Below are 144,179 nucleotides of genomic sequence, written 5' to 3'. Positions count from 1 at the left end.
GAGGAAGGTTGCCTTCTTTCATCCAGGTTTTTGTTTATCTGGTAGGAATAGGGTGCCAGGGCAGGTGGGCGGGCAAGGATGTGGTGATGGCAGATCCTATCAAGTGCTGTCTTGACATGACTTGTGCGTGTGTACTTAGTTGCTTCACTTGTGTCTGTCTCTTTGCAACCCTGTGGACTCGCCCTCCAGGCTCCTCTGTCCACGGGAGTCTCGGGGCAAGAAGACTGCAGAGAGTTGCCATTTTCTTCTCCAGGGGATCTTCCTGACCCAAGAATCGAACCCGTGTCTCCTGTGTCACAGGCAAATTCTTTACCCACTGAGCCACCTGGGAAGCCTGTCTTGACATGACCAACAAGGATTAAATCCCCCCAAAGTGTATCATTAAATCTAGAATGCAGGAGAGAACTCTTAATGTGGCCTCTTAGCTGGTCTATACCTACATCTCTGGCTTTCTCAGGGTGATCATTCTTGTCTTTTGCTAAGCTGTAGATTTATTTCTTCTCCCTAGGAGCCACTGTTTTTTTTTTGTTTGTTTGTTTGTTTTTGCACAGTGGAGTGTGTGTTTATGTTCTTTCCTCCACCTGGTAAATGCCTATACTTACATTCCTGGCTAATTCTTGTACATTCCCTAGGTTTCAGCTTCCAGGTAGCTTCCTCAGGTGACAGTTTTATGGCTCTGCAGGTCTAGAGATGGTGAGAACCCTACTCTTTAACCCTGAAGCACTTATAAATAAAGTTAATATGCTTTTAAAAGGGTTGCTTTCCTCACTAGACCGTAAGCTACAGAAGGGCAGGGATTACTTGAATCACTTTAGGTCCTGTAACTTCCAGCTCAGCGCCTGGCACACAGTAGGTACAATACACACTCTTGAGTGAATGAATGAATGGGAGCATCAATATCTAGACAGGAACAGAGACCTGGGGACCAGCTGAGCTTGTGGAATCACACACAGATGGTGGGGCATTGGGGGTCATTGTACCCTAAGGTCTGATTCTCAGTGTTGTAGGCCCCTGAGCCTGAGGAGTTTGTCTGTCAGCCTTTGGTGATTTATGGATTCACCCAGCCTCATAGGAGAGACCCAGGTTTGAACCAGAATGTTGACCTTGGAATTGATAATAAGACAACTGCCAGGTGGTCAGAAGGCATAGGTCAGCCCACTCAATGCATTTCCTTGTTAGGCATCAGTCAGCATAGAGGAACACTAGGACCCCGGATGGATCTTGAGAAAGTACCAGAAAACAGGACTGCACAGAGTAGAGTGTGTGTCTCCAGGAAGGGCCCACTGTGGCCACTGGAGCTGCAGAGTTCACGGTAGTTAGATGGATCAGTGGGTCCCTCTTCCCTTTAACACGGTGGGAAACAAACTGAGGAGTTATTCTTCTCATGGTTGATTCTTTTTCTAGACTCCATGTTAACTATGGCCTAATAACGAGTGTTGTGTTTCCTCAAAAAAATAAAAAAATCTAAAAAGGACACTGTGAGTCAACAGGTACTAAGCATTCATGTTCAACACTGAGCGTGCGAGCGAGACTGTCCTTTCTGCTTTTGACCTTGGAGTCACAGTGCCTTCTGTGATTTCTGAAGATACCTGGTCTAGTCTGATTTGAGGTGATTTCCACCAGCTTTAGGAGGCTGAACTTACCTTGTGCTTCTGATTTTTATCTGTGTTCTAAGTGACTTATTAACAGTTACTAACAATTGTTGGTTGAATACATGCTGTTGGAAAGACACTGTGTTTTTATGATTTGCTATTTACAACTTTACTTGGCAAATGGTGATGGAGAAATAGAGGCTCGGATATTATTTAATTTGGGCTGAAGTTCATTGGATATAAATTTTCTAGCAGGTATCAAACCATTTGCAAACAAATAACTTCTTAAAGTAGAAGAGACACAGATGGAATAAATGTCCAAGGAATCAAACCTATGTTCTTTTAGAACTGATACAGTAATAACCTTCAATATTTCACATAGCTACTGATAAAAGAATATTCCTTCATCTTTTAATCTCGTGTAAAAGCACTTTGGAATACTTTTTTTTTTCCAGGATTGGGAAGCATCATAAAATTGATAACCCTTAAAGCAACCTTATTGATTTTCTGTCTGAGATATTTAGACAAAAATATACTGCCAAGTTCACCATGCTGATGAGAGTGGGGGTATCACACATATTTAGACTTTTGGAAAGTGCAATTATAGGAGAAATCAACAAGTGTGGATTTGCTTTTTCTTTTTAAACTTACTTATAGCACAAGAGCACAACCTTCAAAGCAGAGGACTGGGACCGTATTATGTTATTTATATGCCTTGAGAAGGCTCTTCGATAGATGCAGAGTCCCTCACTGCTAGGACAGCAGCCCCATGAAGGCTGTGGAGACTATATCAGTTTTGCTGTGTAGGACAAGGCAGGCTGAGACTCTGCTTTCAGGTAACTATCTTTTGCCATCACACAATAAAAGGTGAGTAGATGTCAGGCAGGCAAAGACAAAGCTATTTGCTATGTTTGTCTCATACATTTTGTGTTATTTTAGACTTGTCCTATGATGCCAGGGTAAAAAGTCGACAAGTCAATATCCAGTTGACTTGTTTTGAGTTGTTTTACTGCAAGAAGATCCAACCAGTCCATCCTAAAGGAGATCAGTCCTGGGTATTCATTGGAAGGACTGATGCAAAGAGCTGACTCATTTGAAAAGACCCTGATGCTGGGAAAGAGTGAAGGCAGGAGGAGAAGGGGATGACAGAGGATGAGATGGTTGGATGGCATCACCGATTTGATGGACAAGAGTTTGGGTAAACTACGGGATTTGATGGACAGGAAGCCTGGTGTGCTGCGGTTGATGGGGTCGTAAAGAGTCAATACAACTGAGTGACTGAGCTGAACTGACTGTTTTGACAGATGGCTAAATGTCTAATTTACTTAATTAGCATGGTAGCAGAATAATGCCCCATCCAGCAACCCACCCCCCTACCCCTTGCAAAAAAAAAAAAAAAGATATCAAATCCTAATTCCTTCAAGCTGTAAGTATTATATTATTTGGAAAAAGCATTTCTTCAGGTGTGATTAAATTAGTAACTTTGAGATGAGACTATGCTAGATGGTCCTTGATTAACCAGAGAGAGTAACCAGGTCTGGTCTGGAGATTAACCAGATGGTCCCTGAATGCAATTATGAGATCCCATAAGAGAGAAGCAGAGATTTAAAGGTACAGAGGGGAAGGTGATGCGAGGGTGGAAGAGAGAATAAGGCACCATGACCCTGGGCCCTGGAAGGGTGTGGCCACACAAGGCAGCAGGGGAAACTGGGGTGGGGGGCGGCTGCAGAGCAAGAGATGAATTCTGCCCTCCAGCCCCTGCAGAGTTCAGCTCTTCTGACACCTTGCCTGTGGCTCAGTGGCCCTGATTTAGGACTTCTGACCTCCAGAACTCTGAGAGAATACATTTCTGTTGTTCCGTGTCACTGCATTTGTGGGAGCTTGTGACAGCCGCTACAGGAAACAATTACAGCTAGGATCCTATGCAACCGGTTTAGTATCTGAAATCTTGAAACTGTTGCAAGTTCATATGATAGAATTTGGGCTTCATTTTCTGCTCTGCTATTAACGCCGAGCTCATTTTCTATCTCTAATCTATTTTTCAGGTAAGAGAGTTCAGATTCAGAAAAGCTAAAGAAATTTCCTTACCTTTGTTATAGTCAGATTTTTTTTTTCTGGGCAAAAGAGGGCATTTGTTATATTACTAAATGTTTCCCTGTGTACATGTCAGCTTTAAAAATGTTATATTATTTTTCTGACATCATGCTCACTTGCTGGTTCCATATTCCTGTACACAATATTTTAGCTCTGTGAAAGACTGTATAATCCGCAGGAAGCTGGAAATATGACCATTAGAATTAAATTACTCCAGGGGATTGCTCTGATGATTCTTACGAAGGCATAGGACAAATATGCTTTTGGGGTTTTGTTGACACTCATTTTAGAGATGTACCCTCTACATGCAGGATGACGCCCGCCTTCTCATAGCCTAAAATTGCAATATGAGTTTTAGTGTCCAAAAGCAATTTTGATTTCTTGCAAAGGTAGGAAAGAAAAATATGGAAAATGCTAAAAACTGAAAAAAAAAAGTAGGACATACAGGAGTAAATACCCTCAAGGAACCTGTGTTTCTTACTTAAGATGAAGTATAGTACACAATGAAAGAGCTGGATTGTCATAGCAAATCTTTTAGAACTTTAAATTCTACCATGATTCCCCACTACTGTCTGACATAAAACTTCTAGAGAGGCTATAAAATCAACTTCCATTCCAATAAGACAGAATCATTATGTTTTTATGACTCTATGGTTGACAATAAAAGAGGTGATAACAATTTTCAAAAACATAGGTAGATTTTTTGAGGGGTTTTATTAATGCTGATGAGAGTAGAAGGGGCCCCCAGGAGCCACTTGGAGCTCTCTAGGTGGACAGGTATAGTACATATATATTAGCAATTAACAATATGGAAATAGTCCTTATGGAACTTGTATGTTACACAAGATACAATTTAAAGTTGGCTAAGTGTCAGTTTCTTTCAAATATTCTTGACTTGTGGATTGAGTTGTGTACGTATTACATAGGTTCAGTGTACCCAGCCTGATTGCTGTTTTATTGAGGATGTATTTTTAGGTCTTACAAAAATAAGTATGATATTGCCTTTTAATAATGATTTCATATTTGCTCCTAGAAGATTTTAAAGGCCTCATTGAGAACATTTGGGATGATGAGTGTTCACGGATAATAACATGATGCTTTTATTAACAAGCAAACCAAGTGAAGCCACGTTGGAAAAATGTGCATCGGTAGCCATACCTGCAGTTCACATTTCTTTCTTATAAGTGACTCATCATTGACCACATGGGGAAAAATTATATCCTACCATCATATCCCAATAGAATAACTGAATGTAGTTGTATTAAAAATTATTTAAATCTCACTTTTGGTAAACTATTATATTTAGTTTTGACTCTGATACTATCTCAGTGAATTTGTTTTGAATTTGTGGAAATGGTCAATTTCTCAGAGCTTAATAAGCTAGCATATATTAGTCTCGATTTTCTAATCCTTCAGCATGCATCAACCTCTAGACCTTTCTAAATATTTATAATTTCCAGTCACTCAATTAATTGATGCTTAAACATTAAATGACTTTGGATGGCCTTTATACGTGGTTCATTCATTAAACTGAAGCTAAACTTCTATCCTGAATTTGGGTTATTTTATACTCTATTACACTCCAACTAAATTTTGCTTACTATACTATATCTTCATCAAATTACATATATCTGCAAAATAGACAACAGAACAGTTATATAACAATGAATGACGTTAAAAACTGATTAAAGTTCATGAAATCACTACTCATATTTCTGCTTGAGTTGCTTTATGAAGATTATTTAATACAAGAAGAATCTACCTACTAAAAATTCCTCATTCTGAAGTGATACATATATGTATGAACTCATCAAATGATCTCCAGTCTCAGATAATAGACCAGTGTTTAGATTTCCATTTCATATATTGATAGACGCACTATGCTGCTTGCTGCAGTATTATTCCATCTATAATGAGAATACTGCTAGTGGTGAGAAATTATTTGTTAGTTAATCAAACTATATGATAAAATTGTTTTCTCCAGCAGCATTCTTCTCTCAAGAGTGGTATAAAAAAAAAAAAAACCAAGTAAACATATCAATGAAGATGACCTAAGTGGTAATTCAAAATATAGATGAAAATAAAAAATTAAAGTCTTCTAAAGTATAATTGAGATGAAATCCTCCTCCTGAGAACTGTAGGGTAAAATAATCTCAGATTCTTGGACTAAATTACTCTTCCCAGAGGCAGAGATGACAGGTTCCTAGAAGAGGAGGAACAGATGACAGTCAAAGTATTTAGATTTGGAAGACTGTTCACTGATAAGACTGAAGAGTGTTTTGGGCCATGGTGAAATAAGCATATCATTAGTCATCTCCAGATGAAGCTTGGATTGCTTAGTTTTCTGAGACAATTTGAGTGGGTTGCTTGAAAGTTTCAAAATAACTGAAAGGAATTAACTGAGGGCATAATATATCTTTGGGTTTCATGTGAGTGGGCCTTTGTACAGAGAATGTAGTGTAAATTAGTTTCATTGCCTTGCTGATTTGATGGATAGATGAGTATAGAGTCTCATTAATGTATGTGGCCAACAGATGTTACTCAAGCTGCCGATGGCATTGGGCACAGATGGGCTGGATATGTAGCCTGCCAACAAGACAATGCAGTTGGTCTTGGTATCCACAGGGGATTGGTCCCAGGACCCTCGTGAATACCAAAATCCCTGAAAGCTCAAGTCCCTTATATTCAGTGGTGTATGTGGTGTTTGCCTGTAACCTATTCACATCCTCCAGTAGACTTTAAATCATCTCTACATTACTTACAATATCTAATGCAATGTAAATTCTATGCAGATGGTTGTAAATGCTACATAAATAATTGCTAGTGCACAGCAAATTCAAGTTTTGCTTTTTGGACATTTCTAGCATTTTTTGTTTGTTTGTTTTTGGAGTATTTTCAATCCCTGGTTGGCTGAATCCATAGATGCAGACCTTGTGGATACAGAGAGGGGCTGTAGATGTGCTCTGCCCCCATGGCTCTATTTTCATTTACTGCTGCTGCTGCTGCTAAGTCGCTTCAGTCGTGTCTGACTCTGTGCGACCCCAGAGACGGCAGCCCACCAGGCTCCCCTGTCTCTGGGATTCTTCAGGCAAGAACACTGGAGTGGGTTGCCATTTCCTTCTCCAATGCATGAAACTGAAAAGTGAAAGTGAAGTCACTCAGTCATCTCAGACTCCTAGCGACCCCATGGACTGCAGCCCACCAGGCTCCTCCATCCATGGGATTTGCCAGGCAAGAGTACTGGAGTGGGTTGCCATTGCCTTCTCCATATACTAGAGAAGCACAGTTGGTCAACAAATGCCCGAGGCTATCCAAAATAAAAGTTTGAAGTTCAACCACTGGAAAAAATTAAATTCTACAAATGTTACCTGAGTGCATGCTGAGGGTTAGGCATGGTGTGTGGTATGTTTTCAAGCTCTTTATGATTTACAGACATATGTGCAAGTAACTATGCATGTGTGTGTGCTAAACTGTTTCAGTCACATGTGACCCTTTGTGACCCCATGGGCTGTAGACCACCAGGCTCCTCTGTTGATGGGGCTCTCCAGGAAAGAATACTAAAATGGGTTGCCATGCCTTCCTCTAGGGGATCTTCCCAACCCAGGGTTGGAACATACATCTCTTATGTCTCCTGCGTTGGCAGGCAAGTTCTTTACCACTTGTACCACCAGGAGTACAACTCAAAATGCAAGGTTCATCATGAAGACAAGGACAAAAATCCCTTTGGAAAAGGGATTATCTTAAGAGCAGAGTTTATAGAGGAGGATGAATCTGCACAGGGCTTTGAGCCATGGTGGGTTTACGCAGGCAAACCTCCTGATGACATTCTGGGAGAAAGGAGCTGGGTGATTGAATAATGGAGGCAGGAACATTGGGCATGTTCAAATAGGTACCTAGATTGCCCAAACCTTTGTGAAAGTCCAGGTTTCTCTTGCAGAGGCTCCACCACTCCACTAGAACCCAAATATCTGAGTTTCGACACATGAAGACAGTCAGAGGGACAGTTTGACTTTACCCACATCACTTCTGACCCCAGCATCACAGCTCAGAGAGTCGTAGCTTCTCACCTGTGGTTTCTCCCTCAAGGGAAAGGGAGAACATGGGAGTGGACGGCCAGCTTGTGCAGGTGGGTGGGGTGCTGATTGAGATGTCCGTGTGTCTCTCTCTCCATGCAGAGCCCTGACTCGGGTGGGAGGGAAGAGTCTGGGAGAGCAGCAGATGGGACTCTCAGAGGATGTTAAAGGGACTTGGATGCTGTTATTCTGTTTCAAACTCCAACAGGAAGCCCTGAGATGCCTCTGGGATGCCTTGCCCGTGGATTTTCCCGAACTGGTCCACAAACACCCCCAACACTACATGGACCTGGCCCACTCCTGACCTGTGGCCAGCTCTCTGTGTGTGCTCTTGATGGTGACAGAAACCATGAGCTCTGACAGGTGACTGCTGAGCAAGTGCAGAACGCCAGCAGGCCAGGGAGAGGCCACAGACTTCAGCTTCACCTCCACCCTTGAGGGAACAAATGGCAGAATCCTGGGAGAGCACAGAAGCTTAGGGATTCTGCCGAAAGAGAACCCGAACTACGTTGGGCAGAAATAGCCTTAGTTGTTCTAAGACACACAGATGGCCTTCAGGTACATGGTAAGATGCTCAGTGTCACTCAGCATTAGGAAAATGCAAGTCGATACCATGAGACATGGCCTCACACCGGTCGGAATGGCTGTCATCAAAAAGACCACAAATCACAAGTGTTGGCAAGGAAACAGAGAAAAGGAAACTTGTGCACTGTTGGTGGGAATGTAAATTGATGCAGCTGCCATGGAAAAAGAGTATGGAGAGTGCTCCAGAAACTAAAAATAGAACTATCATATGATCCAATTCCACTTCTAGGTATGCATTCAGAGGAAATGGAGTCACTGTCAACTACACTCCAATGTTCACAGCAGCATTATTCTCAATAGTGAAGACTGCTGAAGGCAATGGCACCCCACTCCAGTACTCTTGCCTGGCAAATCCCATGGATGGAGGAGCCTGGTGGGCTGCAGTCCATGGGGTTGCTAAGTCGGACATGACTGAGCGACTTCACTTTCACTTTTCACTTTCATGCATTGGAGAAGGAAATGGCAACCCACTCTGGTGTTCTTGCCTGGAGAATCCCATGAGTGGAGGAGCCTGGTGGGCTGCCGTCTATAGGGTCGCACAGAGTCAGACATGACTGAAGCGACTTTACAGCAGCAGCAGCATCTGACCACCTGAGAGCCTGACTGTGGATGAACAGATGAAGAACATGTGGTCTACACACACAGTGGAATACTGTGCAATCACAAGAAAGAAGGACATCCTGCCATTTGTCACTGTACATATAGACTTTGAGGGCATTATGCTAACTGAAGTGGTTCAGACAGAGAAAGGCAAATACCACGTGGCATCACTTCTACACAGACGCTGAAGAGTCAAAGTGATGGAAACAGGGAGCAGAATGGTGGCTGCCACGGGCTGAGCAGGGGGCATGGAAAGATGCTTGGTCCAAGAGTATAAGCTTCCAGGTATGAGATGCATAAGTTTTGGAGATCTAACGGGCAGCATGGCGACTACAGTTAACAACACTGTATTATACACTTGAAAGTTGCTAAGAGGGTAGATCTTAAGTGTTCCCACCACAAAAAAGAAATGGTAATTATGTGAGGAGATGGAGGTGCTGACTCACACTGATGTGATAATCACTTCAAAATATAGACATGTATCAACACATCACTTTGTATCTCTTAAATGCACATGTGTTATATGTCAATTATATCTCAAGAAAACTGGAAGATAAATCCATAATTCTTCCATTATTTTTATATCACCTCTGTGTTCCATGACAAGATCAAGGATGGAATCAAATCCATTTGTTACCACATGGTTTGAACCTCAGAATTACAAAATAAATGTTTCTTAATAATCAACCATGGACACCTAGATCAGATATTAAGTGTTTTAGTAGCGGAATACCCTGATATTCCAATCCTCAAATGAGTGTATGGCCAAGTGTAAATGTAAGATTATTTTAGAGCAGTTTTACAGCCAGAGATATTTTATTCAATCATTTTCATTGACCTTGGAATTGAAGATTCTATACTAAGTTGTCATACAAAGGTTATTGTCACTATGTGAGTTGGAAGAATAGTGTGAAAAGAAGAAAAAGAATTAGTTGAAGAGTAGGATGCATTATTTTATAATATCCACATTATAGCAGGTTTATAATTTGAATGTAAAATCAGTGCTTGATGTCCTTGTAGGCTGTTTACTCATATTTTAAGGGAGAAAGTACAATTCTCGAATGTGTCATGGGATGACATTAACTTTCCCACCCCACAGCCTTTGTTGATTGAATAGTCCTGAATGTTCAGGTGCAACCTCTTGAAAATGAAGCAGAAGTGAAGATCGAAACATAATAGTCTCTTTGTCGGTGGATAAATTAAAGAAAAATAAGCTTGTTTTTCTAGGTAACATGTAACTTGGAAAATTTCTGATGCAATATTATAATGCCCAGAATGTTAAAATGGTGGACAATATTAAGAATTTTAAGAACTGTCTTGTTCTCACATCTGGCCAGTAAAAGAAAATTTTACTGTAAAAACTTGACAGAAAAAATATAGTACTTTCTCCTATTAATGGTAGTATGAACTCAAAACTGTTCTTTGCAATTTCCCCCAAATTTAAATGGTTGATAGTATTTTCTATCTCATATTAATTTCATTAAGATATTAGTTGGAAATGTTCTTTCAAAATTTCTCTTGAATGTATCCTTTTCTCTCCATACTTACTTTCACTATTTAAGCTGTGCTGCAATGGTGAAAGTTTCACCATTTCTTTAAAAGCTTGGTTTTAGTAGCCTCCTCCAAGTTCTTCCATTTCCAGTGTGTTCTAGGAAATTCTTGACCTAGTTCAAACTTCTATAACAAAAATACTATAGACTGCTGTCTTATAATCAATAAACGTTCATTTTCCCCAGTTCTGGAGGCTGAAAGTCCAAGGTCAAGGTGCAGGTGTATGTGGTGTCTAGCAAGCCTCACCCCTGCCACCACTGAGTTCACAGACAGTGTTTTCTCACAGAACAGAAGGGGGCTGAAGGAGGAGGGCTCCATTCTTATGACCTAATCACCTTCCCACCACGCCCCCCCAATACCATCACATAGGGGATTAGGTTTGACATGCAAATTTCTGGAGAACATAAAACATTTACTCTTACACCAGTTTTGCTGGGCTACTGTTTTCCAGCATTGCTTATGTCACATTCCTCCTCTGGAATCTTTTATTGCTCCCCATTTTTGGTTCTGTCTCATCCAGTAATTAATTGTTTCTCCACATTTTTATGGGCTTCCCTGGTGGCTCAGCAGTGAAGAACCCACCTGCCAACTCCGGAGACAAGGGTTTGATCCCTGGGTTGGGAAGATCCCCTGGAGTAGGAAATAGCAACCTATTCCAGTATTCTTGCCTGGGAAATCTCATGGACAGAGGAGCCTGGGGGCTACCATCCATGGGGTTGCAGAAAAGTTAGATATGATTGAGCAACTAAGCGACAACAGCAACACATTTTTATGCTCCACGATCCAGTTCCACCCCATCCATCTAATGTAATCCTTAGCATTCCTCAGGTTTATTCTCATTCACCATGGCAACCCCCGTTGCAAACGTTGTGCCCTCATGTCCCCTCTCTGTGCCGGGTCTGAGCTCTCTTTCCTGTGCAAATCATGCTGTCGGCTCCATCCCCTTTGTCTTCTGGACACGCCCATCTGTCTAGAACTGTTCTGTCCTTCAAAGCCGTCTTGTTGCAAGATTGGTCCTGACCCACAAAACACAACTGCTCTCTGCAGTTCTCTCTTGCTACAGTACTGATGCCAAGGACCCTGTCACACGGCAAGTGCAGACTCCAAACTCCTGGTGACCTTTAAGGATTGAGGGGTCACAGCTGAAGTTCAGTTTTCTCGCCCACTGCAGGACTTTTAGGACATCAGGATGAACTGCCTATTATCTTATCTGCAGGAGAGTTTCACAGCTTAGAGTGATGAACGATCTAGGAGTGATAGCTGAGTTCTGAGATTCATGGCGATTGCAATACTTGCAGAATTTCCAGACAGAGCTGTCACTTTTTCATTTGGTGAAGATGCAGTAAATGAGCTTTACGTGAGATATAAATTTTAAAAATGCAGTGAGCCTTAGGCTTGGAAATATTATAATTTTTAAATGGAAAAGTGTTGCATTTTACTGAATATCAAATAAATCTTTGGTAATATATACAGATAGGGTTTCCTTGGTGACTCAATGGTAAAGAACCCACCCGCCAATGCAGGAGACACAGGTTCGATCCCTGGGTCAGGAAGATTCCTCTGGAGAAGGAAATGGCAACTCACTCCAGTATTCTTGCCTGGGAAATCCCATGGACAGAGGCGCCTGGAGGGCTACAGTCCATAGGGGTTATGAAAGAGTCAGACATGACTTAGTTATTAACAACAGCAACAATATATACATATAGAGAAATAATAATTGAAGAGGAAATTTATGTTCTTTACAATTTTTTTAATTTTTATTTTTATTGAAGTATAGTTGCTCTATAATATTATATATGCAACAGATATTCAATGTAGTGATTCACAATTTTTAAAGGTATACTCCATTTATAGTTACTATAAAGTATTGGCTGTATTCCCTGTGTTGTAAATATATCCTTGTAGCTTATTTTATGCCTAATCATTTGTACCTCTAACTCCCCTACCCCGTCTTCCCCATCACCCCTCCTTCCCTCTTCCCACTGGAAACCCCTGGTTTGTTCTCTATGTCTGTGAGTCTGCAGCTTTTTTGTTACATTCACTGTTGTATTTTTTAGAGGAGTTTATATTCTTGAGAATATAAATGTTATTTGGGGGGCTTGGCCAAAAGTTGATCGTGGGATCAATGATTTCTGCAAAACAAATAACTGTGAGTTATAATTATTGAAAGGAAAAACTGAAAACTGAAAATTTGTCAACTCCTAATAAATATTTTTTAAATGAATCAGCTTCTTTTCCTTGTGTCCTATATATTTATTTGTATGTTATTTTAGAAATAACATGTGTTTCTCCTGAACATTTTTAAGTGGCCAGAAATTAGGGGTAATTGGGTTCTCCTGTGAGACACAGTAAAGAACAGTTTTTATATAAAAGGAAAGAGTTAGAGGTAGAGTTTTCTTTCTGTGGGTCACAAAACTGAAAGGCAATATCAGGCTTCCTTTTTAGCAAATCATATTTCAGTTCCTAATGATACTGTCTTCAGCTTTTCCTAAAATTCCCTTCCCCTGACATGAACAGAAACAGAAGCTGAGGCTTCTTAAGTTTTAAGTTTTAAGGCCATGAAGTCACCTTCCATTTCCAGTGGGAGACTACTGGATTAACGAGAATTGTAGAGCTGCTGATTCACTTTACGGGGACTCAGGTCACCGACTCTGGCTTGTCCTCCTTTTGAAGTTTGATGTGCAGAAAAGGAGAAGTCTCTTCTCACAGTCTGAACTGATGACCCCACACATGACTCCCCCCCACCAGTCTCTTCTTTCAGTTTACAGTTTTCTTCCTTGTACCTTAAAAATAGGTTTTTACTTGTTTTTTTTTTTTTTTTTTTAATTGAAGAAACGGTCCTTGTCAGCAAGTCAGTTTGCATCCATTGGCGTGCCAGATGCCCTGTATATAGCCGTGTGCCTGCTCAGGAGCGCTTCTCGCCAGGCAGTTCTCCAGGCCTGGATCCCAGCTAGCGTCAGAAGCATCGTATATGGATCAACACAGAAGTGGAATGCAGAAGCTGACAGGTCCTACACAGAAAGGCGATTTCTTATGCATGTGGTGGGGGTGTTGGCAGGGTGCTGGTCAAGGATCACTGTGGGGTCTGTGGGAATACTTGAAAACTTCTCAAATGTAGATTTTTTTTTTTTCTTTCAGATGAACCAAAGAACAGGTTGCAGGGGTTTGAGAGAGCTACCTTCTCAACGTTTAGTACAGCCGTGTGGAGAAAATGGGTATGGGTTCCTGAGCTGCTCAGAATGACAAATGAGACTGATGTATGTTTTATTTGGAATAATCGTTTTCAAAATGAGTCGTTGGGTCACAAAATGACAGACCTCCACTTATCAGGGGGAGTTGGTGGCTTTGAGTTCCCAGAGCTTAACTGTTTTCTATGCACCAGTAATCTAAGGGCACAGGAAGTGTGTCAGGAGTCAGAAGACCTGGCCTTGTGTTCAGCTGTTTAACTAGGAGCAACTTAGTCCTTTGGATCATTTTTACTACCCATAGGCTTGTTGCGAAGATTAAATTAGATGATTAACAAGATTGGAGTGTCTTAAATGTTCAAGGCATCAAGAGCTGAGAAAGCCAAAGGCAAGAACATTTACAGCAAAGTTCTAGTTTCTTAACGTATTAATGTATGAAAAATTTCCTTTCCTTCTTGGTAGATTGTCATCTTTTCGTTTGGATTAAAAAGTACATATTGTAAAACTAAATACTGTCTTCCTTTCTCCTCTTTCTTTTAATGCTCCTTCCTTCTTTCTCTTTTTTATTTTTTATTTTTTTTGGTGAGCAGTGTATGTGAAAGCATTTCTGTCCTCATAAGAAGACATTAATTCTAAAGGATATGGGATAAATTATTCTTACATTTTGGTTATCTTATTTATGACTTCATTTCATTTCCACTTAATTTTTAATATTAACATATTCTAAATTATATGGACAATAATACAACAAACATCTGATCTATATTTTTAACACATTTTTTGGAGTATGTTTGCTTTAGCTGTCTTTATTGAAAGATGTAAAATATTCGAGAGATAGTCGACATCACAGACCCACATCTCATCCTGTTTTTCCTGTGGGCCTTCTCTGTTAAAGGGATTCTGCATTCTTTCTATCCAAGGTTCTGGACTTTAGTAACAAAGGAATGTCTCTATATCCAAAAGAAACTATTTTTCTCTATTTTGAAATTTATACACATTCATTCATTCTGTGTTTGTGTGCTAAGTCGCTTCAGTCATGTCCAACTCTTGACACAATGGACTTTATTTTTATTTTTATTTTTATTTTTTTTTTTCACAATGGACTTTAGCCTGCCAGGCTCCTCTATCTGTAGGATTCTCCAGGCAAGAATACTGGAATATACTCATTTTCACTATATTGATTCTTCCAATTCACAAACATGGTATATTTCTCTATCTATTTGTGTCATCTTTGATTTCTTTCAACAGTGTTTTGTAGTTTTCTATATATAGATCTTTTGTTTCTTTAGGTAAATTTATTCCTAAGTATTTTATTCTTTTTGATGCAGTTGTGAATGGGATTGTTTCCTTAATTTCTCTTTCTCTTTTTCATTGTTAGTGTATAGGAATGCAAGGGATTTCTGTGTATTAATTTTATATCCTGCAACTTTACTATATTCACTGATACTACCCAAAGCAATCTATGGATTCAACACAATCACTATCAAGCTACCAACAGTATTTTTCACAGAACTAGAATAAATAATTTCACAATTTGTTTGGAAAAACAAAAAAATCCTTGAATAGCCAAAGCACTCTTGAGAAAAAAGAATGGAACTGAAGGAATCAACCTTCCTGACTTCAGACTATACTACAAAGCTACAGTCATCAAGACAGTGTGGTACTGGCTCGAAGACAGAAATGTAGATTAATGGAAGAAAATAGAAAGCACAGAGATAAATCCACATAGCTATAGACACCTTGTCTTTGACAAAGGAGGAAAAAATATACAATGGAAGAAAGATAAGCTCTTTAACAAGTGGGGAACACTTTCTAACACTATACACAAAAATAAACTCAAAATGGATTAAAGATCTAAATATAAGACCAGAAACTATAGACCTCTTAGAGGAAAGCATAGGCAGAACACTCTGTGATATAAATCACAGCAAGATCCTCTATGATCCACCTCCCAGAGTAACGGGAATGAAAACAAAAATAAACAAATGAGACCTAATTAAACTTAAAAGCTTTGCACAATGAAGAAAACTATAAGCAAGGTGAAAAGGCAGCCTTCAGAATGGAAGAAAATAATAGCAAATGAAACAACTGACAAAGAATTAATCTCCAGAATATACAAGCAGTTCATGCAGTTCAATACCAGAAAAATAAATGACCCAATCAAAAAGTGGGCCAAATAATTAAACAGACATTTCTCCTAAGAAGACATATAGATGGCTAATAAACACATGGAAAGATGCTCAACATCACTCATTATCAGAGAAATGCAAATAAAAACCACAATGAGGTACCATCTCATACCAGTCAGAATGAAAGTGAAAGTGAATTTGCTCAGTCACTCTTTGTGACTCTTTGTGACTCTTTGTGACCCCATAGACTGTAGCCCACCAGGCTCCTCTGTCCATGGGATTCTCCAGGCAAGAATACTGGAGTGGGTTGCCATTTCCTTCTCCAGGGCATTTTCCCGACCCAGGGCTGCTATCAAAAAGTGTGCAAACAGTGAATGCTGGAGAGGGTGTGGAGAAAAGGAAACCCTCTTACGCTGTTGGTGGGAATGCAAACTAGTACAGCCACTATGGAGAACAGTGTGGAGATTCCTTAAAAAACTGGAAATAGAACTGCCATAGGACCCAGAAAACCCACTTCTGGGCACATACACGGAGGAAACCAGAATTGAAAGAGACACGTGTACCCCAATGTTCATCACAGCACTGTTTACAATAGCCAGGACATGGAAGCAACCTAGATGTCCACCAGCAGATGAATGGATAAGAAAGCTGTGGTACATATACACAATGGAGTATTCAGTTCAGTTCAGTTGCTCAGTCGTGTCCGACTCTTTGCAACCCCATGAATCACAGCTCGCCAGGCCTCCCTGTCCATCACCATCTCCCGGAGTTCACTCAAACTCACATCCATCGAGTCAGTGATGCCATCCAGCCATCTCATCCTCTGTCGTCCCCTTCTCCTCCTGCCCCCAATCCCTCCCAGCATCAGAGTCTTTTCCAATGAGTCAACTCTTCTCATGAGGTGGCCAAAGTACTGGAGTTTCAGCTTTAGCATCATTCCTTCCACAGAACACCCAGGACTGATCTCCTTTAGAATGGACTGGTTGGATTTTCTTGCAGTCCAAGGGACTCTCAAGAGTCTTCTCCAACACCACAGTTCAAAAAGCATCAATTCTTCAGCTCTCAGCTTTCTTCACAGTCCAACTCTCACATCCATACATGACCACTGGAAAAACCATAGCTTTGACTAGATGGACCTTTGTTGGCAAAGTAATATCTCTGCTTTTGAATATGCTATCTAGGTTGGTCATAACTTTCCTTCCAAACAATAGAGTATTACTCAGCAATAAAAAAGAATCCATTTGAGTCAGTTCTAATGAGGTGGATGAAACTGGAGCCTATTATACAGAGTGAAGTAAGTCAGAAAGAGAAACACCAATACAGTATATTAATACATTATATATAGAATTTAGAAAGAAAGTAATAATGATGCTGTATGCAAGACAGCAAAAGAGACACAGATATAAAGAGCTGACTTTTGGACTATATGGGAGAAGGTGAGGGTAGGATGATTTGAGAGAATAGCATTGAAACATGTATTTTACCAGATGTACAATAGATGACCGGTGCAAGTTCAATTCATGAAGCAGGACACTCAAAGCTGGTGCCCTGGGACAACCCAGTGGGATGGGGTGGGAAGGAGTGTTCAGGATGGGAGGGACACATGTGCACCGCTGGCTGATTCATGTCTATGTATTGCAAAAACCACCACAATACTGTAAAGTAATTAGCCTCCAATTAAAATAAATAAATTACTTTAAAAAATACTGGAGTGGGTTGCCGTGCCCTTCTCCAGGGGATCTTCCCAACACAGGGATCGACCCTGCGTCTCTCATATCCTGCATTGGCACGTGGGTTCTTTACCACTAGCCCCACCTGGGAAGTCCTCATGCTGTGTTCTCCAATTTGCTTTTTCTTTACCAATATTAGACTTGTTAAAACATATGCATCTAGTTTGTTAGTATTTACTATCACATATCATTTAGTATTATGAACATTCCAGAATTTATCTATTGATGGACTTTGTAAGGTTTCTTTGTAAGTTTCTGTAACTCTTAATGTATCTACAGGAATTTTTCTTGTATGTATGTATGTGAGCTAGCTTCTTTGGATTATATGCCTTGCAGTGGAATTGGCTGGGCTGTAGTGGGATTACGTGTGCATATGAACTAGCTATTTCCACCTCTGGGTTAAAATGCCTGCAGCAACTCCCAGCCCTGCGGGCAGGCCGAGTGTTTACACTCCCTTAAATTTACTCAGTTTTGAAATGTGTGTCAAACTTTTCACTGTGGTTTACTGTGCATTTCCTTAATTACTCATAATTTGATAGTAATTTGACCATGTTTCTATTGGCTATTTTGATTTCATCCTTTGTTCATTTTTTTAATTGTGTTCTTTGTTTAAAAATACTTAGAGGAATTTTAATGTTCTCCATACTAATCTTTTTTGTCAGTCATGTGCATTATAAATACCTTCTCTCTGCTTTACATTGTTTTGATTATGATGTTGATATGTTTACATGTATTTTATAACAGATTTCTTTTTCCTTTTAATGTAGGTAGATTCTTTGTTATGATTTGCTGTTTTGCATTTGTTTCTTGTTTAAGTGTTCCAGTTCTACCTAAATGTCATAAATATATATTTTCTTATATTCTGTTTTAGAGGGTGTCAAAGATATTTAGGTCTTAATAATATAGGTGTTGTGTATGGTATAAAAAGAAAATCTGTATTAGAAAATACAGTGGTAGCTACTTTAACAAATAAACTCCCAAATCTCAGTGGTCTAACCCAATAAAAGTTTACTTCTTTCAGCCAGGGCTTTGCTGGTGGCTCAGTGGTAAAGAATCCATGTGCAATATTGGAGGCCTGGGTTTAATCCCTGGGTTGGGAAGATATGGAGAAGGGAATGGCTACCCACTCAAGTATTCTTGCCTTGAAAATTCCATGGAGCCTGGAGGGCTACAATCCATGGGGTCACAAAGAGCCAGACATGATTGAGCGACTAACTCTCTTTCAGCTAAGTCCAAAACGGGTGTTTCTGATTGTCAGGAGTCCCTCCTCTAAGGCTTGCTCAGAAACCTGGGCTCCTTCCACACTGTGGAGTGAGTGAAAGTCACTCATTTGTGTCCAACTCTTTGAGACCCCATGAAAACTGTAGCCTGCCAGGCTCCTCTGTCCATGAAATTCTCCAGGCAAGAATATAGTGGCTCTGCTATTTGACAATGTGCTTCAAGGCTGCCAGAGGAGTGGGGAAGCCACAGTGATAGCACAGAAGTCTTCTGTGGATCAGGCCTGGGGGTGTGTTGATCCTGTCCACCTTCCATCAGCCAGAGCTCAAGTACAAGGTCATATCTAAATTCAAGAGGGGCTAAGAAAGGCCATTTAGCCATGTGCCCATGAAGAAGAGAAATCCCTCCCCCCTGCAATGATAGGCAAATGCTCCACCACTTTTTAAAATAACCTCACTTAATTATAATAGCACCTCTATTATATATGACATTCCTATCTGTATGTGGGGTTACTTTTTGACTTTTGGTTCATTTGTCTGTTTGCCTGTTCTTAAACTTTACTGTTCATATTAATAAAAGTTTATGATTAGTTTTGACAGCTAGAAGAATAAGTCTCAGTTTACTTTTATTCAGAGTACATGTGTTGCATACCTAGAGAATTACAAAAATGTGAATTCCAAAGTGGTAATAATATACTTGTCTTTGTGGGGTTTTTTTTTGTTTTTTTTTTTAAGTCTTTGCATGATCTGTGTACATTTTTTTTTTTTTTTGCACCATCTGTTTCACACGTCTTTGACAGTTGTTTCAGAGTCTTCCCCAGGGTGGAAGTATTTCACCTGTAGGATGAATTTCGTCTGTGAATCTGATAGCCAACAACTAGACCACTATTTGTTCAGTTTCAAAAGGTGTCAAAGTCACCTCTAGTAACGCTTTGTTATTATCTTTAAAAGTAAATGGAACATCTTAAAACCCTAGGAAGGCATCACTTTTAGACAGTTCAGAGGCCCCGGCTTCTTAGACTCCTTAATAATAAGTAGATTAACAGCAAAGGCAAAACAAAGAATATGCCACGTCTTGAAATAGACATGATTACAGATACATTCACAGGGATTTGCAGTAAGGCATTTAAATACAAAAATCTTAATCTTTCCTAATTTATTTCCTTTGCATGTGAGAATAGATAAGGAAAACACTCTCCTAAAGAAGAGTTTTTTGTTTACAAGTGGTTTAAGATACACTGAATGTGGACAAAAGCAGATGTTCTCAGCATCAGGAGAAGATGGGATGGTGTTTCCAAACTTTTGTTTTACTGTCTGTTTTTTCCCCTCACTTTCTGGCCATACCCCATGGCATGTGAGATCTTAGTTCTCCCACCAGGGATCAAACCCATAGCCCCGGCCCTGGAAGGCAAAGTCTTAACCACTGGACCATCAGGGAAACCCTGGGACTTCCTGTTTTGACGGGATAATGGCTCATGGGCATGGAAAAGAAGGAAGGTGACTGGTAGGTGGCTACAGAGGACTGAATGTCCTGTGCTGCCCACATCTTTCCCTGTCTGGTGTTCTCTCTCCTTGCATTCCCACCAGAAGTGTCAGGAGCTAAAGTGAAGAATAAGGACTGAGTTCCCGCACCGCACGTATGTTTTTAACTCTCTCCTGTGACTGCCTCCTAAGCTTCTCACTTCCTTAAGCTTCCACAGGTTCCGCTTTCCTGCCTGGTTACAATCCACGTGTTCCGTCACCTCCCAAAGGGTCCTGCCTTTAGAACTTGGTTTAGCTCCCTGGCAATTGAAGCCGTGAAGACCGGCGGGCAGGTTGACTACTGAACGTGAGGGAGGTTCCACACACAGGCGAGCCTACAGGGCAGTTTTTGTGAGTGGTGGAGGCTGTGGCTGATTCTCTAGTTGGTAAGGTTGTGCTGCCTTGATATATCTCACCTCACTTTCTGTAAGCAAACACTGCTGGATACTGGGTAGGCCACCCTCCACTTGCTTACATATTCATTAGTTGATACAAATGTACATTTTAAAATAATTGAACAACTATTTAGGAAGTACCTACTATAAGCCAAGTTATGCAAAGTGCTGGGGTTCAGTGTTGAACGTTAAACAGTGTAGATATGGTCTCTGCTCTGATGGAGCTTAAAGTTTAATAAGGGAGGGAACCAGTCACACACACACACACACACACACACACAAACACACACAGATACACTGATAAGGTTGTGAAGGGAAACAGCAAGGTACAGTAGATGAAGTGGAGGGGGCAGAGGTGACCTTCTTAGGAAAAGGACTGTGTCTGGAGTGGAGGACAGAGCCCTGAGCAAAGGGTGTGGGTTCCACCAGGGCTCTCAGGAGGGATGAGGAGCATGGAACATTCTAGAAACTGAGAGAGCCCACCATAGTTTTAGAGTAGAGACTGCGTGGGAACTGGTGCCCAGTGAGGTCAGAGATGTAATAAGAATTTTAAGATGCAGAGATTTAGAGAATGTTAGAAACCTGAGATTCCTGTTTCTCCTTTAGAGCAGCTGTAATGAGATCAGATTAGGGGACACAGTGGCAGGTTTGGTTAAACTGAAGTCGCATGAAGGGGTTGGATGTGACCTGACTCCAGAAGGTGGCAATGACCGTAGAGAAGATAGACAAGTGTTAATGGACAGATCTGGGAGGGGAGGTGGGAGAGGGTGACTCAGAGAAGAAATGCTTGACAGTGGAGCAGAGTTAAAATGAAGCTAAAAATCAAAGCTTTACGAATGAACGCTATTTACTGCAAAGCTGCCCAATAAAAGAGTAATGACCTTCTTGTTGAAGTTGGGAAATAGAAAGCAATTCTTTTTCTTATTGAGATTTCATGTAAGTGGAAAAAGGTTGCACAGACTGTAAGGAAATATCAAGACACTGCAGTCAATTCTGATACTTTCAACAACAAAATTCTATTCTCTGCTGCCATTTCTATTTTGGGATCTAATTAATTATAAACATAGATACCAGATGGAACTCACATGTAGGCAGCTTAAGAAATAAAATACGACAGGCAGAATAGGACACTGCAATTATAATCTACCTTTCAAAGCACTTTGTGGATAAAAGTCAAGTGATTTCTGTCCTAGGAGGGTTTGAAAAATTATTTGGAAGCAAACCCTTAAGAACTTTCCATCTAAAATAAGGATACATTCAGAACATTTATTTACATAATTTAAAATATACAAAATAGTATTTTATAGTGATATAAGTACACAAAGAATTTGTATCTTTAAGTAAAATAATACTTGGAAGCATGCAAAAATACCAAATTGAGGTTAAGGGTTGCTTCTTGGGAGTGAGAAAATGCAGGGAGCTAGGTATATGGCAGTGACTGGCTCCAGCTACACTTCTAAGTTAAAACCTAATAAAGATATCAAGCATATAGATCAAAATGTTAATAACTAGATCTAAGATTCTAAGACTCTAAGATGGTGCCTATTATTTTGCATATTTTCTGGACGTTGAAATATCTTATTATTAAACATTTAAAAATTTAAAAAATGAATTTTTGTGTTTATCATAGTGTGGTGATAGGAACTATCACAGGGCTTGGAGAGGCCATAAATCCTGTTTTCAAACTTCTTGTGGACAAACTTTTTAATCTTCACATTTTTATATTTGTTTCTTTCTTCTCTTTGAAAAGACATATTGAACTATACAAACGATTGAAATATTTGCCGCTTTAAATAGTAAATTATGATAGAGTAATTTCATGAAGATGATCACTGGTATTAAGTTACAAGACTTGCATTTTTTGGCTATTTTACTTTCTTTTGTTTTGATGAGAAGAGTATTAAAGCATGTTGTGTGGTCAGAAAAGTGCTGGATTTTTAAGTCAGAAAACTGGATCTCGTTTGTCCTCTTATACAGAGTAAGTAGGGCTTTCCAGGTGGTTCAGAGGTGAAAAAATCCTCCTGCCAATGAAGGAAATGTGGGTTTGATCCCTGGGTTGAGAAGATCCCCTGGAAGAGGAAATGGCAACCTACTGCGGGATTCTTGCCTGGAAAATCTCATGGACAGAGTAGCCGGGTGGGCTGCAGTCCCTGGGGTCACAGAGGGTGGGACAGGACTGAGGGGCTGCAACACAACAACAAAGAAAGTATATTAATTTGACCAAATCGAATGCCTTCTGTTGGCTTTATTTTCTTTAGCTGTAAGGAAAAAAAGATTGGAAATCAATGTGTTTATGTTGTTGATGTTATTCAATCGCTAAGTCATGTCCGGCTTGTCAGTGATGCTTTATGTTACAGTCCAGCTTTTACATCCCAGGGTTATGTTCCTATTTTGCTTATGGTGATACCACTTTATCTCATGGTAACAATTTCATAAATGTTTAAAATATATAAATAAATTATAATAATTATTTTAATATATAATTAAATACTTTTTATTGACAAAAATGTAGACTTGTAAGTGAACAAGTAATAAATGTGTCATTTGACCAGAATTCAGATCAAGAATTGGAAGGTCACCAGTGCACTGTCTGACTCCACCTTCTGGTCACAGCCCTGTCACTCAAGCGATTTTCACCCCAAATTCCAACAATGTAGATGAGCTTTGTAGATATTAGAACTTACATAAACTGACAGCTCAGTGTGTGCCTGATGTTTTTGCTCATCAATTTATTAGAGGAATCATCCATATATTTTGTAGTTGTGAACTGCTGTTATTAAGACGTAACAAAGACTGGCAAGGTGTTTTTTTTCAAGGTGCAGTTGTAAATGTTTATAATCACTTACAAGTGATTGTAAATATTTTCAGCCTTTTGGGCTCTTTTGCTTTAAATGAAGAACCCAGAGAAATATTACAGCTTTATCTATCCATCTAATAATTACTAAAAACGGAATGCTCAAAGTAATTCATTAGGGTGCAAGAAGAATATATTAGACATTAATTGATATTTACTTTACCTCTGTATGCTTACTTTTATTTTTATGATTTTTATTTATTATCTGGAAAAGAACAAGAAAATAAATCTTTTTTCCAAGTCTGTTCCAAAAAGAGAAAACACAATGTTACAAATGTAAAGAAAATGTAACCTCAGATTTGGGGATTTAAAATGTTGTAGGAACATTTTATGACAATATATTGTATTTTTTCATATTATAATTATGCTAATTACATAATTACTGGTCATTTACAATTATTGCTTGCTATATATATATTACGATTATCAACATAGATCTAAGACTGGTTATTATTATCCCTTTAAAATTAAGTCTTAGAGAGGTTAAGTGACCTACTTCCATTGACAATATAGCAAAATCATGACTCAAACTCAGGCTGTCAAATTCCAGTACCACTTTGCAATAGTGTCTTTTAAAAGAAATAAATGGTAAACTGATAATGAAAAAATGGCGCTTTTTCTGGTCAAACTGACTCCTTTTACTGAAGAGACTCACCATTCTGTGATCCTAAGTGCCTGAAAACTAAGTCAATAGGTCCTGATACAGATTGATTTGTGTTCATTACAGATTTCCTTGGGGGCATCACTCTGTGTTGTTTCTATAAACTCTTGTTAGTATTAAGGGAAGATTTAATTGGTTGTTTCTCTGTCTAAGTTAAAAGTGCAAGCTAATATTGAATATGAGATTGAGGTTTGTTTTCCCAAAGGAGAAAGAGAGAGAGATTGCCTCAAATGAAATATTATTGACCCATTTTTTTCCTTTCCTTAGTAGTCCATGTATTGAAGTGAATGGTGACTAGTGTTTCATCTTTATACAGAAAAACATAGAAAGTCAGAACTATATTGAATTAGGTGAAATGAGTTTACAGTTTTTTCTTCCTGTATCAAAATGAAAAAAAAAAGGGCATTTCCCAGGCAAGAATATTGGAGTGGGTAGGCATTAGCTTCTCCAGGGGATCTTCCTGACCCAGGGATCGAACCTACATCTCCTGCATTGCAGGTGGATTCTTTACCATCTGAGCCACCAGGGAAGCCCTTTAAAATAAGACACGATCTTAAATACATGCGTAACTATGAGATATTCCACTGACTTTCACATGTGGCGTAAAGAAAACAGTCTTATTTCTTCATAGTTGCATGTACATGAATTGTTGTGGTAAATACAATAAGCAAGAAGTTATTGAAGTGGATATTTATTCCCTGATCCTAAAGTCCTAGTCTCCCTGTGCTCGATGCTCACTTGTGTCCAACTCTTTGTGACTCCATGGACTGTAGCGCGCCAGGTGCCTCTGTCCATGTGATTTTTCAGGCAAGAATACAGGAGTGGGTTGCTGTTTCCTCCTTCAGGGGATCTTCCTGACCCAGGGAGTGAACCCGAGTCTCCTGCATGGGCAGGTGAATTCTCTAGTCTCTTTTGGAATTCTAAATGGCGGTTGGAATTATTTGGGAATTATATTGACACTATTAGAACCACCACACAAAAATCCCTGAAGAGGTTTTCTGTTAAGAACATCTATCTCAACATTGACTTGGTTCGGGGTTAAATTGTGAGATAATCCAGAAAATGGAGATTTAGAATCTTTGTTCTTTGATATAATGGCAATGATGAGAGATTGTGTGAGTTTCTATGAACTTTCTGACAGCAGACTTATTTTTCAGCTTTATCTTTGTACTCTAAGTAGTTAGCGAGTGCATGGCAATTAGTAGAGTGTCAATATATATTTGTTGGAAAAATGTACAAAAATTCACAGAAAGATAATTGTATCATTACATTGAAAACTTCAAACATGGTGATTATATAGTGCAATTTAGAAAGCTGAGCTTTGTTAAGCATAATTTGTGTCTTGGGTGTTTTGTTGGTTTTGCAAGCAATTATTTTCCAGAAATCCCAAGGTGTACAATTGTTACAACTGAGAGCCAAGAGATAGAACTTTCTCAATTCTCAGATGCTGTATTAATGCACATATTCTGTACAACATATATTAAAAATCCCTTTTAGCTCTTCTATGCAGCTCATAGTTTTACATAAAAAAGTTGACTTCTTGGGAATGAAAATTTATTTTGTTAATTTTCAATGGAAATATTTATACAGTTATTTCATGACATATAAAATATGCTAATTCTTATTTTTAAAGTTTAGCTTGTACATTGATATAGTTTAAAAGTCAAGAGTGTTAAAAGCCTTATAGTGAAACCAGCAGTCATTCACTTTTCTTCCCTCAGCCCCAACTAGACAATATATTTCAATTATTTTTGTTGTTGTGTTTGTTAGGTCTTTATTGCTAAGTACTGTGCTTTATTGCTTTCACAGATTTCCATTTTAGATATTATTTATTGGTTTCCTTCTTTGACGGGTGAAGATTTAGCTCATTACACAGCCCCCTCCATCACAATTTTTCTCTTTACATGCTTTTAATATGCCTGCATTGCATTTTTGGAAGCAATAGCCAGACTTTTATTAATGTTCCTGGTCAAATGTAGTGAGCTCATGCTCACTATTAATTTTTCCTCAAGGAAATATTTGCCTCAATTTTGGTACAGGATTTTTATGTTCCCATCAATTATATATATATATATATATATATATATATATATATACACATATATATATATATATATATATACATATATATATATTTGGAATGGTTCAATATATGCCAAATGTCTGTCCAGAATATTTTCCAACTACTCCAGTGTACCAAATGTTTGACCATTTTCCTCCAGGAAACCTCTTTCTAGAGATTTCCTGTTTCTGCTGGGCCAGGTGCCCTCCAGCACACTGCACCACCCTCACCCTGGGCTCAAACTTCCCATCACTTCTCTCCCTGGAGAGTGTATTCTTGCTTTCATTTCCTGAATCCTTTTTCTTGGCTCATTACCTCATTTGATCTTTATTGAGAACCTGGAGGGTCTTTGTCTCCTTAAGAGAGAGACTTTGGATACTTTCCTTCTACTACTTCACAGATGTTTTTTAAAGCTAATTCCTTAGCCTCCTGCTTTGCATTGCTTCAGAAACTGGCAAACATCTTGAGATTAGCTGTACTGATACACACAAGCCTCCAATTTTTATATTCCAGCTCCTTATGGACACCAAACTCTCTACCATTTTTTCTGCCCCCAGCTGTGGCTTCTGCCTAAACCAAACCTTATTTCTCAGTGGCTTGGCAAATGCCCCCAGGGAAAGGCGTCTGCAGGTGTTCAGCTGACTTTCTAATATTTTTTCCTTCCCTGGACTTTGGATCCCTTTGGTCCTGTGTATTTGGAAGCTCTCTGACACCTTTAACATCTGATTGTCTCTTTCCTGAGTGGTTTAAATATTGGATGGGAACCCGACTCTTGAGTGGTTTAAGTAAATCCAGACTGAAAGCAATTTAGGACAGCAAAGGAATTCCAAAAATTTCATTCCTTTTTGTATGCAGTCTAGGTATATAAGGTCAAGGCAGTCAGCCCAGTTGGTTAAATCACAGTACTATTGAGATAGAGATCCCTCAATGAGTAACTTAGCTTCTAACAGGAAAAAAAACATTTTCCTTTAACAAATTGCATGCCAAAAGCTGGAGAGCTATATTCCACATCTGAGGCAGCAAGACTGGAGGTGTGAATAGCAAAACTGAAACTGATGTCAACATGAGGAACCAAGGGAAAATCTATGGTTAGTGAAAATGAGTGGGTGGTACCTTCTCAGATAAGTACCTGGGTGCTGATTCTTCAACGTCAACATGGACTATTGTTCAGTAGTTCAATCGTGTCTGACTCTTTGCAACCCATGGACTGCAGCATGCCAGGCTTCCCTGTCCTTCACCATCTCCTGGAACTTGCTGAAACTCATGTCCATTGAGTTGGTGACGCCATCCAACCATCTCATCCTCTATCACCCCCTTCTCCTCCTCGTCCTTCAATCTTTCCTACTATCAGGGTCTTTTCCAATTAGTTGGTTCTTTGCATTGAGGTGGCCAAAAAATTGGAGCTTTGGCTTCAGCATCAGTCCTTCAAATTAATATTCAGGATTGATTTCCTTTAAGACTAACTGGTTTGATCTCCTTGCAGCCCAAGGGACTCTCAAGAGTCTTCTCCAAAACCACAGTTCGAAAACATCAATTCTTCGGCACTCAGCCTTCTTTATGGTTCAACTCTCACATCCATACATGACTACTGGAAAAACCACAGGTTTGATTCTATGCACCTTTGTCGGCTAAGTAATGTCTCTACTTTTTAATAGCTGTCTACGTTTACTGTAGCTTTCCTTCCGAGAAGCAAGTGTCGTTTAATTTCACGGCTACAGTCACCATTTTGCAGTGATTTTGGAGAAAATAAAGTCTGTCATTATTTTCATTGTTTCCCCATCTATTTGACATGAAGTAATGGGACTGAATGCCCAAATCTTAGTTTTCTGAATGTTGAGTTTTAAGTCAGCTTTTTCACTCTCCCCTTTTACCTTCATCAAGAGTTTCTTTAGTTCCTCTTCGTTTTCTGCCATAAGGGTGGTATTATCTGCATCTCTGAGGTTATTGATATTTCTCCTAGCAATCTTGATTCCATCCAGTCAAGGCTATGGTTTTTCCAGTAGTCATGTATGGATGTGAAAGTTGGACTATAAAGAAAGCTGAGTGTTAAAGAATTGATGCTTTTGAACTGTGGTATTGGAGAAGACTCTTGTTGGAGAAGTCCCTTGGACTGCAAGGAGATCCAACCAGTCCATCCTAAAGGTAATTAGTTCTGAATGTTCATTGGAAGGACTGATGTTGAAGCTGAAACTCCAATACTTTGGCCACCTGATGCGAAGAGCTGACTTATTTGAAAAGACCCTGATTCTGGGAAAAATTGAAGGTGGGAAGAGAAGGGGACAACACGATGAGATGGTTGGATGGCATCACTGACTCAATGTGTATGATTTTGAGTACATGATTTTGAGTAATCTCAAAGTTGGTAATGGACAGGGAGGCCTGGCGTACTGCAGTCCATGGGATCTCGAAGAGTCGGACACGGCTGAATGACTGAACTGTACTGAACTGAACTGAACTGGCATATAAGTTAAATAAACAGAGCTGACAGTATACAGCCTGACATACTCCTTTCCCAATTTTGAACCAATCTGTTGTTTCATGTCTGGTTCTAACTGCTGCTTCTTGACTGGCATACAGATTTCTCAAGAGGCAGGTACAATGGTCTGGTATTCCCATCTCTCTAAGAATTTTCCACAGTTTGCTGTGATCCACACAGTCAAAGGCTTTAGCATAGTCAACAAAAGCAGAAGTTTTTATGGAATTCTCTTGCCTTTTTTTTTTTTTTTTTTAATGATGCAATGGATGTTGGCATTGTGATCTCTGGTTCCTCTGTCTTTTCTAAATCCAGCTTGTGTATCTGGAAGTTCTTTGTTCACATACTGTTGAAACTAGCTTGATGGATTTTGAGCATTGCTTTGCTAGCATGTGAAATGAGTGCAGTTGTGCAGTAGTTTGAGCATTCTTTGGCATTGCCCTTCTTTGGGGTTGAAATGAAAAGGAGCTTTTCCAGTTCTGTGGCCACTGCTGAGTTTTCCAAATTTGCTGGCATATTGAATGTAGCACTTTAACAGCATCATCTCTTAGGATTTGAAATAGCTCAGCTGGAATTCATCACCTCCACTAGCTTTGTTCATAGTTATTCTTCCTAAGGCCCACTTGACTTCGCACTCCAGGATGTCTGACTCTAGGTGAGTGTTCACACCATCGTGGTTATCTGGGTCATTAAAATCTGTGTATTCTTGCACCCTCTTCTGAATATCTTCTGTTTCTGTTAGGTCCATACCATTTCTGTCCTTTATTTTTCCCATTTTTTTACCATGAAATTTTCCCTTGATATCTCTAATTTTCTTGAAGAGATCCCTAGTCTTTCCCCTCTCTATTGTTTTTCTTATTTCTTTAAATTGTTCACTTCAGAAGGCTTTCTTATCTCTTTTTGCTGTTCTTTGAAACTATGCATTCACATGGGTATCTTTCCTCTTCTCCTTTGCCTGTTGCTTTTCCTCTTTTCTCAGCTATTTGTAAGGCTTTGTCAGACAACCGTTTTGCCTTTTTGCATTTTTTCCCCACTTAGGGATGTTTTTGATCACAGCCTCCTTTACATTGTCACAAACCTCTGTCCATAGTTCTTCAGGCACTCTGTCTATCAGATCGAATCCCTTGAATCTGTTTGTTACTTCCATTGTATAATCATAAGGGATTTGATTTAGGTCATACCCAAAAGGCCTAGTAGCTTTCCCTACTCTCTTCAATTTGTGTCTGAATTTTGCAATAAAGATTTCATGATCTGAGCCACAGTCAGATCCAGGTCTTGTTTTTGATGACTGTATAGAGCTCCTCCATCTTTGGCTGCAAAGAGTATAATCAATCTGATTTTGGTATTGGCCATCTGGAGATGTCCATGCATAGAATTGTCTCTTCTGTTATTGAAAGAGCATGTTTGCTATGACCAGTGTGTTCTCTTGGCAAAACTCTGTTAGCCTTTTTCCCACTTCACTCTGTACTCCAAGGCCATACTTGACTGTTACTCAGGTATCTCTTGACTTCCTACTTTTGCATTCCAGTCCTCTATGAGCAAAAGGACATCTTTTTTGGGTGTTAGTTCTAGGGCCTCTTTTAGGTCTTCATAGAACTATTCAGCTTCTTCGGCATTAGTGGTTGGCACATAGACTTGGATTATTGTGATATTGAATGGTTTGCCTTGGAAATAACAGAGATCATCCTGTCATTTTTGAGATTGCACCCAAGTACTGCATTTCAGATCTTTTCCTGACTATGATGGCTACTGCATTTCTTCTAAGATATTCTTCCCCACAGTAGTAGATATAATGGTCATCTGAATTAAATTCACCCATTCCAGTAAATTTTAGTTCACTGATTCCTAAAATGTTGATGTACAATCTTGCCATTTCCTGTTTGACCACTTCCAATTTACCTTGATTCTTGCACCTAACATTCCAGGTTCCTGTGCAATATTTTTCTGTACAGCGTCGGACTTTACTTCCATCACCAGACACATTCACAACTGGGCATTGTTTTTGCTTTGGCTCAACCTCTTCATTCCTTCTGGAACTATTTCTCTGCTCTTCTCCAGTAGCATATTGGGCACTACCAACCAGGGGAGTTCATCTTTCAGTGTCATATACTTTTGTCTTTTTATGCTGTTCATGGGGTTCTCAAGGCAAGAATGCTGAAGTGGTTCACCATTCCCTTCTCCAGTGGGTCATGTTTTGTCAGAACTCTCTACCATGACCCTCCATCTTGGGTCGCCCTACGCAGCTTGGCTCATGGTTTCATTGGGTCAGACAAGCCTGTAATCCATGTGATCAGTTTGGTTAGTTTTCTATGATTGTGGTTTTCAGTCACTCTGCCCTCTGATGGATGAGGGTAAAGGGCTTATGGAAGCTTCCTGATGGGAAGGACTGGCTGTGGGGAAAACTGGGTCTTGTTCTAGTGGGAAAGGCCTTGCTCAGTAAATCTTTAAGGACTATTTACACTCCAAACAATATGAATCTTGACAACACCTAGTGCCTCAAACATTTTTACTTTATATACATTTGAACTGCCTGGGGCTTAGGATGTGCTGGACTAGGATGCTGAACCTGACCCAGATGCTCATATGTCTGGCTTTGATTTGATCCTATGAGTTTGCCTGCAAGGTGAGCTGTTGAATAGATTTTGGCTTTAATGTATTTTTATAACTGCTTATTCTCTGATTTCTTAGTACTCCTCTAAATACTATAATTAGCAAATCCTTTTTTGGTTGATGGTACTAGACATAATAAACTTCCCTTCTTTATCTGTGATTTAGGCTAAAAATTTTAAAGTTCATTTATAATTTTTAATTAACCTTTCGTGCACCTTTATTAGAACAATACAGAAGACCTAAACAGACATTTCTCCAAAGAAGACATACAGATGGCCAATAAACAGATGAAAAAATGCTCAGTATTGCAAATTATTTGTGCTTGTGCTGAAGTGCTTCAGTCATGTCTGACTCTTTGTGATCCTATGGACTGTAGCCCTCAAGGCTCCTCTGTCCATGGGATTTCCCAGGCAAGAATATTGGAGTGGGTTGCCATGCCCTCCTCCAGGAGATCTTCCAGACCTAGGGACTGAACCCACATCTCTTGCATCTCCTGTATTGCAGGCAGTTCTCTGACACTGAGCCACAGGGGAAGCCCATCGCTAATTATTAGAGAACGGAACACACATACACCCATGGCTGATTCATGTCAGTATATGGCAAAAAGCACTACAATATTGTAAAGTAATTAACCTCCAATTTAAAAAAATCAATAAAATTAAAAAACACTACATTTGCTACCCCATGGACTGTAGCCCACCTGGCTCCTCTGTCCATGGGATTCTCCAGGCAAGAATACTATAGTGGGTTACCATTCCCTTCTCCAGGAGATCTTCCCGATCCAGAGATCGAACCTGGGTCTCCCTCTCCCACATTACCATCTGAGCCATCAGGGAAGCCTAACAAAATGTCTGAAAATAGTTAAAGCTAGAGATAGTGTGGAGACAGAGGAACCCCTCATGCATTATAGGCGGAGATGTAAATTGGTGCAGCCTCTGTGGAAAGCAACATGGAGGTATTTAAAAAACTAAAAATAGAGCTACCATAAGATCCAGTGATCCAACCACAGCAGGATCCTCTATGATCCACCTCCCAGAATTCTGGAAATAAAAGCAAAAATAAACAAATGGGATCTAATTAAAATTAAAAGCTTCTGCACAACAAAGGAAAACATAAGCAAACTGAAAAGACAGCCTTCCGAATGGGAGAAAATAATAGCAAATGAAGCAACTGACAAACAACTAATCTCAAAAATATACAAACAACTCCTGCAGCTCAATTCCAGAAAAATAAACGACCCAATCAAAAAATGGGCCAAAGAACTAAATAGACATTTCTCCAAAGAAGACATACGGATGGCTAACAAACACATGAAAAGATGCTCAACATCACTCATTATTAGAGAAATGCAAATCAAAACCACAATGAGGTACCACTTCACACCAGTCAGAATGTCTGCGATCCAAAAATCTGCAAGCAATAAATGCTGGAGAGGGTGTGGAGAGAAGGGAACCCTCCTACACTGTTGGTGGGAATGCAAACTAGTACAGCCACTATGGAGAACAGTGTGGAGATTCCTTAAAAAATTGCAAATAGAAATGCCTTATGACCCAGCAATCCCACTGTTGGGCATACACACAGAGGAAACCAGAATTGAAAGAGACACATGTACCCCAATGTTCATTGCAGCACTGTTTATAATAGCCAGGACATGGAAACAACCTAGATGTCCATCAGTAGAGGAATGGATAAGAAAGCTGTGGTACATATACACAATGGAGTATTACTCAGACATTAAAAAGAATACATTTGAATCAGTTCTGCTGAGATGGATGAAACTGGAGCCGATTATACAGAGTGAAGTGAGCCAGAAAGAAAAACACCAGTACAGTATACTAACACATATATATGGAATTTAGGAAGATGGCAATGATGACCCTGTATGCAGGACAGCAAAAAAGACACAGATGTGTATAGCGGACTTTTGGACTCAGTGGGAGAGGGAGAGGGTGTGATGATTTGGGAGAATGGCATTGAAACATGTATAATATCATGTAAGAATCGAAATGCCAGTCTATGTCTGATGCAGGATATGACACGCTTGGGGCTGACGTGCGGGGATGACCCAGAGAGATGTTGTGGGGAGGGGGTGGGAGGGGGGTTCATGTTTGGGAACGCATGTACACCTGTGGTGGATTCATGTCAATCTATGCCAAAACCAATACAGAATTGTAAAGTAAAAATTAAAAATAAATAAATAAATAAATTAAAAAAAAAAAAAAGATCCAGTGATCCTACTCCTGAGTATATATCTGGAAACTTTGAAAACTATAATTTGAAAAGATACATGCATCTCAGTGTTCACTGCAACACTATTTATAATAGCCATGAAACAGAAACAACCTAAATGTCCATCGACAAATGAATGGATAAAGAAGGGGGGCCGTGTGAGTATATATGTGTGTATATATGCATCCACATACATGCACAGTGGAATACTATTCAGCCATAAAAAGAAGGAAGTATTGCCATTTGCAGCAACATGGATGGACCTAGAGAATATTATCCTTAGTGAAGTGAGTCAAAGACAAATATGATATCATATTACTTATATGTGAAATCTAAAAATGACACAAATGAATCTATATATAAAATAGAAACAGACTCACAGACATAGAAAACAAACTTACAGTTACCAAACAGGAGAGAGGGAGAGAGGGACAAATTAGGAATTGAGATTAACAGATACAAACTACTATACAGAAAATAGATAAGCAACCAGGATTTACTGTTTAGCACTGGGAATTATACTCAATATCTTAGAATAGCCTATAATGGAATATAATTTAAAAAAGATAACTGAGTCATTTGGCTGTACACCTGATACTAACATGATATTGTAAGTCAACTACATTTAAAAAATCTGCTAGCTATTAGTTCAGTTCAGTTTGCTTCAGTTGCTCAGTCGTGTCCAACTCTTTGTGACCCCATGAATTACAGCACGCCAGGCCTCTCTGTTCATCACCAACTGCTGGAGTCTATCCAAACCCATGTCCATTATGTCAGTGATGCCATCCAAACATCTCATGCCCTGTTGTCCCCTTCTCCTTTTGCCCTCAATCTTTCCCAACATCAGGGTCTTTTCAAATGAGTCAGCTCTTTGCATCAGGTGCCAAAGTATTGGAGTTTCAGCTTCAACATCAGTCCTTCCAATGAACACCCAGGACTGATCTGCTTTAGGATGGACTGGTTGGATTTCCTTGCAGTCCAAGGGACTCTCAAGAGTCTCCTCCAACACCACAGTTCAAAAGCATCAATTCTTTGGTGCTCAGCTTTCTTCACCATCCAACTCTCACATCCATGCATGACTACTGGAAAAACCATAGCCTTGACTAGATGGACCTTTGCCAACAAAGTAATATCTTGCTTTTTAATATGCTATCTAGGTTGGTCATAACTTTTCTTCCAAGGAGTAAGCATCTTTTAATTTCCTGGCTGCAGTCACCATCTGCAGTGATTTTGGAGCCCAGAAAAATAAAGTCAGCCACTGTTTCTCCATCTGTTTGCCGTGAAGTGATGGGACCGGCTGCCATGATCTTAGTTTTCTGAATGTTGAGCTTTAAGCCAACTCTTTCACTCTCCTCTTTCACTTTCATCAAGAGGCTCTTTAGTTCTTCACTTTCTGCCATAAAGGTGGTGTCATCTGCATCTGCTATCTATAAACACATGCATATTGAAAGAGTGAAGATAAAGCTGCTGTCAACCATATAGCTATAATCATTGGGTTAATTGGAGCTTTCCCAGAAAGTAAAATTCCCTGTGTTTTCATAGTGAAGGAAGGAAGGGAGTCCTGTACAGTGAGTCAAAGCCTGGTGTTGGGCCATGGTAACAGGTGATTTCCCCCAGAGGCTGTGACTCTAGTGCCACAGAGGCCTGGCTTGACCACCTGAGAGCTGGGCTTGGCCTCTGAACAGAGTCTGACTGTGAGCTTCCCAAAGACCATAAGACTAGCTGACTGCTTCCTAATGTCCCTGGTACAGGTGGGCACAACTGACCGACTTTCCAGGATAAATCAGAGAAACATCTGAAGAACATCGGGGAGCAGGTAGTATTTTCTTATATATTTCCCGTTGCACATTGGGACTTTGAAAGAAGTACAGGGCATTGGAATTGATTTTTATATATTTAATGTGGCTAGAGTTAATGGCTTATAGATTTTTATAACATTAGGCACAGCGAGAGGTGTCGGCCTTGAGCCGGTTTCCAAGGACTTGGAAATAATGCTTTTTTATTTATTTTTCAGTCAGATGGAGAAAGCGCTCTGTAAGTTATTTTGGTTTACATATATACATGAAATCTTGAAAGATGACGATTTCAGATAAGCCTCATAAGAATTTTTTTTTTTTTTTAATTTTTAGACCACTGATGCTGGTGTGCTCGGGATCCCGGTGATAGAGATGTTAATGAAACATTCTGTGCATGTTCAACAGAAGTGCCTGTTTTCCAAGCTGATAGAGTATATTTGCACAGAAGAGGTTAGTTTGTGTTTATTCCAAGGTATTTTATTCTGGATCGTTTGTGTAACCACCTCTTTTTTCTTGCTTTTGAGTTTGGCTTCCCAGGTGGTTCAGTGGTAAAGAATACACTTGCCAAGCAGGAGACTCATATTCAATCCCTGGGTTGGGAAGATCCCCTGGAGAGGGAAATGGCAACCCACTCCAGTATTCTTGCCTGGAGAATCCCATGACAGAAGAGCCTGGTGGGCTACAGTCCACGGGGTTGCAAAAGTCGGACATGATTTAGGGACTGAGCATGCACTCATGTACACCTCTGTCTGGTGTCTAAAAGTGCAGTTTTTCCAACTCCTTCCCATCCAAATTCTGGGAAATGAGAGGAGTTAAGATTTTACTTTCTGATGCAGGGTTCAGGATCTTGAAACACTATGTATAAGTTTAGGATTATGGGAAAGAACAGGTTATTTGGAGAAACGCATATCTAAGACTTAAAGGTCTTAAAACTGAAACTAGAGGGTAAAAAAATATGACCCACACAGCAAATCAGATGTTATGGAAACATTGAGCAGGATGGTGAAAGAAAAAAAACAACTCTCAGATAAAGGAAATGGTAACAACAGAAGAAAGATCCCAGTACTTCCCAGGAACCCTTCACCAGGATAGGCATTGTTTGTTAATTAAGACTTCAGAAGTATTCAAACCTGAGTCCAGAGTGTGGAAAGGCAAAAAGAATGGAAAGTCTCAGAAATATGATAATGAAGAAGGTGTTTTGTTTCTTATTTTATAATGCACGCATGGTCAGTTGCTCAGTTGTGTCTGACTTTGTGACCCCATGGACTACATCCTAGCAGGCTCCTCTGTCCAAGGAATTCTCCAGGCAAGAACACTGGGGTGGGTTGCCATTCCCTTCTCCAGGAGATCTTCCCAATCCAGGGATAGAATCCGGGTCTCCTGTATTGCAGGCAAATTCTTGACCACTGAGCCGGCTGGGAATCCCCAATATTGAGATGCAATTTAAATACAAAATACATACAAATATTAAGCGTATAAGTCTATGGACTTACACACACCTAAGCAGTACCCAGACCAAGATAGGGATCATTTTCATCACCCTGAAGTCTTCCTGATGCCTCCTCCCATTCACTATTGGGCTATCTCATTAATCAATTTTCTTATTTCTTTCCTTATATTTCTTACTAGAAAATAGTTTGGCCAACTCTGAACTTTATGCGGGTGGGATTATATAGACTTTGTCCAGTGGCTGGACACATACCTATCTTTCATGTTCAAGTTCACTTCAGTTCAGCCTACTCAGTCATGTCTGACTCTTTGCAACCCCACAGACTGCAGCACACCAGGCTTCCCTGTCCATCACCAACTACCAGAGCTTACTCAAACTCATGTCAGTTGAGTCAGTGATGCTATCCAACCATTTAATTCTCTGTCATCCCCTTCTCCTCCCACCTTCAATCTTTCCCAGCATCAGGGTCAATATTCAAATGAGTCAATTCTTCCCATCAGGAGGCCAAAGTATTGGCCGAAGTATTCACCTTCCAATGAATATTCAGGAATGATTTCCTTTACGATTGACTGGTTTAATCTCTTTGCAGTCCAAGGGATTCTCAAAAGTCTTCTCCAACACCACAGTTCAAAAGCATCAATTCTTCAGTGCTCACCTTTCTTTATAGTCCAACTCTCACATCCATATGTGACTGCTGGAAAAACCACACCTTTGACTATACGGACTTTTGTCAGCAAAGTAATGTCTCTGCTTTTTAATATGCTCTCTAGGTTGGCCATGGCTTTTCTTCCAAGGAACAAACATCTTTTAATTTCATGGTTGCAGTCACTATCTGCAGTGATTTTGGAGCCCAAGAAAATAAAGTCTGTCACTGTTTCCATTGTTTCCCCATCTATTTGCCATGAAGTGATGGGACTGGATGCCATAATCTTAGTATTTTGAAAGTTGAGTTACAAGTCAACTTTTTCACTCTCTCTTTCACTTTCATCAAGAGGCTCTTTAGTTCCTCTTCACCTTCTGCCATATGGGTGGTGTCATTGTTATATCTGAGATTATTGATATTTCTCCTGGCAATCTTAGCTTGTGTTTCATCCAGCCCAGCATTTCACATAATGTACCCTGTCTAGAGGTTATTTAATCAGGGTGACAATATACAGCCTTGATGTACTCCTTTCCTAGTTTGGACCAGAACAGTGTTCCATGTCTGGTTCTAACTGTTGCTTCTTGACTTGCATACAGATTTTTCAGAAGGCAGGTAAGGTGGTCTGGTATTCCCATCTCTTTAAGAACTTTCCACAGTTTATTGTGATCCACACAGACAGATGTTTTAGGATAATCAGTGAAGCAGAAGTAGATGTTTGCTTTTTTGATGATCCAGCGGATATTGGCAATTTAATATCTGGTTCGTCTGCCTTTTCTAAATATACCTTGAACATCTGAAAGTTCTTGGTTCACTGTTGGTACTGTTGAAGCGTATCTTGGAGAATTTTAAGCATCACTTTACTAGGGTGTGAGATGAGTGCAACTGTGAGGTAGTTTGAGCATTCTTTGGCATTGCATTTCTTTGGGATTGGAATGAAAACTGACCTTTTCCAGTCCTGTGGCCACTGCTGAATTTTCCAAATTTGCTGGAATAGTGAGTGTAGCTTTGTAACAGAGTCATCTTTAGGATATGAAATAGCTCAGCTGGAATCCCATCACCTCCACTCGCTTTATTTGCAGTGATGCTTCCTGAGGCCCACTTGACCTCTCACTCCAGGATGTCTGTCTCTATGTGAGTGATCACACCATTGTGATTATCTGGGTCATTAAGATCTTTTTTTGATATAGTTCTTCTGTGTATTCTTGCCACCTCTTCTTAATATCTTCTGCTTCTGTTAGGTCCATACCATTTCCATCCTTTATTGAGCACATTTTTGCATGAAATATTCCCTTAGTATCTCTAATTTTCTTGAAGAGATCTGTAGTCTTTCCCCTTTCTATTATTTTTCTTTTTTCTTTGCATTGATCAACGAGGAAGGCTTTCTTATCTCTCCTTGCTATTCTTTGGAACTCTGCATTAAGATGTGTATATCTTTCCTTTTTTCCTTTGCCTTTGCTTCTCTTTTCTCAGCTGTTCATAAGGCCTCCTCAGACAACCATTTTGCCTTTTTGCATTACTTGGGGATGGTTTTGATCACCACTTCTTGTACAGTGTTACAAATCTCTGTCCATAGTTCTTCAGGCACTCTGTCTATCAGATCTAATCCCTTGAACCTATTTGTTACTTCCATTGTATATAATTGTAAGGAATTTGATTTAGGTCATACCTGAATGGTCTAGTGGTTTTCCCTACTTTCTTCAATTTAAGTCTGAATTTTGCAATAAGGCCTTCATGATCTAAGCCACAGTCAACACCCTGTCTTGTTTTTGCTGACTCTATAGACCTTCTGTGTCTTCTGTTGCAAAGAATATAATCAGTCTGATTTCGGTATTGACCATTTAGTGATGTCCATGTAAAGAGTCATCTCTTGTGTTGCTGGGAGAGGGTGTTTGCTATGACCAGCTCATTCTCTTGGCAAAACTCTGTTAGCCTTTGCCCTGCTTCATTTTGTACTCCAAGTCCAAGCTTGCCTATTGCTCCAGGTATCTCTTGAGTACCTGTACTTTGACTTCATGGTAATATCTTTGGCTCATGTTCAAAGACACTCTTTTCTAGGCTATATACCTAGCAGTAGAATTGCTGAGTCATAGGTGGACATGTGGTTGACTGTGTGTCTTTATGTGTGATTTCCCAATCCTATTCTCTGTCTTTACTTCCCAGAATTGAAGAAGGGGGGAATGCTGCAGTTAGCAGTTGGCATGTGCATGAACCTCCTTGTGGTTCTATAGCATGTTTATGTGTGTGGCATGGACATACATGTCTGTATCCCTAAAATATGGAATCCTATATGTTCCTACAAGATGGAGCCTTTTGTAGCTAACATTTCTCACATAACTGCATTGTCCTAGCAGGCCCTCCTTTGTTATACATGTAACTCTTGTTCATGTATATTCATTGCTATATTGTATTCAGGGAGATCCAAAAAAGGGGATAGTCACAGCATCTAATGTATTTTCGTACCTTTAAAAAGTTCTAAGCAAATATGACATCATTCTGTTAAATACAAGTATATGAGTATATCTGTGACTTTTATTCAATTATTGAATGTACTTTTTTGTATATTTTAACTATTTCATAATTATAAATGATTTTAAAATGTAGATGTGGCCTCATGTCCCCCCTAAAAATAGACATCAGTCCCTGGAACAAGAACAATGATGAGGAAAGGTCACACACCCAACTGGCAGCTCATAAAGGTGAACTGCAGTGACAGCTGACTGAGAGAGTGAAGCCCACATCTTCTATCTCAGCTTTGGTGGTCAGAACCAGGTACAACATCATTTTTCTTCTCAAGGACCCCTCTGCTATACTTATATGCTCAGTAGATGCTTATATTGGAGATATGATACCGCAAGGGAGAAATGTAAGATTTAGAATCCCCAATATGTGTATATGTAAAATATATGCTAAATAAAAAACATACAAGCAAGAACAGTGAAACCAATTCAGTAGGATGATTTTTTTTTACAGGCATTAAAAAGAGTTCCACACACAGATTCAGAATAAAAGTTGGGGGAAAAGTACAGAAATCCTAAATGAGTCCGAAGATTTGTTCAGATGTGGAAAGGACCACTGTGGGATATCAAGATGAGTCTTTGGGGATTCTGGCAGGCTAAACTATGTCAGAAATTGGAAGGAAACCAATTTCCTGTCAGAACCAGGAACACCAGTTCATCCCAGGAGCCCAGCCTGTAACAGAGGTATCTGTACCCACTCTGGTGGTCTGTCTCTGTTTGTCTCAGTTCACAGAATTGGGTGAACTGCATTGCTGCACTTTACCCTAAATAGGGCCAGGGTCAGCTGTGAGTCACCGCTGAGTGAATCTTCATTATAATCCTAAGTTATCACCACACTGGTGATGATAAAGACTTCCTTTGTGCACTTAAAAACATCAGTTTGCCTTTAGTGAGAAAAATGATTGATGGGTATAACCAACAAAGAGAAACTTTTGGAAATCGTGGTGGTTATTTTCAAAAGGTAACAACTGGATTTTTAAAAAAGTGCCAGAAAATTTGCTGGTGGAAGAATTTTCTTGACTTTCTTTTGTTAATCAAAATGATTCATGAAGGGTTATGGGAAAATAAGGATACTAAGACAATAAATTGAAAGTGAAATGAAAAATTTGTTCAGGTGAGACAATGACTTGTTAAAATCTATAGGAATATGATATATGCGTATATAAATATATAAATTAAATTTTTTGCTTAAACTCCTATTCATTAGAAAAAGAGAGTGACTCTAAAGTAATGTTTTCCAGATGAATTCAAGTGTTTAATGCTGTTACCTTGTTGTTTGCTTTGTGTCAATAGACAAGATTAGAATAGATTGGAATGTATCCTAAGACAAAGAGGAATCTTGTTTCTTGAAGCAATTTTCAAGTGTATGAGTGTACATGAATGTATGTACATGGATGTGTACTAAATCTTAATGCAAAATATATTCTCTGTTGTTCTAATTGAAGTATTTTTTATGTCCACACTTATGCAATCATCCCAGAAAAACTTAATGAAAATTTCCCTTTTCATAAAATGTTCCCTGTTATTGTTTTACAAGTTTATTGATCTTCCCATTTAAGTCTCTATCTTTCTTGGAACAATTTGAGGTCTTGATCTTTCATATCTTCCATCCTCGCCACTCAGTGTGGGTGTGAGTTTTTATTTCTTAAAATAAGTGTAAAGTAATAGCCAGCATACTTCTTAATACTAGCTGAAGCTTTTATTTTAATTATGATATAATTCATATACCATAAAATTCACCCACTTAAAGTATGTAACATAATGGTTTTTAGTATATTCACAGTATTTTGCAATGATGACCATTATCTGAATCCAGAACATTTTCATCACTGTAAAAGGAAACATCCTCATTAGCAGCCCTGTATCTCCTTACTCAAGCCCTGACAGTTACCTACCTACTTCCTGTTTTGATGGATTTGCCTATCCTAGACATTTAAAAGTGAAACTGTGGAATATGCGGCCTTTCCTATCTGACTTACCTCACTTAGCTTAATGTTTTCAAGGCCTATGCAAGTCGCAGCATTTTTTTTTTTTAATGGCCAAATGCTGTTCCATTGTATGCATATGCTTTTTTTTTTTTTTTTTTGGCTTATCTGTTTATCATGACCTTTCAGTTGTTTCTACTTTTGGACTATTGTGAATAATGCTCCTATGAACATCTGTGCACAGGTTTGTGGGGGAGATGTGCTTTTAGTTCTCTTGGTTCTATACCTTGGAGCAGAATTGCTAGATCATACGATAATTCTGTAAGTAAATTTTGAGCAAATGCTGAACTGTTTCCCAAAATGGACTGCACCATTTTGCCAAGAAGTAACCTGTTACTGGATGGCATCACTGACTCGATGGATGTGACTCTGAGTGAACTCCGGGAGTTGGTGATGGACAGGGAGGCCTGGCGTGCTGCGATTCATGGGGTCGCAAAGAGTCAGACACGACTGAGCGACTGAACTGAACTGAACCTGTTACTGGATTTTGGTTCACAGTTCCTTTTCTGCATAAACTAATAAGGTGGAACATATCTTCACATGATACATTGTTTTCAAGCATTTTGTTGATTTCCAGAGTTCTAGTAGAGTTGATATTGACAACTTGGCCAGTGTTTGCTTTAGGGAGGAAACGATCAATTTTTTGGAGGTTTTGACTACTCCACTATTTCCAATAATATCTTTCTTTTCTCTTACCTCCTGCCTTTTTTAATGTTGAAACTAGCTCACACAAGAGAACAGTAGTTGTCACTTACTGGACTCTGCCCTCCTGTTCTTACTGACTGGCTTCAGGACAGAAATACCTTCACCAGTAAGCCTGGCTAGGAATTCTGATGCTTGCTCAGACCTTGTCTATGGGGATTCCTATTTCATACCTCTTGTTCCTTCTTGGGCTGGGGGTTTGGAGATGGCATGCCTTCTCCAGATCCCACAGAGTCAGTTGGGTGCTGAGAGTGTCTTTGTTTTCCCTGTGGTAGTCCCTGCATGCCCAAGTTTGTACCCCTTCTCCCAGTACCTCAGGGTTGTGCCAGCTTTCTGCACATGCTGGAGAGACACATGCAAAGTCTGTCACTCACTGACCCTGGGGGCTTGTTTGGGGAGCCAGTCATGGGAAGAGGTGAGGTGCTTGGAGCACTGGGGACCCGCAAGGGGATACCTGGTGGGCCAGTTGAGGGGCTCTGCTCTGCCAGGCACAGAGGGCTTAGAGGCTTGGAGATTTGGGTTTTAGTCTAAAGATAATGGGAAGCTGCTGGGAGATTATGGGGAATGATGGGGAATGACTGACTCACATGTGAGATATGTGTGGCAGATGGGCAAGGGCGGCACTGGGCTGCCCTGGTGGCTCAGATGGTAAGGAATCTGCCTGCAATGCAGGAGATGCAGGTTCGATCCCTGTGTGGGGAAGATCCTCTGGAGAAGGTAATGGCTACCTGCTCCAGTATTCTTGCCTGGAGAAATCCACGGACAAAGGAGCCTGGCCGGCTACAGTCCATGGACTCCAAAGAGTTGGACACGACTGAATGACTAACACATACACACATACACACACACACACAAGGGTGGCAGTATCTGGCAGTGCTACTCAAGATGCTGAGAAGTATCAGGAGCCCTATGATTGTCCAGGGAAGAGGCAGAGATAATGTCAGCCTGGACCAGAGTGAAGCCAGTGGACATAAAAAAAGAGTAAGGCAACTAAAAACATTTCTTGGGAATAACATGACCAGGTCTTACTGAGGAATTTTAAAAAGGAAGAATCAAGGGAAAAATCTAGGTTTGTATTTTCAGCAACTTAAATCCACTTAGGTGGCTGATGCCATTGACTGAGATGGACAAAATCGGGCAGGCAGGAGTTTGAGAACAAGCAAACATTTTGTTTACTCTCTCACCAATGAAGGCTTGGAGTGAACTGAAAATGCATTGGGGCTCTGATATGAAACAGGGCTTCATTCACCATGCTCACGTTCGGTCCTGGACATAAGGTTGGTTTTCCTCCCCTGCCAGAGGATGCCAGAGCCCTGGAAATCTATTCAGCCACAACCATGCAAAACGTGAGATATCGACGTTCACTTTATGGAACTCTGTTCCTAGTCACTAAAATAGTGTCTGTATTCACACATCGTGTAGCTATTTCCATGGAGGCAATTTTTCCTTTAGTTTTCTCTCCTTATTAAATCTTATTCTTCTCCTGAGGACTATTTTGGTCAAGCTCTTTGACCTCAACTCGAGAAGACCAGCTGTACAAGCAGGTGAACCAAAAGGTACTTAGGAGGCCAGAGCCAAGCGAGTGTAGTTGGGGAGGATCCGGTTACAACACATAGGGAGGGGAGGGACTTAATGGGATGCCAGTTGGCTGGCCCTGCTCTAAATCTTTATCACCAAACCTGCAGGTAAAAGGCAAATCTGTTTTCCTAAAAATGCACAGTCCAGAGTTATTAATGCTCCAGATTGTATTGCTGCCTCTGTGTAGCTGGCATCTTAATTGGCTGTGCTATTTCTGTAGCAGCTGCTGGAAATTCTGCTCTTTCTCCGGCCTCTCGGCCACCTTCACGTCCGCAGCACACGACACGCGTTTTGGGTTTGTAGTTGGCACGAGGTGTTGATGGCTGCATTGTTCATTCCCGATGAAGCCTACCTCCAGGGGCCCCTCAGGAGACCAGGGGGAAATGAACTGTCCAAGGGAAAGGCTTTTGAGAAAAACTGGAGAAAGCTGCAGTGGAAGCCTGGGAGGGTCTCCGCAGAAGGTTTGTTTAAGCCTGGCAGTTGCCAAATGGGAGGGCTTCCCAGGTGGCTCAGGGGTAAAGAATCTGCCTGCCGTAGGAGATGCGGGTTCAATCCCTGGGCTGGGAAGGAAGATCCCCTGGAGAAGGAAATGGCAACCCACTCCAGTTGTTCTTGCTGGGGAAAGACCATGGACTGAGGAGCCGGGAGGGCTACAGCCCATGGGGTCCCAAAGAATCCTACAGGAATGAGCACGCATGCACACCTTGCCAAATAGGACATGGGTCTCACAGGAGCTCATTATTCTGAGTCAGCACGCAGGTTCTGTGTTAGGAGAGCTGGGGCTCGTGTGGCATCAGGTGAGGCCGCTCTGCAATTGCCTGGGCAGTGAAGCCCACACAGACCATGTGACGGCGATGCTCGGTGATTGCGCTTCTTCAGGCCTGGAATCCTCACTGGCTCAGCAAGGAGGGAGAAGCTGGACTGGACCGGGTCCAGCTCTGGGGTGCTTGCTGACCTCTCCTCCTGCTCTGCCTTTGTGAGGTCCCTCGAAGCTTGTGTTAGGAGATGAGAACTGTGTTCTGAACCTGCCCCTTCACTTATCATGCTTACTGTACTCGTTACATGAACTTGGGAAGCTTGTTTCTCCAATGGGCCCAGTTCCCTTTCATGTGATGATGTCAGGGGAGACTTTTTCAAAAGTCCATCTGGTCCTTCAGCTCAGTTCCCTTGACTTCTTGGAATTTTTCTGGACCGACTTGGAGAGTCAGTGCCCCGCACGCGTTTGCAATGCAGATGAAAATTCAGAGCGAGTGAGAGGGCCACGCTGCGTCTCCGTTTCTGGCTTCAAAGGTAAGAATTGTGCTGACCGGTCTGTCTGCAAAATGGCCCAGTCAGGGCTTACAGCTGAGGATCCCATGCCCTGAGATCCTGCTTCATTGGGGTGATCATGACTTGACCTCAGTTTTCAGCAACCCTTAATCTTCCCATTAGTGCCTGTCAAGAACTTTGTTTTTAAAGATTGGCCCCTTTGCTCTGAACTCCTTTAAAGGTCAATCAAGTGCATCCTAATGCCTGAACGTGTCCTGGAAGTTTGGATTACTTTCTTTTTCTTAGTAGTTGTTTATTTTTATCAAAATGCACTTACGTTTCTTATTCTCTGTGAAATGGGTTTTCCCTGTTACATTTTAAGGGAGTTTTTCTCCATTTGTGAAGGAAGCAACTATGTCTGTACTCTATAATTTAATCACAAACCAGAGATTACCATTTAAAATTATGCAGACTGATTTGGGTATTTTAGGAAAATTTTATCAATTGCAAAGAGCCAGTCATTTTATGTCAGAGAATAAATTAGAGACTAGGAGATAAGACTCTTGAAAGGAAAAAGTGGACTAGCCCATGAGTGTGTCATGAGGAATCAATTTCCTGGATGATTCCTGGAAATGTCCTTAGGATACTGCGCGGCTCTTAGGAAACGGCTAACAGATCTAAGTGCCCAGTGGACTAACACTGTTTACTCTGCTTTGTTTGGAAAGTGAATTAAAACCTTTTGGATAGGGTTGAGCACATGAAAGGTAAGTTTGTTGAAATACTGGATTAAAGTAATAATAAAAATTATTATTGGCAACTGAAAATGGCAACTCCTGAGCTACACAAAACAAGAGGGGAGACGGCTAAGCTCACAGACTCCTAGCCTCCTCGCTAACGGCTGTGCTGCTGCAGGGACTTACTTGCTCTTTCTGTGCCTTGCTGGTCTGGTCTCATTTTAAAATGGGGCGTCTAGTTATAGTACTTTTCTCAGGGTGGGGCGTTGTTGTGAACATTAACTAAACTCTTAGAAAAAGTACTAAAAATGGTACCTGGTGTATATTAAAACAATCAGCAGGCTACTACCGAGTTTTGACAGGAATGGATATTCAATCTTTTCCAGATTAACAAATCCGTGGGTACTAAACTGGAATGTGAGGCCTGTGAACTCATTCACTACTTTGTGAGGAAGTCTTTAAGAATCTACCACAGTGTTCCAGTTACTCAGGTGTCACACCTCCATCCCTTTTGTCATTACAAAACGTCTTGGTCGGCCTGCGCGCACGTGACGCAGTCTCTGAGGTCACCGGAAGTGCCTCCGCGATCACAGGCTTTGCTCCTGCGGGCGTAGTGGGCGGGCTTCACCCTCTCCTCCACGCATGCGCTGATGGCCGGGCGTCTGATCCGTGCTGGATGCGCGGGATTCCCATGTGAAGGCTGGTTTTGAATGTCAGAGAAGTAAGTTCATGGGTTGAGGGAAAACTGATAATACGGGGCTGTGGTTTATAAAGTTTAGAAAGATTTATAACCTAAAAGGAATGAAAAAAAAAAAAATCGACCCTTGAAGGAACAAGCTTTTGCTATATGAGGAAACCTTGCCTGTGGAAGACTTAGTTAGCCGTGTGTTAATGAACATGATGAAAGCTATATTTATTACTAATAGAGCAAAATGAGGCACAATCTAACAAGTCTAGTGAGTTATTTAGGCTCTTTCATGCCTGCAGCTACATGAGATGGCAACAATCTGCATTGAACATTTTCACAATAAAACGCAAGCATCAGCCCAGTATAACTACTTGGTGCTATCCGTGTTTCCTGCTCTTTTTCACGGCTGGGAGGTACCGTCTCTGCCAGGAAGCCTTTCTGATTGCAGTTAACTGTGTTAGTTCTCTCTGCTCGAAGCCTCAAGGCATTCCCTTGTATTTTTCTTATATTCTCATGTTTTTTTTTTTTTTTTTTTTTAGGTAGTGGTTTTTGAAACTCCCATCCTGTCTACCAAATGAAAATGCCTTAATGGTCAGGGATTTTGTTCTTCTGAGGTATGAATGACACAATGCCCAGTTGCAGACTGTATCTGGCAGACAGAAGTCAATCCATAGTGGTGGTTCATTTGCTAAGTCATGTCTGAGCCTTTGGTATCCCATGGACTGTACCTGCCAGGCTCCTGTGTCCATGGGATTCTCCAGGCAAGAATACTGGAGTGGGTTGCCATTTCCTTCTCCAAAGTTAATCCATAGGTGCGTGTAATACTAGTGGATGTTCAGTATGAAATCAAGGATGAGAATTAAGATTAGCCATGTGAGAAGAAAGACCCCTAGTGATTTGCATTAAAGAAATGAATCCCATGAGGAAAAAAAGAAGGTAGATACAGTTTCTGATAATTAGGAGTTTGGCTGTGACCAGTATGGCCTTCCTTTAGAAATGCTGGGTAGGACACCTTCAGGTGGAGCATACAGGTGACATTCTTGGGCTCTGGGCCCTGATTCACTGTGGGCCCCTTGCTATGGAGCAATGGAGGTTGACCCAGAATGGCTTCAGTGGAGGGTGGAAAAGTGACTGGAGGACAAAGGGTTCAAGGTCTTACGCTGTCAGGTCTCATGAGTGACAACAAATACAGAAACTTTTAAAAAGGAAAAGTAGGAAAAAATATTTAGTTTAATTTGGCAGAAGGATAAACTGTAGACTAATACAATTGAACTTTTGAACTGTGGTGTTGGAGAAGACTCTGAGAGTCCTTTGGACTACAAGGAGATCCAACCAGTCCATCCTAAAGGAAGTCAGTCCTTAATATTCATTGGAAGGACTGATGCTGAAGATGAAACCCCAATACTTTGGCCACCTGATGGGAAGAGCTAACTCATTTGAAAAGACCCTGATGCTGGGACAGATTGAAGGTGGGAGAAGAAGGGGATGACAGAGGATGAGATGGTTGGATGGCATCACTGACTCAATGGACGTGAGTTTGAGTAAACTCGGGGAGTTGGTGACAGACAGGGAGGCCTGGTGTGCTGCAGTCCAGGGGGTCGCAAAGAGTCAGACATGACTGAGTGACTGAACTGAATAAAATTGATCTCTTATATTCTCTTATTTTCTCATGTTTTTTTGAGGTAGTAGTTTGTGAAACTAATAAGATTAGCACATATCTTTTCAGAGAGGCTGGTGAAAGTGGGTGAATTATCTTGATAGCTTCCAACCAAAGAGGGCTAGTTAGTGTAAAATACATGATGAAACAGAAAGACTGACAGGCAAAAACAGGCTTTCAGTTTCATCTGCTTTTGCAAAGATGTTGGATTCTATTTTTTCTACTTCCTCTTTTCTCTCTTGGCTGCACCACTTGGAGAATCTGCAGAGAGAGATGGAATTCTCCCTGAGAAAATGTACACATATGAGCACACTTTGGACTGCAATTCAGGGGATCATATCTGGGAACCTTACCATGAACCTGCAAGGTCCCTTGGACCCACAGTGATAGCGCCTGCCCTTCCATGGCTGCCAGGCTGCTCCTTGCCCAGGCTGGCTCTGGACCCTGGCCCAGGCACCCCTCCAAGGGTCTGTGATGTCCCCTGGTCTCCAGCCAGCAGTCTTCACACGGCTCTGCACATTTCCTTATCTAAGACGGCAGCTAGCCCATGCTTAAGTGCTTAGGCAGAACTAAGTTCCTTTTGATTTTCTTTTCACACAATTTTTCACTGTCATCAGCAAGCACAGTGCCCTCTCTGAGGATTGTGGAACCTTGGCGGGGGATTGCATAGGGACCAATCAGGCCTTTGGCATTTTGTGCCTCTGACTTGCCATCTTGGGTCCATTTGGACGGAGGAAGCAGAGCCCTCCTGCTTGCCAAGTTTTGGATTAGTTTCTTTACTAATGAGGTGGCGCTGACAGTCTACTTCGAGGAGCCAGCATGTGCCAGACAAAGCAGTTGAATTTTAAGGCATTGCATAGAGTTATGAGGAAGGGAATGCTGTCAGGGCACTCTGAGTTTAATGAGAATGGGGGAGTGTTGGAGAAGCAGAAGTGAGTGAGGTGTGGGGACCCATATTAATTAGGCACCAGCTGTATACCAGGCAGCTGTAAGTCACTCTGAGGGAGAAATGGTTATCCCCATCCCATACAAATAGTTATCCCCATCTGTTATTCCCATACAGATGAGAATGTAGTTGACAGAAGGCCAGTAGTCTTCCTCAGAGGCACTGTGTCCGCGTTGAGGAGGATTAGGATTGAGACTGAGATGGGGTTTGGGCTTGGAAGCAGCTTGTCTGAGGATTGCCTTTTTGAGGTCAAAGAGACAACCAGAAGCAGCTTTAATAAATAATTTCAATTTTAGTAAAACTATAGTATTTAAACAAATCTGCTCTAGGCACAGAGTCAGATACATTGAAAGATGGACTGGGATATGTAGCTGCTGCTGCTGCTAAGTCGCTTCAGTCGTGTCCGACTCTGTGCAACCCCATAGACGGCAGCCCACCAGGCTCCCCCGTCCCTGGGATTCTCCAGGCAAGAACACTGGAGTGGGTTGCCATTTCCTTCTCCGATGCATGAAAGTGAAGTCGTTCAGTCATGTGCGACTCTTAGTGACCCCTTGGACTGCAGCCTACTAGGCTCCTCCATCCATGGGATTTTTCAGGGAAGAGTACTGGAGTGGGTTGTCATTGCTTATTCTAAATTTGTGTCCATTCTCCTATTTTAACAGTAAAAAATAACATCTAACATTGGTATGAGAATGTTGATACTGGGTGTATAAAATGGATCAATTTTTCTGAAAAGCAGGTAGGCAATATCAATATACATCCAAAAAAAACACCTAAGCAATTCTGTTTCTGGTTTTCTATTTTGGAAAAGTGTTCACCTGATACATTGTTCATTACACAGTGTTCATCCTAGCATCATTGGCAATAAAGAAATATTGAAGAGAAAATTAAAATAAGGGAATGGTTATATAATTAATGGGTTTCCCCAGTGATTCAGTGGTAAAGAATCCACCTGCAATGTAGCAGCCACAGGAGACATGGTATCGATCCCTGGGTTGGAAAGATTCCCTGGAGGAGGGCATAGCAACCCACTCCAATATTCTTGCCTGGAGAATTCCAGGGACAGAGGAGCCTAGTGGCTACAGTTGCAAAGAGCAGGACACAATTAGAGCGACTGGGCATGCATACACGCAGATAATTAATAACAATTAATAACTGAAAAGAAAGGCATATCCATACTCTGATATACTTTCCAGTAGTAAAAAGACTGATGTATGCCTGAGTGCTTGTAAACACACTAACACATATAATTCTATTTTCAGCATCTTAGCCCATCCCAGCCCCCATGCAGTTTGAGTGTATATAAAGTAATAATTCTATTTTCAGAAAGATACAAAATATCATCCCAAATATTAAAATATTCTTAAGGAACAAAATAAGTTTTTTCAAAAAATGGGTTTAGTATACTTGCATTTATGTGAAAACAAAAGATTTGCATATGTGCAGATATACATCTAAACACCTATCAGATGTTCTGGAAACACTTATATCAAAATGGTAATAGAATTTGCCTTTAGAGAAGGCAGTGGTATTGGTGTGAGGAGTGATAAATGCAAATTTTTATTTTTCATTTGTATTTTTCTGTGTGAATTACTTGGGAATGTATTAGTATGTTCTTTAGATAATAGTTTCTCTAAATTCAAGAATGACATTCCTCTATGCAGTAGTAAAATTAAAATTCCATATGTTAATTAATATAGCCAATAGAATTAGGGCTTTTGAACAGGCACCTTGGAACCTCTGCTGAGTGATAATGTCTTTATGCGTGCACAGTTCGTGTTAATTGCAGTCTACCAATGATATGTGTGCAAATCAGCAAGATTGAATGTGTGCATTCTGGGGTGCTCAGTGTGGACTTTGTGAAATAGAAGTTCGTTGAGAATTAACAAGGTAAATTAGTTAAAATCATTAAGTTCATACCTAAGCTAAACTATGAAAACAAATGCAACACATTTCCTGGTGGGAGATGCAGGTGGTTTTCCTCTGACTATAGGAGAGCTTAGCTTTATAATGTCACGAAGTAGCATTAAAATATAAAATCTTTAAACGATAGAAAATAAAGACTCTGAAGTCCAGTAAAATAATTGGTGGAGGTGGTCTCCTATAAGATCCCCATGGGCCTATGCTTCTAGTACTTTCTTAGTGGTTGACCTGAGCTGGTTGACTTTCAATCACCATTTGAAATCAGTAGCTCCTAATCTCAGGAAATAAATCCATATTGAACTCTTGCTCACAGATACCCTGATTTCCCATTAGGAGAAGGGACGATTTGGTGCCTGGAACTCCCTTTTTTGCAATAACTTTTCAGGTCATGAATATAACATGAAGAGAGGAGAGGGAAAGATTAACCTAGGTTAGGCTGAAAAAGCAAACCCCTGTGCTCAGCACTATGGCACACTGCTTGGTGTAAGAGACGATAAATAGATTCAGTGTACATTTTGAGGTTCAAGTTTTAATAAGTCCTCTGCCTCCTTTAACTTCCATATTTCAGCATCCGCATACATCACCTCTTACAACCTGAGCACTAATCTGGCCACTCTTGCCCTAAGCATTTTCTGTGTTATTGTATATCAATGATAATTTCAGTCAGGTTACCTAATAATGGCCCTCAGAATACTAGGTAATGTCTTATTGACCTTAATCTTATTTGGTGTGAGATCCCAGATTACACTGGTGAATGGTCTGTTACTGGAAGGTTTTATTTTATTTTTAAATAAATGTTAGGGTGTCTAACTAGAAGGTACTGCACAACCTAAACAAAAACATTTTTCTCAAGGTTATTCTCAGGCCACTGGAGCTGGTGGAGTAAATTTGACCACATGTGGTAATAGTAGTTCTCAAAGGCTAATCCCTGGCATCTGTGTTAAAAATGCAATTACATGGGCTCACTCCAGAGCCCCTGATTCAGACAGTTTGTGGGAAAGAGGGGGTGAGGGCAGTGGTCTGTCACCTGACCAGCCCCTCCTGGCAATTCTCTCATGTGTTCAAGTGTGAGCATCATAGCTGTGAATATTAGACCATGGGGCATGTTGAAAGATTGATTGATTGCTCTCATCTGTAATCTATTAAGGGCTATTCAGACGAGCGCTAAAACATAACATGAGCCATGTGTAATTTCAAAATTTACAGTACTCACGTTAACATAAAAACCAGATGAATTTAATTTTAGTAACATCTTAACTGGATGTACTCAAAATACCATTTTAACATGTAACCAGTATAAACCTATTTATACTGGACGTTGTACATTTTCTTGGTACTGTATCTCGGAAATCCAGTGCATTTTGCATTTGCAACTTAGTTCAGTCCACCTGCAGTTTAAGTGCTCAACAGCCAGACATGGCTGATGGCTGCCACGTGGAAATACAGATTAAAGTGCAGTGGCAGTTACAGCCCTTGTCTGAGGGGAATCTAGGCATCAATTACATACTTTATTGTGAACCAGCAGTATTGGGTTGAGAGAAGAATTATTTCTTAAATTGAATCCCAGGTCCCCAGCCATCTCTCCTCTCAGCCATCTGCTCCAACGGGCAGCAGATAGAGTCTCAAAGTATCATAGCAAAGTATCTTTGCTGACCAGTCCCCATATGCGCCCTGCTGAGACTGAATATCTGTGTGTCCCCTGCCCCAAGCAAAATACATAGGTTGAATCTTAACCCCCTGTGATGGTTTTGGTCGGGGGACTAGGTGATTAGTTCATGAGGATGGAGCCATCATGAATACGATTAGTGCCCTTACAAAGGAGACCCCAGAGAGCCCCTTCACCCCTTCCTCCACTGAGGACATGTTGAGAAGACACAGTCTAGGTCCAGGAGGTGGGCCCTCTCCAGACACACAATCTGGCGGTACCATGATTGGACTTCGCAGACTCCAGAGCTGTGGGAAATATATTTCTCCTGTTCACAGACTGCTGGGTCTATTGTATTTTGTTATGGCAGCTTGAACAGACTGAGATGTGCCCCTTCTGGTATGGGGGAGCCAAAGTCACACCTGGCACTTTGGTCAATGGTGGTCGGTGGCATTTATTCCAGCCTAGTGGAAAGTCTAGAATATCTTTCCTCAGGCTTACAGAATGGGCAGAATAAATACCCCATTTTCCAGGAAAAGAAAAACAGGATTACTGGCAAGTACCAGGGATTGGGTGCTAGAAGCCAGCAACTAAAGCCAGCATTTTTGCCGATTTGCTTGATCTTACTTCTCTTGATTCCCGTACTGGGTAATAATTATCTCACGGGGTTGTTGATACAAGTGAAAACCCTTGAACAGTCTGTGGTCCATCAGGTACCTGTCTTGCACCTCCACAAGTATAGCTTTTTGCTCAAATCTATTTCAGGTCCTATTGGTTACACCCCAACTTGTTGCATGTAGTCTTTGAACCCTCAAATCTGGGCACCTTGGCAAGAGGCTTCAGGGGCCCCAAAGTCCTTGCAGGTGGTCTAGGCAATTTCACCTTGAAGTGGGATGAATGCAAAAATGTTCAGTTTAGTGAGGCATCGTTGAGTATCAAGATCCTTCCTAATATTTATTGGAAGCGTTAGCCCAGGTTCCTGCACAGTGAAGTCAAACAAACAGAAATGTCAGTGTTCAGAGCAGAGAAAGGTTTGTGTGCAGGGCCATGCAAGGAGACAGGTGGCTCATGCCCTAAAAACCCGAGCTACCCCCACCCCCAAGTACTTTTAAAAGCCAGGTGATGGTGGTGGAGCTGGGGGGAGTTGCAGGGTGTATAATCAGCTTGTGCACAGTTCTCTGTCACAGGGAGTATCTTTATCAGCCTCAGGCTCCAGGAGGCCTGGGGCTGAGTGCTCATGGCCATCAGTGGTTAAATCTTCCATTTGGTGGAGGGTTTTTCACATCTTCGAAATGACTCAGGAAATGTGCCTCTGAATACTGTTATCTTGGTACTCCAGAGAGGAGCTAAAACAGCAGAGGTGGGGGAAATCCTGTCCCCGCCCACCACCTTGCCCTCAGAGAGCCCCATGGGGTCCGTCTCCTTTTCAAAAGGAAGATGTGTCTATGGCTGCATCTCTGTGGTTGTCTAACTATTCTCCATTCGTACACCTTGTCTTGCATTTCTTTGTGTGAATACGAAGAATTTTTAGCCTTTCAGCTATCCTATTGCCTCTCTTTGTATTTGTGATCAGTTTCACTTGCAGACTGGAAAGGAAACTTTCTTCATCCTTAAAAAAATCCTGTGTTTGTTTCATTAGTTGCTGTAGTTAATTATACTAATTAGCAATATTCTTTATGCTTAGTTTTATTTATTCTTGGTTTGTGTCAGGAATAGACCACCCACACGCGTGATATTTTCCTTTCTCCAAATTGTTTAATTGGTCTTCATCCTGTCAGTAGGGTTCTGCAGTGGTCTCTTCATGCGAGGTTATTCCTGTTCCCTCTGTCAGCCCACCCACCACCATCTGTGGACTGAGAAGCACCTCAGTCCTCAAGCTTGTGGGTCTCAGCACGTGTCATTTTGCCTTGACAAAAAGTGACGGCTTGGCTTCTTTCATTTCCTGACTTTCTTGCATCACAGTTTTTAAAGGATCCTTAGACAATCATACTCTTACATTCTCACATTAACATTTTGTCATAAAATCACCCAGAGCAGCCCCTGCTGTGAATAGAATCTCACTTTTCCCCTCTCCACCTTCATTCTGTCTCCCTGTCACCTGCATCTCTCTCAATCAATCTCTCTCTCTTTCAAAAAGCAGAGAATTCTTAAATTTTAGAATAAAGAATTGGAAAATTTTATCAGTATTTGTCTTGTCTTTGGTTTATATTTATTAATTTTTACTTGAGGCATTCTTAGCCCACTTGGACTTCCAGCCTTTTCAATTCCTTAAACATAATATTAAAAAAATTTTTTTATTGAAGTATAGTTGACTTAAAATGTTTCAAGTATACAGCAAAATGATTCAGTTATATATACATATATGTGTTCCTTTTCAAATCATTTTCCATTATAAGTTATTTTAGTTGCTAACATTTATTTTTTTAAATTAATTTATTTTACTTTACAATATTGTATTGGTTTTGCCATACATTGACTTGAATCCACCATGAGTGTACATGTGTTCCCCATCCTGAATCCCCCTCTCCCCTCCCTCTATTATAAATTGTTCCAAGAGTGACTATAGATCCCTGTGTTATACAGTAGATCCTTATTGTTTATCTGTTTTATAGAAATAAGTGTGTGTTTGTTAATCCCAAACTGCTGTTTTTTCCCCCTCCTCTCCTTTTCCCCCTTTGGGAACCATAAGTTTTATTTTCTATGTCTGTGGGTCTATTTCTGTTTTGAAATAAGATTGTATGTATCATTTTTTTTTAGATTCTGCATATAAGTGATAGCATATGATATTTATCTTTCTTTGTCTGACTGACTTTGCTTAATATGATAATCTCTAGGTCCAAACATGTTGCTGCAAATGGCATTATTACATTCTTTTTTATGCTGAGTAGCATTCCATTGTATGTGTGTGTGTACACACACCCATCTTTATCCAGTCATCCATCAGTGGTTCCATCTGTGTCTTGGAGGTTGTAAACCATGCTGCTTTGACCGTTGTGGTGCATACATCTTTTCAAATCAAGAGTTTTCATCTTTTCCAGATATATGCCTAAGAGCGGGTTTGCAGGATGGTATTGTAACTCCATTTTTAGCTTTAAAGGAAACCACACTATTTTCCATAGTTGCTGCACTAATTTACATTTCCACCAACAGTGTAGAAGAGTTCCCTTTTCTCCACACCCTCTCCACCATTTGTTATTTGTAGACTTTTGGTGATGGCTATTCTGACGGGTGTGAGGTGATACGTCATTGTAATTTTGATTTGCATTTTTCTAATAATTAGTTGCATTTCTCTAATAATTAGTGTTGTTGGCCATTTGTAGGTCGTCTTTGGAAAAATATCTGTAAGTTCTAATTGGCAGATTTTTGATGCCAGTATTACTGTCCTACTACCTCTTCATGTGTTCCTGTTCATTGCAGTGGTGATGCACTTGGGCAGGCTCCAGGAGATGGTTAGGGACAGGGAGGCCTGGTATGCTGCAGTCCCTGGGGTCTCAGAGTCAGACACGACTGAGCAACTGAACACAACACCTCTTCAATGGTGTACTTTTGTTCCTAGTTTGTCATTTTGTGTTTTTCTAGTTCTGTTTTTTAAAAAACTGGACTACAGTGCCCAGGGTTTTATCTTGATTGACTACAGTCTAAATTTAATTTCTTTTCAGATTGATGGAGATGATATGAAACAAGGTAGGGATTCTTTATCTTGTAAGAAACAAATTTACATGCTATTAAGTTTCAGAATAGGTCTCTTGGCTGTCCCTAATATTATTGATTTCAGCTTTCTTTGTCTGTCCCATACTAGATGATGAATTTATAGAGGAAAACAAAGGCACATACTTTGCCCTGCCTGTACAAAGCATTTTCAAGACAATCTGCAGCTTTATATCCATAGAGTAATTTCAGATAGTACAATATTCATCGTTTAGATATCTAGTATTAAAATGGCACTTTGCAAATATTTTCTAGCTGCCAAAATTGCAAATATACATGGTCTTAAGCACTATGTGTTCTTGCCTGGAGAATTCCATAGACAGAGGAACCTGGTGGGCTCCAGTCTTTGGGGTGGCAAAGAGTCAGGCATAACTGAGCGACTAAGCACAGCACAGTGCTGCTACTAGTCAAAATGGACTCCAGGTGTGACACACGTGGAAAGGAAACTTTGTGAATAACTCAAGCTCCACCAAGGGGATGAAACCCTCATGCCGTGTGGAATACAGTCGCCTTGTGAGGTGTGTGTGCGTGTGTATTCATGCATGCGCTTTGCATGTAACTTCTATTACAGCCTTAATGAAGCATTGTGAAAGCCTTCAACTGTGCTAATGGAAATCTTCTTTTATATATTGTTTTAAATCCATATTTCTGGCTCATTTGCTACTCTTTTTTGCCTTGTGCCCGACTGTTTTGGAAAGGTTTTGGCTTTTTATAAGGATTTTTCAAGACTTCTTCCAAAGATTTCTCAGTCTTTGTGTTCAAAGGCTAAATTTTAATTATAATCTTTATCAGCACTTATTAAAGGAGGTGCTTTTCATTAACAAGCACCATGGCTTTTCTCACAATTATTCTGTTGGAAAGAGCTTCTCCTCTGTGCCTGGTGCTTCAGCTTGGCTATGAGTTGGTATGTCTGCTCAGAGGTCTCTGTGTCCTTGGATATCTACCTTTAAAAACATTGAAACAATTTAAAGTGCTGCAGCTTTGAGTTGGAGGATACTTTTAGATTGAATTAAAGCAGGAGTTGGCAGAATAATGGGCTCCACCATATGTCCACTGTAACCTGACCGAACATCTCGCTGCAGTAGCCTGGAGTTTTGCAAGATGATGATTGTGTATCCAGTCATGATTTCCATGTCAATAGATGGTTGTTTATGGATATGTAGCTGTGGCTGAGAGTTGGACCATAAAGAAGGCAGAGCACCAATGCCTTTGAACTGTGGATTGGAGAAGACTCTTGAGAGTCCCTTGGACTGCAAGGAGATCTAACCAATCCATCCTAAAGGAAGTCAACCCTGAATATTCATTAGAAGGACTGATGCTGAGGCTGGAGCTCCAATATTTTGGCCACCTGATGCGAAGAGCTGACTCACTGGAAAAGACCCTGATGCTGGGAAAGATTGAAGGTAGGAGGAGAAGAGGGTGACAGAGGATGAGATGGTGGATAGCATCACCGATTTAATGGACATGAACTTGGGCAAACTCCAGAAGATGGTGAAAGAGAGGCCTGGCGTGCTGCAGTCCATGGGGTCGCAAAGAGGCAGATACAAGTTGGCAACTGAACAACAGCAACAAAGCCGTGGCTGCATTTCAGACTCTGATTTGTGTATGTATATGTGTGATCGTGTGTGGGGGTTAAGGGATTTTTAAAATTCATGATATGGGGGCCCAAGGCAGATGATGTAACAGGCTCAAAGAGAAAGTCAAAGTAGTCAAATTTATAAAAGGGAATGTTTATTTGTTTTTTATTAAAGTATAGTTGATTTATAATATGTAAATTTCAGGTGTACAGCATAGCACTTCAGTTATATATATGTGTGTGTATGTATTTTTCTTCTTCAGATTCTCTCCCCTTAATTACACAATATGGAGTGTTTGTTCCCTGTGGTATCCTGATGCTGCTGCTTAGTAGCTTCAGTCGTGACCGACTTTGTGTGATGCTATGGACTGCAGCCCACCAGGCTCCTCTGTCCATGGGATTCTCCAGGCAAGGGTACTGGAGTGCGTTGCCATGCCCTTCTCCAGGGGATCTTCCTGACCCAGGGATCGAACCTGGGTCTCCTGCAGTGCAGGCAATAGGGAGGGCAGATGTGTATGCTTATGGCTGATTCATGTTATTGTATGACAGAAACCAACACAACTTTGTAAAATAGTTATTCTCCAATTAAAAAAAAAGAATCCACTGCAAAAAAAATCATCCTTTCAAAATGCAGCTTATGAAATTTGTTCAAATATTTTATTATGAATTAGAACCATGAGATTTTACTCTTTTCAAATCTCATTTTAAAATACGAAAATAAGTTTTCTAATGAAGAAACCCATTGACCTTTGAATTAAAGCAAGATGCTGTGAATGGTCAATAATCTTCCATGATGGCATTCTCAATGAGATGCTTTTCATGAAATAAAAATTGTATTAACCAAGGTTAATCGCCATCTGCAACTTACCTTCATTTTCTTTGAAGTACTTATGTATTCTATATCTTTTCTATTCAGTATCTGTATGATTTTACTGTATATAGGCTAGCTCCTCTTTCTTAATACTAATTTTATGAGTTTACTTGAACAATGGAAGCAGGAAGTTGGTGATATTTAAAACCTCTGTTAATGCATTCAACAGCGTTTATTGGGCCTCACTGAGTACCAGTCACTGTGGTAGCTGCCTAGGATATAACTGTAGCCCATGCCTTTTACGTGTTCTCAAGGACCTAACGGGCTGGTAAGGCAAAGTGACATGGCTGCAGTCACTTTTAGTGTGGGTGGACATTAATCAGGTGAATTAGCAGTGACGCAGGGCAGAGGGAGGAGGAGTAGAGAGCTTCAACGAGGGGACAGTTGAAAATGCATTTCATGGATGGTGGGGCTGCGGAGACAGGAAGGCGTGACGTGGACACACACCACAGCGTGTGTGAGGCAGCCTGTACTCTCCACCGAGGCTGGAGATGTGGGGCAGGGCTGCAGCAGAGGAGGGCCTGCTCTTAGGAGAGGATGGAAGGGGAGGCAGGTCTGATCTTGGAAGCTGGAGTGCCAAGCTGAGGAGTTTGGACTTTATGCTGTAGATGGAGGGGAAGGTGCTGGAGTATTTTAAATAAGGGACTGTCACAACAAGCATGTGTTTTAAACATTTGACTCTGCCTGTTGTGGTTACTCGCTTAGAAGGGACCACGAATGGAGGCAGGTTCTCAGGCCGGCTCACGCTAGAGGCAGACAGCTTACCTGAAACAGTGGGCGTGGGATGGAGATAAGACAGTCTTGGGGCTGGGGGCTGTTGAGATGCAAGGATGTGTTGGCCACTGGATTTAAGGACTTGGTGGAGTCTAGGCTTTGATGTCACTCTAGGGGGAGTGGCAGGTCACCTGTACCGCACAACTCTGTGTGTGTGAGTTCAGCCACTTAGTTGTGTCTGACTCTTTGTGACCCCATAGACTGTAAGCCCGCCAGGATCCTCTGTCCATGGAGTTTTCCAGGCAAGAATACTGGAGTGGGTTGCTCTTTCCTCCTTCAGAGGATCTTCCCTATGCAGGGATCAAACGCACATCTCTTATGTCTCTTGCATTGGCAGGTGAATTCTTTACCACTGCACCATCTGGGAAGCGCCTACACAACTCTAGGGGACCATTTAATACTGCCTGTTATGTGAATGGTACCAGGGAGTTAGAAGAGCCCTATACAACTGTACGTGGTGACCCTGAATCTGAATGACACAATTCAGAAAAGGAAAACATCAGTAAAAGAGATTTGGCAGTAGGTGCAGTTGATGGGGTCGCTAAGAGTCAGACACGACTGAGCGACTTCACTTGCACTTTTCACTTTCATGCATTGGAGAAGGAAATGGCAACCCACTCCAGTGTTCTTGCCTGGAGAATCCCAGGGACGGGGGAGCCTGCTGGGCTGCCATCTTTGGGGTCGCTCAGAGTTGGACACGACTGAAGTGACTTAGCAGCAGCAGCAGCAGCAGTACATTCAGGTTTTGGACTTGATAGCCTATGTGTTAATCATATGCTGTCCTTAATCTTTCAGTCTTGTCTGACTCTTTGCAACCCCATGGACTGTAGCCCACCAGGCTTTCCTGTCCATGGGATTTCCCAGGCAAGAATACTGGAATGGGTTGTCGTGCCCTCCTCCAGGGGATCTTCCCAACCCAGGGACTGAATCCAGGTCTCCCGCATTGCAGGTGGATTCTTTACTGTCTGAGCCATCAGGAAAAGTCCAAGAATATTGGAGTGGGTAGCCCATTCCTTCTCCAGGGGATCTTCCTGATCCAGGAATCAAACTGGGATCCCTTGCATTGCAGATGGATTTTTTTTACCAGCTAGCTACCAGGGAAGCCTCTTAATCATATAAACAACATACACTTTTTGCAGTACATTGTTGTATTTGATGCTCTCGGAAACCTCAGTTGGGGTCTCCCCTGTGGAGCTATATAGCACTGCCCAGGTCACAGATGGTTATAGAGGTCTGAACAGGAGAAGCAGACTGTGAAAACTGCCTAAACATACAGAACGATGGTCTGTATATCTGAATGACAGGTCTCTGCAGCCTTGGCATCTGCCTGTGTCTGTGGGGGACTCCATGAGTCAATCTCTCTTTGACTCTAAACTCAGAGTCCATCTTGGAATCATTCTTAGCTCAGTGCGATATGAAACCTATTTTTTATATCAAATATCAAAATGTTTCAGGTACATTTTGCAGTAGACTGGTGCATGATCATCCATCTTCAAAAGCAGTGTATTTCTAAGTTTCGTATAACTTCACATTGTCAACAACCTCACCAGCTAACTGTTTTCAGTAAAGTGAAATTCACTATCCGGTGTATGACTGTTTTTGCCAGTGTATTATGAGTAATAGTTATTATTTAGACAATGTGCTCAAAATTCTTATGTGAACATTAATCAATTTTTAAAAGTAACACATTCTTTTTTTTTTTTTAAAAAGAACTTCCAAGGGTAATACTTATAATAGCTTCAGGAGTTTAGAAACATTTGAATTTCTACCTCGTAAGAGAAGAATATGATGACATCATGAAAACATGCTCATAAACTGACTCCTTAGAATTCTACCATGTATTACTCTCCATAAAGTGATTGTCTGGGTCATGGTGGAAGGAGAGAAAGATGACTCCAGAGCAGTTTTCAAATTTTGTGCAACTGTGTCTGTAAGGTAACATATTAGATCCATCATAAGGGAAGAAAAGGAAGGGCAGTCTTTGCTTAGGGTGTGTACATACCCTGATTCTCTGAACCAGGCCTGTGGTTGGCCCCTTGTGTCTTGAGGGCAGAGGAACATATACTTATGTAGCTAAGAGCATCATCAGATAGTTTTTAGCCTTAAGATAGATCACAAGATGATTGTGATTCTGGAGAATTCATTTATATGAGAAAAATCCCATCATTCATCCAAGATCAAAATTTATGTGGTGATAAGCGTAAGAACAGGACAATGTAAGCTGAATTTAGTCACAGAACTAAAGAACTTTCAGTATTTAAAAAAAAAAGTGACAAAATATGCTGCCCTCTAGATAATGCTTCATATGATTCATGGTGCTTTCAATTGAGTCACACAGCTATGGGATGAGGTATTATTATACATACTTCTACAGACTTGAAAGTCATTCGCTTAGTGACCCAGGGACATCAATCAAGAGATTTGATGTACAGATTTAAAGTGATGTAAATCCATTTGCCTTTAATGGCTCTATCACTTACACTTCAAATACATACTCACAGAAGTGCACATATTCACGTAGATACAGGTGGGTGTGCGGATGGTCAGTGGATAGATGGGTGGGTGTGTGAATGGAGGGTCAGTGGATGGATTACTGGTTATGATACAAACCACTGGAAGCTGCCTCACTGCACTGGGTCTTTCATTGTCAGCTATTGCACAGAATGAGGGAAAGGGAGGCTTAAGACTTGCTTTTTCACTTAGTGTTTTTTTGAAGAAAGGATGTTCTTAAACTGATACTGTCAATTACTGCCTTGTTTATTGTTTATTCTGTTGAAGAAAACTTTGGCATTCGCCACATCACTTTGCTTCTGTGTTTGGGTCTAGAATTCCCTTGGAAATTATTTTTCCCTCCGTGTGAGGTATAGGAGTCAAAGTTAGTTTTTTCCTTTTGTCTGTATGTGTTTGCTCCAAAACCATTTATTGAAAAAAAAAAAAAAAAAGCACTCTTTCTCCACTGCACTTCTCTTAGAGTTTTTGTCAAACTATAGGAAGCTGTATAGGTGAAGGCCAGTTTGGGGGTTATTTATCATATTTGTTAGTTCTAGTTGTCTGTGTAGAGATCATGCATATCTTCTGAAATTTGATACTTTTCGGATGCTATTGTAATGAAGATATTTAAAATTCTTTTCCAGTTCATTAAGTAGCAATACCAGTGATATTTTTAAAAATAGCATTCAAAGATTGCTAATTTTTTTCACTAATCCTAATACTTTGTTTCTAGATTCTTTTGGGTTTTCTGTAAAGAAAGTATCACATGGGGAAAATGACTAATTTTTCCCCTACTTCCAGTCTTCAGATTTTCCATGTAACTGCCTTATTACATTGGCTATCCCCTAAGTAAAGTATTGAATAGTAATAGCAGTGGTGAGTGTCACGATACATTCTCAGTGAGAAAGCTTTCTATCTGTAATTCATCAATGAGTATGCTACAGTCTGTAGGCATTTTTCTGCATTTTTTTTACCAGATTAGATAAATTACTTTTAATTCCTTACCTGCTAATTTTTAAAACCATAACTGGGGTTTGAATTTTATCAAATGCTTTTTCTGCAGTTATCAAGTTGATCACCATGATAAATTTGGGAAGTTCTTTTTATTCCTTCCAAATTAACTGAATAACTTTAATTAGAGTGGCATTATTTTTAGTTACTGGAGGAATTTACTGATGAAGACACCTAAAGTTTTGTTTTTAAAAATATTTTAAACTACAAATTAATTTTAAAAATAGCATTATAAGCAATCACAGCCTCTATTTCTTTTGTGTCTTATTTTATAAATTATATTTTTCATGGAATTTAGTTCTTTCAAGTAATCTTTGAAGTCATTTATAATAGAACTGTTATATTTTAGTATTCCTTGGACTTCTAGTGATATTCTCTTTTCATTCCTGATATTATAATTTGTGGGATTTTTTCCACTTTTATTTAATATTTTTGCTAGATGTGGGGATTCTCTGATAGCTTAGCTAATAAAGGAATGTGTCTGCAATGCAGGAGACCCTGGTTTGATTACTGGGTTGGGAAGATCTGCTCTAGAAGGGATGGGCTCCCCACGCCAGTGTTCTTGGGCTTCCCTGGTGGCTCAGCTGGCAAAAACACTGCCCGCAATATGGGAGACCTGGATTCGATCCCTGGGTTGGGAAAATCCCCTGGAGAAGGGAATGGTTACCCACTCCAGTATCCTGGCCTAGAGAATTCCATGGACTATATAGTCCATGGGTCACAAAAAGTCAGACCTGACTGGGTGACTTTCCACTTTCACTGCTATATGTTTACTGGTATTTTTTTTTTTTTTCTCCTAAAGAACCAACTTTAATCTTTCTTGAGAACCTATTTCTCTTCTGAGATTCTCCAAATTTTCATTGTTTTTCTCTATCAAACGTATTCATCATAGTTACTTTAAATCCTTTGAAGGTTCATATCTGAATGAAACGTCAATCTATTTCTATTATTTTTATTGATGAGTTGGTTTCATGTTGTTTTACCTTAGTGTGCTTATTCATTTTTATTGAATGAGAAAGCTCTTATAAGTAATACAGAGGTTCCCTGCTTTACCCTCTTCTAGGGAGAAAGAATGGGTAAAAATTAGGAACTAGGCTGGACGGCAGGTGGGCTGCACTCTGGACAGGATGACGTGCCACTCCTCGCAGCTGCTGGGCTGTAGAGACAGGCCACCTGGGGGCCAAAGGCCTCTTCTGCTTGCAGGCTGTCTCTTGAACTCCAGTTTTTGTCTCTGCCGCACTGTGAAAACTGGAAAACTCCACTTGCTTTGCAAAGCCTATCCTTTAGAAATATAGTTTCCTGTCCAGGCAGTTTCAAGGTATAGGAGATGTCTTGGGGGGAAATGCCATGCTTTTGTCCGTCTCTCAAGCATTCATTTTTTGTCTTTCTGGCTATGGAAGATCGTCAAAATTCTGCTGGTTTGTCAACTCTGCAGGGGCAGCAGCCCCCAATTCTTATCATTTTGCTTTGCATCTAAAACTGGCAAATACTCACGCCTCCTGTGACTTGACAAGATTGGTTAGGATCTGAAGTCCACTAATTCCCACTTTGCGGTATTTCTTCTGTGCTTTCAAATAGTTTGTTTTTGGTGTGTGTATGTGTGGGGAGAATAGTTCACTTTATTTTCTAGTGACTTAGGATTTCCTACAATTTGCACCACTCTCCCTAGAAGCAGAAATACATTGTCTTTCCATATATCTCTCAATTTTATTACTAATGTTTTATTGAGGATGTTTTTTCTTTATCATGCCCTCATCAGATTTTAATAATGAGCTCCCCTGGCCTCCTAACAAATTAAAATTGGAATTAGTCCACCTTTTTTTAGTTTCTGTAAATGTTTGGCTTTATTTCTTCCTTGAAGTTTTGGAAGAATTCACCAATGAAGCCCTGTAAGCAAAGAGTTTTCTTTTTAGAGAAGTCTTTAGTTCTATATTTAATTTTTTAATACATAGAAGAAAATCTCATTCAAAATTCTTAAAATGCTTAGTTTGGTTATTTGTGTTTTCTAAAATTATAGTTGTCAATTTTACCTAAATGTTTTACTTACTGGCAAAAAATTGTTCATATTCTTATAAAAGATTATTATGTATGTTGTTTTTTCCTATTTCCTGATATTGGTACTGTTACCTTTTAATTTTTTATTAGTCTTACTAAGGGTTAATTGATTTTATTTAAGAAAAAAAAATAGTCAGTTGAGCATTGCTGCCTTTCTCTGGGCTGTATTTGTTTCCTACTTCATTAAACTTTGTTCTTTACATTTGCCTTGTTTTGGTTGCAAACACAGGTTAGTAGAGGGAAGATCTTTTTGTTCCAAGTGTGCATAGAGACCTGTGAGGAGGTGGGAATCCAGGTAGCACGGTGGGGGATGGGAGAAGCCTCTTGTCCTGGTTTGTCTGAGTTTATAGTGGCTCAGATGGTAAAGAATCTGCCTGCAAAGTGGAATCTCTGGATTCAAGCCTTGGGTCAGGAAGTTCCCCTGGAGGAGGGCTTGACAACCCACTCCTGTATAGGGCTTCCCTTGTGGCTCAGTCGTTAAAGAATCCACGTTCCATGCAGGAGACTGGGTTTGATTCCTGGGTCAAAGGAAACGGCAACCCACTGCAGTACTCTTGCCTGGAAAGTCCTGTGGATGGAGAAGCCTGGCAGGCTACAGTCCAAGGGATTGCAAAAAGTGGGACATGACTGAGCAACTAACACTTCCACTTTTTCACATTGAAAATAGGTCCTGGAGTTTGTCTGGTATCATTTATTTCCCCGGGTGGGGTTTCGGGGGCTGTCTGGAAGTTCAGCTTCCTGCTGCTCCTTCTCCCACACCTCAGGTCTCACTGTTTCATCCAGGAACACAGGGGCAAGACCTGTGAGGGCTTATGCAGGAGAATTAAATTCCCTTTAACTTCCTGTTTGGACTGTTATAGACGAAACTGATGTGAAATTCTGTCTCAACTGCATTGTTCCTAAGGGTGTTTAAAATGAAGTGTAGGTACTTAGCAGCTCTGAGTATGAAGACAGAAAACTGAGCAACAGGGAGCCACACTTCTTCCCTTAGTTCTGGAAAAAGCATATGAGCAAGTCTGGTGTGGTCAAAATAGAGATCTGGCATTATTCGGCTTACTTGATTGTGTAAATTTACATAACTAACGACAGAATTAAAGTTTAGAAACCATGCGGAAGAAGTTGTGGAAGGCACCTCCTGGTAAGAATCATAGTGCAAACCCAAGTCTGGGAGACTGTAATAAATACCTTTTTATAAAAAAAAAAATATTTCTTTGTAAATTGTGTTTTAGGATCACAAACAGCTCTGTAAAGAAAGTTGCTTACAAATAAAAGTTATTTGGATAAATTATAGTCAAGGAACTGGATACAATATTTTCAGTAAATCAACTGTGATATCCACTTGCCAATTCAATCCCAGAAGAATCAGCAAAGAGTTCTACCAATGTCTAATTAAATATTTGGCTTGTTTATTTTCACTGGCTTAGGAGTGAAAGATGAGTTAAGTGTGGATATTTTCTGTTAAATATGTGTGATATCCTCATTAAAATGAAGCATTATCACCGCAAGATGCTCCTTACCTTGTGTAGCTTTGTTTTGGAGAAGGCAATGGTAACCCACTCCATCACTCTTGCCTGGAAAATCCCATGGACGGAGGAGCTTGGAAAGCTGCAGTCTGTGGGGTCGCAAAGAGTCGGACACGACTGAGCGACTTCACTTTCACTTTTCACTTTCATGCATTGGAGAAGGAAATGGCAACCCACTCCAGTGTTCTTGCCTGGAGAATCCCAGGGACGGGGGAGCCTGCTGGGCTGCCGTCTATGGGATTGCACATAGTCAGACACGACTGAAGCGATTTAGTAGCAGCAGCAGCTTTGTTTTAATGCTGTGGAGAGTTGGGTAAAAAAATCTCTCTAAAGAAAACTTCTCCTAAAATCTCAAAATCTATTTAGTAAATATTGAAATTCTGAAACAAATACACTGTTTAATATGCACTATTTATTTTGATGTGGAATTTATGCAGTACATAGGTGAATTAAGTGATTATGTTTATGGAAACATGGCCTATGAATTTGAAAATATTCTGTATGGTGTGATAAATAGGAGCTCCAAAATAAAACTGCCCTCACGTTGTCTTAGTGAGAGGAAATACATTTCATTATAATAAATTGTTCTGTGAGTGGAGAATATTGCCAAAAAATTTTGGCCTCTCTTTGGGGTGTGTACTCATATAGTTGTTTTTATGATCCTATAACAATATTTTTCGCTTCTGTTTTAGTTAAAGGATTGTCAGGTTCTCATTAAACTCAGATTCCAATTTCTAGGTTGAGTCTGTTTCATCTTGGCAAATCAACAAGTACAGATCCTATCATAAATAAATGTTGGTTAAAATATTCTGCCCTGCAAAATATGACATGGGGTTCTTGGCATCTGTACCCTCAACTCAATTTAATGCCACGTCTGGGTAGTTTTGATTGTAGGGGGCTGTAGTGTGTTGGGTGTGGGTGTCTGTGTGAAGGTGAAGGGTAGGAAAGAGGGTTTTAGAAAATTAGTATGGATGTTGCATTCTAAATCAGTGATGGACAGTTCATGTGGTATAATGGAAATCAATTTAAACACACATAGAGGAATAATTGATAAAGTATTTGGTGAGGTAGCAGAACTCAGTTGCTTCTGATAAAAATCCAAATCACTTTTTTTCCTATGAATTCTCATTTTGAAGGTTGAAATCGAGTACATAAACTTTAATATTATTGCATGCATAGTATTAAACTTTAATGTTACTAGATTATAAGAGTGCTATTTTCTTTCTGAATTCTCAAAATGCCGCTTCAGTATAACGAAGCAACCTCATCTTCTTTTGCATCTTTTGTAACATATTGAGAATACATCACGCATGAAGCCTTTTCACCTCTTGAGGAGGGATTAGTTATATTCAAGATGCTGTTTTGACTGGTATTGCCAAGGGGCTGTAATTGGTTGATAAAAAGAAAATTATTGGGTGTTAGGAGAATATATAAAGAATGGAGATGAGAGAAGAAATTCCAGGGGCATCTGTGGCATCTGCTGGAGTCCCTTGGGGCAAAGCAAATAGCAACAGTGCAAAATACTGGACCACTTTCAGAGTTCCAAATTGAATGGCACCATGCTCCAGGGGGCTGTAACTACCTAGACATCTGCTGGGTTATAACTGCAGCCATCAGATGGTTCCTAAATTACGTCGAGGACAGCTTTATGAGGCAGCGAGTGAAAACCCAACCTGAGGTGAAGTCATTCTGACCTGGCTTGAGAACAGGGCGGGTGTGCCTCCAAGGATCAAAGGCCCGCAGGGAGCCGGGTGCAGATCTGGCTCACGAGATGAAGGCTGATACAGCTGCTGGAACAGAGGTGTGTTTGAAGCAAATACATTCACAGAACAAATTTCTTTGACAGTTTCTAAAAGCAAACAGACCAAAACCCAATGCATCTGTGGGAAATCTTGATGAGTGACAGCAACTGCATTTCTCGTGGGAGAGGATTTGAGTGTTAACTCAAATTTTTAAGAAAGTATATGAAGACTGAGGAAAGTAATTGTTGAACAATTTAGAAGTGAAATGCTAGAGTATAGTATCTGTGCTGTTTTCCCCTGTGAGTCCTTATGTATGGGCCAAAGGAATATAACACCTCTTCAGATGTTCAAACACAAGGAAGAGCAGGCAAGTCATTTGTGTATCAGTGAGTGTCTAGCTGTCCACTACACTTCTTTCTTCTTTGGTCAAACAGTTACTGTACATATTATACTCCCTCCTCAGGGGTCGGCATCATATAGCTGATTTCCACATAGTAGAATGGACTAGAAGTGATGGACCTGATTTTTCCAACTATTGGCCAAATGCACCAACTGAACCCTAGAGGAGGTTCTGAAACAGAAGGAGCCAGGATCTTTTTATGACTAGTTGGAAGGCTCACTGACAACCATAGACACTCTTTTTGAATTTCTTGTGGGAAACAAGTAAACCTATTATGTTAAGCCTCTGAGATTTTGGAAAACGTACAGGTTGTGATGGCTAGCATGTTTCTGATGAATGATTCTTAAATCAGAGTTGCATGAGTAAGCACAGTTTAAAGAAAAGAAATCTAATAAGGAATCAGATTTTTTTTTTCTATTATACTGTAAGTTGGCTTCTGGCTTCAGAGAAGACATTTGCAGAAATCAGTTTAATGAGTTACTATAGAAATGAAATGAAAAGGACATCTTTTTTGGGTGTTAGTTCTAGAAGGTCTTATAGGTCTTCATAGAACCGTTCAGCTTCTTCAGCATTATGGGTCAGGGCATAGACTTGGATTACTCTGATATTGAATGGTTTGCCTTGGAAATGAACAGAGATCATTCTGTCGTTTTTGAGATTGCATCCAAGTACTGCATTTTGGAGTCTTTTATTGACTATGATGGCTACTTCATTTATTCTAAGGGATTCTTGCCCACAGTAGTAGATATAATGGTCATCTGAGTTAAATTCACCCATTCTAGTCTGTTTTAGTTCACTAATTTCTAAAATGTTGATGTTCACTCTTGCCATCTCCTGTTTGACCACTTCCAATTTGCCTTGATTCATGGACCTAACATTCCAGATTCCTATGCAATATTGTTCTTTACAGCATCAGACTTGACTTCTATCACCAGTCACATCCACAACTGGGTGAGTTTTTGCTTTGGCTCCACCTCTTTATTCTTTCTGGAGTTACTTCTCCACTGATCTCCAGTAGCATACTGGGCACCTACTGACCTGGGGAGTTCAACTTTCGGTGTCATGTCTTTTTGCCTTTTTGGTGTTGGAGAAGACTCTTGAGAGCCCCTTGGACTGCAAGGAGATCCAACCAGTCCATCCTAAAGGAAATCAGTCCTGGGTGTTCATTGGAAGGACTGATGCTGAAGCTGAAACTCCAATGCTTTGGCCACCTGATGCGAAGAACTGACTCATTTTTGAAAAGACCCTGGTGTTGGGAAAGATTGAAGGCAGGAGGAGAAGGGGAAAACGGAGGATGAGATGGTTGGATGGCATCACTGACTCAACGGATATGAGTTTTAGTAGGCTCTGGGGGTTGGCAGTGGACAGGGAGGCCTGGCGTGCTGTAGTCCATGGGGTCACAAAGAGTCGGACATGACTGAGTGACTGAACTGAACAGATAGAAATGAAATAACCTATAAGAATTTCACTACAAGTTCGTTATTAGCTGATTTGGGTAACTCAGGAGCTCAGAAAACAAATAGGTTATTATATGCTAGTTAAGTTCTGTCAATAATATTAAAAAGCAATAAAAAGGCACAAGAATTCTCTCCATAAGTTAAACATTTTGTTTGGAATTTGTTGTTGTTTCGTCACTCAGTCATGTCTGACTCTGTGACCCCATGGACTGCAGCATGCCAGGCTTCCCTGTCCCTCACCATCTCCTGGAGCTTAAAACTGCTTCACAACCTAGAGATTTCCCTGTTGTAAGACACTTGACATTCTTGCAGTTTTCACTGCAATCATATTAGGAAGCAAAGTGTTTATATCTTGCTAAAAAGATGTGATTTATTCTAGAAGCAGTGGATGGAGGAAGAGATCTTCAGTAATGTATGTGTGTGTGCTCAGTAGTGTCTGACTTTTTGTGACCCCATGAACTGTAGCCCACCAGGTTTCTCTGTCCATGGACTTTTCCAGGAAAGAATACTGGAGGGGGTTGCCATTTCCTTCTCCAGGGGGTCTTCCTGACCCAGGAATCGAACTCACATCTACTTTTCCTGCTTGTCAGGAGGATTCTTTACCCCTGTACCACCTGGGAAACCCATCTTCAAGAATAGGGTACTCAAATTTCAATTGAGGAGTTAATACATGTAACTCTTTTTCCTATCTTGTTTCAACAAAAATGTGTCTTTAAGGATGAAAATGTTCTTTGAATACTTTGCTTACCCTTTGAACTTAAGTTTATTTGATCTATTATTTCCTCTTCTTCGCCTGCTACTCACAGTCTTTTTCTTTTGATAGTATTATAATATAAATTAAAGTTGGGTTTCTGTAACAACTTATTCAACATCAATGCTCTTTCATGTGTATTTCAAATAAATGTGATAAAATTATCTACATAAAGAAATAACCCCTTTACAAAAGTATGTTCTTTTGCCTCTCTTGTTATCACTTAATGTGCTTGCAGAATTTGTATTTGTTATTTAAATTTATCATGTGAACTGTTGACGTGTTTAATGAAGCAAGTGTTTTTTGTTCAGAGCAGATGAATGTCTACTCTTTGATTAGCTGTTATTTAAAAATGTGCTGATAAAAGCAAGTTAGCTATTTTTCAGTTGGCTAATCTAAATGTTACTAACTTTTAAAAGGAAATTGTGCTATAGGTACATATTTACAAATTGACTATGACTCAGTATCATCTAATTCAAGCCATCATCTAAAAATCAATGGGTGGAAATTTTTTAGATTGATAAACATAACTGAAATTCAAATCACTTAAAAAATTTAAGGACATAATAAAAGTTCTAAAATAAATCTGTTTTAAGCAATGAAAATTCTCTGGGATGGGATATCTTTTGAGTTTTATAAGTTTACCCATAAGTAAGATTAAAGAAGTTTTCTTCCTTCGTTTAAACTTGCACTTGTATTTCAGCTCTTGTATTAACCTGAACCTCAGGTTGGGGAATAATCATTTTCTTTCTTTCTTTCTCTCTCTCTCTCGTGTGTGTGTGTGTGTGTGTCTGCTAGCTGCTAGCATTACCATATTCAAAGATTGGTACTCTTAATTGAGATCTAATGATTTGTGATTTTCAAAACTTTGTTGCTGGCAAAACAAAAGTATATTTTAATTGAAACATGTTTTCAAAATTCTTGATTCAACTAAAATTATATTGAGATGCCAACTGACACTAGTAAGAACAGTTCAGTTCAGTTGCTCTGTCGCTCATTCTTTGTGACCCCATGGCCTGCAGCACGCCAGGCCTCCCTGTGTATCACTAACTCCCAGAGTTCACTCAAACTCATGTCCATTGAGTCGGTGATGCTATCCAACCATCTGAGTTTTTGTTGTCCCCTTCTCCTCCCGCCTTCAGTCTTTCCCAGCATCAGGGTCTTTTCAAATGAGTCAGTTCTTTTCATCAGGTGGCCAAAGTATTGGAGTTTCAGCTTTGCCATCAGTCCTTCCAAAGAATGTTCAGGACTGATTTCCTTTAGGATCAACTGTTTGGAGCTCCTTGCAGTCCAAGGGACTCTCAAGAGTCTTCTTCAACACCACAGTTCAAAAACATCAATTCTTCAGTGCTCAGCTTTCTTTATAGTCCAGTTCTCACATCCATACATGACTACTGGAAAAACCATAGCTTTGACTAAGATGGACCTTTGTTGGCAAAGTAATATCTCTGCTTTTTAATAGGCTGTCTAGGTTGGTCATAACTTTTTTCCAAGGAGTAAGCATCTTTGAATTTCATGACTGCAGTCACCATCTGCAGTGATTTTGGAGCCCCCCCCAAAATAAAGTCTGTCTCTGTTTCCACTGTTTTCCATCTATTTGCCATGAAGTGATGGGACCAGATGCCATGATCTTCATTTTCTGTTGAGTTTTAAGCCAACTTCTCACTCTCCTCTTTCACTTTCATCAAGAGGCTTTTTAGCTCCTCTTCACTTTCTGCCATAAGGGTGGTGTCATCTGCATATCTGAGGTCATTGATATTTTTCCCAGCAATCTTGATTCCAGCTTGTGCTTCATCCAGCCCAGAATTTCTCATGATGTACTCTGCATAGAAGTTAAATAAGCAGGGTGACAATATACAGCCTTGATGTACTCCTTTCCCGATTTAGAACCAGTCTGATGTTCCATGTCCTTATAACTGTTGCTTCCTGACCTGCATACAAATTTCTCAGAAGGCAGGGCAGGTAGTCTGGTATTCCCATCTCTTTCAGAATTTTCCACAGTTGTGACCTATACAGTCAAAGGCTTTGGCATAGTCAATAAAGCAGATGTAGGTGTTTTCCTGGAACGCTCTTGCTTTTTTGATGATCCAGTGGATGTTGGCAATGTGATCTCTGGTTCCTCTGCCTTCTAAATCCAGCTTGAACATCTGGAAGTTCACAGTTCACGTACTGTTGAAGCCCGGCTTGGAGAATTTTGAGCATTACTTTTACTAGCGTGTGAGATGAGTGCAGTTGTGCAATAATTTGAACATTCTTTGGCATTGCCTTTCTTTGGGATTGGAATGAAAACTAACATTTCCCAGTCCTGTGGCCACTGCTGAGTTTTCCAAATTTGCTGGCATATTGAGTGCAGCACTTTCACAGCATCATCTTTCAGGATTTGAAATAGCTCAACTGGAATTCCATCACCTTTACTAGCTTTGTTCATAGTGATGCTTCCTAAGGCCCACTTGACTTCACATTCCAGGATGTCTGGGTCTAGGTGAGTGATCACACCATCATGGTTATCTGGGTCATGAAGATCTTTTTTGTACAGTTCTTCTGTGTATTCTTGCCACCTCTTCTTAATATCTTCTGCTTCTGTTAGGTCCATACCATTTCTGTCCTTTACTGAGCCCATCTTTGTATGAAAAGTTCCCTTGGTATCTCTAATTTTCTTGAAGAGATCTCTAATCTTTCCTGTTCTATTGTTTTCCTCTATTTCTTTGCATTAAGAACAGTAACAACTAATAAATAAATATATTTACTGCTCTAAGCTGACTCCCTGTTTTTAGGATGAGTGTGTATGAACTGCTCCATGTAATTCAATTGTTGAGGTCATGTGTGGGGATCCTGGAGGCTAAAATGTCAGCAAAGGAAGGAACACCATGAGTACAGTATAGAAACTGAAACTTGAGGAAGTAAACCAGCGAAAGAGGAGGGTAAAACGAGACGGGACGTGGAGAGACATGCCAGATGTCCGAGTCTGCTGTGTAAGAGCCTGATTAGGTAGTGAATCGGGGGTCACTGTCCACCCTGAGGTGCCATGCCCCTTCCCCTCCCTCTGGTTCCTAAACGATCACAGCTGGACAGGTACATGCACGGTTATAGGCTGCCTAGTTGTGCACTAAGATTTCAGCAGTGGGGCCGGGCAGAGGGCACAGATTTGCGTGTAGGTCTGGATGTCGTACAAAGTAGGGGGAAAACAAAGTGAAAGTGTTGGTCACTCAGTCATGTCTGACTGTCTGTGATCCCATGATCTGTAGCCCACCAGGCTCCTCTGTCCATGGGATTCTCCAGACAAGAATACTGGAGTGGTTTGCCATGCCCCTCTCCAGGGGATCTTCCCGACCCAGGGATTGAACTCAGGTCTCCTGCATTGCAGACTGATTATTTACCCTATGAGCCACCAAACATGGAATGTATGCAAATGTCTCAGGCTGGAGTAGGGGAGGGGGCGTTAGGGTTCTCCAGAGAAACAGGGCTAAAAGGTTTGTGTGTGTATAAATGCCAATTATCTACACTAAATATGAAATAAAAATTAAAAACTTTGAAAATGCCAATTGCTTTTAATGAATCATGTATGTATGTATAATTTACATGTATCATATATAGTCATCTATATTATTTATATATAATCATCTATGTATTTTGCATATATAGTCATTTGATGATAAAGATCATATTTATATCTCTGTCTCATCTATATAGATTGTAAAATGTTGTCAGAAATTGGCTTGTATGATTATGGAGACTGAGAATCTCCATGATCTGCTGTCAATATGCTGGAGACCAGAGTTGAGGGAGAAGGCACTGTTCCTGGCCAGAGTCCTGGGTGACTCCCTTCTGGTGATCTCCCACTCAAAATGCTAAGTTGACCCTATTCTTTCCTGGCCAGAGTCCTGGGTGACTCCCTCCTGGTGATCTCCCACTCAAAATGCTAAGTTGACTCTATTTTTTTTTCTTAAAGTGAAATTAAGTGTTTGATTAGAACAGAAGTAGACGCAATGAGTTGCCCCTATTTAAATGCTTTAAGTTTAGGTAGCTGCATCTTTAGGGCTTCCCAAGTGGTGCTAGTGGTAAAGAACCCATTTGCCAAAGCAGGAGACAGGAGAGACATGGGTTTGTTCCCTGGGTTGGGAAGATCCCCTGGAGGAGGGCATGGCAACCTACTCCAGTATTCTTGCCTGGAGAATCCCATGGACAGAGGAGCCTCTGGAGGGCTACAGTCCATGGGGGTCACACAGAGTTGGACACAACTGAAGCAGCTTAGCATGCACACACCTGCATCTTTAAATTTTACTTTTCTTTATTTGCTGTTAGTTCCAGTGTCTCCTGTTCCCTAACATTAAAGTAATGGAGCCATTGATACTGGCATCATTGATATCACATGAAATCTTGACTTCTCACTCTCTGGATACTGGTCCTAAATATCCTAACTATAATGTATAAGAAAACATTGATGACTGAAACTTATTCTGTATTTATAAATGAGGATGAGGCTACCCACTTTATGCTGCTGCTGCTAAGTAGCTTCAGTCGTGTCCGACTCTGTGCGACCCCATAGACCGCAGCCCTCCAGGCTCTCCCGTCCCTGGGATTCTCCAGACAAGAACACTGGAGTGGGTTGTCATTTTCTTCTCTAATGCATGAAAGTGAAAAGTGAAAGGGAAGTCGCTCAGTCGTGTCCAACTTTTAGCGACCCCATGGACTGCAGCCCACCAGTCTCCTCTGTCCATGGGATTTTCCAGTCAAGAGTACTGGAGTGGGGTGCCATTGCTTTCTCCAAAAGATATAGTAAGATAACAAAAAATATTTTCAACTATGAAGCAGTCTACAAATATAAGGTATTAGTAGTTGCAAATAGTCCTCTGTACTGCAGTGTCATCCCACAAACCTTTATGAATTAGGTACATCAATGATTTAAACATAATTTAAATTCATGCCACATCTAGAGAAACACACTGTGCTTCGAAAATCTTCCTAGAACACAACTCTGTTATTTCTTTGCTTAGAAATCTTCTATGCCCATTCATTAAAGTCCACAGTTATGAAATGAAATATTCTAAGAATCCATGTGGGCATAGTGTGGGAATAAATTTTCTGCAGGTAAATGATTTTTTCTTCTTTTGCAAACTCAGTGTGTATGCAGATTCTGACCCCAGAAGAATAAGTAAGCATGAAACATATACCAGTTTAATAGTTAAAGTGAAAGGCAGTCAAGGATGGAGACAGGAGCCCTGAGAATTGTCATCTTATCACCATGCTCAGAAAGGATTGTGTCATTGGTGTTACACATTTCCTGTTAGCACTACTGGCTAACTGTTCTTTTTTTCACTCATTAGAATATATTGATAAATGCGAGGAAAGGAAGATGATTGCATTTTCCATACTGCTTCTGATACTCTGACATTTATTTGAGTTGGCATCCTTTCTTTATTTTTCTAAGTTTGGTGTGAATTTCTTTTCTGTTATTTTTCTGTAGCTATGAATTCTTGTATGTTGTGATTAACATGATATTTATCATGGTTCATAGAAACAAAGATAAGTCTCAAAAACTCTTCTTAAGGGGTTAAGAAAAGCGTTAGTCACTTCAGTCGTGCCCAAATCTTTGCAACCCCATGGACTGGAGCCCACCAGGCTTCTCTGTCCTTGGAATTCTCTAGACAAAAATACTGGAGTAGATAGCCATTCCCTTCTCCAGGGGATCTTCCTAACTCAGGGATAGAACCTGGGTTTCCTGCATTCCAGACAGATTCTTTACCAGCTGAGCCACCAAAGGGTTAAGAAGATGGCAAACAAAGAAGCAATTCTGGGCTTAACTGCTCTGAAAGTTTTTCATGGGGTCTTCCAGGCAAAGTCTTGTGGTGAGGGAAAGAGGCTACAACAATTTACTGTAATGGGGGACTTTTTACTTTGAAAGCACAATAGAGAAGAAGCAGGAGACAGATTCCCAGCATTTCCCAGAGAAGTCAAGAAGGGAAGGGACATAGAAGGAGAAAGACAGGGTGAAGAGTGGAAGTTATGAAAAATGCAAGTATGTGTGAATGAATGCCTGAAAGAACTAGTGAATATATGAATATGGACATGAGTCAGTGGACAAATTATTGAATGAATGACAGCCGGATGAACAGGAACTTAAATACTTAAGTGACTAAAATAATTTATACAACATGGGCTTATAGAACGAAAGTATTGATCGTTCTGATTGCTTTAAAAACTCTGAAGCACAGAAAGTTAGATGAACACAGCTGTTAATTGTTTATAGATAGTAGCTGTGACAGCATTTATCTCAATTAATTCCAATATTTCTTCACAGGGTACTTCAGTATTTTTTCCATTTTAAGTCATTCATCTTTATTCATCGAGTCATCAGTATATATTAAGCATCAGCTCCGTGCTGGCTGCAAGGGAACCTCAGCTAATACTGTGTGATTACATCAGAGTCGTGTGATTCAAAATGTATTAACAATTACTGTGTAATCACCATAAGCTCTGCTACTCTGGGCACTCTACACTTAGGAAGAAGTCTAAATGTATTGATTTGTGAGTTTTATCCCAGTGTTCATATATCGATACGTTATCATCTGTTTGTGCTAATCAGTGTTCTTTCGCTACCTGTAGAGTTTCTTAAATCAGACACACGGCAGGTGATGGATCAAGAGGGGGAACTTGCCTTGCAAGTCCTGCTGTTTCCTCTATTATTACATGTCTTAACTCCTTCACGGTATCACGTCTCCCTGTGTTTGCCATTGTAAGTCATTTCTCTTTTCTACAGGCTCTTCATAATTTTTAGGGATGACCAAATACATTTTTACTTGTTATTGCTAACTCCCTCCCTCCCCACACACACAAAAAAAGAAAAACCAAACTCCTAGGATTTGTATCTGAGCCCCTGAAGGAAATGTGTTAATGAATAAGGATGGTCAAGGCTGCTCTTGTAGGTCAAAGTAAATATCAACTCTAAAATATGCAGCTTAGGTACTAACTAATTCCAGCCATGTCTCAGCTATTCTCCTTCCCCAATTCATCACTTTCAATGAGAAAGTCTGAAGCAGGTCAGAGACTCCATCATTTATCAGCACTTTGACTTACAGATGCATGTGAGTGAGAGGTGCATGTGTGAGGCCCATTTTTCTTGTGGCATTTCCCGGGGATATTTTCAGACACGTTTTGTAGGACACAGTTTAATCTAATTTCCCCCCAGTTTCTTGGAGGGGCTGATAGACTCAGGGTGAAAATTACATTGATTTGTTTATTCTTTATTTCATTTGCTTATCCTTTTTTTCTTTTTCTTTCATAGACTCATTCCTTCCCATGTAGGAACAATGGATATGTAATACAATAAATTTAGACTTCCCACTTTTACTTCCCTGTCATACATTTTAGTTTGAATGTATTTGCTCTTAATTTTTGTCTCATTGCATCTTGTCATTCCAAAGCCACTCATTAGGAAGCTACAAAATGCCATATGTGGATTTCTGTGATGGAAGTACAGTGATGAGCAAGGTGGGCATGGCGCCTGACCTGGAGACTTCTGTTTTTTGGGAGGAGCACCTCATTTTCAGGTTATCTTCAGGGTATCTGCAAGTGTTACCTTGTGAATAAAAAATTGCAGTTACACTTTGGGGCATCATCAGCCTGACTCTGGATAGTGTCCCTTGAGGGCTTGTGGGGGAACTTTTCAACCGTGCCTTCTCTTTAATGTACATCTGTATCTTGTGCTATATTCTGAAACCTATTATTGCTTCAACTGCTGAAGAGTTAGCAGGAGACCATGTCTTCCATTAACTCCACAGTTTGTCATCTGTGGCAGGGCTCCGGGGCTCTTCCTGAGCATTCTCTTTCTCAGGAGGGAGTAGAACTGGGAGGGCATCTAGAATTCCTTCCTGGGACATATTATATTTGTCTCTGTTTCCATGTTCTGCTGGCTTCCCAGGTGGTGCAGTGGTAAAGAATCTGCCCACCAATGTAGGAGACTCTGGTTCGATCTCTGGGTTGGGAAGATGCCCTGGAGTAGGAAATGGCAACCCACTCCAATATTCTTGCCTGGAGAATCCCATTGGCAGAGGAGCCTGGTGGGCTACAGTCCATGGGGTGGTCTCAAAGAGTTAGACATTACTGAGCACACATGCATACCCATTTTATGTGGTCTTTGATTTTGGTTCCTGACATGGAACTCCTAAAACCTTTGTAATTATCTGAGCCATGGGTGTGATAGGATCACCTTACAAGAGCTCCTGAATTCCTTGGAATTTCCTGGGTGGTAGAAGCATCTTTTGTTCAGATGAGCTGACTGCTGATGGCTCCTGCATGGGGATTGTCACAAGAAAAATCAGGTGTGATTAGAACTTAGGACTTGTAGTCTCACCTCTGTCTTTTAGAGATGGGAAAGAGGCTGGAAACTGAGTTAATAATTAATCATGCTGATGTTATGAGGCCTCTAAAAAATCTCTAAATTATGGGCTTCTAATTATGAGCTTCTAAATAATGGGCTGGTAAAGAATATGCCTGCAGTGCAGGAGACCTGGGTTTGACTACTGGGTTGGGAAGATCCCCTGCAGCAAGAAATGGCAACCTACTCCAGTATTCTTGCCTGGATAATGCCATGGTCAGAGGAGCCTGGCAGGCTACAATCTGTGGGGTCCGCAAGAGTTGGACATGACTTAGTGACTAAACCAACCAACCAAATGACGTTCCAAGTGCTTTGGGGTTGGTGAACATATCCATGGACTGGGAGGGTTGTTGTTTAGTCTCTAAATTGTCTCTAAGCTCCTCTGTCCGTGGGATTTCCCAGGGAAGAGTACTGGAGTGATTGGCTGCTGCATCTCTGTGGGAGCAGACACTCTGTGCCCTTCCAGACTCGAACTAGTCACCTTCATCTGACTGTTCATCTGTATCCTTTGTCATTGCCTTTATTATATAATAAACTGGTTAACATAAGTAGTGCTGCCCTGAGTTCTGTGAGCCATCCTAGCCAATTTTTGAACCTAAAGAATGGTTGTGAGAACCCTGGTTTATAGCTGGTTGATAAGAAGTGCATGTGATAACCTGATGAAGGTCTTCTGAGCTGGGAGGGGTCTTTTGAGACCAACCTCCTAACTGGTGGGGTCTGTGTGAGCCCTGAAGTAGATAGTGTCAGAGCTAAACTGAATCCTAGGTCACCCAGCTTTTGTCTGGAGAATGGGAGAATTGATTGGTGTGGGGAAAACCCACAAAACCAGTCACAGAGGTATTCCAGGTGAGCAGTGGGGGAGAAACAAGAGCTTTTTCTTTTCACCTCTGAGTCACCTAACTCTTCGCTATTTGTCTAGTATTTCTGTTGTGTGTCATGTTTCTGAACAATAACAAAAATTCCACTACAAACAAAAATCGAGGTTTTGGGAATGACTTCTCGGGCACAGACCATCCCTTTGCAGACATTTGAAGGAGGACTGAACAGTGCAGGGACCGGGTGGTGGCAGAGCCAGGCTGGCTGATGTACCCTCTGTCCCCTCTGTCACCTGCTGTCCCCTCTCAGAGGGGCTGCTTTCATCCACAGTCTCCCCTCAACCCATGTACTTTGCAAGAGTTGCTTAGGTTGCAGAGTCAAAATGAGAATCCCCAGGTGGTCCAGAGAATTTTGAATGGTCATCCTAGGTGGTTTGCTCACAGGAGTTTGACAGCAGAAGGCAAAGATTGCTTTTGAACATAAAGGTTTTTGTGAATGGACACCCCAGCCTAGCAGAATGTCTGTCATCACTTCTCCGGTGGCACAGGCTGTGTCTTGCCCATCAGAAGCATCAGTTCTTTCATGCTCGATAAACTCCTCTGCAGGAGGCACTCCCTGTCTGTCCCTCCCTGGGAATACCGGCTGACCTCCCAGAGCAGACCTCAGTGACCTTGTCCAAAATGCCAGCTCACCCAGCAGCACTGAGCTTGAGGATTGTGTGCTTCCTGTGTCCCGACCCACATTTCTCCAAAAGCACATGATGTCTGACTTTGTCCTCTGCCAGAACATGAGCTCCCTGGAGGCAGAGGCTGTGCTTGTCTTTGTGGCCTCAGAAAAATAAAAGTACTTGGTCACTAGTAAGCTCTCAAATGAATGAGCAGAAGAATACATAAATGAATAAATGAGCAAATGAATACATAAGTGAATGAATGAATGGACTAAATTCTCCTTGACTGTTAACTGTGTGGTATTGAACAGGTCATTCAACTATTTGATCATGCTTCCTTATCATAAACATGAAAGTTTTTTTCTTATAAAGAGCTCACACAATTAAATGACAAAAACAACAAAAAACTTCACTTAAAAAATGGGCAAAGGACTGAAATAGGCATTTCACCAAAGAAGACATAGGAAAGGCCACAGGTACATACAAAGATTTTCAGCATCACTGATCTGTTGCTGCTAAGTCACTTCAGTCGTGTCTGACTCTGTGCAACCCCATAGACGACAACCCACCAGGCTCCGCCGTCCCTGGGATTCTCCAGGTAAGAACACTGGAGTGGGTTGCCATTTCCTTCTCCAATGCATGAAAGTGAAAAGTAAAAGTGAAGTCGCTCAGTTGTGTCCGACTCTTCATGACCCCATGGACTGCAGCCTACCAGGCTCCTCCATTCATGAGATTTCCCAGGCAAGAGTTCTGGAGTGGGTTGCCATTTCCTTCTCCACACTAATCATCAGGTAAATGCAAAATAAAACCACAATGAGATATCACCTCAGGCCTGTTGGAGTTACATCATCAAAAAGACAAGTGTTGGTGAGGATGTGGAGAAAAGCCAACACCTGGATGCTTTTGGTGTGAATGTGAACTGGCACAGCCACTACGGAAAAAGGCATGGAGTTTCCTCAGAAAAACTAAAACTAGAACTACCTTATGATCCAGACTTCTGGGAATATAGCCAAAGGAAATGAAAACAGTGAATTGAAGGGAGTTTCATGGCATGCAAAGGAATACTATTCAGCTGTCAAAAAAAAAGTGAGGAAATGCTACCATTTGCAAAAAAATGAATGGGCCATGACAGCATTAGGCTAAGTGAAGGTACACACAGACAAATATACTGTGCTTCACTTATATATGGAATCTTATAAAAATAAACCAAATTATTTCTCAGTTAAACTGGGGACAAAAAGAATGCTTAAAATTTGTTACAATGACCAGATGAGGGAAATACTACGTACAAAGCACTTTAGTTATCGGATCTAAGCTCATACTGCTCACGCCATGACAGGTGAGTGGTTGAGAGACGAGTCTTGAGGGACGAGTTGTTGGGGAAAGGAATAGCAACTTTATCCAGAAAGCCCAGGAAACCGAGAAGATAGTGGGCTCCTGCCTCAAAACACCATCTTCCTGAGTTTGGGCTCTATTTATACTAAAAAGGGAGGGAAGAAGTCAAACACTTCCTGGTTCACATCAGTCTCCAGAGGGGGTGTGTGAATTTCTTCCACCTTCAGCCAGTCATAGGTGGGCCTGGTTAGGATGTGTCCTGTGAGTGAAACAGAGGTGTTTTAGCTTAAAGTTCATTACCTAAGAGGCAGGATTCCCAGAAACTAGACATTATGTGTAATTTAGGCTTACAGGCAACATCCCTTTAGTGATTAAATTGTTATAGAATACAAAAAGTGCTTCTCTTATTACACTTTCACATTTTTTTTCACATTAGGTCATTGTAACAAAGTTAATAAATTTATAAGTATCTCCTTAAATATATTTGTTATATAAAATACTACTGTTTAATTAGGTCCCATTCATTTATTTTTGCTTTTATTTCCATTACTCTGGGAGGTGGGTCATAGAGGATCCTGCTGTGATTTATGTCAGAGAATGTTTGCCTATAACTTTCCTCTAGAAGTTTTATAGTTTCTGGTCTTACATTTATATCTTTAATACATTTAAGGTTTATTTTTGTGTATGGTGTTAGAAAGTGTTCTAGTTTCATTTTTTTACAGGTGGTTGATGAGTTTCCCAGCACCACTTGTTAAATAGATTGTCTTCTCTCCATTGTATATTCTTGCCTCCTTTGTAAAAAATAAGGTGTCCATAGGTGCGTGGAATTATCCCTGGGCTTTCTGTTTTGTTCCATTGATGTATATTTCTGTCTTTGTGCCAGTACCACACTGTTTTGATGACTGAAGCTTTGTAGTATAGTCTGAAGTCAGGCAGGTTGATTCCTCCAGTTCCGTTCTTCTTTCTCAAGATTGTTTTGGCTATTCAAGGTTTTTTGTATTTCCGTACAAACTGTGAAGTTATTTGTACTAGTTCTCTGAAAAATGCCATAGGTAGCTTGATAGGGATTGTATTGAATCTATAGATTGCTTTGGGTAGTATACTCATGTTCACTATATTGATTCTTCTGGTCCATGAACATGGTATATTTCTCCATCTATTAGTGTCATCTTTGATTTCTTTCATTAGTGTTTTATGGTTTTCTATATATAGGTCTTTTGTTTCTTTAGGTAGATTTCTCCTATGTATTTCATTCTTTTCATTGCAATGGTGAATAGAATTGTTTCCTTAATTTCTCTTTCTGTTTTCTCATTGTTAGTGTATAGAAATGCAAGGGATTTCTGTCTGTTAATTTTATATCCTGTAACTTTACTATATTCATTGATTAGCTCTAGTAATTTTATGGTGGTGTCTTTAGGGTTTTCTATGTAGAGGATCACCTAATTAAACTTAAAAGTTTTTGCACAATGAAGGAAACTATAAGCAAGTTGAAAAGACAGCCTTCAGAATGGGAGAAAATAATAGCAAATGAAGCAACTGACAAAGAATTAATCTCAAATATATACAAGCAGCTCATGCAGCTCAACTCCAGAAAAATAAATGACCCAATCAAAAAATGGGCCAAAGAACTAAACAGACATTTCTCCAAAGAAGACATACAGATGGCTAACAAACATGAAAATATGCTCAATGTCACTCATTATCAGAGAAATGCAAATGGAAACCACGAGGTACCATCTCATGCTGGTCAGAATGGCTGCCATCAAAAAGTCTACAAACAATAAATGCTGGAGAAGGTGTGGAGAAAAGGAAACCCTCTTACACTGTTGGCAGAAATGCAAACTAGTCCAGTCACTATGGAGAACAGTGTCAGTTCAGTTCAGTCACTCAGTCGTGTCCAACTCTTTGCGACCCCATGAATTGCAGCACGCCAGGCCTCCCTGTCCATCACCAACTCCTGGAGTTCACCCAAACCCATGTCCATCGAGTTGGTGATGCCATCCAGCCATCTCATCCTCTGTCATCCCCTTTTCCTCCTACCCCCAATCCCTCCCAGCATCAGAGTCTTTTCTAATGAGTCAGATCTTCACATGAGGTGGCCAAAGTACTGGAGTTTCAGCTTCTGCATCATTCCCTTCAAAGAAATCCCAGGACTGATCTCCTTCAGAATGGACTGGTTGGATCTCCTTGCAGTCCAAGGGACTCTCAAGAGTCTTCTCCAACACCACAGTTCAAAAGCATCAATTCTGCAGTGCTCAGCTTTCTTCACAGTCCAACTCTCACATCCATACATGACCACTGGAAAAACCATAGCTTTGACTAGACAGACCTTTGTTGGCAAAGTAATGTCTCTGCTTTTGAATATGTTATCTAGGTTGGTCATAACTTTCCTTCCAAGGAGTAAGCAAGTGGAGATTCCTTAAAAAACTGGAAATAGAACTGCCATATGACCCAGCAATCCCATTGCTGGGCATACACACCAAGGAAACCAGAATTGAAAGAGACACATGTACCCCAATGTTCATTGCAGCACTGTTTATAATAGCCAGGACATGGAAGCAACCTAGATGTCCATCGGCAGACAAATGGATAAAGCTGTGGTACATATACACAATGGAATATCACTCAGCTATTAATAAGAATGCATTTGAATCAGTTTTAATGAGGTGGCTGAAACTGGAGCCTATTATACAGAGCAAAATAAGTCAGAAAGAAAAAGACCAATGCAGTATATTAACACGCATATATGGAATTTAGAAAGATGTTAACAACGACCTTACATGCGAGACAGCAAAAGAGACACAGATGTAAAGAACAGACTTTTGGACTCTGTGGGAGAAGGCGAGGGTGGGATGATTTGACAGAATAGCACTGAAACATGTATTATCATATGTGCAACAGATCACCAGTCCAAGTCTGATGATGCATGAGACAGGGTGCTCAGGGCCAGTACACTGGGATGACCCTGAGGGATGGGAGGGAGAGGGAGGTGGGAGGGGGTTTCAGAATGGGAACACATGTACACCCATGGCTGATTCATGTCAATGTATGGCAAAAACCACTACAATATTGTAATTAGCCTCCAATTAAAATAAATTAATTAAAAAATGTTGTTGTTGTTCAGTCTCTAAGTTGTGTCTGACCCCATGGACTGCAGCACACCAGGCTTCCCTGTCTTTCACCATCTGCCCCAGTTTGCTCAAACTCATGTCAGTTGAGTCAGTGATGCCATCCAGCCATCTCACCCTCTGTCGCTGCCACCCCCCCTTTCCTCCTGCCCTCAGTCTTTCCCAGCATCAGGATCTTTTCCTTGAGTCAGTTCTTCATATCAAATGGCCACAGTATCGGAGTTTCAGCTTTAGCGTCAGTCCTTCCAATGAATATTCAGGGTTGATTTCCATTAGGATTGAATCATTTGGTCTCCTGGCTGTCCAAGGGACTCTCAAGAGTCTTATCCAGCACTGCAATTTGAAAATATTATATTAATTTCTTTATTTGCATTTATTACATTTATTTCTGTTTATTTTGTATCTCTATGTCTCTATGTATATGTCTAAATATATTTTATATACTTGTATATATGTAAAATATTTTTGTATTTGTTTATAAAACACTTTCACATAATATTTTCTCATTTTGTCATTGTAATGTACTGCATATATAAGTGTGTGTGTCTGTATCTTCTTAGGGTTCAAAGAACAAAAAGAATACTAAAGAATACTAAATCTCTAATCTGTTAACTGAACAAGAAAAAGAAAAGCATTCATGGCAACAATCCCTCAAAATCCCTCCTTCCATGCAAACAGCTGATTATGCTAATTCCCTTCTTCCTCAGTGGTTTCCTCAACTTCTGGATAAATTATATACCTTTCTTCAGGAACTGTACTCTCTCAAAGTAAATCAACCTGACCTGTAACAGTCTTCGGTTTTGCCTCTGTATTTGTTGTGCCAGTTTTTCACACCAAGCAGCAAAGGCAACTCTCTGGGGTGGGCAGGGGTTGGGAAGGCTGAGTTTATACACACAGGCTCATAAATTCTGAGGCATGTCAGCCAGACATAAGTAGGAAACATTTCCTGTGGTGGTGGTGATTATTTCCTACTGTTCTCTGAGCCTTGCTAGATCTATGGACTTAAAACTTCAATTGAGTCTTGTATTCATGATTAATGTTGAAATGTGAAGAATGAAACATATACAAAGCAAATGCAAAGATCAGGGAGGTTTACCTTTTAACTGGGAACCCGTGTTCATGAAATTTGTTGTTTTGAATAGGTAATACATGGAAAGGATTAAAAATCAAAATGATATAACAAGAGATAGAGTCATCTCCCCATCTCATATATGTGAGACGCTGTCCTGTAAACACAATTCTGCCCTTTTTGTTTATTAGTACATGAAAACTTTCTTCATTCCTTTTAAAACTGCTATATAGTTTTCTCTGCTGCTTATTTTAGCTTTAGTCTGTCTGATGCATTGTAGCCCATGTTCTGCTATTCTTGGGCTTGCTCTGCCCTGTATAACATAGTCAATATATGAAAATGCCTATTTTCTGCCTGGAAAATTTGAATGAACAATGCTTTCTTTATTTTTTTTAAAAAATCTTCTCTCCCTTTCTCATTTTCTGTCTTTTCCATCTTGTTCCTCAAACTCTAGTGACATTAATTAAATCACAGCCCTAAAAATGCCCTAATATTTATGTTTCCTGTGAGCATTTAACATTTTGATTGTGCTCCTTTCTGACCACAGGTGAGTCTGTCTGTCTGTCTGTCTCTCTTTTCTCTCCCTTTCCACTGTGCTATTACTGAATGATTCTGTACAGCTCTGGCTTATATCCAGGCTAATAGAAATGACAAGATTCTTATTTCCTTGGATAATCTTTGGATCATCATCTTGATTCCCTCCTTGATGCTTCTGAACTTAAGAATATGAATGCTTAATCATAAAGTATTTTATTGACTTTTCTGGGTTATAGCGACCATTATCCACTATTATCTGCCCGTAAAAAATAAGACCATAAACTCTGAATAGTTATAGTTGAATTCTCTTTCAGTTCACTTATTAATTACTATATGCAAAGCATTCTGTTGGATACCCAATGGGAAGAGGAGTGGAAAGAAAAAAAGCAATAATCATTTTTTTTTGCCATAATCAGCTCATCATGTAGAAAGGAGGACTTTATTTCCCCATGTTATAGATTAGAAGTAATTTCCTTATTTATTAAAACCTCTCTATTAGATGCAATTAATGTTTGCATATCTCCAGCGATACTGAACCGTGATGTGTTTTTCACTTAAGGTAAGTTTCCATATTGTTACAATTGACCGTGATTTGGACCTTTCCAGATATCTTTATATTATAGATTTTTAATTTTATTGAGTTTAAACAAAACATTTGTTTGATTTTTATTTCTTTTTTTAAGTTTTATTTATTATTATTATTTTTTACTTTACAATACTCTATTGGTTTTGCCATACACCAACATAAATCCGCCACGGGTGTACATGTGTTCCCCATCCTGAACCCCTCTCCCACCTCCTTCCCCATACCATCCCTCTGGGTTATCCCAGTGCACCAACCCCAAGCATCCTGTATCCTGCATTGAACCTAGACTGGCGATTCGTTTCTTATATGATATTATACATGTTTCAATGCCATTCTCCCAAATCATCCTGCCCTCTCCCTCTCCCACAGTCAAAAAGTCTGTTCTGTGCATCTGCGTCTCTTTTGCTGTCTCGCATACAGGGTTATCGTTTCCATCTTTCTAAATTCTTTTAATTTGATTATGACTTTTTATGGCCCAGATCTGTTCAGTCTTGGTAAATGTGTCCTTTATATTTTAAAAGACTGCATTCTGCTGATTTTGACTAGACTATTTTCCAAATATATATTAAAATCCATCCATAGCATTCACCTATTCGAAAGCCTATTGTCCACTATTCTGTCACTTATCCGTATTGAATTCTTTGACTATTCCTTGTTTTTCTTCATGTAAGAAGGCAATGGCACCCCACTTCAGTACTCTTGCCTCGAAAATCCCATGGATGGAGGAGCCTGGTAGGCTGCAGTCCATGGGGTCGCACAGAGTCGGACACGACTGAAGCGACTTAGCAGCAGCAGCAGCAGCAAGGACTCTGTTATTTTATGCATAAATATTTAGGATTATTATGTCTTCTTGACGAATTAATTCATCCCTTTACCGTTATGAAATACCTTCTTTGTCCCTGCTGATATCCTTTGTTCTGAAATATATTTTTCTGATACTCATATAGCCACTCCAGTTTTAAAAAAAGTTTTACTATGGGAGATCTTTTTCTTTTCTTTTACTTTTTTTTTTTTTGGTTTATAGGGATAACATTTATTTTATTTTTTTAAATTAATTAATTAATTTTTAATTTTTACTTTACAATTCTGTATTGGTTTTGGCTAAACTAGACATGTCATTGTTGTTAAACTGTGCCTGTTGTAGGCAATAGTGTGTCTTGCATCATATTTGGTTTTACAATCTGTACCTTTAATTAGATGTTTAGACCATTTACATATCTTATGATGACTTATATTGCAGAGTCTAAATTGACCATTTTGCTATTTGATTTCTATTTGTTTTATTTTTCTTTTCTCCTGTGTACTTATTTTCCTGCCTTATTTTGAATTGAATGTTTTAAAAAATTTTGTCTAATTTGTTGGATTATTAGCTACAAGTCTCTCTGGTATTATTTTAATACATAGCTTATAGCATATAGTGTAAGTTACATATGTTTTATATGTTATATATACTTATATGTAAGTTTAGCATATATATTAGAATAAATATGTATTGGGTTGGCCAGAAATTTGGGCCAATGTCTGTAACATCTTATGGAAAAGCTTGAGTGAGCATTTTGGCCAATCCAGTAATAGACTATACAGTATATATGTACCCATTGTAAATCTACTTATACATATATACTACATTACATAGTACATATATAGTATATATTCCAATGTATATTCTATGTTATAAATATTTATTGAAACCTGTCTCCAAATAATAATGACCACTATCCATAAAATATATTAGAACATAACATGGAATACAGGCATACCTTGGAGATATTTCAGGTTTAGTCCAGAACACTCCAAAAAAACAAATATCACAGTAAAGCTAGTCACACAAAATTCTTTGGTTTCCCAGTGCATATAAATGTAATGCTTACACTATAGTCTATTAAGTGTGTCATAGCATCATGTCTAAAAGTACAGTGTGCATAGCCTACTTAAAAATATTTTATTGCTTAAAAAGACTAACTATCATCTGAGACTTCAGCAAATCATAAGAGTAACATCAAAGATCACAGGGAACAGATCATTGTAACAAATATAATAAATAATGAAAATGTTTGAAATATTATGAGAATTATCAAAATGTAACACAAAGATACAAAGTAAACAAACACTGTTGAAACAATGCCATCAATAGACTTGCTCCATACTGAATTGCCACAAATTTTCAGTTTGTAAAAAATGAGTATCTGTGAAGTTCAATAAAGTGAAGCACAATTAAATGATGTATGCCTGTGCTTTCATATTTTTCCTCTTACATAATTGGTGGCAGACATATTATTCTTAAGAATGTTATACTATTTACAGTACATGCTATAATAGTTATATATCTTTATATCATACATGTAATAAGTTCTTTGTTAACTTGTTTTTTCTTAATTTATTTATTTTAGTTGGAGGCTAATTACTTTACAATATTGTGGTGATTTTTGCCTTACATTGACATGAATCAGCCATGGGTGTACATGTGTCCCCATCCTGAACCCCCCTCCCACCTCCCTCCCCATCCCATCCCTTAGGGTCATCCCAGTGCACCAGCCCTGAGCACCCTGTCTCATGCATCAAAACTGGACTGGCAATCTGTTTCATATATTATAATATACATGTTTCAAGGAAATGGCAACCCACTCTAGTACTCTTGCCTGGAAAATTCCATAGACTGAGGAGCCTGGTAGGCTACAGTCCATGGGGTCACAAAGAGTCAGACACAACTGAGCAACTTCACTCACTTGCTATTCTCTCAAATCATCCCACCCTCGCCTTCTCCCACAGAATCCAAAAGTCTGTATTTTACATCTGTGTCTCTCTTGCTGTCTTGCATATAGGGTCATCGTTAACATCTTTCTAAATTCCATATATACGCGTTAGTATACTGTATTGGTGTTTTTCTTTCTGACTTACTTTGCTTTGTATAATAGGCTCCAGTTTCATCCACCTCATTAGAACTGATTCAAGTGTATTCTTTTTAATGGCTGTATATATACCATTGTGTATATGTACCATTGTGCATATGTACCACAGCTTTCTTATCTGTTAGTCTGCTGAAGGACATCTAGGTTGCTTCCATGTCCTGGCTATTGTAAACAGTGCTGCAATGAACACTGGGGTACACATATGTCTTTCAATTCTGGTTTCCTCGGTGTATATGCCCAGCAGTGGGATTGCTGGGTCGTATGACAGTTCTATTTCAAGTTTTTTTTTTTAACTAATCTCCACATTGTTCTCCACAGTGGCTGTTCTAGTTTGCATTCCCACCAACAGTGTAAGAGGGTTCCCTTTTCTCCAGATCTTCTCCAGCATTTATTGTTTGTAGACTTTGATAGCAGCCATTTTGACCAGTGTGAGATAGTACTTCATTGTGGTTTTGATTTGCATTTCTCTGATAATGAGTGATGTTGAGCATCTTTTCATGTGTTAGCCATCTGTATGTTTCCTTTCTAGAAATGTCTGTTTAGTTCTTTGGCCCATTTTTTTAATTGGGTCATTTATTTTTCTGGAATTGAGCTGCAGGAGCTGCTTGTATATTTTTGAGATTAATTCTTTGTCAGTTGTTTCATTTGCTATTAATTTCTCCCATTTTGAAGGCTGTCTTTTCATCTTGCTTAGAGTTCCCTTCATTGTGCAAAAGCTTTTAAGTTTAATTAGATCCCATTTGTTTATTTTTGCTTTTATTTCCATTACTCTTGGAGGTGGGTCATAGAGAATGCTGCTGTGATTTATGTCAGAGAGTATTTTGCCAATGTTTTCCTCTAGGAGTTTTATAGTTTCTAGTCTTATATTTATATCTTTAATCCATTTTGAGTTTATTTTTGTGTATGGTGTTAGAAAGTGTTTTAGTTTCATTCTTTTACAAGTGGTTGATGAGTTTTCCCAGCACCATTTGTTAAAGAGATTGTCTTTTCTCCATTGTATATTCTTGCCTCCATTGTCAAAGATAAGGTGTCCATAGGTGTGTGGATTTATCTCTGGGCTTTCTGTTTTGTTCCATTGATATGTATTTCTGTCTTTGTGCCAATACCATACTGTTTTGATTACTGTAGCTTTGTAGTATTGTCTGAAGTTAGGCAGGTTGGTTCCTCCAGTTCCATTCTTCTTTCTCAAGATTGCTTTGGCTTTTCAAGGTTTTTTGTATTTCCATACAAACTGTGAAATTATTTGTTCTAGTTCTCTGAAAAATACCATTGGTAGCTAGATAGGGATTGCATTGAATCTGTAGATTGCTTTGGGTAGTATACTCATGTTCACTATATTGATTCTTCTGGTCCATGAACATGGTATATTTCTCCATCTATTAGTGTCATCTTTGATTTCTTTCATTGATTCTTTGTTAACTTTTAGAGAGCTTTATTTAATGAGAAAAAAACTTTATAATAACCCAAGTTGTTACTATTTGCAATTTTCTTTAATTTTTTTTGCATAGATCTGTATTTCTACCTGTTTTCTATCATTTTTATTCTACATTATCAATTTAACCTTGACCTCCTATAGTTCCCTCAGATACACATGGAAGGGTACCATGTTGAGACTGCTGGCTGTCTCTCCATCTATGCATATTATTCCTTCTGGTTCTTACCTGAACAATCTGGGCACATTCATCTCAGTTCAGTTGCTCAGTCATATCTGACTTTTTGCAACCCCTTGCAGTGCAGCATGCCAGGTTTCCCTATCTGTCACCAACACCTGGAGCTTGCTCAAACTCATGTCCATCTAGTTGGTGATGCCATCCAACCATCTCATCCTCTGTTGTCCCCTTATCCTCCTGTCTTCAATCTTTCCCAGCATCAGGGTCTTTTCCAAGGAGTCAGTTCTTCACATCAGGTGGCCAAAGTATTGGAGTTTCAGCTTCAACATCAGTCCTTCCAATGAATATTCAGGCCTGATTTCCTTTAGGATGGACTGGTTGGATCTCCTTGCCATCCAAGGGACTCTCAAGAGTCTTCTCCAACACCACAGTTCAAAAACATCAATTCTTTGGCAGTCAGCTTTGTTTATTGTCCAAATTTCACATCTCTTCATGAGTACTGGAAAAACCATAGCTTTGACTAGATGGACCTTTTTTGGTAAAGTAACATCTCTGCTTTTTACTATGCTGTCTGGGTTGGTCATAGCTTTTCTTCCAAGGAGCAAGTGTCTTTTAATTTCATGGCTTCACTCACCATCTGCAGTGATTTTAGAGCCCAAGAAAATAAAGTCTGTCATTGTTTCCACTATTTCCCCATCTATTTGCCATGAAGTGATGGGACTAGATGCCATAATCTTCATTTTTGGAATGTTGAGTTTTAAGCTAACGTTTTACTCTCTTTCACTCTCTTTGATTTCTGCCATGAGGGTGGTGTCATCTCTGTATCTGAGGTTATTTATATTTCTCCTGGCAATCTTGATTTTGGCTTGTGCTTCATCCAGCCCAGCATTTCACAAGACGTACTCTGCATATAAGTTAAACAAGCAAGAATACAATATACAGCCTGACGTACTCCTTTCCCAATTTGGAGCCTGAACCTGAACCAGAACCTTCGCCTGATGGCTCCTGTCTCTGCTACATCCTTGAATCTACCTCCAGGCAGGAACCTTGTGTTATTATAATATACAGTCCATGGAATTCTCCAGGCTAGAATACTGGAGTGGATAGCCATTCCATTCTCCAGGGGATCTTCCCAACCCAGAGATTGAACTGAAGTCTCCCACATTGCAGGCAGATTCTTTACCAGTTAAGCCACAAGGAAAGCCCATATAGTTTATAGCATATAGTATATATTTTATATGTAATATATACTTACATATGTTTAGCACATATATTAGAATGAACATGTATTGTGTTAGCCAAGAAGTTCAGCCAACATCTGTAACATCTTACAGAAAAATCTGGGTTCACCTGAACCATTTTTATTCTCTCCAGGATCATTGTTTTCTTTTACCTGATTCTCAATGTCTTGTGAATCACTCTTTCACATATCTTGTTCTTTTTTGTCAGATGACTTGATGTTGCAGTGTAAATACATTCCTTTATCATTGTATCTTAGCCAGCAGGGCAGTCTTTTCATTTTTGATGGATCGTCTTGCTGGAGGTGAACTTCTTGGTTGACAGCTTTTTCTCTCGGTGCTTTGTCATTCCACTCCTTTCTCACCTATGCTATTTCTAATGAGAAGTCAGCTGTTAATAATCCTACTGTTGTCCCTCTGTATGTGATGAGTACTATTCTTTTGTTGCTTTCAAAATTTTCTCTTGATCATTGGCCTTTAGCAGCTTGACTGTGTTGTAGGTATAATCTAGTTGTCATTATTTGAGTTTCTTAGATGTATACATCAATAATCATCATCTGATTTGGGAAGTTTTCAGTTATTTCATTAAATGTGTTTTTTACCCCTTTCTCTCTCGTCCTCTGTGGGATTCTCATTGCATATATATTTCATGCTTGCCTGGGAAATCACATGGACGGAGAAGCCTGGCAGACTACAGTCCATGAGGTACGAAGAGTTGGACATGAGTGAGCTACCAACATTTCAAGTTCAACTACCTATTTTCAAGTACCTATATTCAAGTACCTGTCTTCCTGAGGAATGTGCAGGTCTGACTTTTGTGCTGTGTTTTTGAATTCTTATTTTTCAGTCTAGTTTTCTAGGGCTTGATCCTATGACTTAATAGCAGCCAGTGATTTGGGGGAAAAATTGTGTTCAGTCTTCTTGAGCTGACAAATCCAGTCTCTACAGATGGATTTGTGCAGTGAGGCAGGAGAAGTATGTTAAATGTTCTTAAATCTCTGAATTTTTACTTTCCACTGGTCTCTCGAGTTCTCCCCTCCACAGGAAAATTTCTCCAGCCTGGAGTCTGTGGTGAGCTTCTGTGGCTGTTTCATTTCCAGGATCTCCATGTTACACATATGGCTGTGCTTCATTTCTGTAGCTGAACTAGACCTCAGGCTAGCAGAGGTGCAAAATTTCCCATTTATTTCTCAACAGAATTTGATATTTTCACTAATAATGTCACCATGCATTTTCATTCACCACCTCAAGTCATGTTTGCCTCCTCTGGCAGCAAGACTACTTGTTTTAATTGTCAGCTCTGCCCTGAAAAAGATTTCACTGTCACTGACTGAGTTTGGGGTGCTTGAGAAATCACTGGACAAGAAAGTCAGAGACATGTACCTTTCTCATCCAAAGTTCCATTAGCTTCTCAGGAATTAAAGTTGGTCATTTGTTTTGCCCTTTCAAAATTTTTCTGATCCTTTCATAATGTTGTTTTTGTCTGAAGTAAGCCAGAAAGAGAAACACTAATACAGTATACTAATGCATATATATGTTTTATTTAGTTTCTTTGTGTGTGTGTGTTTGTGTGTGAAAGGCATTCTGCAGCCTCCCATGCTGTCATAACTGCAGGTTTTATCTTTTAAAGACATGAAAATGAAAGACTGTCATAGAGATATATGGTGTATATCAGACACACACATAAATATAAACATACCATTATGTATATATACACAGCATAATGTATAGATAAACAGCATTATAAATGTGTGTGACTTGTATATATGTGTATATATGTATATATATGTATATATATCAGTTCAGTTCAGTTCAGTCACTCAGTCATGTCCGACTCTTTGCAGCCCCATGAATCGCAGCACGTCAGGCCTCCCTGTCCATCACCAGCTCCCAGAGTTCACTCAGACTCACGTCCATCGAGTCAGTGATGCTATCCAGCCATCTCATCCTCTGTTGTCCTCTCTTCCTCCTGCCCCCAATCCCTCCCAGCATCAGAGTCTTTTCCAATGAGTCAACTCTTCACATGAGGTGGCCAAAGTACTGGAGTTTCAGCTTTAGCATCTATTCCTTCCAAAGAACACCCAGGGCTGATCTCCTTTAGAATGGACTGGTTGGATCTCCTTGCAGTCCAAGGGACTCTCAAGAGTCTTCTCCAACACCACAGTTCAAAAGCATCAATTCTGCAGCGCTCAGCTTTCTTCACAGTCCAAGTCTCACATCCATGTATGACTACTGGAAAAACCATAGCCTTGACTAGACGGACCTTTGTTGGCAAAGTAATGTCCCTGCTTTTGAATATGCTATCTAGGTTGGTCATAACTTTTCTTCCAAGGAGTAAGCGTCTTTTAATTTCATGGCTGCAGTCACCTATATTTGTATATATAATTTTGCCACTTTTTATTTTTTGTATGTATTCAGATATTCAACTGGCATAATTTTCTCTGGTGTGATAAACTTCATTTAATCTTTATTTCAAAGACGATATGTTACTGGCAGCTAATTACCTCTCTTTCTCTCTTTTCTGCCTTTTATTTTAGAAGAGAGTTCACTCAGTAAAGAACTCTGGATTGCAGTTTCCTTTTTTATTCACCCCTGTCTTCTGCCTGCGGTATTTTATGAATTATCTCTCATTCTTGTCTTTGTCTTTTATGCAGAAAGCCCACCACACTAGCCCTTTGAGATGCTTCTGAGATTTTTTCTCTTTATCATTGGTGTTCAGCAAAATGATTATGATTACCTCAGAGTGGGTATTGATTATGTTTATTCTCCTTGCAATTTTAGTTTTTTGAACTTTGGATTTATAGTTTATATAAAATTTGGAAAAAATTTGGTGTTATTTCTTAAAGTACTTTAATATTTTTTATCCTCAATTAATATGTATATTGGACCCCATACTATTGCTCTCTAACTTACTTAAGATCTGTTTATGATCTTTTATCTTTTTTCCCTCTACTTCTTTTTTTTTTTTTGATTTATTTGTTTCTTAATTGAAGGATAGTTGCTTTACAGAATTTTGTTGTTTTTTTGTCAAACCTCAACATGAATCAGCCATAGGTATACATATATCCTCTTGAACCTCCCTCCCATCTCTCTCCCCACTCCACCCCTCTAGGTTGATAAAGACATACAACAAATTCCCATTGGCTATCTATTTTACATATGGTAATGTAAGTTTCCATGTTACTTTCTCCATACGTCTTAATTTGATCATTTTCTATTGCTGTGTTTTCAAGTTTACTAGTTTTTTTTTTTTAATTCTGAAATGTAGAATCTGTTATTCATCCCAGCCAGTATGTTTTGTATGCCTAATATCATTTTTTTAGTGTCTAGAAGCTCTATTCTGCTTTTTTGTATCTTTTTTCTCCTCACCACACTCACAGTTTTCTCAGCCTTCTTGAAAATGCAGAGCCTATTTCTAACTCCTGTGTTTTATCTCCCGCTAGATATTCAGTTCTGTCATTTTAACGTTGTTCATTTTTTTCATGCCTCATAAATTTTGATTGGATGCCAGACATGCACAACTTTATGTTGTTTGTTGCTGGATTTTACTTCATTAATATACTGTTAGATTTTGTTCCAGCATGCACTAGAGTGATTGGGATCCTTTCAAGACTTTTTTGTCTTTCTTAGGGTGAGTCCAGATAAGCCTTTAGTGTAGGGTGAATTTACATCTGTAGTAAGGCAGAATCCTCATAAAGACTCTACCCCATGTATTAAAAAGATTTTCCACTGTGGTTGGAGTTCTAGGTGAGCTCTAGGAATTTGTTCATCTCAATCCTGGCTTATAGTTCTTTCCAGACTTTAGAAATCTTCTCCTTATGTGTGAACATTAGAACTCAGCCAGGGTTCAAGAGCCCCTCTGCCCACGGTGGCGGTGGAGTGGGATGTGGCAGAGTTCCATCCCCTGGAAGGCCCAGGAGGGTACTCCTCAATTTCAGTAATTTTTTTAAACATTTCAGATATTGAATATTTTTTATTTCTAGATGTATATTTCTGTGTATTTGTTGCTGTTGTTCAGTCACTAAGCTGTGTCCAGGTCTTTGTGACCCCACAGACTGCAGCATGCCAGGCTTTCTTGTCCCTCACTATCTCCCAGAGATTTTTCAAATTAATATCGATTGAATCGGTGATGCTATTTAACCATCTCATCCTCTGCCTCTGTCTTCTCCTTTTGCCTTCAGCCTTTCCCAACATCAGGGTCTTTTCCAGTGAGTCAGCTCTTTGTATCAGGTGGCCAAAGTATCACAGCTTCAGCATCAGTCCTTCCAATGAATATTCAGGACTGATTTCCTTTAGGATGGACTGGTTGGATCTCCTTGCTGTCCAAGGAACTCTCAAGAGTCTTCTCCAACACCACAGTTCAAAAGCATCAATTCTTTATTGTTGATGTGTATACTCATATATTTATATATTATTCAATCGCTTTGTTGAGATTTCCTAATTTTCATTTATATAAATATATAATTTTTCCCTTTGTACCGCTAAAGACGTTTAAAATAGCTATTTCCAACATGAAGTGTTTGCTGAGATGATTTTCTTTTTCTATGAGAATATACTGAATATACAATTCTGGCCCTTTGCATATTGTGTAGTGATGGCATATATCCTCAACATTGTGGATATTATGTTGTAGATATATGGATTCTGTAATAGTCTTTGTAAGAATATGGCAGTTTTGCCTTAGAAGGCAATCAAACTGGCTACATTCATGTTGTAGTTTCTGTTGTGTATGTGGCAGGTAGCTCTTCAGACCTTGGGTTGCTTTGTTTCTATGTGCACTTTACACAGGAGTTCATGGTTCAGCTGGAGACAAAAGCAGAGTTTATACACATAACTTGAACTTCAGCTTTATGGCTCTCTCCTTTCTGCAGTCCTGGTTGCCCCAGGCACCTTTGCCAGTTCTTTCAACAAGAAATGGGACAGAATTTCTAGCAGAATCTCTCCCATCGTGCATGACTGGTCCAGCAGTTGGGGAAAAGCTGAAAAGATGGGGATCTCATTTGTAGCTGACTGCTTCCTTTAAGTTTCAACTCCCCTAAAAATCTGCCAACTTTGTGCAGGCTCCAGAGTGCTCAGAAAGGTTTTTGTTGCTTGGTTGTTTTTAATCTTGCCCAGAGTTCGTAGTTGCTGTCTCAGACTGGTCATTTTGCTGGGAACTCCCTGCTTCATAGTAGAAGAAGAATTTCTTGTCACTTGATTTTTAAGTGAATTTCCCAATAAAAAGGCTTGTTTCTGTTGGCTACTTGATGGCATATCACTTTGAGACTCAAATAAAACTATGTTTTTCTCTACCGGTGTTATATAATGTAGGCTTATCTGTGTGACCCTGTTTGTTAAATTGTTATCATGGCATGCATAAATTTCAGATATTATCATGAAGAAAAGATTAGGGGTAATGGTGCCTGATAAAATTGCTTGAAACCAACTATCTCAAATTCATGTGACAAAGATACAGATTTAGGTCTTGTCTTTTGAATATTATGCCTGTTAGGATATCAGATAAGAGTCTAAATGAAGAATTTCTCAGGAAAGTATTACTATATGAATTTTAGTACATATATTTTTGTGGTACCAATTATAATTATTCAGAAGTTTTTCTTTATTAATTGTTCTTTGTTGTGATCTATATAGAGGTGAATATTGAACATTTAATTAAGGAACATTACATGAATATTTTATTTTGCTAATATTTTTAAATTGTGCTATAGCAAATACATTAGTGAATTGAAACTTTGATAGGTTCTGATGGTGGTGGTGGTTTAGTTGCTAAGTCGTGTCTGACCCTTGCGACCCCATGAACAGTAGCCTGCCAAGCTCCTCTGTCCATGGGATTCTCCAGGCAAGAGTACTGGAGTGAGTTGCCATTTCCTTCTCCTTGATAAGTTCTAGACTGCTGTGAATATTATAAGGCTGTGAGTGATGATGGTGAGCTGTTAAATTTAATAGGTGAATTCAGATTTCAGTATCAAATAGGGAAATACATATTACTATCCTATTTTCTAATTATTCTGTAGCATTCTTCTTTATTGATTTTCACAGAGATTAGAGGCTCATGAAACATTATTATAACCTTGTTATGTCCAAGACACAACTTAAGATTCTTTTTCATGGCCATTAGGTATATGTAATTGCTTGTTTTCAGAGAAGTGTCCATTTGCAAATAGGTAAGAGAGTTGGAGGAGAAAATCTGACCACTTGAGTTAGTGGTGAGAGTGTGACTCTTACAGCGCCATAATTTTAAGAGTCGACTGAGGGACTTCCCTGGTGGTCCAGTGGTTAAGACATCACTTTCCAGTTCCGGGGGTACAGGTCTGCTCCCTGGTCGGGGAACTAAGAAGGTTCCAGGCACTTGACCGTAAAATATATGGTTGCTTTTTTTTTCACTTCCATAAATATTTGTATGTTTATTACCCTAGAACCCAATAGCTATAGCTTTGTACAGACTTTCTTTACAGTAGAAAAAAAATCAAGAACAGTTCTAGTAGAACCTGCAACAGATTGAAACTTACATGAGGTGTTCTTCCAAAATTGATATTAGTTTCCAGGTTAAAAAAAAAAGAGGTGAACATTAAGGCCACATTGACCTCAAATCATTTTACTCTTGGTCTTTACATGGTTTAAAAGAAAGGTGTAAGTGTGCTGTCAAAATCACTAGCATAGGCACAGGGAGACTAGCATTCCAACCCTGACTCTGATGTTCAGCAGATCCATGGTTACAAGTACTTCATTTGACTCAAAATTAGTCTTTCACAAGTAAAAAGCAGATGAATAAAAGCCTGAGCTACATTTAGTGACTAGGAAAATCTACATATCACAACACTTGCACTGTTTGAAATAAAGTAGTAAAAGCGGGTGCTTTAAGACAGCAAAGCATAGGGACTTCTCTGGTCGTCCAGCAGTTAAGACTCTGCACTCCAGTGCAGGGGACATGGGTTCAGTCTCTGTTGGAGAACTAAGGTCCCACAAAGATCCAAAGTCAGGTCCATCCACATAATAAAAGGAGGAATAGCAAGTAAAAAAGTCAGGAAGGTTAATGAAAATTGCGAAACTTTGGCCAAACATTTAGACAAAGAACTCAAGAAGACTGCCTTGGCAATTACACCGTAGCCACTGAGCAGAAGCCTTGTGAAGCACCAGTTATACTTTGGCCACACCGTTCTGCTTGATTAGAACTGGGCCATAATGCAAGAAGAAGTAATTAAAGAACTCAGAATTATCTTGCACATTTCAGGTATTTAAATATCTAAGCCAAAAGTGCTGGGGAATGATGTTAAGCACTGAGAAACTTCTTTGCATTAATTAGAAGATTGAATACAAATGAAAGTCATCAATATCCAGCTTGGGCTCTGAAAAAAGCCGGACTTCCTATCCCAACTTAATTGCAACTCAAAAAGCTTCGAAGTCTTTTCCCCTTGAAATTATATGGGCTTTTATCAGAAAGGAGGTCAGCTTATTCATGACATTCATTGCAATTGTTTCTTCTTATACAGACCTTCAGCAACTTCAATATAGGAAATATTGCAAAAGATTATATGTGTTATCTTTATCCTAGATTGAACTTTGATCAAATTTGTTCTTAAAATACTTGTAGTGCTTGCAGAGAACAAATTAAATTCCATGCAAATAATACTGATGCAACCAGTTAGTTCAAAACTTCAAGGAGATGCAGCCAATCTATCCTAAAGAAAATCAGTCCTGAATATTCATTGGAAGGACTGATGCTAAAGCTGAAACTCCAGTACTTTGGCCACCTGATGCAAAGAACTGACTCACTAGAAAATACCCTGATGCTGGGAAAGATTGAAGGCGGGAGGAGAAGGGGACGACAAAAAATGAAATGGTTGGATGGATGGCATCACCAACTCGATGGACATGGGTTTGGGTGGACTCCGGGAGTTGGTGATGGACAGAGAAACCTGGCGTGCTGCCGTCCATGGGGTCACAAAGAGTCGGACACAACTGAGTGACTAAACTGAACTGAATTCAAAACTGGGTACCTGTAATGCAGTCTTGCAGGGAAAGAGGTGCTATCGCTGTTACCCTGTCCAAGCTTGCTTTGCTCGCTATATGACGGGCTAATGAATCTGAAAGATGAGGCTTTGAGGCAAAGGATATGACTTTATTGAGAAAGCCTGCTAACCGAGAAGATGGCAGACTAAAGTCTAAGAGTGACCATTTTGTTGGGGTCTGGAAGTCAGGTTCTTTTACAGAACCAGAGAGAGGGGCTATGAGGAACTAAAGTCAAAAGGCAGAAAGGGAGGGAGAGGCAGTGGGGAAGTAAAGTGAAGTGGTCTTCAGTCTTGCAAAACATCTCCAGGAAGGGCTAACCTTTGGAAGGAGTGTGTTAGTCTCTTTTTTCTTACAGTCATTCACAGGTTGTTGTTGTTCAGCTGCTAAGTCACTTCTGACTCTCTTACATGTTAAACTTGAACTTTTATAAGTTAGGGGGGCTTGATTCTCAAAGGAGAAACATTTCTTCCATGAGAGATAGTAGTTTTTGACAAACAGCTGATTGATTTGAGCTTCTGATTTCACTGAAAAAGCAGGCATGAAAGGAAGTGGCATTTCTGGCTGGCACCTCTGGCATTTTTACCAAATGCTTGAGGAAGCACCAGAGTTAAGGGTGTAGAATCTGATGCTTCTTGGGGCTGCTGAAGGTCTCAGGCTGGAAGGGTGGGAGGTTGAACTTGAACTGTGCATGTATGTTGTATTTTGTATATATTATTATGCTTTGACATCTTTCAAAACCTTTCTGGCTGCCTCTCCCTATTGGCTGACTCTTAGAGATAACAAGGGCTTGGCCAGGAGAGTGCCTCTGGCAAACTAACTCATCCGGAGCCTACTCCACTCTCTGGCCTGTGCAACCCAGGAGGCAATGTTCTCCTGCTTTAATCATCCCACAGCCAGGTAGCAGGCAAGTAGGGACTGTCTGTGTAGCCCTGAGTCTGGTCAGTTCTTCAGACAAGTCAATTCTAAACTGTTCACCCTGCTTTTTTCCATGGAACCCCAATAAAGACTATGGCCTGAGTACTCTCTTCACCTTCTGACCATTCCAGTGCCCCCCATCTCTAGGACCTGTAAGTCTGATATACTTTTTTTTTATTTTTTTAACCTAAATCTCTCCTCTGCCCCTTTTAGAGTCCATACCTGGCTAACCATCTAATATAATAATACAAAAACCCTACAAATAAGCAGTTGAAGAAAGGATGGGGCCCGCAGTTACATTTCCTTCCATCTTTCTCTTTAATGAATGGTTTGGTGGCAAGCTATTCATGAAATTATTGGGTTAGTAGAAAAGTTTGTTCGGGTTTTTCCACTGCATCTGAGAAAGATGCTAAGAAAACCCAAATGAACTCTCTGGCTAACCCAGTATGTCCAAAGGTGTATTGTAGTGCTGAACACCTGTCAGATTTATTTCCCTTTTTCATAAGTGAAAATCATAAATGAATGGTTCATATTATATATAGGATGGATGAACACCAAGGTCCTACTGTATAGCACAGGGAACCAGATTCAATATCCTGTGATAAACCATAATGGAAACGAATATTGAAAATAATATATATGTTTAACTGAATCACTTGGCTGTATAGCAGTTAACACAACATTGTAAATCAACTAGATTTGAATACAATAAGTTTTTATAAAATAAATAAATGAATGGTTCGGTTGCATGCCAAGTATTTGCTTCCCATCCAAGATTTCCTGCCTCACTTACCATTCTCCCACACTTTTGCTGAGACTGCACCTCCCAATGAAATATTAGATTTTGAGTTTTGCCTCAAGCTCTATTTTCCAGAGACCTCGCTCACCAATGATCCTCCTAAAATCCTGTGTCTCTGTAGATGCTGACATGACACTCTTTCCCAAGACTGTGTTCTTCCTGTCTTGAACTAGGGAAAAACTGTATAATCCCTGTGCACTTTTTGTTACTTCTCAGTTTAGCTTTCTCTCAGTCTCAGTAGAATCCTTCATAAGACTGTGCCCCAGAGATCTCATCTTGTTTATTATACCTTCCAGTTAGTTTGAAAGAAAAACACAGTTGAACTCTGTGGTGAGTTGTTTCCTTTCTTGACGAAATGTATAAATACTTGAGGTGCATCAAAAGGTCTCTCTTCCCAGTCTTGTTTTCTTATCTTCTTTGGTGTGTATGTTCTTACTGCTAAATAACATTTTGCTCTGGGTTCCTGCTTTGGGTTGAACTCAGGTAAAGAGGAGGGGCACGTTTGCTTTGCCTAAATTGGAGAGTAGACCAGGATAACCTCTGCACAGAATTTCTTTCTTTCTCTCCAAGACTGCAGTCACTGCCAGTGAATTCACAGAATTGGTTAGAGTGGGTCTGGATCAAGAGCAGCTGTCTGTTCAACAGAATATTTAACACTTAAGTCCTTGGAGTCAAGTCTAAATAGCTTCTTATTATAATTTTCCTGGTTTATTAGAGACAGTCAGTGCAAACTTTATAAATTCTTTTTTTTTATGCTAGTATATATTTTCTTTCTTTCTTTTTTTTTTTTGTGGTATTTGTAGCCCAATGGCCATTCTCAAACTCTGAGTTTACAAACTTTAAACAAGTGTATCCTATAAAATGGTACCTGTGCCACATTCTCTTGGGTGACTAGGCTGAATTCTCTAAGGGAGAATAAGATGAGGGCTATCCTGGGAGACACCTGCTGACATAGGAGAGCATCTGTGAACACATACAGACTGTCCCTAGGACTAACTCACAGAATGATGCTGCAGTTCTGAAGAGGGCTGGACAGTCAGCAGCAGTGGATGGAAATTCTCAGGGATGTGCAATTTAGAATTACTAATACTACTCATACTTTGTGAAGCCTGGGAAAACATAGGTGACAGTTCAGTTCAGTCACTCAGTCGTGTCCGACTCTTTGCGACCCTATGAATCACAGCACGCCAGGCCTCCCTGTCCATCACCAACTCCCGGAGTTCACTCAGACTCACGTCCATCGAGCCTGTGATGCCATCCAGCCATCTCATCCTCTGTCATCCCCTTCTCCTCCTGCCCCCAACCCCTCCCAGCATCAGAGTCTTTTCTAATGAGTCATCTCTTTGCATGAAGTGGCCAAAGTACTGGAGTTTCAGCTTTAGCATCATTCCTTCCAAAGAAATCCCAGGGCTGATCTCCTTCAGAATGGACTGGTTGGATCTCCTTGGAGTCCAGGGGACTCTCAAGAGTCTTCTCCAACACCACAGTTCAAAAGCATCAATTCTTCAGCACTCAGCCTTCTTCACAGTCCAACTCTCACATCCATTCATGACCACAGGAAAAACCATAGCCTTGTCTAGACGGACCTTAGTTGGCAAAGTAATGTCTCTGCTTTTGAATATGCTGTCTAGGTTGGTCATAACTTTTCTTCCAAGGAGTAAGCGTCTTTTAATTTCATGGTTATATACAATATTTTAAAACAAACGTTATGTCTCTTCTTTATTCGGAGAAGGCAACAGCACCCCACTCTAGTACTCTTGCCTGGAAAATCCCATGGCTGGAGGAGCCTGGTAGGCTGCAGTCCATGGAGTCGCTTAAATTTATGTTTTTCACTCTTCATACAGTCAATAATGTTATTCTTTTGCTTAGCAATATCCTGCATTTGAAAAGGAATGATTGTACTCTGGGCAGAATGAAGCTTCTGCTTTCTTACTTTGTTTTTCCATCACCAAAAGCTGCCACAATAATATAACTTCATAGTTAAATAATTCTTTAAAGTGGTTTATACAGCTTTTGTAAATATCTTTAAGCTCATTTTTCCCCCCAAAGTGTTCTTAGGAGCAGACTATTCATATTCTACAAATTAGCCTGAAGCTTAAAGACAGTGAGTGAACTGCTCCATATCAAACATCCAAGGAGCAAAGGGCTTGTGATCAGAACTTGGGTCTTCTCTTACTAACTGGTAGTCTGCCCCCTACACTGTTCTGATTCTTTGAACAAAAAGGTAAGTGGAAAATAAAGTTACTCAAGTAGCACTTAGGGGTAAGGGCAAGCTGATTATGATGGAAGTGAGTTATTATATTAAATAGGCGTCTAGGTCGGGTTCTGTTTGCTCTGTGTTTGTAGATGAGGGAAGTGAGCTAGAAGGTGGGGATCAGAGGAAGTGTCCTGGTAAAGGGAGTGCTCCATGCTAACACTGAGTCACATGGGGAACAGGTATCCTTGAGAGAAGATGAAATACTTGCCGAGGTGTGGTTGAGAACTGCGAGGAAAGCTGTTGGAGGAACGCAGCAGCGTTAGTGTTAATGGTCTTTGGAGTCCCTTGGCTACAGTCCATATGGTCGCAAAGAGGTGGACACAGCTGGGCAACTGAGCACACACGCAAACACACACGCAAACACACACACAGACAGACAGACAGACAGACAGACAGACAGACAGACAGACATATGGGCTTCCCAAGTGGCACATTGGTTAAAGAATTTACCTGCCAATTCAGGAGATGCAGGTTTAATCCCTGGGTGGGGAAGATCCCCTGGAGAAGGAAATGGCAACCCACTCCAATATTCTTGCTTGGGAAATCCCATAGATAGAGGAGCCTGCCGGGCTACAGTTCATGGGGTCACAAAGAGTCGGACATGACTGAGCATGTACATATAAGGTCCAGGAAAAATGTTCACAGAGTGAAGAGAGATAACTGGGGATGAGCAGTGATCCTGCATTTTCCGTGGACTGCTCTACAGGACTGTCCTGTGAAGCAGACAGAGGCGGAAGGGATTTGTTGCACACAGAGCAGATGTTGCTCCCCAGAGCTGCAGTGTTTAAATGAAGCAGAGCCTATCTCGTGAGGAATGTTCTTAATATATATGCAGGAGACTTGGTAATAGTAGTGAAGGGAAATACAAGATGTGAGGGGAGAATACAGTGGAGAAACCCAGGGAGAGTGGAGGGCAGATCTCTTTGAGAATATGGCATTTGATCAACATCCTGAAAAATTATGGCCTGAATCTTGAATTGTCTGAAAATGATGTTTTGGGGGCAAATTTAAAGTTACCATAACTATGTAACTTAGTATCTATTTTCTAACATGATGAATTATTTTTATAGTTGGTATTATTATTAAAATGTTTTTACATTAAATGTATAATATATGCTATTAATCATATACCTGTGTACATATTCATATGCATACATTTGCACACACACACATGCACACATGTGATATTGAACCCCAAATCAGGTTACCATAAGAAAACAGAAGTACTGTTAAGAGAATTACTTATAAGTGACTGAACAGCAACTTCCAGTGACACACACACAGAGAAATGCAGAAAACTGACAAACTGAGACTCATCATTAAAGTTCAGTTCAGTTCAGTTCAGTTGCTCAGTCATATCTGACTCTTTGCGACCCCATGAACCACAGCATGCCAGGCCTCCCTGTCCATCACCAACTCCCAGAGTTCATCCAAACTCATGTCCATTGAGTCAGTGATGCCATCCAGCCATCTCATCCTCTCAATCTTTCCCATCATCAGTGTCTTTTCAAATGAGTCAACTCTGCATCAGGTAGCCAAAGTACTGGAGTTTCAGCTTCAACATCAGCCCTTCCAATGAACACCCAGGACTATGTATAAGATTTTTTTAAAATATGCCTTTTGATTAAAAGTAATAAAGTCTTTTGTGTGTCTGTAACTGGTAAATAGTTGAATATTTCTTCTTTGTTTTAACATGCATATAAAAAGGAAAAACTAACTTCTGGGAAAATAAGTCAAATATTAAGATGTAATTTCTGCCGGCTAATGGTATGCTGAAGCCTTTGACTGTGTGGATCACAACTAACTGTGGAAAATTCTTAACAAGATAGAAATACCAGACCACCTTACCTGCCTCCTGAGAAACTTGTATGCAGGTCAAGAAGCAACAGTTAGAACCAGACATGGAATAACAGACTGGTTCCAAATTGGGAAAGGAGTATGTCAAAGCTGTATTTTGCTACCCTGTGTATTTAACTTATATGCAGAGTACATCATATGAAAGGCCAGGCAGGAAGCAGAAACTGGAATCAAGACTGCCGGGAGAATTATCAATAACCTCAGATACACAGAAGACACCATGCTTATGGCAGAAAGCAAAGAGTAACTAAAGAACCTCTTGATGAAGATGAAAGAGGAGGGTGAAAAAGCTGGCTTAAAACTCAACATTTAAAAAATGAAGATCATGGCATCTGGTCCCATCACTTCATGCAAATTGATGGGGAAACAATGGAAACAGTGACAGACTTTATTTTCTTGGCCTCCAAATTCACTGCAGATGGTGACTACAGCCATAAAATTAAAAGACTTGCTTGCTCCTTGGAAGAAAAGTTATGACCAACCTAGACAGCATATTAAAAAGCAGAAACATTACTTTGCCAACAAATGTCCATCTTAGTCAAACCTGTGGTTTTTCCAATAGTCATGTATGGATGTGAGAGTTGGATCATAAAGAAGTCTGAGCGCCAAAGAATTGATGCTTTTGAAATGTGGTGTTGGAGAAGACACTTGAGAGTCCCTTGGACAGCAAGGAGATCCAACCAATCCATCCTAAGGGAAATCAGTCCTGACTATTCATTGGAAGGACTGATGCTGAAACTGAAACTACAATGCTTTGGCCACCTGATGCAAAGAACTGACCCACTAGAAAAGACCCTGATGTTGGGAAAGATTGAAGGCAGGAGGAGAAAGGGATGACAGAGGATGAGATGGTTGGATGGCATCACCGACTCAATGGACATGAGATTGAGCAAGCTTCAGGAGATGGTGAAGGACCGTGAGGCCTGGCATGCTGCAGTCCATGGGGTCACAAAGAGTTGGATGGGACTGAGTGATTAAAAAATGATAACAAATGGTAGGCAGCTTCCTGGTGCTGCTGCTGCTGCTGCTGCTGCTGCTAAGGTCACGTCAGTTGTGTCTGACTCTGTGTGACTCCATAGATGGCAGCGCACCACACTCCCCTGTCCCTGGGATTCTCCAGGCAAGAACACTGGAGTGGGTTGCCATTTCCTTCTCCAATGCATGAAAGTGAAAAGTGAAAGTGAAGCTGCTCAGTCCTGTCTGACTTTTCGTGACCCCATGGACTGTAGCCTACCAGGCTCTGCTGTCCATGGAATTTCCCAGGCAAGAGTACTGGAGTGGGTTGCCATTGCCTTCTCCCAGCGGAATTCCTGATGGCTCAGTGGTAAAGAATCTGCCTGCCAATACAGGTGAGCCAGATGCAGTCACTGGGTTGGGCAGATCCCCTGGTGAAGGGAATGGCAACCCACTCCAGTATTCTTGTCTGGAGAATCCGATGGACAGAGTCTGGCTGGCTATAGTCCATAGGGTTGCAAAGTGTCGGACATGACTTAGCAACTAAATAAACATTGAAAATTTACTGTCATTAGCTCTGAAAATGAAGTATGAATCCCCAAATAGCTGTGAATGCTATATTACCTGTATATCTGAAATTATTAATATATTACCCATATATCTGAAAGATTTCATGAGAGGACCTTAGGACCCCTTGATCGCATGAATTGGGCATTTCAAGGTTTTCCAGCATCCTTGTGATAAATACTGGGTCTTCCTTGGCAGCAAGACTGTGACTTCCTGATGACAGGAACTGCGTAGTACCGTCCACTGTGACAGCCCTTGAGCTCACCTGCCTGGGTGAACACATTTGAACAAATGAATGAATGATTGTGTGAATGGGCCAGGCGTGAAATTGCCAGTTCCAATTTGCTATTGCAGTACTGCGTTTCTGCCCCAGCACTGGAATTCTAGTGTAGGAGATTTGGTTCTGCATATATTTTCATCCAATTTCTGTTCTCAGTGTGAAAGGTGAATTGTTCTTCCTGCTAAGAGGAAGCAGGCATACAGGCATCTGGGTGGCTAGCGATTGGGAAGGAAAAGCAGATTGCAGAGCAAAAGGAGGCTTTTGCAAGGAAACATTTGGAGAAAGCAAGCCTGCTGTGGAAAGCAAATCTGTATTTCACACGATGCTCTTGGCATTTTAAAGGGAATATGTTGATTTAGGAGTCAGGAGCCTTCATCTTAGAGATGTAACAGCAGGGGTACACTGAAATTTGAATGAAGCCCAGAAAAGATTTCTTTTATCTTTATCTTGAAAATTTATATATATATATATATGTGTGTGTGTGTGTGTGTGTATAAAAACATCTAAAACTTAGCCACTAATCAAGGCAAGGTATAAGAAATTGAATTTTCGAGTTTATCTTATTCATTGTGAATTGGTAAAAAGCAGTTTGCAATGTGTAACATTTCATTCATTCTTGCAAAAGCAGTGTGCTGAGAACCACTAGGAGCTGGGCACAGGGTATAGTTCAGTGACTGAAAGAGACTGTATCTTAGTCCTGTAGGTGGGGAGAAACAGACGAAGGAAGGAGTGAGATCTGGAGCGTTTCACACGTGATGATGGGAACGTGATGCCGGGTTTGCAGAGTCTGAAGGAGCTGAGTGAGGGGCTGAGCTGGGACCGAGGGAAGGACGTTCGGGAGAGGAGCGTGAGCGTGCAGGTGCTGCACTGGTGTGAGCCGGCTGTTCAAGGACCCCGGCAGCGTGAGCAGGGCACTGTGATGATGCACACACACTACAGAACACACGCATGAGCCCGGTTCCGGCACTGCCTGCTCACCCTCTCCTGTTCTAGAACAGCCCACCTCTTAGGATGCCTCACTTATTAGTAGTAGACACACGGCAGCCTGCTGTGCAACCAGGCAGGGGCACCAAGCACCTTCTGTGGAAAACAGTGAAAATTCTTCCCTTTGAAAAAAATAAACATAGAAAGAAAGCTCTAAAATGTTCCACCTCCAGTGGGTATTACTGTATGCTGTAAACTCTGGGAAATAGTGAAGGACAAGGAAGCCTGTCGTGCTGCAGTCCTTGGGTCGAAAACAGCTTAGCAACTGAACAACAACTCCATAACCCTCACTTGCACTCTGTGTTACGGTAACTAATAAAATTCAAATATTGCTTTTGAAACCAATCTTGACATTATTTCCAAACTCTGTCTCAGGCTAAATTGCTTCCTGATATCCCCTCCCCAGTGTGGGTTTAAGACACATTTGAGCAACAGGACAATTTAAAAGATTATTCTTTCCCACTGAAGATAAACAAGCCAGAAACATATCAACCAAATAAATGAAAGGGCAGAATGCACGCTTGTTTGTGTTTATGTATGTGTTTACATGAATATGTCCACATACATGCATTATGTTTGGGTGTGTTGGCATGTGCACATGTGTGTACATGCATGCTTCTGTGTGCAAGTGTATATTTGTATTGTGTGTGTAGGTGTACACAGGTGTGTACCCATATTTGCATGTGTACATATGGACATATATTGTTCATTTTCTGTGTATTGTGTTGTGTATACATGTATGTGTATATGTGACTATGTGTCTGTGTGTGGCAGAGAGGCTGTGAGCCAGGTCATGGAGGACTTCTAGAGTACACTTTGTCTGCACCAGTGGAAAGGCTTTGAGCAGAGCAGAGCTAGAACTTAACTTAGTTTTGCAAGGATCATGGAGGCTGTTTGAGGCAGAACAGCCTTTCAGAGGGAAGGAGATAGGTCAGAGACCCACTGGCCATGACGGTAGGGGCCCAGGCAAGTGAGGACTGTGGCTGGGGTCAGAGCAAGACAGATGGAAGGGCTGATTAGAGGGGAGGATTTTGAGTCAGAGCGGTGGGTTTAAGTCCTAATTCTGTGATAAACTAGCTGGGCGAGCCTGACTACGGCATTGATAGTTTCCTTAACTACTTGATCTTCTTCAAAGCATCGTTCTGTGAATAAGATGATCTCGATATATAAAAGCGTTTCCTAAAGTCTCAGTGGCTTTGTAATTAAGCCTATTGCTTAGGGCAGAATTCTTCAAGCAGCAAATCAAATGAGTGGGTCATGAAATTAGTTTAGTGGGTCTCTTTTTAGCATTTAAATAAAAATAAAACAGAATAAGAGAGAAGAGAAGGCATTTTGATGTTTCGGGAAAGGTTGGCAAGGAGATTAAAGAATGAGGTTTGGAGTCATATGGCCTTGCCTTCCAGAATGCAAGATTCTACAAGTTAATTTTTATCTCTGATTCCAGGGTTCCTATCTGAAAAGTTGATAGAGTTAAAACACATTTTTTAATGCCTTTGTAGAATATGATTAATCAATTTATTACTTCTGTTTATACCTTTCCAAAGCTAATGATTTACGACCTCTGCTTTGATTACAGCAATTAGTAAATGAAAATGTGTTTGCATTTCTACCAGTCTGTTTACATTTCACAGGTCTTACTTTTCTCACAGGGGAGCCCTGTACTTATAGGTCTAATCAGGGCCAACCATCCCGAACACACAATTCAACAGATCTAAAAAAACTAGCACCCATAACGTACTGTTTTCACGCCTTGGACCAAGTTTAGTTTCTTCTTCCGTATTGTCATGGGTATTTTAGTTAGGAAAACCAGTATAACGCATAGGAAGCAAGAGTAACTTATATTGCATTCTCAAATTTCAGACCTTCCCTTTGTATCTGAAATATAGTTTACCAAATAGCATTGCCATGTACCATTTTCAGAAACATACATATGGGGTATGCCTTTACATATCTATTTTTTCTACTGATTCTTAAGAGGATAAGGAAAAATAGTTAACAAAGGAAAGTTAAGAGCAAAAAAAAAAAGAGCAAATTGTCTTAAGATTTTATTTATTTTTGAATTTTTAAAATAAAATTTAAATTTATTTTCTATATTGACATTCAGAAAGTATTTTTCCAGCTTTACTGAGTTATAGTTGATGTATAATATTAAGATGTATACCAGAGTGATTTGATATGCATATATATTCTGAAATGATTACCACAAAAAGGTTAGTTAACCCACTAAACATTTCACATAGTTAGCCTTCTTGTGTGTGTGTGTGTGTGTGTTGAGAACATTCAAGATGTACTCTCATAGCAACTTTCAATTATACAATACCTATTATTAATTATAGTCACCGAGATGTACAATAGATTCCCAGAATTTATTACTGTTGTAGCTGGAAGTTTGTACTCTTTGATCAACGTTTCCCCATTTTCCCTACCCCCAGGCCCTGGCAACTAGTAATTTACTCTCTGTTTCTGTGAGTTTAGCCTTTTTGGATTCCACGTATAAGTGGGATCAGACTGTGTGTGTTCTGTCTGACTTATATCACTTCATATAATGCCCTCAAGATTCCCATCTTGTCACAAGTGGCAGGACTTTCTTTTTAAAGGTGGAATAGTCTTCCATTATGTATATATACCACATTTTCTTTATCCATTTATCTGTCTACAGATAGTTTGTTTCCACGTCTTGACTATTGTGAATAATGCCGCAACAAACATGAGAGTATTGATATATCTTTCAAACAGTGATTTCTCTTCCTTTGGATATATTCCTAGAGGTGGGATTGCTAGATGAGGTGAAGTCTCAGTGGAAATATTGATACATCTTTAAAATAGTGATTTCAGTTCATTTGGATATATTTCCAGAGGTGGGATTGCTAGATGAGGTCAGTTTTCAGTGAAAGTAGATTAGATGGGGGACCAGAGGTAGGAAGGTAATGTTACATTTGATAGAGATGTTTAGAGGCCTTGATTAACAACTTAGAATATTAAAATTGCATTTTAAATTATAAAAGAAATACATCATTTAAAAATACAGATAAGATATAGAAAAGAACTGTGAAACATCTAGACTGCTTAGGAAAAAAAAAGCAGATTTAAGTATTAGTTTAGTTCCTTCCAGCCATTTTATGTGTCATACATTAGCCTCAGTAAAAGTTGGTAAAGAAACTCACAGACATTCCTCCAAATAAGATATACAAAAGGTCAATAAGCATATAAAAAGGTGGTCACCATCATTAGTTACTAGGAAAATACAAATCAAGATCAAATGATGTACTGCTTCATGCATACTAGAAGAGCTATACTTAAAAAAAATACTAAGTGTTGACGAAAATAGTAAATGTTGACAAAGATGTAGAGAAATTAGAACTCTGATACACTACTAATGGGAAGATAAAATAATACAACTGCTTTGGAGAATACTGTGACAGTTCCTCAAAAGGTTAAACATACAATATGAATCAGTGATTCTACTGTGTATATTATCCAAAAGAAACAGACATGTTCACAGAAAAACTTGTACATAAATTTTCATAGCCGAATTATTATAACAGTCAGAAACTTCAAATAGCCCACATATCTTTCGGTGGGTAAATGCTTAATGCGACGGTGGTACATCCATGCCATGGCATACTACTGAGTAGTGAAAAGTAGGCTACATGCAGGGACTTTGATGAATTGCAAAGGCATTATGCTGGGTGAGAGAAGACGGTGTCAAAAGGCTACAGACCAGATGATTTCACGTATTTAATATTCATGAAGAGGCAAAAACTATAGCGATGAAAAAATTAGTGGTTGGTAGGGGGTATGAATAGGATAAGGACAGGACTATAAAGAGGCCAGCATAAGGGAGTTTGTAGAGAATGAAACATTCCTCCATCTGATTATGGTGGGGGTTGTACAAATCCATAAAAATGTAAACTCAATTTTGTTTTAGGATAATTTTGAAAATAAAATATGTTTAAAAAATAAATGCTCCATAATAAGTAACTGTTATACAAAACAAGATTTCTTATTAGAGTATATAATAATTTGCAGCCATGAAAAATATATCCTAGATGTGTATTCAGTTCACTCACTCAGTTGTGTCCTACTCTTTGCGACCCCATGGACTGTAGCACACCAGGCCTTCCTGTCCATCACAAACTCCTGGAGTGTACTCAAATGCATGTCCATTGAGTTGGTGCAGCCACCCAACCATCTCATCCTTTGTCATCCCTTTCTCCTCCTGCCTTCAATCTTTCCCAGCATCAGGGTCTTTTCTAGTGAGTCAGTTCTTTGCATCAGGTGGCCAAAATATTGGAGTTTCAGTTTCAGCATCAGTCCTTCCAATGAATATTGAGGATTGATTTCCTTTAGGATGGACTGGTTGAATCTCCTTGCAGTCCAACAGACTCTCAAGAGTCTTCTCCAACACCACAGTTCAAAAGCATCAACTCTTCAGCGCTCAGCTTTCTTTATAGTCCAAGTCTCACATCCATACATGACTCCTGGGAAAACCATAGCTTTGACTAAGATAGACCTTTGTTGGCAAAGTAATGTCTCATCTTTTTAATATTCTGTCTAGGTTGGTCATAACTTCCTTTCCAAGGAGTAAGCATGTTTTAATTTCATGGCTGCAGTCACCATCTGCAGTGATTTTGGAGTCTAAGAAAATAAAATCTGTTTCCATTGTTTCCCCATCTATTTGCCATGAAGTGATGGGACAAGGTGCCATGATCTTAGTTTTCTGAATGTTAAGTTTTAAGCCAACTTTTTCACTCTCCTCTTTCACTTTCATCAAGAGGCTCTATAGTTCTTCCCTTTCTGCCATAAGTGTGGTGTCATCTGCATATCTGAGGTTATTGATATTTCTCCCAGCAATCTTGATTCCAGCTTCTGCTTCATCCAGTACAGCATTTCACATGATGTACTTTGCATATAAGTTAAATAAGCAGGGTGACAAAATAGAACCTTGACATACTCCTTTCCCAATTTGGAACCAGTCTTTTTTTCCATGTCCAGTTCTAACTGTTGCTTCTTGACCTGCATACAGCTTTCTCAGGAGGCAGGTCAGGTGGTCTGGTATTCCCATCTCTTTAAGAATTTTCCAGTTGTTGTGATCCACACAGTCAAAAGAATACATAGATGTGTATTAAAATATGTTAAAAGTTGTATTAATACTATTTAGATTTTAAACCAATTATCGAATGTTATTTTTAGTATTTTTAATTTTTTGTTTTAAGATTTTAGATTCACATTACATTATTATTGATACATTCTTTTTTGCCGTCATGAGATAATTCCCTGTGAGCTGCACGAGCATTCCCTCATTTTTCTATAAGTCAATCAATCAAATTCTACCTGGCTACTTATGAACACTTCATATTTTGTCAGGGGACCTAATATCAAAGGTATCTTGGGCAGTCCAGGATGGCTATATAAAATAACTTCTTCCCACAAGAATAAAATTTAAAAAAATGAAAGCAGAGAGTTGAAATACACCAAGGCTTTTCCTCCTTAGCTCAAGAGCCATATTCCACTTGGGTTTTCCCGAGGGGCGGATCCATGGTTCTTTGAGGTCAGATGGTTGTGAAAACAAAAGGATCTGGCAGGTCTCAGGGGTCCACTCTGCATCTTTATCCTTCGTTGTTTAGAAGCTGTTAGGACATGCTGTTTCATCCTAAAATGATTACATTCCCAAGATACACTGTATATAAAACTTATTCCCTAGAATAGTAGATCTGTGTGTAGGGTTTGTATCAATATCTAGATTCGACTTTAAAATAATTTAACTAATGACTGTCCAGATGTCCATCTTAGCTCTATCAACTATATAAATTTTTTTTAAAAAGGCAAAAATTAAAAAAATAGAAGTATTTGAATTTTATTAGTTATCATAATATATAGTGAGAGGGAAGAGTATAAAAGCTGATCCCAAAATAAATTTTACGAGAATATATGTTGAATTTAAAAAGAAAATTTTAGCAGTTATTTTCTATATTTTTTCTAAAAAGAGAGTTTTTACTATTTTTCATTGGTCATAGGGACGCTTGCTTGGTTATGTGTTAGTCTAAGTTAGAGCATCTAGAGTTGGGAGTGAGGTGCCCTGACGGAAGAGTGGGGTTTCCACGATAGGAAGAGGTGGATGGGGCCATCTCCATCGTTGGGCTCACTTTTAAGTTTTGTAGCATATTTTAATTGACCTTTGTCTAATAATGTGCTTCTTGGGTGGTACAGTGGTCAAGACTCCACCTGCTAATGCAGGAAACACTGGAAACTCAGGTTTGATCCCCAGGTCTGCAAGATCCCCTGGAGTAGGAATTCCTGCCTGGGAAATTCCAAGGACAGAGAAGCCTAGCGGGATGCATTCCATGGGGTCGCAAAGAGTCAAACACGACTGAGCAAATGAACACTAATAATGTAGATTTGTAAGGTATCTAGTTTTTACCAAACTAAAACTCTCAGAATGACAAAAAGAAGTGAAAAAAAAATTCCCACAGGAAATCTGTAGAATGAAAACAATACCAGTGAGGCAAGCACAATAAGAAAAGAGCAGAGACTTGTCCTAAATCAGACTTCATTCAGTCCTCAAGATAGTTATCTTCTAATTCGTCCTAAAGGAAGTACTGTCTTGGGGTGGGAAAGCTTATGCTATGAAGAGCCTTAGTTTGGAAAAAACTTTTTAAAAAATTTTTATGTTTTTTTTCTTGATTTCTATTTCAGAAAATGAGATTTGTCTGCTCTTAAAAACTTTCCATATTTACACACTGGAAGAAACAGCCTTGGAAATAAAATTTAAAATCCTTGAAATGAGAGTGGTATGAAATATTTTTTATGTTAGAACAATTTTAGATTTACAGAAAAATTGCCAAGGTAGTACAAAGAGTTTGCATATCCTGTACCTAATTTTTTCTCTTGGTAACCTATTAATACAGTACGTTTGTTACCATTAATGAATCAGTATTGACACATTACTATTATTTAAAGCTTTTATTTTTGTCATGTTTCCCTAGTTTTTACCTAATGATGTTTTTTTTTCTGCTCCAAGGTTTCATCTAAAAATACCACAGTGCGTTGAGGATCTGTTTGGCTATGACAGTTTCTCAGACTTCCTTTTGTCTTAATAACCTTGAGAGGTCTCAGGCATGCCGGTTAGGCCTTTTATAGCATGTGAGCATGCTTAATTGCTTAGTTGTCTTCTCTTCGTGACCCTTTCATAGCCAGGCTCCTCTGTCCATGGGATTTTCCAGGCAAGAATACTGGAGTGTGCTGCCATTTCCTCCTTTAGAGGATTTTTCCAACCCAGGATTGAATGCACGTCTCCTACATTGGCGGGTGAATTCTTTACCACTGAGCCATTAGGGAAACCCAGGTATTTTATAGAATGCCCTTCAATCGAGATTAATCTGGTGTCCTTTTTTCATGATTAGTTGTGGTTATGGATTTTGTGGAGGAATATCATAGAGGTAAAGTGCCGTGTTCACCACATCATGTCAAGGGTATTACCAAGAACACAATCTTACTTATAGATATTAACTTTGGTCACCTGATAGAGTAGTTAGTATATCTCAAATACATTGGTTTCAGACGTAAAATACAACATTGGGAACATGTGTACACCCGTGGCGGATTCATATTGATGTATGGCAAAACCAATACAATATTGTAAGTAAAAAGAAAAAAGTAAATAAAAGGGGAAAAAATAAATAAAATGCCATGACAGACCAAAAAAAAAATACAACACCTTCCAGCTAATTTGTTAGAAAACTGATATGCACAAGGGGAAATGATAATTTACAAAACTTTGGTGTATTTGATGGATGAGATAGTAAATGTAGGCCATGATCCCCACCTTCTATTTTTGAAGTCACAGAGTTTCCTAGTTATGATAGCCATGGAAACATTGAAACAATCTGAACTTAGATCCAGATCTCGAAATTGCCATCTTATAAAAAGTTAAACAAATTTTTGAAGTTAATCACATTCAGTAATATTCAGAACCATAAAATCGTTTTGTTTAATTATTAAATTGAACAAATATGTATCAATATAATTAAATATATTTTAACAAAATAAAAATGTAATATATATTTTCATGTTTTCTTCATTAAAAATATCTCTTTTTTAGTGCCTCTGAAGGGTTGAAGCTATCAACTAGGCATTCAAATGATCTTCTATGAATACTAGAGTTTTACAATTGGAGAAAACTCATTTATTATTTATTTAAACAAAAATGCATTGTTTATCCAATAATTACCCAAAATTCTTCTTGTAAACTGCTAAACCAGTGCACAGAGAAGGATTATAACTTTTAGGAGCAGAACTAGGGTTAAATGCCAATATTTGGATTCAGATGGGTGTGGATTCCTGTCTTAGTTGTGAAATCTGAGTGACTTGGGACAAGTTATTTAGCTTTGTGGAGCCACAGTTGTTTCATGAACAAAACTTGCACATGGTTTTTGTGTTAAATGCAAGCCCATGTTAGCTCCTGACTGATACCCATGAGTGCTGCTGCTGCTGCTGCTAAGTCGCTTCAGTCGTGTCCAACTCTGTGTGACCCCATAGACGGTAGCCCACCAGGCTCCCCCATCCCTGGGATTCTCCAGGCAAGAACACTGGAGTGGGTTGCCATGTCCCTTCCTTTCCTCCTCCTTTTTCCTGTGACCTTCAATCATACTCAATAGGAGTTATAAAATTATTTATTTGAGAATAAGATGCCATAATACTTTAATATATCAACTATTGTTTTTCTCCTTGACTTTAATATTTTAGTTCCTTTCATAATTTTCTTTTTTTAAAAAAATCACTTTATTGAGGTTGACTGATATGTGAAAAGTTACACTTATTTAATACATACACTTCTCTAAATTTGGGGATCATTATAGTTCTGTGAGACCACCACCACCATCAAGGCAGTAGGCAGGTCCATCAACTCTGAAAGTTTCCTCCCACCCTATTGGTTCTTCATCTTCTTTTTAAATAAGAACAAAATGTAAAGTGTCCAATACAGTATTATTTGCTATAACCACTCTGATGTGTATTGATTTCCAGAATGTATCTACCTTGCACAACTGAAATTCTGTATCCTTTGACTTTAAATTCCCATCTCCCCTATCCCTAAACGCTGGGCACCAGCATTCCACTCTATTTCCATGCGTTTGACGTTTTTAGATTCCATCTATAAATGAGGTCATGCAGTATTTGTCTTTCTGTGTCAGGTTTATTTCACTTAGCATAATAAAGCCACTTAAGTCCACTCATGTTGTTGCAAACGGCAGGATATTTCATTTTTTAAGGCTGAATAATATTCCATTTTATATATATATATATATATAGGCCATATTTTCTTCATTCATTCATCCAGCCATGGACATTTAGGCTGCATCCATATCTTGACTGTAGGAGTAATGCTGTCATGAAAATGTGAGTGCAGGTGTCTCTTTGAGGTCCCGATTGAGGTCCTGATTTCAATTCCTTTGGATAAACACCCACAACTGGGTGATGTGGTAACCCGAGGATTAATGCATCTTCCCTGAGTCCCTGATCTCTGGATCACCTGAGCTTCCCCTTTTACCCTGTCAGTGTACCTCAAATTCTTTAGCAGCTCTCTGTATTAAATATGTTTTACTTAAAATATCCATTGTTTTTTTCATCCAGCATTTGGTACAATTATATTCAGCATGGAAGATGAGAAATATTCAACAATTAAGAAAAAATTGCACACTTAGTATTGACTATTTGGATTTAAAAACCTTTTATGAAAAATTATGATGCCATAAACATCATAAATAAATGAAAATTTACTTTAAAATAATAATAAAAGTATATATTACATAGTTTTTTGAATGGTTCCCTGAATTTGTAATTTAACTCTAGGTATTCTATTAAGACATAGAAATAGATAGTATTTAGTTTTGTTTCATTGTGTGAGAAAATCTCCAGCAGAGTAGTATTTTTTTTTAACATGAATGGAAAATACTAAAAGAAACTGGAACAAAAATTAGTAGGCAACAGAAAAGACGTAAGAAACAAAAGTTAACACTAAAAATAATCTTCAGTTTCTCTATTTTCTGTTTCTGAAATGGATGAATTGACTGGTGGGTAATTTAGCTTCTAAAACAAAGTTGTATGTATATGTGTCTGTGTATTCTCTAGAGAAGCTGATTTGATTATAACAGTATTTCAGTCTCTGGGAATTAACAATGTATCAACATACCCACTCCAGTATTCTTGGGTTTCCCTGTGGCTCAGCTGGTAAAGAATCCACTTGCAATGTGGGAAACTGGGTTTGATCCCTGGTTGGGAAGATCCCCTGGAGAAGGGAGAGGCTACCTACTCCAGTATTCTGGCCTGGAGAATTCTATATACATGGGGTTGGAAAGAGTCAGACACAACTGGGCTAATTTCACTTTCACTTTCATTATTCAAAAGCACTGGCTTGGAATTTGTGAGATATCTTTGTATGGTTTTGATATATGAGAAGTTTAAAATCTTTTTCTTTTTTTAAATCTCATTTAAAAGTTAACCAAATGAAGTTTGGTGCATCAACCAAACTCTTCCTGCAGAGGTTCAAATTGAAGCATTCTGAGACTTTCTTCAAATATGGATAATAATTTCAACCTCCCTTCCCTTTTCTTAGGTGTTGGCCACAGGCAGCTGAAATGAGTTTTCTTATGATGACATCAAGACAAATGCCCCCTTAACCTGTGTGATGCAGCACCAACTCTGAATGTGTACAAGTTAGCTAGTCTCAGGGTCCCAGGTCATATTTTCTGTGACTTGTGTGAGACCTTTAGGATGGGCACTAAATATCTTTTCAGGTGGATTATATCATTTTAGTAGAATGACAGTCATCTTTCCCAATTATGAGATTACTATAATTTCTTTACTTTTATTGACGATCTGTACTTCACATGAAACATTTATCAGGTGAGGGTCAAAGTAACTCATTTCTAAATGACTATATTTGGCAAATTCTTATCATTTAGCAGGGATAAACATGCCAAAGGGATTCATATGTTTGCCTTTATATACTCATTATTTTTTGTCTGAGAGCATTAAGTCATTGTAATCTCTTGAACTTTAATTATTTTAAATTTTGAATGAAATGGGCCTTTAAAAACTTATAGGCAGATAATTGCCTCTGTGAGTTATTAACACTAATTTTCTCCATTAGTCTCTTTGAAGCTCTGTGAACTTGATACCTACAGAGCTGGCCTCTGAATTCATAGATTCTACTGGTCCACTTAAAATTATTTAGAGGTTCTAACTTCCTGTCCATATTTCCATGCCATTTAGACTGAAGTGTTGGTCGCTCAGCTGTGTCTAACTCTTTGCAGCCCCATGGACTGTAGCCCACCAGGCTCCTCTGTCCATGGAATTCTCCAGGCAAGAATACTGGACTGGGTTGCCATTCCCTTCTTCAGGGCATCTTTTGAACCTAGGGATCGAACCTGGGTCCTCCATTGCAGGCAGATTCTTTAACATCTGAGCCACCAGGGAAGCCCCATTTCGTAGTCAATAGTTTAAAAATATGCAAGTATTCACCTGCCATAAAAAGAGGAACTGAGGAAGAATGCTTTGGTTCTCTGCTCAAGTAAAATTAACAAATAGCTTTAAATTCAGTCTGTTCCAATAACACAAATAGGATTACATGCCAATTATTAAGTTAGGGTAAATTACTTCCACTGAGAAATATACCAGAACATTAAATGCTTTCATTATAAAATGTTCCTGTATTCATTTCATACCAGAAACATCAAGTATGTTGTGTACATTTAAACATATGAAGTAAAGACAGAGACAGGAGGGTATTGTATATTTCACCAACAGTATCATGAAAAATATCCTAAGGGAAGAAGATGGCACTTTATGTGAATATGTGCACTTAAACTATATGTATTATGCATATATACATACATAGAAGATGGATAGGTAGATAGATAAATAATAATATGACTGTAAGAATAACTACAATACAGATATGCTCCTTGTCTATGCTTAATTGTCAAAATTTCAGCGTACCTCTGAGACTATTCTGTGATTTTCTGGGAGTCTTCTGTTCTATTGTAAGCATCTCCTCGACTGTGCCAGCTCAACTTCACAGGCACAGTTTTCGTCTGTTCATATCAGTGATGTCTCATCAGCTATTGCAAATGATATGGCCAAACCCAAAGTCAGAGGCTGGGAAGTAAATCCCTCTTGCCATGAGGCTGAGATGTGAGTGCAGAGTTCTTTTAGGGAATTCAAACATTAGAATCAGTCTAACAAAATTATTTGTCCTTCCAGGAGGCTCCTTCCTTTTTCTAACGGTGCTTGAGTCGCATTATGATTGTTGGCTGACTTCTCCTTCTACCATTAAGAACTGAGCCCCTACATCCTCAGATAAGAAACTGAGTAGTTTCCTGTGAGTTGATATCACCTAGTTGACATTCTATAAAGATGCTTAATATTTGTTCATTGATGGCAGAAAGTTGGAAGCAATTGTTTTCTGTGACACATTTTTATTTATTAGAAACACTGATGTAAATGAGGAAAGCTAAAGAGGGGAAATTATCTGGGTCATTGGTTGTACTATTGACAGTGCATTTCTTTCCTTTTCTGTGTGAAGCTTGAAGGAGATCTCAGAACTTCTAATGGATAATGATTTTCTAAGTGTCTCCTACTGCAGTCATCTTTGTCAAAACCCTTCAATCTCCACTCCTTGTCTTACTCAGATTATGACCTGTAACTGTTCTGAATCTTATAATGTAACTTTAGGAATGCAGCAGGATTTTTAAACTGTTTGACATGTATTGGTCTCAAATACAGAGTGAGACAATTAAGAGACTTTTTAAAATCTGCATATCATTCTTTTTATGTGTGTGTATATTCATCTTTTTGTCTTGGTTACTTCTGTGTTTATAGAAAGAGGTTTATTTAATGTGGGTAATGTTTAGCCTGAGCATAAATGAAAGATACTGAAAATACAGAAGCTTAAGAAAATTTATTAGAAGAATTAAAGAAAAAACCCATAATAAAATGGAAATTTGTGCTCATCATTTGTATTTAAATTTTGCATTTTGACTCTGAGATTTATGGGTGTGCAGAAGATCAAAGCATAGAATTACAGTATGAATAGCAAAGTAAAATCAACTTGGAAAAGAATAATACCTATATGCCTGACTTATTCCCTCAAAACTAAGGTAGCTAGAAGCTATATCACGCTAGGGGATTCTGAGGAGCAGATAACTTGATTATTTAGCTTTAGAAGATTAAATGCACTAGTTGTGCTGTGCAAGTATCGTGGAAAAGCTTCAGAGATTTCTTATTTTCCTTCTTGGTCAGGTCACAGCATCTTCATTCCCTCATGATCTTTTTTTAATCTTCAATTCTTTTTCATCTTGAGTCTCCTTTTAGCTCCACAAGGCTAAATCTTATTTCAAATTTATTTACAGAGTGCCATTCATCAAAACAATGATCATAGCCCTTTCCCGAGCAAGACACCCTTGGGCTGAATCAAGAAGGCAAACAGTAAAATAATTATTTGGTTAAAGTTATTTCGGAAAGCACTCTGCTTGTCTCAGTCCAGCACACTTGCTGATTCACGAGGCTGGCAGAGGCTGCTGTTGGCTTGTTTATCAGCTGCAGCACCCATTCTAAGCCAATAGTCTGTGTCTTTGATCATTTACTAGAAGTTCTGGAGTCTCACAGAATGTGGCCCGGAGGTATTCTTTTTGGATTGTGGTGCCAGCATGAAAAAATATCTCTCTTCCTACCAACTGGTGGGCTTCCCCGCTCCCCCGAGTATAATAAGCTGGGACTTTGACAAATTCTTAACCACCATCAAAACATTTGCACCCTTTGTAGTGAGGCTTAGGATGTGTGGTCAAATTCGGAATCCTTACAAGCTCCGTCGTGCCCTGAGGCTGTCAGAAAGAAGAGGATGGAAGCTAGTACCCATAATGAGAAAATGTGCAGAGGTAGGGAGGAAATTTATTGCTGAATGATTTTGGTGTTCTCCTTAAAGGTAGTAAGGTGGTCTTTGGGGTCAGAGAGGAGAGATGACATAGCAAACACAGAGACCAGGTGGGGATTCCTTTTCCTCTGTGGTTCCTAAGTGCCCTGTGCCCTTGGAGTTCAAGTGATCCTATAATTAAAAGTTACATGTAAGACATATGTGAAGGGGTGTTAGGGAAGAGTGGTCTAGTGGGAAATTTTCATCTTAGCCCAAGATGCCTTTGTTATTGATTTGGCTGGTTGTCTGAGTCTACAGCATATGCCCACTCCTCTGGGCTCTTAGCGGGGTATCCCCAGGATTAACCCCTAGTCTTCAGGATCTTGACTATTGGTTTTGTCCTGCTAGCTAGACTTTTAGCCTTGACTTCCCTGGTGGAAACTGAAACTGAAGTCGCTCAGTCGTGTCTGACTCTTTGTGACCCCATGGACCGTATTATCAGGCTTCTCCATCCATTGGATTTTCCAGGCAAGAGTGCTGGAGTGGATTGCCATTTCCTTCTCCAGGGGATCTTCCCGACCTAGGAATCGAACCTGGGTCTCCCGCACTGCAGGCAGACGCTTTACCGTCTGAGCCACCTGGTGGCTGAGCCAGTAAAGAATGTGTTTGCAGTGCAGGAGACCTAGGTTTGATCCCTGGATGGGGGAGATCTGCTGGAGAAGGAAATGGCAACCCACTCCATTATTCTTGCCTGGAAAATTCCATGGACAGAGCCTGGTAGGCTACAGGCCATGGGCTTGCAAAGGGTCAGACACAGCTGTGACTTTCACTTTCTTTTCTTGGAAACATTGCTGCATGTTATGAACAGGATGTTTGTATCCTTCCAAATTTCATATGCTGAAGCCCTCAATCCCAATGTGATGATGTGTGGAGACTGGCCTTCGGGAGGAGATGAGATTTAGATGAGGTCATGAGGGTGGGGCCCCATGATGGGATTAGTGCCCTCAAAAAGAGAGATACCAGAGAGCTGTGCTGGCATTTCTCTCTCTCTCATCCCTTTGTGAGGACACAGTGAAAAGGTGGTCATCTCCAGGCCAGAAAGACGGTCTGCACCAGGACACAACAATGCTAGCACCCCAATCTCGGACTTGCAGCTCCCAGAACTGTGAGAAATAAGTTCCTGTTGTTTAAAGCACCCAGCCTGTGGCATTTTGTGATGGTAGCCCAAGCTCACTAAGCTGCTTCAGTAATGCACTAATGATGGTGATGACTGTGATGACATCAGTGTCAGTAGTAGCTGTACCAGGGATGTAATGGTAATTCTCTTCTGAGTGTGATTAGAATACATATGATATCTTAAGGAATAGTGAAAAGGGGCTACATATTACTTTTGGTACAGACCTTGAGAAGGAGTAAGAGTTAACTTAGCATTTTGTATAGTCAGAAAGGAAACAGTTGTTCAGTGTTGATGTGAAATTGGGGTTGAGGGCTTGGCAGAGGCCAGACTCCCAGAGTCCTTTTGAGAGTTGAGAACTCGAAACATCTTACAGCTGGAAGAGCCTGTGTAGTGAGTTTACATCAAAGCCACAGTTGACAAAGCTCTGTTGAGGAATGACCTTTAACCATTTCCGTTATTTTTGTTTGCATTTTCCCCTTAAGACTTTAACCCTTTAAAGAGACCTTTCATGTGTCCACTCCTTTGTGCCAGCACTCAGACAGTGGCTCTAATGCTCTAGGTTTCCATAGTTAGAGTGGGCTTACTCTTTGCTGCACAAAAAACAGAGAGACTGGAGGGAAATGATAATTCCTTATTGAGGGTCAGTATGGTGTCAGACATCAGCAAAACAAGCATCCACCACCATTATAGAAAAGATAAACAAGAGTTCTCCAGGTGGAGGAGAAACACTGTGTCATTCTGAGAAGAGAGGTCAGAAACTATTGGGTTGGCTGAGAAGTTTGTTTGGGTTTGTCCACAACATTTTTTTGGAAAAAAACAAATGAAATTCTTGGTCAACCCTGTAGAAAGTTACCAAAGCACAAAAGAGCATGTTGCATTTATTAAAGAAAAATGTGAGTATGACTAGAGATTAATGCCCTTGGCCAAGTGGGTTGGCTTTGAATCTGGGAAGGAGAATTGGATTTGGGAGATGAAAATTTTGTATTCCAGTGTTCTTCGAGGACTATTATGACTGGCTGGTGAGGGATGTTTAGGAGTTGGACATTACTGTGACCTGATAACTGTGCTGTGTGTCCTCCCTCAAATGCCCCCAAATTAACATTTTGAAACCCTAATGCCCAATTTGATGGTGTTAGGAGAGGGATGGGGGTGAGGGGAGGCATTGGGACGTGATGAGCTTATGAAGGTGGGGCCTTCATGAGTAAGATTAGTGCCCTTATCAAAGAGACCCTAGAGAACTTGCTCCTCCTCCTGCTCCACCAGGTGAGGACACAGTGAGAAGGGGGCCTTCAAAGAACCAGAAAGTTCTCACCAGACAGAGAATCTGCTGACAGCATGATCCTGGACTTCCCAGCCTCCAGAACTCTGGGAAGTATGTTTCTGTTGTTTATAAAGCCACCCAGACTATGGTATAGTTTGTAATGATGCCCAAACAGATTGAGATAGACCTTTACTTGCTGTTATTTATTTGCAGTTCATTGTTAAACCCCTGTCTGCATTGGTGGTGTCAAATAGCAGCCTGTAAGGAGCCTAAATCTGTAAGATGAGCCTGCTTTGTTATCTTTTCCAACTAAAGTATTCCTATCATCAGAGAGGACTCAATAGATGCTCCTGGGAAGCATGGAAAATAACTCAGAGCATGTCTACTGAACATAAATATGCGTGTGTGTGTGCACATGCGTGCTCAGTCATGTCCGACTTTTGAAACCCAAGGACTGTAGCGCGTCATGCTCCTCTTTCCATGGAATTTCCTAGTAAAGAATGCTGGAGTAGGTTTCCATTTCCTTCTCCAGGAGATCTTCCTGACCTAGGGATTGAACTCGCATCTTCTGCATTGTCAGACAGATTCTTTACCACTGAGCCACCTGGGAAACCTATCAGTATGCACAAGCATCTTTTCATGGCTTTTGTTAGAGCTTAAAAGTTAGGTGAATTTGAAAATTTTCTTCTTAAAATGTCATGGGAAAAATAATTGTAGAATTAGATTGAAAATATGTTCACTTATTCAGTATTCATTCTCCCCTCCTTCTTTATCTGTAAACCTCTAAGTGTGTTCTTGCGCTTGCCATCCCAACATGACAGTATCCACAGGAAAGATGATGCTGTCTCCAGCACATGGTCAGGACTGATTCATCTAAGCCAGTCATGGGGCTCTCATCACTGAGGCCAGTCATTTGTTTAGGAATTACTTACAAGAAGGAGATAGGAAATTTTTTCCTTGTTCTTAAAAAATAGATGGTGACATATTCCTCTTCTTTCCTAGACATTCTTGTATCTGACATTCTTGTGTCTGAATGTGATATCTTGGAGCTGTGGTATTTATTCTGTGAATATGGGGTAACCACAGCCTGAGGAGAGTGCTCCTCTGTGGAAAATGACAAAGCAAAACAGAGAAACAGTCTAGGGATTTGGGGCTTCCCCGGTGGCACAGTGATAAAGAATCTGCCTGCCAATACAGGAGACTCAAGAGATACAGGTTTGATTCCTCAGTCAGGAAGATCCCCTGGAAGAGGAAATGGCTGTCTACTCCAGTATTCTTGCCTGGAAAAAGCCCATGGGCAGAGGAGCCTGGTCAGCTATAGTTGAGGGGGTCCAAAAGACTCAGGCACAACTGAGCATGGACTTACCTCTCCATGATTTCATTGAGTCTCTGGATGAAACAAACTTGGAGTTCACCTGTGGACCTGCTGCTGTGCGAAATGATGAAATGAATGTCCTTAGGACACTGCGTTCAGGCTTTCAGACATTAGCAAGATAAAGCATTCTTTCTTTACCCCTAAACCTTTCAGAAAAGCTGACAGTTCACAGAGAAACACAATAATATTAATCTCATGAGTTTGTCTCTCTCCACCCACCACATGTCTTTGAACCCCTTAGATAATTCACACCTGCCTTGCGAAACTCAAGCTACCTCTTCCTTCATGGCGAATAGGTCATATGAACTTAATGCATGTACTTACTCATAATAAAGTATGTAAAAGATAAACTTAAAAATGTACATTCTCTGTTACTGAGTCCATCATACCACTCACTTCAGGACATACCCATAAATTGACAGATGAGCTGTTGGGGCAAGGAAAAGTAGTCACTTTAGTCAGAAAACCAGCAGACAGAGAAGATGGGGGACTAGTGTCTCAAAGAACCATCTTAACTCTAGTTATAATTCAGGCTCCTTTGTATACTAGAAGGGGGGAGGTACAGACTTTTTGGTGCTGGCCAGACTCCTGAGGGGATGTATAATCATTTGTTCTTGTTCCTGTCTGGATAGTGATATTCTGGAAACCTCTAAGAAGACTAATTTTATTCTCTGTTTTGCAACTTTTTATCTCTATATGAATGAAAATTGTTGTATATTTAAAGGTCAAGTCTGGGAGACAAAGACTTGAGAAAGGGCTATTGTGTATATTTCAGGCTATAGGTAGCATTCCTCTACAAAGGTGCAACCAAGCACAAAGGTCAGACCTAAAGGAATATGTCCAATAAGGAGTCAGGTTTGTTATTCTCTGTTATGAGACAGTCATAACATGAAATGAGTTGAAATAGCTTCCTATTATATGTATGCATATATGTAGATGTGTGTGCTAAGATGCTTCAGGAGTGTCTGACTCTTTGTGACCCCATGGACTGTAGCCAGCCAGGCTCCTCTATCCATGGGATTCTCCAGGCAAGTATACTGGAGTGGGCTGCCATGCCCCTCACCAGGGGATCTTCCTGACCCAGAATGGGAACCTGCATCTCCTGCAGTGCCTGCGTGGCAGGTGTATTTTTTTTTTTTCCACTGAGCCACTGGAGAAGCCCTTATGTATATACATATCAGTTCATTGCAGTTGTTCAGTCATGTCAGACTCTTTGCGACCCCATAAACTGCAGCACGCCAGGCCTCCCTGTCTATCACTAACACCCGGAGCTTGCTCAGCTCATGTCCATTGAGTCAGTGATACCATCCAACCATTTCATCCTCTGAACTCTCCTTGTCCTCGTGCCTTAACTTTCCCAACATCAGGGTCTTTCCAATGAGTCAGTTCATCACATCAGGTGACCAAAGTATTGGAGCTTCAGCATAAGTCCTTCCAATGAATATTCAGGACTGATTTCCTTTAGATTGACTAGTTTGATCTCCTTGCAGTCCAAGGGACTCTCAAGAGTCTTTTCCAATACCACAGTTCAAAAGCATCAATTCTTCAATGCTCAGCTTTCCTTATGGTCCACCTATCTCATCCATACCTGACAACTGGAGAAACTGTAGCTTTGACTAGAAGAACCTCTGTCAGCAAAGTAATGTGTCTGATTTTTAATACACTGTCTAGGTTTGTCATAGCTTTTCTTGCAAGGACCAAGCGTCTTTTAATTTTATGGCTGCCATCACCATCCTCAGTGATTTTGGAGCCCAAGAAAATACAGTCTGTCACTGCTTCCATTGTTTCTCCATCTATTTTCTGTGAAGTGATGGGACTGGATGTCATGATCTTCGTTTTTTGAATATTCAGTTTTAAGCCAGCTTTTTCTCTCTCCTCCTTCAGTTGCATCAAGAGATTCTTTAGTTCCTCTTTACTTTCTGCCATAAGGGTGGTGTCATCTGCATACCTGAGGTTATTGATATTTGTCCCAGCAATCTTGATTCCAGCTTGTGCTTCATCCAGCCCAACATTTCTCATGATGTATTCTGCACATAATTAAAATAACCAAGGTGACCATATACAGCCTTGACATACTGTTTTCCAAATTTTGAACCAGTCTGTGGTACCACGTCTGGTTCTAAGTCTTGCTTCTTGACCTATATAAGATTTCTCAGGAGGCAGGTTAAGTGATATGGTGTTCGCATCTGTTTAAGAATTTCTCACAGTTTGTTGTGATTCACACAGTAAAAGGCTTTAGCGTAATCAATGAAGCAGAAGTAGATGTTTCTTTGGAATTCTCTTGCTTTTTCTATGATCCAACAGATGTTGGCAACTTGACCTCTGGTTCCTCTGCTTTTTCTAAAGCCAGCTTGAACATTTGGAAGTTCTCAGTTCACATACTGTTGAAGCTGAGCTTGGAGAATTTTGTGCATTACTTGCTAGAATGTGAGATGAGTGCAATTATATGGTAGTTTAAACTTTCTTTGGCATTGCCCTTCTTTCAGATTGGAATGAAAACTGACATTTTTTCAGTCGTGTGGCCACTGCTGAGTTTTCCAAATTTGCTGGCATACTGAGTGTAGAACTTTCACAGCATCATCTTTTAAGATTTCAAGTAGCTCAGCTGGAATTCCATCATCTCCACTAGCTTTGTTTGTAGTGATGCTTCCTAAGGCCCACTTGACCTCATACTCCAGAACGTCTGGCTCTAGGTGAATGATCACACCATCGTGGTTATCTGGGTCTTGAAGATCTATTTTATAGTTCTGTGTATTCTTGCCACCTGTTCTTAATATCTAGTGCTTCTGTTAGGTCCATTCCATTTCTGTCCTTTATTGAGCCCATCTTTGCATGAAATAATCCCTTTCTATCTCTAATTTTCTTGAAGAGATCTCTAGTCTTTCCCATTCTGTTGTTTTCCTCTATTTTTTTGCATTGATCACTGAGGAAGGCTTTCTTATCTCTCCTTGCTATTCTTTGAAACTCTTATTCAGATGGATATATCTTTCCTTTTCTTTGCCTTTAGCTTCTCTTTTTTTCTCAGCTATTTGTAAGGCCTCCTCAGACAACCATTTTGCCTTTTTGCATTTCTTTTTCTGGGGATGTTTTTGAACATGGCCTCCTGTATAGTGTTACAGACCTCCATCTTGTTTTTCAGGCACTCTATCAGATCTAATCCCTTGAATCTCTTCTCACTTCCACTGTGTAATTGTAAGGGATTTGATTTAGGTCATACTTGAATTGTCTAGTGGTTTTCCCTACTTTCTTCAATTAAATTCTTAATTTGACAATAAGGAGTTCATGACCTGAGCCACAGTCAGCTCCCAGTCTTGTTTTTGCTGACTGTATAGAGCTTCTCCATCTTTAGGTGCACAGAATGTAATCAGTCTGATTTCGGTATTGACCATCAGGTAATGTCTGTGTGTAGAGTCATCTCTTGTTTTGTTGGAAAAGGGCCTTTGCTATGACCAGTGTGTTCTCTTGGTAAAACTCTGTTAGCCTTTGCCCTACTTTATTTTGTACTCCAAGGCCAAACTTGCCTGTTACTCCAGGTATCTCTTGACTTCCTACTTTTGCATTCCAGTCCCCTATGATGAAAAGGGCATCTTTTTTGGGTGTTAGTTCTAGAAGGTCTTGTAGGTCTTCACAGAACTGTTCTACCTCAGCCTCTTTGGCATTCTTGGTTGGGGCTTAGACTTGGATGACTGTGATACTGAATGGTTTGCCTCAGACACAGAGATCATTCTGTCATTTTTGAGACTGCACCCAAGTGCTGCATTTTGAACTCTTGTTGACTATGAGGGCTGCTCCTTTTCTTCTAAGGGATTCCTCCCCACAGTAGTAGATATAGTGGTCACCTTAACTAAATTTGTCCATTCCTGTCCGTTTTAGTTCACTGATTCCTAAAATGTCGATGTTCACTCTTGCCATCTCATGTTTGACCACTTCCAATTTACCTTGATTTATGGAACATTCCAGGTTCCCATGCAGTATTGTTCTTTATAGAATCAAACTTACTTCTGTCACCAGTCACATCCACAACTGGGCTTTGCTTTCACTTTGTCTCAACCTCTTCATTCTTTCTGGAGTTATTTCTCCACTCTTCTCCAGTAGCATATTGGGCACCTACCGACTTGGGGAGTTCATCATTCAGTGTCATCTTTTGCCTTTTTTTTTGCTGTTCAAATACAAATATATGTGCATATATGTATATATGGAAGCTTCCTGATGGGAGAGACTGACCGTGGAGGAACCAGGGTCTTGTTCTGATGGGTGGGGCCATGCTCAGTAAATCTTTAATCCAATTTTCTGTGGATGGGCTGGGCTATGTTTCCTCCCTGTTGCTTGGTCTGAGGCCAAACTATGGTAAGGTTAATGACGGTAATGGTGACTTCCTTCAAAAGGACTTGTGCAGGCACTGTTGTATTCTGTGCTCCTAACCCCATAGCAGGCCACTGCTGACCCATGCCTCCGCTGGAGATTCCTGGACACTCATAGGCAAGTCTGCCTCAGTCTCTTATGGGGATACTGCTCTTTTCTCCTGGCTCCTGGTGCACAGAAGGTTTTGTTTGTGCCCTCCAAGAGTCTGTTTCTCCAGTCCTGTGGAAGTTCTGTAACCGAATCCCACTGGCCTCCAAAGTAAAACTCCCTGGAGGTTCTCTGTCCCTTTGATGGATCCCCTGGTTGGAAAATCTGTTGTGGGTCCTAAACTTTCTTAACTCTGTGAGAATTTCTATTTGTTCTGCTGTTTGTGGGTCATCTGCCTGGTGGCTTTGTGGTGGGGCTAATGGCAATCTCCTTCAAGAGGGCTTATGCCACATGCTGTGTGACCCAGGTCTGCTGCAGCCAGAGCCCCTGTCCCCACAATAGGCCACTGTCCCATGTGTCTGCAGGCAATACCAAACATTCAAAAGCAGGTCTGGCTCAGTCTCTTGAGGGGTCCCTGGGTCCTAGTGAGCACAAGGTTTTGTTTGAGCCCTCCAAGCATCTCTGGTGGGTATGGGGTTTGATTCTAAATGCAGTTTTACCCCTTCTACTGTTTTGTTGGGGCTTCTCCTTTGCCCTTGGGCATGGTGTATCTTTTTTTTGGTGGGTCCAACATTCTCCTGTTGATGGTGGTTCAGCATCGAGTTGCAATTTGGGAGTTATTGCAGGAGAAGAGAACTGTTTATATCCTTACCAAGCACCAAGGCCCACAGGAGAAGGGGTCCCCAGATTCTACTCCACTCACAGTTTGCAGCCAGTTTCATCTGTTGCTGGATTTCCAAGGACATCTTCTGGGAGGCGCTCTAAAATGACTGCATCCTGGAATAGTCTTCAGTGGCAGGAGAGGAGCAAACAAGAATTCAGCTTCTTATCCTTTATAGTTTCTCATCTCCTATCTTGCATGGATCAGGGGCACCAGCCCTTCTAGGTTGCATTATCCAGCTCCTTCTTTCCCTCTTTCTCTCTCTTTTTTTTTTTTAATTTAGGCTGTGGCCCAGGCATGGGGCCCAGTGGAGCAGGTGGGCCGGGGGGAGGACACGGGTGAGGGGAAGGGCAATGGACAATCAGCAGTCAGGCCACCTCTGCCTTTTCTCTTTACATGACAGAACATATATATATGGCTGCATATATTTATTATATGGTTTTATATATATATATATGTAATTTGTTAGAGATTGTCTAGCGGCAAGGCTTGATTTTGATTTGGGGGTATTCTATTCAACTTAATGCTAGGGGAAACATGTTCTGTGTGCAAAACAGACATCTTGTGAAAGCTAGTTGTTTTCCCCAAAGTCCAAAAGTTTGTAAAATACATTCTCTATACAATATAAACAAGTTGCTTTATTTATAACATCTTAATTCCACCTTTCGCTATCCTGTTCAATCTGGTTTCTGCACTAATTTTCAAACAAGGAATGTGATATGGAACACGAGTCAGGGCCCCTGGGGGCTTCTCAGAGGCAACGATGGAAGCCAGAGGAGCCATTACCTTTCCTTTCTGTTTTCCTGTGCCATTTGTGTTGAAATAAGACAGAAGAGAGACAGAAATCATCTGCACTTTTCCTGTCAACTTTTACTTCAAAAAATAAATGAGATACTACTTGTGCACCAAACAGTGGAATAGTTTTCCTGTCATAAATTCTGAAATGTAATTGGTTGGGCATCTCTATGGCCACTTTATATATATCAGTCCATGTTAATTCTGACATAATTTTTCATGGCTTCCTTACATTTATATGAATGTTTAGGGTTTGGGTTGTGCCTTGTAGTGTATCAGTTGAGTTCAGTCGCTCAGCTGTGTCTGACTCTTTGCGACCCTGTGAACCGCAGCACGCCAGGCCTCCCTGTCCATCACCATCTCTTGGAGTTCACTCAGACTCACGTCCATCAAGTCTGTGATGCCATCCAGCCATCTCATCCTCGGTCGTCCCTTTCTCCTCCTGCCCCCAATCCCTCCCAGCAACAGAGTCTTTTCCAATGAGTCAACTCTTCCCATGAGGTGGCCAAAGTACTGGAGTTTCAGCTTTAGCATCATTCCTTCCAAAGAAATCCCAGGGTTGATCTCCTTCAGAATGGACTGGTTGTATCTCCTTGCAGTCCAAGGGACTCTCAAGAGTCTTCTCCAACACCACAGTTCAAAAGCATCAATTCTTCGGCACTCAGCCTTCTTCACAGTCCAACTCTCACATCCATACATGACCACAGGAAAAACCATAGCCTTGACTAGATGGACCTTTATTGGCAAAGTAACGTCTCTGCTTTTGAATATACTATCTAGGTTGGTCATAACTTTCCTTCCAAGGAGTAAGCGTCTTTTAATTTCATGGCTGCAGTCACCATCTGCAGTGATTTTGGAGCCCCCAAAAATAAAGTCTGACACTGTTTCCACTGTTTCCCCATCTATTTCCCATGAAGTGATGGGACTGGATGCCATGATCTTCGTTTTCTGAATGTTGAGCTTTAAGCCAACTTTTTCACTCTCCTCTTTCACTTTCATCAAGAGGCTTTTTAGCTCCTCTTCATTTTCTGCCATAAGGGTGGTGTCATCTGCATATCTGAGGTTATTGATATTTCTCCCAGCAACCTTGATTCCAGCTTGTGTTTCTTCCAGTCCAGTGTTTCTCATGATGTACTCTGCATATAAGTTAAATAAGCAGGGTGACAGTATATAGCTTTGATGTCCTCCTTTCCCGATTTGGAACCAGTCTGTTGTTCCATGTCCAGTTCTAACTGATGGTTCCTGACCTGCATATAGATTTCTCTGGAAGGATGTATTAAGCTGCTTGAATTGAATCCTAAGTCAATATTTTAAGACCAAACACTAAAACAAATAGACTTTATCTGTTCTCTGAAATTTCTGGTAGCGGTGAATTTTTCCTGCTGTTATTCGTGTTTGGAATGGATTTTTCTTATTATTTTTGTGTTTCATATCCCATTCATTTCTGGAGGAAAAAGCATATATTTTTGTCCAATAATAAATCTGTATTTTCTTCATCAGAACTGTTTAAGTAACTCTGTTTCTTTTAGCAGTATTCTTAAGTATGGTAAATGGAATAGAAGGAGAAACACACTCCTTTTATATGTGGATGAAATTAAACTCAAACTAGAAATTTCATATATCTGGAGATCAAGCCATGTCTTTGCAGCTGTATTTTCCATCTGTATCTCTTCTTCATGGTCCATCTCCTAGATTTTCACCCTTTAAAATACTGTCCTTTTTCAGTGACTCCTGTTATTGAAAAGGACACTAATCTTTAAGTCTGAATTTTAATCATCTCATATCCAAATTTTAACCTTAACATGATTTTGTTTGAGCTGTCATTTCTTTTCCTTTATAGAAGCAAGATGTTAGCAACGTAATAGGTGGTTTAAAATATTAAATTCACATAACCCATGGACAGGAACAGAATAGATCATTTAGTACAAGGGAAATGATAGAACAAATGTTTACTGGACCTTATTCCTTAAATGTGGAATCAAAGAGTCACCAAACTAAAGGAGCTAATGTGTTCTCCAACCCATCATCTTGATTTCACACACATGAAGACTCAAACTCCAAGGAGGGAATAACATGAGAAGGTCACAAAGCTGCCTAGTTACAAAGCAGAAGGCTGAGACCCAGGCCTTTGGATGTCCAGGGAGACATGTTTATTGCCCTGTCAGTGGATCTGTACAACCAGACTTCATTCCAGCCCAAACCTGTATTTGTATTACCCGAGACATCCATCAAAATGCCAGTTGCAAATTGACCTTTCAAAGCATTAAGTGACTTAATTATTTTGCAAAATTTAATTTGATGCTCTGATGCCAGCTCACTGCTGGATTGAGACATTTCTTGTTTCATAAAGTATAATTATTTGTGTATTTTGAGTTTGTTGCTGATAGTAGCGTTATTGTTTCTGGGATTAAGGAAGGGCTTTGGATATGCCATACATTCTCATACACATGAAAGTCTTTCTACATCTATGATTACCTTCTTCTAAAGTGTCCTTTGAAGAATACTGGTTTAAACTATACAGTTGCTTTTTCCTGATTTAAAACTGGCTGAACATTATAAAAGAGGTTTTCAGAACTTTAAAAAGATACATTCAGTGTGAAAGAGAGGGGGGTTATGTTGAAATTACTGTTACTGATGGTAGGTTTGAAACGTCAGAGTTTGGAGCAGAGAGAGGCAAGACCAGTACAGGAGATGGGTGGCTTTTGCCCCTAAAACCCTGAGCTCCTCAGAAGCTTTGAGCAAAGCACTTTTTGATTTTTTGAGTTTTTTCCTGTGGACAGTTTTTGAAGTCCTTATTGAATCTGTTACAATATTACTTCCATTTTATGTTCTGGGTTTTTAGCCCCAAGGCATGTGGAATCTTAGCTTCAAATCCAGGGATTGAACCCACACCCCTTGCCTTGTGAGGCGGGGAGAAGGGAGCAAAGTCTTAACCCCTGGACAAACAGAAGAGTCCCAGGAAAGCACTTTTAAAGGCAAGGTGAGGGAGGGGCATAGAGAGGTTGGTTGGTGCAAACTTCTTTGTGTCAGAATCCTTTGTTCTTTTGTCTGCCCACCTAGGTCAGGTCTCCTTGTTCCTCTAATCTCCAACGTGACACATGTTATTCTCTGTTCTGTGACTTTCTATCTCTATAGAAATGGCTTCCTAAAGCCCTGAGAATAGGCTATCCTGTATTTTTCAGGCTGTAGGCAATATTCTTTTACAAAAGGTGCAGAGCCAGTGTGACTAAGGACAGGTGAGAAAGCACAAAGGCTGAAGTAAAAGGAGCAGATCTAATATGGAGTCAGATTTATTCTTCACTATTACACGTACTAATCTAGAAGTCTTAAATCCACACTTTGGTAATATGATGATTTTGAATAAGTCAGTTAATTTTTCTAAACTGTAGTCTCTTTATCCATACAGAATCGAATATATATGGTCCTGTCAGTATTTCTGGTATTAAAATTGCCTTACATATTTGAGAATAAGATTGATACATACAAAGTTGCCTCAAAGAAACAGAATGGACTTTGCATCTGTAGTTCATATATATATAATCTGTTTTAGAATAAACGTGTTTAAAGAAATAGTTACTCATCAGAAGAGGAGTTGGTCTGCCATGGAATCATAGGGGGAAAAGGAATTTTTGATATAAGCCATGACAGTCCCCTCAAATACATATGAGGGACAAGGAATATAGGCCCTTACTTCACATAATCTTATATCATCCATATGACCATTTCTGTCATTGGATGGATGTGTCAGGGAGGCCTTAAGTTATGAAATGTTCAGTTTAGCTTATCCTGCCTGATTTACTTCTGGGCTTGTCAAATACTGTTCTCGTTATGAACTGGCTTCCCAGCAGCTCTGTGGGCCTGCGGTTACTGCATCTCTAACACCGTGTAACAAGGGACCCATCACCGCTTATGCCAGTGTTTACTTATTCTTCCTTTTGTGCCCGAGAGTAGGCTGTGCGTGGCCCCTTCAGGCTGGCCTCAGGGGACTGACTCTGTTTCCACTTGTGGATCTGTTTGGAACTACTTCTCCCTGTGAGTTTGACTCAGATCTGCCCTACAGAATTTGTTCTGGCTGAAAAGCAGCAGCTACACCAGGAAAGCTCTTCTCATTGTGATGGCAGAATAGCCAACCCAATTCTGAAATGTGTTTCAAGATTTAACTGTATCACATCTACTAAGATCCCAGAGGAAAAAACAAGTCGTGTGGCTGAGTTGAACAGCATCAGTCAGAGAACTGGATTACCCCTATGAAGGTTGGAGGGAGGGTGGCTATTTTGAACCATAATCTCCCACAATCTATCTAGAAAAAATATTCTGGTTACTCAGGCATGAGAATTCAAATTCACTAATACTTCTATAAATTAGACGCAAGAGCTTGGTTACTGTGAAATCTTTATGAAAAACTACCATTTGGGGCCCTTAGGAGAGTTTTTAATTCTTCCTGTAAGGGCTAGTCCCAGAACTGAATTTGTAGTATGGGCATGTTTCCTCTGTGTCTCATCCTGGCTTATTTCTCTTGAGACAGGGCAGGATCTCAGGATTCGTATATGAATTAATGAATAAAATATGAACGAATGGGAGCTCCTCAAGAAGCACTTCAGACACAAATATGATCATTTTTATGAGTGGTAAAGGGTATATAACAGAGAAAGCAATGGCACCCCACTCCAGTACTCTTGCCTGGACAATCCCATGGAGGGAGGAGCCTGGTGGGTTGCAGCCCATGGGGTCGCTAAGAGTCCAACACGACTGAGTGACTTCACTTTCACTTTTCACTTTCATGCATTGGAGAAGGAAATGGCAACCCACTCCAGTGTTCTTGCCTAGAGAATCCCATGGACAGGGGAGCCTGGTAGACTGCCATCTATGGGATTGCACAGAGTTGGACACGACTGAAGCGACTTAGCGGCAACAGCAAAGGGTATATAAAGTGGTAAAGGGTACAAAAAGATGAAGACGTCTTCTTTGGTGGTGTTCATGGGATTTCCCAGCTCGTACACTGGGGAGGAACCAACACTTTATCCTCTTCTAATGTACCCATCTGGCTGCAGACTTGAGAAGGGACCTCTCTGCTCTAGTAGAGTGGAATTAGGTGGGCCCCCATTACTTTATGGCAAATAAAGGTGGGGAAAGGTGGAAATAGTGCCACATTTCTTTTTCTTGGGCTCTAAAATCACTGCAGATGGTGACTGCAGCCATAAAATTAGAAGACGTTTGCTTCTTGGCAGGAAAGCTATGGCAAACATAGACAGTGTGTTGAAAAGAAGATTACTCTGCTGACAAAGGTCCATATCATCAAGGCTATAGTCTTCCCAGTGGGCATGTGCAGTTATGAGAGCTGGGCCATAAAGAACATGGAGCACTAAAGAATTCAAACTGTGGTCTGCAGAAGACTTCTGAGAATCCCTTGGCCAACAAGGAGATCAAACCAGTCAATCTTAAAGGAAATCAACCCTGAATACTCACTGGATGCTGAAGCTGAAACTCCAGTATTTTGGTCATCTGATATGAACCGTTGACTCATTGGAAAAGTCCCTAATGCTGGAAAAGATTGAGGGCAGAAGGAGAAGAGGGTGTCAGAGGATGAGATGGCTGGATGGCATCACTGATGCAATGAACATGAACTTGGGCAAACTTTGGGAGATGGTGAGGGACAGATGGGCCTGGCGTCCTTGGGGTTGCAAAGAGTCAGACATGACTGATGTCTAAACCACCACTGCTGCTATCATAACCGCAGTACCCTTCCATAGATCTGATGTTCTGTGGTCTTATCTTCAGTTACCTGCTCTGATGCCACATGGCGTAGTTCTTACGGGAGAGAAGGCAAAGTGTGTATCAGCCCATGGGAATAAGAAGCTACAGCTCAGGTGTGTCTGTTGGAGGACACAGCTGGGACCTTGGCAATGTGCGGTCACTAGTCAACAGGAGTAATCCTCAGTCTTGCCAGTCCCCTGTATCTCTGACTGCTCTTCCTACAGGCTAGTTAGTGCACATCATGGAAATAAACCCCACAGAGCGGTGGACTCCTACGCTGGGCAGTTGCTACCTCGGTGTAGAATGGCTCTCTCTTACCATCTCAGTCAAGTAGTTCACTTTGTATCGTTTTCATTTTGTTGGTATTATCTCTACTCAAATAAGTGGTGTGTTCCAGTTTTCTAAATGGACCTGAATGAATATAAAAGCACATGGCTCGCAGAGGGTATTTATTCCGGAGTCTGTTTGTGTCTTCCGTCAGAAGCCTTGTGTTGAAACCTAACCCCCAAGGTGATGGTGTTAGAAGGGGGGGCCTTTGGGAGGTGATTACATCATGAGGGTGGTTTCCTCATGAGTGATATTAAAGCCCCCAGACAGCTCCCTGGCCCCTTCTGTCAGGACACAGCAAAAAGAGGGCCATCTTTTACCCAGAAAATAGGCTCCTGCCAGACCCTCCATCCACAGGCGCCTCTATCCTCAATTCCTGGCTCCAGAACTGTGAGGAAGAAGTTTCTGTGGTTTTCAGGCCCCTAGTGTATGGCTTGTATTCTGTGACAGTAGCCTGAGCTTATTAAGACAGCAATGTGAGTCTGAGTGAACTCCGGGAGATGGTGATGGACAGGGAGGCCTGGCGTGCTGCGATTCATGGGGTCACAAAGAGTCAGACACGACTGAGTGACTGAACTGAACTGAAATAGAAATGGAGATCATAAGATAGACAAACGTGTTCTTTGGCTTCGTAGGAGGGAGTAAATACAACATGGGGCTTCCCTGGTGGCTCAGCAATAAAGAATCTGCCAATGCAAGCAATGCAGGTTCCATCCCTGGGTCAGGAAGCACCCCTGGAGAAGGAAATGGCCACCCACTCCAGTATTCCTGCCTGGAAATTCCTATGGACAGAGGAGCCCGATGGGCTATAATCCATGTGGTTGCAATGAGTCAGATATGACTTAGTGACTAAAGCACGACAACAAATACCACACAACAGTGTACTATCCATGCAGCAAAATTAAAACACATTAGAAAGAGACCAAGAGTAAAGGCTTCATCAGTGTGTTCACACACGTTTGTGTGCAGTACACACCATCTTTGGGGAGTCCTTCTGTGAGAACAGAGGTGGGGAGGTGAATGTGTCAGAGGGAACAGGAAACGCAGGATATTTTGAGGTTCAGTGGATACACCCCGCCCTGATGCCTTCTCTGCTCTGTCTTCCTGCCTGTGCTGCACCGGCCCCCACCCAACCAGCGCCTGCCTGTTTCCTAGTCTCCTTCACTCCGTGTCTGCTTACTGGCTGGTGAATAAAGCTGGAATAAGCTGTGTGGCTAAGGATGTAAAAAGGCATATTTGAGGAACTTTGTGTCAATTCTACTGAGGTCACAACTGCCACAATCAGTTCTTTAATGCCCTGCCCTTCCAGTCATTTTGATGTGTACCTTAACAGAAATATTTATTTGCCTGTCAATCAGATGCTATCTTTGCGTTTTCTCCTCTTTACTTTCCATAGTCGGCATACCTTGCAACCTCCTTTCTGTAGAAAGTTGCTGGAATTACTATTTATTTATATTTAAAAAAAAAATGGTGCTCTCTCTGACTATGTGGTTTGGACCCACCTGGAGAACTCCCTCCTTTTCTGGAAATAGCTACGTGGTTGGGTTTCTGCAAAGAGCAGAATTTGATTTGCTCCCACACCTTCGTGTTTTGTTCAGCGCCCTTTTGGAGTTTGGCAAAATTACTTTTAATTATCTCTGCTGCTTCCTTTAATAAGTAGCTTTGAGCAGTTTCCAAGGGCCTCCTCTCATCTTCCTGCATGAGACTGCTCCTGCTTCTCCAAAACACATTAAAAGGAGATACTGATGGCAACTTGGCACCATTACATTTTAGTCTCAGTGTCTGTGGGGGAGCCGGGAACTGCTAGGTTAAAGGTGGCACCTGCTTGCAACAGAACGTGGCCTATTTTTGGAATCTGGGCATTCAGCTGTTGTGATCATTACAATGGCAGACCCACCCTCCCCTCTCCTCCCACATCACACTGTTCCTGGTGCTTACGGTGCAGAAAGCATTGCCAAGCTCTTGAGGGCTGGGAGATCATGTGAGTTATTTCCGCACTTATTTTGGGGCCCATTGAAATTTTGTTGTTGTTCTGAGATACAGTGATACAAGATGGGGAAACTCTAGATGCAAATCATGGAAAAACAAAACAAAACACAGGTGCTCAATGTGTGGGCCAGGAAAGCAGACATTGCTTCCCTAAGATTAGTAACTTGCCGAACGCTTTCAAATTCCACCTTCCTGAGGGAGTCCACTACCTTCACTGTAATCCTATCTTGTATTTCATTTGCCAGGATAAGATTCATGTGTTTAAAGAAGAAGAATCAAGCTTATTTAATTCCTTCAGCAGCCACTAGGTAGGTACCTATATTTGTTGGGTAAACAATTTATCGAGAAGTTCGACTCACTGGACTTGTTCTGCTTTAGCTTTGTCTTCCGTATCTATATAGGCCACTGGATATTTGAACATACACTCGTTTCTCCTTTGGTGTAAGAGAATGAGTAACCCTCTCTTGGTAAGGTCAACCTGGCCATTTTGCATATTGGCCACTGTCGCCATCTTTTCCTCACCACTCAAGCTGTGAAGCTAACAGTTAGCCCTCGGCCTTGTACTTTCCATGAAATCAGAAGATGATTGCTTCCTGGTCAGAAAGTGATGACAAGCCTAGAAAGTGTGTTGAAAAGCAGAGACACTAGCCAGCCAACATGGGTTTGTATAGTCAAAGCTATGGTCTTCCCAGTGGTCATGTACATTTGTGAGAGCTGGACTATAAAGAAGGCAGAGCACCAAAGAATTGATGCCTTCTAACAGTGGTGCTGGAGCAGACTCCTGAAAGTCCCTTGGACAGCAAGGAGATCAATCTTAAGGGAGATCAGCCCTGAATATTCACTGGAAGGACTGATGCTGAAGCCGAAACTCCAGTATTTTGGTCATCTGATGCAACAGCTGACTCATTAGAAAAGTCCCTGATGCTGGGAAAGATTGAGGGCAGAAGGAGAAGGGGACGACAGAGATGAGATGGCTGGATGACATCACTATGCAGTGAACATGAACTTGGGCAAACTTCGGGAGATGGTGAGGGACAGAGAGGCCTGGCGTGCTGCAGTCCATGGGGTCTCAGAGAGTTTGACATGACTGGGAGACAACAACAACTTGTACTTTCTATCTTTCCTTTCTTCCAGAATATCTGTCTTTTACCCTCTCTCACTTGATTTCAGCCATGAAGTTAAAAGACACTTACTCCTTGGAAGGAAAGTTATGACCAACCTGGACAGCATATTTAAAAGCAGAGACATTACTTTGCCAACAAAGGTCCGTCTAGTCAGGGCTATGGTTTTTCCATTATTCATGTATGGATGTGCGAGTTGGATGATGAAGAAAGCTGAGAGCCAAAGAATTGATGCTTTTGAACTGTGGTGTTGGAGAAGACTCTTGAGAGTCCCTTGGACTGCAAGGAGATCCAGCCAGTCCATTCTAGGGGAGATCAGTCCTGGGTGTTCATTGGAAGAACTGATGTTGAAGCTGAAACTCCAATACTTTGGCCACCTCATGCAAAGAGTTGACTCATTGGAAAAGACTCTAATGCTGGGAAGGATTGGGGGCAGGAGGAGAAGGGGACAACAGAGGATGAGATGGCTGGATGGCATCACCGACTCGATGGCCATGGGTTTGGGTAGACTCCGGGAGTTGGTGATGGACAGGGAGGCCTGGCGTGCTGCGATTCATGGGGTCACAAAGAGTCGGACACGACTGAGTGACTGAACTGAACTTGCTCTCCATATCCTTCCCTCTAATTACATTTATCCTCCTTTTCCTAAAAAAAAAAGAAAAAAAGCAAGAACTAAGCTAGCTAAGACTCAAATAAAAGGAAGGCAAATAAATATCTTGAGTTACCCACTCCAATAATTGTTCTGTATTGTTTTCTTGGTGGGATGCTATTAATATCAGTTTATTTTGAAGGTTGAGTGGCAACAAGAACTATGGAAATGATTATTTTTTCCTAAGCATGTTGTTGAGAGTATTGTTTATCATATACAGTAATTTGGAAAAGACTCATAGGAGAGAGTTATTATATTTATTGATAGGCCATGCAGCTTCTAAGTAATTGATTTCTCTTTCTTGTAAATGATCTTATGAAAATAGTTTTT

Source organism: Oryx dammah, unplaced genomic scaffold (genome assembly GCF_014754425.2).
Source record: "Oryx dammah isolate SB20612 unplaced genomic scaffold, SCBI_Odam_1.1 HiC_scaffold_7, whole genome shotgun sequence".
In the NCBI taxonomy this organism is placed as follows: Eukaryota; Metazoa; Chordata; class Mammalia; order Artiodactyla; family Bovidae; genus Oryx; species Oryx dammah.
Note: the sequence above shows the minus strand (reverse complement) of the source record.